Source organism: Notothenia rossii (assembly GCF_949606895.1).
Source record: "Notothenia rossii genome assembly, chromosome: 1".
Lineage (NCBI taxonomy): Eukaryota > Metazoa > Chordata > Actinopteri > Perciformes > Nototheniidae > Notothenia > Notothenia rossii.
This window is the reverse complement of record NC_136912.1, coordinates 30,061,249-30,205,427: the sequence shown is the minus strand read 5'-3', so window position 1 is coordinate 30,205,427 and position 144,179 is coordinate 30,061,249. Positions and strand designations below refer to the sequence as shown.

At 40.0% G+C, this 144,179-nt stretch overlaps 7 protein-coding genes and 1 long non-coding RNA gene across 15 annotated transcripts; 3 read left to right on the top strand and 5 right to left on the bottom strand.

Moving 5' to 3' along the window:
* Positions 1-406: 406 nt before the first annotated feature.
* Positions 407-4,579, top strand: LOC307016837 (keratin, type I cytoskeletal 50 kDa-like). Its single transcript, XM_079646163.1, has 8 exons — positions 407-1,126; positions 1,768-1,850; positions 1,949-2,105; positions 2,976-3,137; positions 3,268-3,393; positions 3,942-4,162; positions 4,301-4,311; positions 4,435-4,579. Exons 1-8 carry the CDS (start codon positions 782-784, stop codon positions 4,530-4,532), a joined length of 1,203 nt encoding a protein of 400 aa, XP_079502289.1. The 5' UTR covers positions 407-781; the 3' UTR covers positions 4,533-4,579.
* Positions 4,580-36,245: 31,666 nt separating this feature from the next.
* LOC307016820 (keratin, type I cytoskeletal 13-like) lies at positions 36,246-38,532 on the bottom strand. The gene is made up of 7 exons (XM_079646143.1): positions 37,959-38,532; positions 37,716-37,798; positions 37,429-37,585; positions 37,159-37,320; positions 36,922-37,047; positions 36,593-36,810; positions 36,246-36,476 (listed from the first exon to the last, which is right to left on the bottom strand). Exons 1-7 carry the CDS (start codon positions 38,460-38,462, stop codon positions 36,374-36,376), a joined length of 1,353 nt encoding a protein of 450 aa, XP_079502269.1. The 5' UTR covers positions 38,463-38,532; the 3' UTR covers positions 36,246-36,373.
* Positions 38,533-44,806: 6,274 nt separating this feature from the next.
* krt99 (keratin 99) lies at positions 44,807-52,763 on the bottom strand. Its single transcript, XM_079690772.1, has 9 exons — positions 52,334-52,763; positions 50,764-50,892; positions 50,475-50,557; positions 50,218-50,374; positions 49,080-49,241; positions 48,383-48,508; positions 46,133-46,371; positions 46,010-46,044; positions 44,807-45,328 (listed from the first exon to the last, which is right to left on the bottom strand). Exons 1-9 carry the CDS (start codon positions 52,670-52,672, stop codon positions 45,222-45,224), a joined length of 1,377 nt encoding a protein of 458 aa, XP_079546898.1. The 5' UTR covers positions 52,673-52,763; the 3' UTR covers positions 44,807-45,221.
* A 2,605-nt stretch (positions 52,764-55,368) lies between these two features.
* LOC307045114 (uncharacterized protein) lies at positions 55,369-57,447 on the top strand. 2 transcript variants are annotated; one of them, XM_079690634.1, is made up of 4 exons: positions 55,369-55,511; positions 56,013-56,136; positions 56,902-57,126; positions 57,263-57,447. In XM_079690634.1, exons 3-4 carry the CDS (start codon positions 56,904-56,906, stop codon positions 57,328-57,330), a joined length of 291 nt encoding a protein of 96 aa, XP_079546760.1. In that variant the 5' UTR covers positions 55,369-55,511; positions 56,013-56,136; positions 56,902-56,903; the 3' UTR covers positions 57,331-57,447. The 2 variants fall into 2 exon arrangements, with proteins under 2 accessions (XP_079546760.1, XP_079546759.1); XM_079690633.1 differs by having other exon boundaries at positions 55,373-56,136.
* A 48-nt stretch (positions 57,448-57,495) lies between these two features.
* On the bottom strand, positions 57,496-73,187 carry hap1 (huntingtin associated protein 1). Of its 4 annotated transcripts, XM_079690305.1 has the most exons (15): positions 72,771-73,186; positions 67,655-67,731; positions 67,378-67,494; positions 67,174-67,268; positions 66,794-66,902; positions 66,392-66,470; positions 66,182-66,312; positions 66,025-66,099; positions 64,839-65,050; positions 63,972-64,205; positions 63,107-63,444; positions 60,642-60,830; positions 60,341-60,437; positions 59,711-59,769; positions 59,173-59,312 (listed from the first exon to the last, which is right to left on the bottom strand). In XM_079690305.1, the coding sequence occupies exons 1-14, from the start codon at positions 72,964-72,966 to the stop codon at positions 59,730-59,732; spliced, it is 1,989 nt and encodes a 662-aa protein (XP_079546431.1). In that variant the 5' UTR covers positions 72,967-73,186; the 3' UTR covers positions 59,173-59,312; positions 59,711-59,729. The 4 variants fall into 4 exon arrangements, with proteins under 4 accessions (XP_079546430.1, XP_079546433.1, XP_079546432.1 ...); XM_079690304.1 differs by lacking the exon at positions 59,711-59,769 and having other exon boundaries at positions 57,496-59,312; XM_079690306.1 differs by lacking the exon at positions 60,341-60,437 and having other exon boundaries at positions 59,149-59,312; positions 72,771-73,187.
* Positions 73,188-79,375: 6,188 nt separating this feature from the next.
* Positions 79,376-98,966, bottom strand: LOC307045266. Of its 2 annotated transcripts, XR_013809837.1 has the most exons (4): positions 98,867-98,966; positions 92,978-93,118; positions 80,815-80,906; positions 79,376-79,629 (listed from the first exon to the last, which is right to left on the bottom strand). It is a non-coding gene; the product is annotated as an uncharacterized lncRNA (long non-coding RNA). The 2 variants fall into 2 exon arrangements; XR_013809838.1 differs by lacking the exon at positions 80,815-80,906.
* A 5,105-nt stretch (positions 98,967-104,071) lies between these two features.
* On the top strand, positions 104,072-126,803 carry jupa (junction plakoglobin a). 3 transcript variants are annotated; one of them, XM_079648667.1, is made up of 17 exons: positions 104,072-104,089; positions 104,873-105,000; positions 115,611-115,660; positions 116,737-116,901; positions 116,999-117,243; positions 118,015-118,253; positions 118,982-119,183; positions 119,410-119,554; positions 119,690-119,793; positions 121,193-121,531; positions 122,666-122,818; positions 122,933-123,052; positions 123,534-123,684; positions 124,241-124,362; positions 124,637-124,676; positions 125,124-125,247; positions 125,841-126,803. In XM_079648667.1, the coding sequence occupies exons 3-16, from the start codon at positions 115,648-115,650 to the stop codon at positions 125,243-125,245; spliced, it is 2,160 nt and encodes a 719-aa protein (XP_079504793.1). In that variant the 5' UTR covers positions 104,072-104,089; positions 104,873-105,000; positions 115,611-115,647; the 3' UTR covers positions 125,246-125,247; positions 125,841-126,803. The 3 variants fall into 3 exon arrangements, with proteins under 3 accessions (XP_079504793.1, XP_079504794.1, XP_079504792.1); XM_079648666.1 differs by lacking the exon at positions 104,072-104,089 and having other exon boundaries at positions 104,839-105,000; XM_079648668.1 differs by lacking the exons at positions 104,072-104,089; positions 125,841-126,803 and having other exon boundaries at positions 104,835-105,000; positions 125,124-125,251.
* LOC307018607 (A-type potassium channel modulatory protein KCNIP2-like) lies at positions 126,460-138,093 on the bottom strand. Its single transcript, XM_079648929.1, has 9 exons — positions 137,709-138,093; positions 131,250-131,348; positions 130,959-131,083; positions 130,759-130,828; positions 130,237-130,307; positions 129,655-129,762; positions 129,418-129,522; positions 128,529-128,591; positions 126,460-128,449 (listed from the first exon to the last, which is right to left on the bottom strand). The coding sequence occupies exons 1-9, from the start codon at positions 137,779-137,781 to the stop codon at positions 128,402-128,404; spliced, it is 762 nt and encodes a 253-aa protein (XP_079505055.1). The 5' UTR covers positions 137,782-138,093; the 3' UTR covers positions 126,460-128,401.
* Between the last annotated feature and the right edge of the window lie 6,086 nt (positions 138,094-144,179).

Here is a 144,179-nt window from a genome sequence, read left to right as displayed (position 1 = left end):
GTATGAATATCAAAATATATATAAAATACCAAAAGTGAAATACAAATTGTGCAAAATGGCCCATTTCAATATATAGTGTATATTATATTTTACATTATTAAAATTGTACTCAATTGCCACACTTAGGTACTTTTCAAGCCTGGATAAATATTTGTGATACAGGTTTAACACAAAAAGAAAAAATCCTAGCTTAATTAACACCATTTTGGACATTTGGCCTAAGTACTGCCGTTCCCTCAACCTGTGGCCCCAAGTTTCACTAAGGGGAAATTGTTGCTGGTATATGCCACTTCTGTCACTGCTGAGTGAATATTTTACAAGATAGCTAAACATAGCAGTTGGAACATATTTTATAACGTTCAAGGTGTGTATGTCTATAAACCTGCATTCAAGTAAAGAGACAACGAAGGCTGCAATTAAAAACTGCATGAAGTTTCAAGACGGAAAAAAAAGTATTAAAGGAATGCCGCTTCATTGATTTTAGAAAGAAATGTGGAATCACGGGTTTGACTTGAAAAAGGCGGAAGAACCCCGACCCACCAGTCGCCACACCCTTGTTGATGAATAGATTGCACAGAAGAGTAGGGGATAGCCTTTCAGCCACATTCTTCCCTTTCAACTCGCCTTACTGGCCCTTCCCACTTTCCTGCGTTAGGCCCCTATATAACCAAGGAGACCAAGGTGATGCTTTCAACTGCAGACGATCTCTAGTGATCCTTCCAGATCCAGACCCAGATCCAGACCCAGATCCAGACCCAGAGCCAGATCCAGACCTCCCACCATGTCTTACAGCAACAGATCCTACATCCAATCTTCAAGGACCTTGAGTGTCTACGGTGGAGCAGGAGGCCGCGGCACCCGCGTCTCCTCTGCCAGCCAGAGCTATGCCCCTACCTCCGGGGGCTTCAACCTGACTGATGGCCTGGACCTCCACGTCGGCGCCAACGAGAAGGCCACCATGCAGAACCTGAACGACCGTCTGTCCAGCTACCTGGAAAAGGTGCGCAAACTGGAGAAGGAGAACGAGCAACTGGACAAGCAGATCAGAGAGTTCTGCCAGAACAAAGTTCACATCTCCCACGACTACACCAGCTACTTCGCCATCATCGAAGACCTGAAGGACAAGGTGAGAGGAAGTAAACATGTGTGGGTGTTTTCTGTTATCTTCTCATGTTTTAGTGTGAGAGATCGGTTGGTACTACATGTGGGGTTAGGATAGTAGAGTTACGGAACCAGGAAACCCATCAATGACATTCCAAGTATGCTATTTTATCAGGAAGTTACACATTACACAATCAGAAAGCAGCACGTTGGTTATTATCATACCTAGTTCATTCCTACACATTCGTCACATCCTGCAGACAGGTTTCAGTGTTACAGTGACAATTACTAAGAGAAGCAGTGTGAAAGATGAGCAAAAAGTTGACATTATGGGCCAATATAAGTGTGTACAGGCTGCACACATACTTTCAACATAGTTGTTTATCGGATTTACTTCATGTACAAGTTAATATTTAGGTTGTTTGTCACATTTACTGTTATATTCCATCTCTTACATTTTTTAAGGAAACCTTTCCCAAAAAACTGAAGTTTAGTATCAACCAATGGATAAATTAGTCAACCAGGTATTATGGGTACCCATGTTGGAATGAGTAAATCCTTTATTGGTGAATGTATGGATCCCATGCCGCACTGTTGTAAAACTGTTTAAAACATGTGATTGATTGTACTTCTTCTGACGGGATTCCCTGTTTTTCTCCTCCTCAGATTCGTTTTGCTTCCAGGCTGAACTCCAAGACAGTCTTGGACATTGACAACGCAAAACTGGCTGCTGATGATTTCAAAATGAAGTGAGTGCCCCCTCCTTGGATAAGTGAAAGTTTAAATGCACTCATGCATCTAGACCACCTATTGAAACCTGTCTGTCCTGCCCCCCTCCCCCCCAAAGGTATGAGAACGAGCTGTCCATGAGGCTGGCTGTGGAGGCGGACATCGTTGGGCTGAGGAGGGTTCTGGATGAGATGAACCTGGCCAGAATGGACCTGGAGAGTCAGTACGAGGCCCTGAAGGACGAGCTCATCATGCTCAAGAGGAATCACGAAGAGGTGAGAGTGTATAGGAACTAGCTTTACATTTCCTCCAATCCAAGGTTTGTTAATGGCAGCTTCTCATACATTCCTGAACACAGGCCAACATCCTTTTTGTGTGTGCACAAAACCTGAAGCTGAAAATCCTCATCATTCATCTTTTCACAGCCATTCTCTATAAAACAAACTTGTCACCATTTGTTATGGCCATCTATTGTAGCCTAATTTCCTCAGTTTGCACACATGAGCTCTACCTTAGATTCCATGTTAGGTTCATGTTTTTATAAACAGGTGTGTCGCCTCCTTTTTCCCAGCGCTGCCCCTCTCCCCCTCTGAACACTTCCTTGTATTACTCCTTCCATTAGCTCACGGGTGTCAAACTCAAGGCCCGCAGGCCAAATCAGGCCTGCGACCTCATTTTATGCAGCCTGCAAGAGCTGGCAAAGAATATAATATTAAACGGTTACATGCCGCTTTACAGAAGCACGTGCCCATAAACTACATATCCCACAATGTATCTCATTTTATGCCATTCGCACTGAAGAGACTTGCAAATATTTGCCCTACACTTCTGCTTTCAGACGTAGTTAAACATGAAGTTATTACCCTATCCGATAATAATACAATGCAGAGGCAATCATGTAATATAACACATTATTTTATATATATGATATATTTATAGTCTTACAGTTACACCGGCCCTTTGAGTGCAACCAGGCTAGTGTGGCCCGCGATGAAATTTAGTTTGACACCCCTGTATTAGCTATTGTTCGGGTCACACACACACACACACACACACACACACACACACACACACACACACACACACACACACACACACACACACACACACACACACACTCAGGCTTTGTTTTTTGTCGCCTACAGGAGCTGATGCTGCTGAGGAGTCAGATGGGCGGCCAGGTCAATGTGGCCGTGGACGCCTCTCCTTCTCAAGACTTGAACCTGGTCATGTCAGAAATCAGGGAACACTACGAGACCATGATTGGCAAGAACCGCAAGGAACTTGAGACATGGTACCAGAGCAAGGTGAGAACTGTTCAGAATTTAGTCACTTTGAAGGCAGCCTTTGAAGAGTTAGCTTATTTAGCTCGAAAGTATGTCAATGATCTACTTTAATTGATGGGTAAAACAATAAATGTTTCTTTGATATGCCTAGATCGCAGTGGTGGAGCAGGACGTGATCACACACACAGAGATTCTGACGACAACCCGCACAGAGATTAAGGACCTGAAGAGCTGCCTGCAGAGGCTTCAGATTGAACTGCAGTCCCATTTGAGCATGGTATGTTAACATATATTAACATTTGAGATTGTGATCCACTGGATACAACATGATGCATGTTAACACTAAACATGTTTTCTAGAGTTATAGGATGAGACTGATAGCACTCTCATACTGTCTGTACAGCCAGTATTCAATGTTTTATAACAGCCTGACCCAAAGATGGTGCTTATTCACACCTATTAGAATGAATAGATAAAACATGCATAATAGAAAGAGTCTTAATTGACTTTCAAGGCCAAGGTGTGCTTACAATAGCTTTATAGATGTCTCTTTCACAATGATGGTTCATGGGGGAAATATGTTTTGGGAAAGGGGGGATTCTTTGTTGTAATACAGGATGTGGCCACTGGCAAAATTGGAAGCAAGGCAAAGTGACACTGTATTTAAGCCTAATTGTACATCCATGCAGCCAAAAGCAGGTTAGCTTGATAGCTAAGTAGTTAGCATAAAGACAGTAACTACCATCAGTCCACAAATGTTACACTTACATGATAAGCATGATTCCGGATTACTAACCTCAAAACGTCTTCCTCCGACCAAAACAGAAAACCTCTCTGGAAGGCACCCTAGCAGAGACCCAGGAACGCTACTCCGCACAACTTTCAGGCCTCCAGAACAGGGTCACAGGTCTGGAGGCTCAGCTGTCCCAACTCTACGCCAGCATCGCCAACAACAAGCAGGAGTACGACATGCTGCTGGACCTCAAGACCCGGCTAGAGCTGGAAATCGCAGAGTACAGGAGGCTGCTAGATGGGGAGGATGAAAGGTGAGGCCCGATAAAGAGGGAGAAACACTGACTGGACAGGGGAAATGGCGAGAAAAAATATCAAACATTTCATGACAATAGACAGTGGATATGTTCTAGACTCATTTTTTTATTTTCTCTTTTTCTCTCCATAACCAGTTCCAGACAAGGTAAGCAATTTTTCACATGCATATAATTCATATTTGTTCATTACAGTGCCATTCAAGTTGGAACTGTATTTATGAAATGTGATGTGATTTGCTCATCATTTTTGTATTTTCTTTTTTCCTCAGTGGTCACAAAGGTCATCACAGTGGTGCAGACAGTTGTGGATGGAAAGGTGATCGAAAGCACCAAGACCATTGATGTGGACGTGGATGAGATTGAGTGATAAATCAGAAGCATTGGCATAAATAAAGATCATGCAGTTTAATTAAATACTCTTTCGTGTTTTTACATTTTAAAATGAACAGAAAAATTCCCATGGCTATTATACTGAATGTTTTTGTACAGCAGGGACAGATACAGTTACTAATAGTTTGGAAATACTTCCTTCATGTGCTCTCAAACCTGCATTAATCAATGCTTTTAATTAACAATGGATAAAATATATATTGTCAGAAATGGATCGCTCATTACAAACCCACAGAGAGTTATTGCAAAATTCTGCGTCTTTAAAGGGATACAAATGTTTGCCTTATTTAGCTCGTTGTTTAGCTTAAGCTTGTTTTGGGCCACATACCTTCACCACCTTAAACAAGCTGGGGTTTTTTTTCAAAAAAGCTTTTTTTAAACCTAAAAATTTAGCCACTAGCTTATTTGAGAACAGCAAACCCAAAACACTTGTTCACGGTTGCAAGGGACCGAACCAGAGCTAAAAGGCCAATAGTAATTATCTTTCAATAATGATGTACCTTTGTGGCTTCTATAGGGTTATATTGTTAGTGTATCTTTTTCTGTTTGGTTGCTAATTTCCAAGTATTAATAAATGTATCAAAACTGCAATATTTTTCACCAAATAGCTTCAAAATCACAAACTGCCTCAGTAACATTCTTAAAGAAAAATCAATTTAGACAAATTATTTCATATTCTTATTCAGTTTTAAAGTTATGCATACATAAAAGTGTACTACACCTACAGTACCTTGGTAAGAGAAAAAAAACAATTCAATGCATTTTAATGTAAAGCACATTCTCTGCTTTACATTCAGTTTAAAACCTTCAGGCACAACTGACTGGTCTTTACATTGCTGCCCTATTTTGTGTTTTTCATTCTACTAGCAGTGCATAGTTGATGTTATCAGTTCCTTTTCAAGTTATGATTTTTGTGTACAGTAAAGATGCAAAAATACACTACCTCTTAAGCCCCACGGACCCAACAACGCTAACATGGCTTACCTTGGTCTTTGTCTGGTCAAAACTGGTCTTCAATGGCATTAAAACGATAAAACGATGGTGTAGTTAATCCATAGGTTAATCCAATGTGTCTGTGTCCCCTTTGAAATGTTCTGATAATCCATAAGCAATACAACTGCTTTTCTGTTTCAAGATATCAGAGCAGGGATATTCCTACGCTCTGCAGAAAGCTTGCATGCGCAAAGACGCCAGCTTTTTTTAACATGAGAGTCTATAGGACGATTTCCATTCGATTCTATTGGCTCTAACGGTCAGGAAGAGATGTCACATGTCAAAATCGAGCAAGGGGGGCCAGAGATATGGAAAATCCACCCAAATGGCCCCAGAAGAGGTTTTTTTTGCTAAATCTGTCTAAAAAGGTAAAAATATCACTTGTTTTGCATAAATCTTGATATAGGGTACTTATTATCTGTTGTACTTTGGATTCCTAAAGCTTTTAGTCTACCATCCCATCATCCAAGGTTAGTTTTCACTATAAGTACAAATATGTTTTGGACGGACACTATCATTTACAGTTTTTTACCATGTTCAATCTGACTTTCTGACTTTTCTACATCCACCTCACAGGTTTATCATTACTTTGAGAAAAAAGATTATTAATTGAACCCTTTTAGAAGGGAAGATATGGTCATTTGTTCTGGGAATGTCATTTTCGAGCCTGAAACCTGAAAAACAAGCTTGGGGCCTAACATGTTAAAGATGTTTTCTTCTACCTATTTTTGTCAGTGGCCGACTGTGGTAGTGCAACCAAAATAATCCCTTGACACGAATAGCATTTTCTCCAAGTACCACCATTTAAAAAAAAACCTCTGTGGAGTTATTGATGCGAACCAAAGTGCAAATAAAATACGAGTTATTATTCTTTAACGAAAAATTTAATTAATCAGCCTGTCCTCCTCCAAAAAACGACCAAATATGTCGATTGTTCAGCAGCTTATTACGACCCATAGTCACGTTTTAAAGTTTAGCACCTCTAGTGGTCGTGTAAGAAACAACATGCTCCCGTTGATTGCAAACGCTCCGGAGGGTCGTTTATTCACAAATAACCCTATCTGGAAAATCCTAAATTGTGGAATAGTTTGGCCATTAAAATCCTTTTTGATTAGATTTCTAGCGAGAAGTGTATATTGTACTTTTAGAATCTACGTCCAGTGGATGTGTAGGATCTATAGTTTTATAGATATTACGAAGATGATTTGAGGTCTCGCCAGGAGAACGTGTACTACGTCTTTACGCAGCGTCCATGAACAGTTGGCGTCAACCCTCACGGGGTGAAAAAAGTATTTCCGGTCTCAAAGTTTTCATAATAAAACCGGAAGTATTCCCCTCACTGTCAAATTATTATACAGTGATATCTGCATTACTCATCAACTAAAAAACGTAGTTATTAGCAATTAAATAATTCTGAGGGGCCTATCCTATTTTTGTAATTAAATGATACTGTGCTAATCCATTACTTTGAGTTGTCTTCACTCAGGAAAACATCCCTATCAGGTGTTTCGCCGATAACTAGGACAGCTCTCAAGGCCAAGGGTCAGAGAGAGAGGGTCACACTCTCCGGCTGCAGAGAGCACCCCCAGCCACGGGCAAGGAAGCACGAGGTCGTTCGAGATGAGGGGATTCTAATCTTCAACTTTCTGATGAGATGGGATGCTTCACTTCATATTTCTGCTGAGAGGGGGTTCTTCTCTTCACCATTCTGCTGAGAGGGGGTTCTTCTCTTCACCATTCTACTGAGAGGGGGTTCTTCTCTTCATCTTTTTGCTCTGTGGGCTCAAGCAGACAACCCTGCAGGACGAGCGAGGGCTTCAATAATACAAGGTTCCTTGTTTCTTGGAGTAGTTTGATGTCTTCCTAACCTCTCCCATCACGGGGGGACACCTGGATGCATCACTAGGAATACGCAGTTGCACTGCTCTCAAGCAGATAGCAGAAGGAATGCAGGCAGATGAGCCTCCATTTCACTGGGGGATCAACTACAGTGCTCACTGAATGAGCCACACAAAAGCAGACCAATTGGGGGCGGGGTTGAAATATGGCGCTCTGATGAAGAAGAGTTTGAGCCAATCAGCACCTCAGTGCTAATCTACAGTATCAGGATGCCTTTACACACCAGACATTCTGCAGGGCTCGACAGTAACAGTTGCCAGGTTGCCATTGGCAACCATTCAGAAAAAAATATCAACCACTTCTTGGCCTTTGGTTGCCATCAGTGGCAACCAGTTTTTAACATGAAGAAATAAGGACAGCAAACAGCTAAATGTGCACCCCAAAATAGATAAATGTTAATTATTTGTTGTATTAGGAGTGATATTTAATTATTGATGTTACCAGTCGGAACCTGATACTTGCACGTGCATTGGTGTGATTACGGAGCCAGAAATCGATGCACGTTTACTCGCTTGCGCGGTGTGTTTGATTTACAACAAATGGCGAAGCAAATTAAGTTGTTTGACTGTGGGGTAAAAAGTTCGGCCAACCCTTCAATATCTCAAACGAATGTTCAAAGTGATTCAACTGCTAAAGCGCGAGGTGAACCCGGACTAAAGCAAAGAGGAAATGTGTAAAGTTTTGGGAGGCAAAATATATATGTATATTCTGCTACGTTGTGCATTCACTTCCGGTAAAAGTTCCTTCAAAATAACAGTCCCGATCTTATTACTACCAAAATAAAAGTGCAAAACGAAACTTTACCATCGGAACATATTGGCATAAATTCATAATCACTTCTATAAAAAGGTAAAACGTTTTAAATATAGTTAGACATATTAAAGGTAATTCACAGCATTAATAATTCATATCTAATTCTTAACTGTGAATGGTTTTCATTTATTTAACATTAGAAATGTATTAGTCTGGCCAATCCAAGACTTCAATGCTGAAAGGGCCAGTGGATCTATGGTGCAGGTCAGCACAAAGGTCAAGAGAACCAACATTTGAAAGGTAGACAACGGATGACCAAGAAACTAGTGATCTGTGAAGAACATGAGCAGCTGCACTATGGTGTTTTGTATACCAGCAATTGAGGGTGGACAAGTTACCTACCACTTAAGTTTCAAATAATTGTGTTAATTACTTATTGTAAAGCATTTGAACATTCTTTTGTGTCACATGTTCATTATTAAGTTGATGTATAACTGTATAGTATTGTAACGTTCACAGATGGAGTCGGAAACAGGCTTCCAGTTATTAGGCTTTAATAACTCTTATTTTCTAGATGATCACAGGTACAGGTATAGCTTGTGGGTTCAACCTCACACACTCTCTCTCTCCACTCACACACACACTCCTATTTATAACCCAGACTACGTCACAACTTCCCGCCCTCCCCCGTCTGCTCCCCCAACCACAGGCCCGCACCTAGACCAGAATCACTGTGCAGCTCTGTGATTGGCAGAGAGACGGGGGATGCCTGAGTCACACCCTCAGCATCATATCAGGGTCGCTACAGTATCTTAATTATTTAAAATATAAGGTGACTAAAAATGGCAACCGTTTTTTTGTTTTGTTTTGGCAACCAAAAGCTGATGCCTGGTTGCCAGCCTGGCAACCACTTTTAAAAGTTAGCGTTGAGCCCTGTTCTGTGTCATAAAGAGAGGAGGAGAACGCGTCAGGAAGACTAACAGACATGTTCTTCCAGCTTTCATACAAAGATGAACTTTGAATTGAATGACCAGATATTTACAGATGTTTAATTAATGATTGTTTTTTATTTTTCCAATTAACATACATGTGTTAAATAGTGGTAATAAATATATTTTGTCAGATCAGATTACACTTTCACACTAAACAAAATAAATTAATCGATATTTTCAGATTATAAGGTATTGAATAATAAGATATTTATAATATTATAACAGATAATGTTGATATCCTTAATTGTCCAGCAATCAGACTTAACAACACTACTCTTCAATGTATTACCCATGCACAGACAGACCTAAAATGATGTTTCAATATTTAAAAATGTTTAATCCTTCCTTTCCAAGTTTTTACAAAAGTCTTTGAATATTTGCCTAACTTCTCCTTTTCAGATTGTTAAACATTTTGAGAATTGTTTATTTTTCCCTTCAGATTTTGAAATGACACAATAATTGATAGTTGAAGTAATGTAATTATGTTATCATGCCATAGTGTTTTGCTTTAATATGTAATGAAGTAAACGTAAAGTAATCCTAATATTGAAGACACTGCAATTTTGCAGATTACAGATTGATCAAATCACAACTGTGACTTTTATACCTTAGCTGGATCTCTATGATCCTGGGTTTTAAATGTTTTTGACTAGTGATTGCCTTAAAGTAAATCTTTAAACTGCAAGCTGGTTTTGATTTTATAGTTTGATAAAGGAGATTAACTAATGGTTAATTGTTAAAACATATTATTTTAAAATAAATGTTTTTGCTATTATGCATCTGTGTTTTATGTGTTCATTATTGTGCTTTTGACAAAAGATGATCCAAACATTGATACAGCCAATCATAATAGAAAAATCATCTCTCATCAATCATTGTGATTGAATGTTTCAATCTTATTATACTTTGTGATTGTTATTGATGTAATTGATGTTGTGTAAGACCACACTCAAATCTGAAGATGCCTATTGATTTAAGTATTGACCAAATTATTATTAGACTAATGTTTTAAGGTTATCATAAATGATAAAAAGAGAGGACTGTTAGGGAATAATTCTGTCTTTACTCCTAAGATATTTAACCTTTTCGCCTGTCTACATTTATAACCAACCCTGACTCGTTATCTCCTTTAAAGAATGTGCTGCTGCCTTCATTCTCAGTTTTATGAGCGGTCAACTCTTGGTCACAGAGCCTAAGAATCAGGCAAGTGATTCAGTATGTCCAGATGTTGGAGATATCTCCAGTGTTCCCAGCTGTTGATTAACTCTCTGTAAACTAGTTAAAAGGTCTATCGAGAGAGACTGGTCAGAATTTATGTGGCAACCCACCGTGCAGTCAGAACCTCTGGCTGCTGTGACTTGTGATGTGAAATTCTCCGGCCGATACTTGTAATAAACTACCAGTGATTGACATCAAAGCTCCAACTCTCCTCGTGTCTCTCTGAGTCCTGACTCTCCATTGCTACAGAAGTTTCCCTTCCAGACGGCAGCTTCCATGTAAAGTTGGCATCAACTCTCACGGGGTGAAATAGTGACATCAACGACATGTCTGGTCTGTAAAATGCCCGAAAAGGAAAAAAGAATGGGAGATAAATATCCCAAAGTCTCAACATTTTATTATATTTTTAATGTGTTTCTGGTCCTCTTTCAGTTGAGACAGTGTAGATGAAGAATGTGTCAGGATATAGAACTCTTGTGTGAACATTGGATAAAGCCAGGTTTATATTCTTGTTTCATGTTGTTGACATATTAGAGTCAAAGGTTTGCACAGAGCGAAATATCTTTGTGTTGCGCCATAAATCAGAAAATACTGCATTAAAAAAGAAATTTCCTGCATTTTTCTACTGATAAAGTGTGATATAAATAATGTACAGGCTTTCAGATTGCTGTAGTTCACTAAACAGAGACATTAACGACATGTTTGGTGTTGAAAATGTCAGAAAAAGTGAACGAATGGGAGATAAATATCCCCAAATCTCAAAATGGTATTATATTGTGTGTGTGTTTGTGGTCCTCTTTCAGTTGAGACACTGTAAGATGCTTCAGGAAAAGACCAAACACTGGATGTCTTTCAGTCGCCAACATGTGTTTTCGAGACACTGATATTAACGGGGAAATCCTGCAGGACTCAAATGCCTCGTCGGGGGTAATGCTGCCTTACCCCCGGTCTGCACGTTGTTTCTCTTTCAGAAACACGGAGGACTGTTTGTATGATGCGCTACAAACGGTGTCCGCCAAAAGTCGAGTCCAGTGTCTATGGAGTGTCATTTTTATTTGTTATAGTTTGGGAAGATTGAAAATTGGTAGGGAAAGCCAGCTAAGTCGTTAGGCGGTAGAAACATGTCAAAAGCGGTAGACTACCACCCAAATCGGTAGGGTTGGCAAGTATGAGTATTTCTACAAAAACGCCTCTGAAATTCTAAGATCCCTACGTTTTTTTAAACCATTCATTCCGTGGTCTAGTCACGTGATCTTCAAATCTCTCCCTGCAGAAAAAAAAAACATGGCCGAACTTCGTTTTATTCTCGGTGTAAAATGCCTATTTTAAAGTTAGTTTGGCCATTAAAATCTGTTTTGATGTCATTTGATGCGAGAAATATGAGTTGTTATTTCAGATTATGTGTGCAGTGGATGTACATGATCTTCAGTTTGCTAGTTATTACGAAGATTACTTCAGGAAATGTTGTCTATACAACGTTTTCATTGTTACCAAGGTGGTTGCTAGGGACGCTGCTATCGATATTATTTCTGTTATGTTGTGTAAAATGGTGTTATCTTTATTGCTACCCCCTTCCCCGTCAATGTATAGTGTTGGTCCACACATGGATGTATAATAAGAACTGGATACAGCGTGGGAGGCGGGGCCGAGAGAGCCGCAGTGACGCGTCCTTAAACCCGGAAGTAAACTTCTTCCGGTTCCTTCGTCTAAAACGCAATGCAATTTCTCCATAGGATTTTGGAAAATAGCTCGAAATAAGGTCTGTGGTTGACACATATTTAAGAGATGGATCACGTTTTGTTCAGCCGGATAATATCCACATGTCAACCCTACTTTTATAATTTTTGAATAATAAATCTAGTCGGCAGAAGCAAAATGCTAACGTTATGCTATAAACGAACTACAAGCCAGTACAGCAGAAGGGTCGCACGACTTCAACGTCACGCCAACTTAAGATCGTTTCAACTGACTTGCACTGAAACTGCACTTTGAAAACTTTAAATATATTAACATTTTAAACTGTATACCCTGGTTATCTAGGCCCGTTTTGTTTAATGTATACCACGTTTATCTAGGCCCTTTTTGTTTTATGTATGTGTCACACTGTGGGAAACGATATTTCGATATTTCTGGATGTATAACACATGTAGAATTTTTGACAATAAAGCTGAATTTGACTTTCGCGTGCTTGCATATTTTAACAAAGCTTTTCATTTTAGCCACACTGAATTTAACTAGAAGTCATGGCTGTGTCAATTACCAGTCTGATATCGTTTTACAAAGATGACAAGAAGAGTGTAGATAGAGGAGAGAACCACTACAAGTCAGGACCCGTTACAGTGCAGCCTCGATGAAGGTGTGCTTACCGGTGTTGTCAGGGCTAGCATGAGGGACAAGGTTTATAGTGTCGGTGAGTAGTGATAGCAAAAGTACCGTTAACCTTTTAAGACCGAATCTTTATTAGGCAAGGCAAGGCAAGTTTATTTATATAGCACTTTTCAACACAAGGCAATTCAAAGTGCTTTACAAAAAATGAAAGACATTAAGAAAATGGCATTTAAAATCAGTCATTAAAAAGAAAAGCTAATAAAATAAACATTAAAAGAAAAAATACATGGATAAAAGTTACAGTGCAGTCTAAGATATGAATAGTTCAATTAAGAGCAGCGACAAAAAGAAAAGTCTTCAGCCTGGATTTAAAAGTAGTAAGTTGCAGCGGACCTGCAGGTTTCTGGGAGTTTGTTCCAGATATTTTGAGCATAATAACTGTACGCTGCTTTACCATGTTTAGTTCTGACTCTGGGGACAGAAAGCTGACCAGTCCCTGAAGACCTGAGAGATCTGGATGGTTCATCATTTAGCAGGAGGTCAGAAATGCATTTTGGTCCTAAACCATTCAGTGCTTTATAAACAGCAGCAGTATTTTGAAATCTATTCTTTGACACACAGGAAGCCAGTGTAAAGACTTCAGAACAGGAGTGATGTGATCCACTTTCTTAGTGTTAGTGAGGACTCGAGCAGCGGTGTTCTGAATCAGCTGCAGCTTTCTAATAGATTTTTTAGTGAGACCTGTGAAGACACCATTGCAGTAGTCCAGTCTACTGAAGATAAAAGCATGGACACGTTTTTTCAAATCCTGCTGTGACTTTAGTCTTTTAATCCTAGATATGTTCTTTAGGTGATAGTAAGCTGATTTAGTAACTGTTTTAATGTGACTGTTGAAACCAATAACTAATTTAACCCGCTGACAAGAGAGCCTACCTCCGAAGATCGTGACTGGCTGAGGGACAGACTCGGGGGCAGGTTCTCAGGAATTTCTTGGCTTCTCTCCCCCGAGCCAGAAGAGGAACACTTCAGCTTGGAAACACTTACTGTTCCTGAAATTATCAAATCTGTTGGGCATCAGGGACCTGAGGCAATTGTGGCAAGCATGGCATTGTCTGAAGAGCAACAGAGGGCAATTCAGGTGGCTACCACTGGTCAGCGAACCAGCCCAAACTGGCATTTGTTCAGGTAAGGAAGGTTGACTGCCAGCAACTTTGGAGTTGTCCTGAGGTCAAAGCGTGTGACTGCTTCCTTTATTGCCAGGGTGCTAAGGCAACAACAGGCCCTTGATGGTGTTTTGTCTGTACAGTGGGGGACTATGAATGAATGTGAGGGCGTCAGGGCATTCACCACTGCAACTCAGATGCAGGTCCATGAGTCAGATTTGTGGCTCTACCAATCAGGAATGTTGGGGGCATCTCCAGATGGTCTGGTAGGGTCTTCCGCTGTGCTTGAGGTAAAGTGTCCCTACGGAGCAAGGGAAATGACAATTAGTGAAGCATTGCAAATCAAGGGCTTCTTTGTCAGTAAGGAAGGAGAAACATTCAGCCTGCGTGAGGAACATCCTTACTGGCACCAAGTGCAAGGTCAGCTTCACCTCACTGCAAGAAAGAAGAAGAAATAATAAAATTGTGAATTGTTTTTAATTTACATTTACTCGCCTTTGCAATGTTGTGGTTGTTAGAGTGTTAGGTTTTCTGTCAGCTCGTCTGTTGGGAAGATATAAAATATAGTTTCATGGAAGTCACACCGTCACATATACTGTAAGAGCATTAAGACATACAATACATAGGCTAAAACAAAACATCTAAAGATATAACCTTGCACTTTGATAAGTCTCGTGAACATTTTCACTATTTTGACATTTTTATAGATGAAAATTGAACTAAAGAAATAAATGGTAGATTAATCCATATTGAAAATAGGTGTCAGCTGCTACACTAATTATAATAGTTATATTTCTTAATTAATTAAGATAAGATATTACTGTATTGATCCCAATTTGGGAAATGTTTGTGTTGCAGCAGCATCACAAGAAAAACAAAATATAAGTTATTATATATACAAAAGTATGTGAGGGATGGAATATTAAATTGAATATAAATGTAAAATGTACATGTGATTTTACGTCCAAGAGAAGCTATGGAGCAGAGAGTTCTCTGCCAGCCAGAGGTGATTTGTTATTAGTTCAATGTGTCAAACTGATTTCCCTGACTACAATCTTTAGTTACACGGTGAAACGTTATGCTGCTTGTACTAATAAGACTTATCATATAAGCCACACAGGTTTTAATAGGATGTATTCATTATCTTTACTTGTGTTGCGGTCTTTTCAGCAGCGCCATCTCTAAAACGGCGATACAGTCACTACTACCCATTATTTACATTTCACCGTGACATGGACAAAAATGTAACGTCAGCTTACCTCATGGCACGAATCCAGACTCTCCTTTGGAAAACATTGGCCGGGAAACGATAGAACAAGCACGTTTCATGCGAAGACCTGTGGCTGCAACCCGGAGCAAAGCAACAAACCATTGCGTAGCTAACTAGTAGCGCTAGCTTTAGCTAACGTTAGCCAACGAAACGAACTGCCGAGTAAAATTGGAAAACACTGGTAATTAATGATTCTATAATTTGTAAAACTACGGTGTTAAAAACGACAATTTCAAAAATACAGATTCTAATGGTCAGATATAGACAGATACTAAAGATAGGCAGGTACTTGCTTTTAAGCAGAACACAGGGGAAAACAAACTTAGCGGGACTGTTTACGTGTTCGGCGTAATGACGTACAACGGCCTCGACAATTTCTGTAGTCCTATTCAGCCATTCGGTAACAACCATTGTTTTTCTGACACGTAAACTCTTCAAAAATCCCCAGTGGGGTCACTGCTGATGTATTTAATGTCGTAGAACAAAACGTCAATTACCTCTTAAATTTGTGTCAACCACAGACCTTATTTCGAGCTATTTTCCAAAACCCTATGGAAAAAATGCATTGCTTTTTGAGGAAGGAACCGGAAGTGCTAAAAATGCTAACTTACTTCCGGGTTTTACGACGCGTCGCTGCGGCTCTCTATTGCGTAGCTAACTAGTAGCGCTAGCTTTAGCTAACGTTAGCCAACGAAACGAACTGCCGAGTAAAATTGGAAAACACTGGTAATTAATTATTCTATAATTTGTAAAACTACGGTGTTAAAAACGACAATTTCAAAAATACAGATTCTAATGGTCAGATATAGATATACAGATACTAAAGATAGGCAGGTACTTGCTTTTAAGCAGAACACAGGGGAAAACAAACTTAGCGGGAGTGTTTACGTGTTCGGCGTAATGACGTACAACGGCCTCGACAATTTCTGTAGTCCTATTCAGCCATTCGGTAACAACCATCATTTTTCAGACACGTAAACTCTTCAAAAATCCCCAGTGGGGTCACTGCTGATGTATTTAATGTCGTAGAACAAAACGTCAATTACCTCTTAAATTTGTGTCAACCACAGACCTTATTTCGAGCTATTTTCCAAAACCCTATGGAAAAAATGCATTGCTTTTTGAGGAAGGAACCGGAAGTGCTAAAAATGCTAACTTACTTCCGGGTTTTACGACGCGTCACTGCGGCTCTCTATTGGCGCATGATGATAAAATGGCCCAACTTTTGAGAGAACGAAACGTCACAGATTACCCATCATGCCTGAGAAGTACCCGTATGTGCGCTCATAGCGCATGCGCAAATTTACCCAAAATGGTCGTTCACATCAAGCACGTCAATTTGCTTACACGTAACAGCACCGCACGTTCATGACAGCGTGGTAATGGCTTGTTTTTATGATGGATTTGATATTAACGAGGCAGCAGTTAGCAGCTAGCGGCTAGCTAGTAATTATGCTAATGTGCACATCAATCGTTACTTATATTACGCTGTAACAGGATCTAGTGATATCCAAGCAACAGAGCTTCATTTAGCATGAAAGAATTATTGCACTTTATATATATATGTATATTAATATATATATATCGTGCAATAAGCTTCTTAGTGCAATAAGAAGCTACAGGGACGTTAATCTATCGTCGGTAATATTAACTTTATTTAATACAACATTTACGGTACAAGATTTAATCATACAGCCCATGTAGTATAATATTTTACAAATGATGAATTACAGCAAACATGTGCAATCTATCCATTATTACAGCTCCGTGGGATGGCAGTGAGACGATATGGGTCCGTTGTTATTGTGCACGTAACATGAACGTGCTGGGCGGCGCGGTCCCGTGGGTTAGATGCGCGTTCATAATGCAGAGGGATATAACTCTCAGAATAACGTTATTAGCACATTTTTACAACTTGAGGAACGAATGTTTTTAATAAGGGCTATACAAGTGTTCATACTGGGTGGTTTCTTTTGTTTAAAAAAGAATTATCCAACGATTTACAGACCATTCTTTCCCCATGTAAGTCAATGGGAAAAAGTGTTTCCGGGCCCAGCAACCTAAAGGAAGTGTAGTACCGCCGTTTGGCCACAACGAATATTCTACTCAGAGTCCGGCGCAATTCCTGGGGGCTTGGGTCCACAGCGCAAACGTATTAGTTTAACAAAATCCGCATCTAAAATTGTGGCATAGTGTGGTGCCGGGAGATGGGAGTCGGAGGCGGGGTATCAAAGGTACAAGCTAGACTTTTATTTAGCATCTCAAAACCAGACCGGCGGAGACAGGAAGTCCGGCTCACTAAAATGTCCGTGCAGAACAATACCTTAACCCATAGATCCGTGGGTGAATAATGTCAATCACCACAATAGATACGTTATTTCCCCCTGTGCAATTCTCCATTTACTCAACAATAACACATAATTATCCTTGTTTATTTATTTGTTTGATTAATAAACACAAGTTGGAGTCCGTCAGGACGGAGGGTCGGAGCAGCTCATTTGCTCTGTGATTGGAGAGTGTGCTCCGAGGGTTACGCCGAGCGTCGAAAAGCAATTGAAATGGGATGGAACCACGGCAGACTGTCCAAAACTGGATTTGAACGGGTCCACACCGTCCCCCCCTCCCCCACTCCGTCCCCAGAACTACACATTCTGGCTATTGTGTTTCGCAACATATCTATGGCACGTCTCTACTGGGAGTTGTAGTTTTAAAAGACGTTTTCATATTTCCCATAATAAGAAGTATCCCTGGAGGTTTAGGGGATAGGAAACACTCAAATTTAAAACATATAATTAATAAATTGGTGAAAATTGCTTGTGCCCATAATGGGCAGCATTATACCCACATGACAGCTAAGGTCAGAAGAGCTTTATTTAACAGCTGGTCTTATGTTTGTGACCCCTCCTGTTGTTAATTGATAAGCCTGTAACATGCACTTGTCAAGGTTCAGAGGCACATTTTGCAAATATGGCAGTAGCCATCGATCATCTTAAGATAAGATATACTTTATTGATCCCAAGTTGGAAACATTTGCGTTACATCAGCATGTGTAACAGTTGTAAATATGCAGTGGTGTTTATTTGTAAATCATTTAGTATAATCACACAAATTCTGTGTTTTATATTTAATAATTCGGTGTTCTTTATTTATTGATTGTTCAATACCTGACAAGGCCGGAGATGAAAAACTTGGGTCGCAGGTTCCTTAACAGTGCAACAAGACATCTATCAATATTTGTGTATACCTCCACCATTAAACTATCATATTCTGCACATTTCTTATACTATCTACATACATCTTATATAAGAGTATAATACATATGTATAATATTAGTTAAAATAAGTGCTTCAACATAGTTAACACTGCTGGAGGTAGGCTATACACAAAGGTTTTCATTCATTGCATAACTACACCGTTTGTGTATGTGAATAAACCTTAGAAAATCTTGAAATCTTGAGGGGATGTGCAAAATAGTCATTATATACAGTCTTTAATCAACTATTAGTAGAGAATAACGAGTAATGAATATACTTTATAGGGATCCTATTAATATCTAATAATAAAAATAATGAAATTCAATAACATGCTTTAACCACGAGGTGTCCCTTTATATCAGGAGTGCACGTTTATGGTGTAAATACAGCCTATCTACCAATTGGATCAAATATTAAAGTCAGCCGAATTAGTCTTGATCCTGCAAAGAGACGTATTGTGTGAAAATAAATGTAAGATGTTGTTTAATTGCTGATATATTTATTATCCACGTCACGTTTTCGGTGTTGGCGGCAGTTCCTCATGTTTGCCTAGAAGTCCTCTCATCAAGGCTCTATAAATAGAGAATTACAGCAGATATGTAACATTTAATGCAGCCGAACCGTGTATTACAATGCCGTTATGTGATGACCTCCAAAGAGAAAAGCAAGCACACTCGGAATAGAGTGTTTTCGGTCTGTTTCCGGTATTTGTTTATGAAGATGTGATGTGACATGTGAGACTGGAATTGCACAGGGGAAAATAATGTATCTAAGCCACCATTTTAGATGCGGATTTTGTTAAACTAATACGTTTGCGCTGTGGACCAACACTATACATTGACGGGAAAGGGGGTAGCAATAAAGATAACACCATTAAACAGTTACACAACATAACAGAAATAATATCGATAGCAGCGTCCCTAGCAACCACCTTGGTAACAATGAAAACGTTGTATAGACACAATTTCCTGAAGTAATCTTCGTAATAACTAGCAAACTAAAGATCATGTACATCCACTGCACACATAATCTGAAATAACAACTCATATTTCTCGCATCAAATGAAATCAAAACGGATTTTAATGGCCAAACTAACTTTAAAATAGGCATTTTACAACGAGAATAAAACGAAGTTCGGCCATGTTTTTTTTTTCTGCATTGAGAAATGTGAAGATCACGTGACATAGACGCCAGCCATTGGAATGAATGGTGAAAAAAAACGTAGGGATCTTATAATTTCAGAGGCGTTTTTGTAGAAATACTACGTCCTACGTTGTGGATCAACGTAGTTATTACACGTTTTTTTGTGAGACTGGGTTGGTGTATCACAGTGCACTGAGATTTGTGACAAACTGTAAAGCATTAACCCATCACTGTACCCTGTATGCAAGGGCTGGTTTGCCTTCGCTAACTGAACGGAGGCTCAGTCACTGGTAAATATTTATATACAAAGCCATGTTAGGGAAACTTCCATCCTACATCTGCTCCCTGATCTCACGGCGAATTGTAAGTGGCTACTGCCTGAGATCGCATGCTGTAGTTTTATTAAATGTGCCAACTGCTAGGATTGTCTTAGGGAAGATGGCATTTAGATGCGCAGCTCCACTGTCTTGGAATAGTCTGCAATTGAAATGGAAACTGAGCAATCTGGTGCCACTAAATGTTTTTAAAGCTTGTTTGGATGCTACTCAATCGGAAGCTGTTGGTACCTGCTCATGTGGATAGTTATGTAAATTGTAATGCCTGTAATGATGCTGTATGATGTCCTTTTTGTTGTTCTGTTTATGTTTTTATGTTTCATGTGGAACCTACTTGAGCAGGTCTCACTTGAAAAAGAGATCAGTGATCTCAATGGGATATACCTGGATAAATAAAGGTTTGAAATGAAATGAGACCTTCGATTCGGAGAAATAAATAGTTTTTTCGGAGGTTAGACACTACAGTTTCCGAAGACACTACACTACCCATAACCCTCAGCTATCGTTTGGGACAACAACATCCGCTTTGCTTTACAAACCCATTGATTAGTCCTCAAGCTCTGTGATTGGATGTTGGAGTGGCAGTGTGACAAGGTTACGCCGAGCGTCAACAGCTCTTTGAAATGGAATGAAACCATGGCAGCCTATCCAAAACTGGACTTGAACGGGTCCAGTTTTCAGGGAAGGTGATAGTCAAGTGCCAAAATAAACTATGCAATGTATTAGATGTGAAGGACTTTGTCAGACTTAATATTTATCTGTTGATACCCCCAACCAGTGGCGGCTGGTGGAAAATATTTTTGGTGGGGCTATGGAAATGGTGACAAAACCATACTAGGGCATTTAAAATCAGGAGAATAAATACGAATATTGTGTGTGTGTGTGTGTGTGTGTGTGTGTGTGTGTGTGTGTGTGTGTGTGTGTGTGTGTGTGTGTGTGTGTGTGTGTGTGTGTGTGTGTGTGTCATACTTGCCAACCCTCCCGATTTTCGCGGGAGACTCCTGCATTTCTCCCGATTTCTGACTAAATCAGATTTACTCACGACTGTTTCCACTCTGACTTTAATACAGCTACACCATTGTTTGGTTTCCATGGTAGCGCGTCTCTTTAGCAGCTCGCGCAACTCAAAGTCTGAGAGGGTGAGGAAGATGAAAACTGAACAAGAATCGACAACTCGACCCTCTGATCACTCCTTTCCTGTAAAATAGAGGTCCAGCCCACACATATGCTCCATGGTGCCACAGGCATTGCCCTTACAAATACAATAAGCATGCAAATGTTAATCTAACGCTCTGGCGATCCACTAGCACCAGAGTCTACACCTGCAGACGCAGCCATCCCCTACTGTAGCGTCACCTTGGATACGAGTCTAAACAACTCACAGACACACAGGCCAGGGCGCTGAAAGGGCGCCCTTTGAGCATCAGATCTGACGACGCTGATTGGCTGAAATTATGTTTCGGCGGCATAGTTTACAGATGGCAACAATCAGCTTGTTGGACGCTGCGGCCAGGTAGGAAACATGTGACTTATCAGTAACTTTAGACATCGTAAAACAATTTTAAACGAGATTTTATTGTAGTTTATACATTTTACTGATACCAACTATATAATATTTACCTTGTTCTTTAAAAATAAAAATAAAAAATATATATTTTTGGGAAATATATTTTTTTATTTATTTTTTATTTTTAATGACAATCAAATATGTGAGAAGAGGTGGGGCGGCGCCCCTAGCGCCCCTATGGGCCGGCCGCCACTGCCCCCAAAAAAATTTCTTATTCAAAAGAAGACCTTAACTTAAAGTATTCTTTAATGTTTAAATAAAGCCTTATTAGTTTGTCGGTTTTGCACATCCTCCTATTAATATCTTTGGATGTCCTGCACTAAACTGTTTTATTGTAGAGATCACTACAGTATCTTCTTGATATTTTCCATTCTATATTTCTATCTTTGACCATCTACTTTCCCCCTATTTTGTATGTAGGCTACTCTTAATATTTAAATGTTTTCATCAAATATAACATTCAACAACAAAATTCAATAACATGCTTTAACCACTAGGCGGTGTGGGTTAAAAAAACAGTGGTCTAGTTAATAAAACATAATATCAGCTATTGAAATTGTGGTTCCATAGATGTGTCTCCCATCACCCAAATCCCCTGACTATTCTCTCAACTCATTATTTACATTCTTTAATTCAAAGAAAATCAGTAATATCTTTAAAAACGACAAGTCCCTATCTATCAGCTGTGCACCGTTATGGTGTAAATACAGCCTATTTACCAATTGGATCGGATAGTGGATGAATTAGTGTTGATACTGCAAGGAGACGTATTGTGTGAAAAGAAATCTAAGATGTTGTGTAATTGCTGATATATTTATGATCCACGTCACGTATTCAGTTTCGGCGGCATTTCTTCCAGTTTTTCCAGAAGTCAAGTCATCAGGGCTCTATAAATAGAGAACTACGGCAGATGTGTAATATTTAATGCAGCCGAACCGTGTATTACAATGCCGTTATGTGATGACTTCCAAAGAGAAAAGCAAGAACACTCAGAATAAAGTATTATTTTATTTTTTTAAAATGTTTTCCGATTTCATATCGCATAAACACCATATCCCGACGTGCATTGCGGCTAAAACATCCAGGATTATGGGTAGTTCAATGTTTTAGCCTCTGAAAAAATAAATGTGTCTCTCCGAATCGAAAGTGAAAAACCTATGGGAAAAACACAAAAGCAGTGTACACAATTTAAACCAATTAATGTTGTGTAATTAACAAGGATAAACTGATGTTTTTTAGTGGATGAGTACTGCAGATACTGTTAAATCATTTGATCATTGATTTTATTATGAAAACTTCAAGACAGGAAATACTGTTATCACCCTGTGAGGGTTGATGCTAACTTTACATGGAAGCTTGCTGCATACACGTTCTCCTGGCGAAACCTCAAATCATCTTCGTAATATCTATCAAACTATAGATCCCGCACATCCACTGAACGTGGATTCTAAAAGTACAATATACACTTCTCGCTAGAAATCTAAACAAAAAGCATTTTAATGGCCAAAATATTCTACAATTTAGGATTTTCCAGAGAGGGTTATTTGTGAATAAACTACCCTCTCTAACGTTTGCAATCAACGGGAGCACTAGAGGGCGAACACTTTAAAACGTGATTATAGGTCGAATTAAGCGCTTGAACAAACAACCTATTTGGTCGTAATAAGGGCTTGTACAATCGACCTATTTGGTCGTATGAGTTTGAGGACTTGTTGCATCTTTGATGAAAGATCAAATATTGTTTTGCAATAAGTTCTTAATAAAATTGGTAGGGGAGACCAGGGACAGTTGCAACAAGGGTCGGTTATAACACCTTCAATATCTCCAATCACAAACAAGCTAGAGTGACTAAACTCACTCTGCACATGCGCAGTTAGATGGTAAGATCGCTGAGAAAAAAAGGAGCCACGTTTGAATTTCTCGCGTAAGATATCAGCAAAAGTGTGTTTCTGAGGTAAAATATTAACTACAATTATATGATGTATTTTTTGGATACTGTTTTGAGTTCAAATGTCTAGGAATCCAAACTAGTATTATTAGAATCACTGTTTTGTAAGCTACAAATATAACTAGCTAAATATGGGGAGCAATCAGGCAGGTTCACAGGGGGTGAAAACAAGACTGGTGGTCCTGGGACGGTTGTAACGGGACGGTTGTAACATGGCACATTTACAATGATGGCTCATTTGCTTGAATGATCAATTGTTCATTCAAGCATACAGTTGTATTGTTGATTGGTGTGCATTGTCCCTATAAAAATAAACAGAGTAAAATACTGTACAGTAGGCCTAAAGTGTGTGTGTGTGTGTGTGTGTGTGTGTGTGTGTGTGTGTGTGTGTGTGTGTGTGTGTGTGTGTGTGTGTGCGTGCGTGCGTGTGTGTGTGTGTGCGTGCGTGTGTGTGTGTGTGTGTGTGTGTGTGCGTGCGTGTGTGTGTGTGTGTGTGTGTGTGTGTGTGTGTGTGTGTGTGAAGACAGACAGGGGAGTGCCACTTGCTTGCTGCAGAGGGCCTCAAATGAAGTTGAGAAGGGCAAATCATTCAGGGAAGTAGCAAAGTCCCTGGATATAGGCCATGTCACCCTGTACCGGTTCCATACAAAGAGGCTGAGGTTGGAGCGTCAGGGATCACAAACACCCCCAAGAGCAGATGTAGCGTCCCCAGCTGAATAATGGACTAACTCTCAAACTGATGGTATCCTTTTATTGTACAAACTTGCATGTATACATTAATTGTCAAGTACCAACGTAAGAGCTAAGAAAAGAAAGAAAACACAATAATTAGCCACCATCTCACAGATAAAACATCTCCATTCCTAAAATAGCAGTTTTGGTAATACAAAAGCGGGAAACTCTGCAAAACTACGAAATTACACCACATAATATCAATACACATATTAATTAAAGTAATAACAAACCTTGTGCCCCTATCAGCTAAAAATAATATATATAGGTGCTAAAAACCTAACGTAACTAATTATCTGAAGTTAATTTCTCCGTCATTCATCCGTCATTACACGTGTTTACAATCCTCCGTTCTCTATTCACTTCCGGCAAAAGTCCCTTCAAAATAAAAGTCTGGATCTTATAACTATCAAAATAAAAGTACAAAACTAAAATTTTACCACAGGAAAACATCGGCACACAAATATAACCACCTCTACAAAAGGTTAAACATATTAAATTAAAGGTCATTTACACTCCCACCAAATTATGAGTGAATTTGTTAACTTTATAGATAAAGCGCGAATAATTTCTGAACTCGATTTGACCTTTAACCTTAACTCTTAGTCCATTAGAATGGCCATGAATAAGTGTTCATACTGTAAAGGATATGGTTGTGCCGTGAAGAGGGTGGTCAAACAGTCTCCAAGAGCAGGATCAGCTTCTGCACTGGACGTTCGAGAATGGACGGCATTCCAGAACACTGCCCCATCTTTCCCGTCTTCTGGTCTCCAATACGAATATTGACTCTTCTCACTAGCCCATCTTTATCTGTCACTGTCTCTATAACTTTTGCCAACTTCCACTCATTCCTGGGCAGATCTGTCTTCTCCATGACGATGTCACCGACTTCGAGGTTTCTCTTTGGAGTATGCCAGCGTTGTCTGGTGGCAATGCTGAAGAGGTATTCCTTTCTCCAACGGCTCCAGAACTGCTCTGCAAGGTACTGAACATGACGCCACCTTTTGCGAGCATACATATCTTCCCTTATAAATCTACCAGGAGGTGGTAAGGCTGTGATTGGTTTCATGGTGAGCAGGTGATTGGGCGTAAGCGGCTCTTGACTATTTGGATCACTCAAATTGTCAACTCTCAGTGGCCGACTGTTCACAATAGCCATAGCCTCATAGAAGAATGTCCGCAGAGAGGCATCAACCAGCCTGCCTGATGAGAGTGAAAGAGTGGAACGAAGAACATTTCTCACTATTCTGATTTGACGTTCCCATACACCTCGTGCATGGCTTGCATGCGGAGTGTTCATGACGAAATCACACTGCTTCTCAGCTAAGAATGTGTTAAGACGGCTAACATCCAGTTGCTTAAGAGCTTGAGTTAGCTCATTTTTGGCTCCCATAAAGTTAGTTCCTTGGTCAGATCTTATCTGACGCACTGCTCCATTTATGGCAATAAAGCAACGCAGGCCATTAATGAAGCTATCTGTTGACAGGTCGTCCAACATTTCAATGTGAATGGCTCGACAGCAGAGACATGTGAAGAGTAGGCCGTATCTCTTTTGTACCTTGCACGCTTGCTTGGTGAGAAATGGACCGAAACAGTCCATGCCACAATAAGTGAATGGTGGTGATGGATCCACACGCTCGGACGGCAGATCTGCCATACGTTGTTCTTCTGTGAACCTCCTGAGTTTTCTGCATGTAACACACTGATGACAGGTAGGTTGCCACAGCTCGGTTGATTCCTTGAATCCAGTATCCATGTGATCTTATCTCATTAATAGTCATGCCTTTCCCTTGATGTTGTACCTTCTCATGATAATGAGCTATTATTGGCCTAGTAATGGGATGGTCCTTTGGGATTATCACTGGATGTTTCAGTGAGTCAAGGAGAGAGGCATTTTTCAGTCTTCCTCCCACCTTGAACAGTCCGTCTTGATCCAGAAAGGTATCCAGCTTGTACAGTTTATTCTGTCGAGGAAGCTGAGTTTTCTTACTGAGCAACTTTATCTCTTCTGGATATATTTGTCTCTGTAAATCCTTTATGATGATATGCTGTGCATCCTCTCGTTCTTGTACTGTGCTGTGATTCGTTGATTTATCTCTTCTAGCACAACGGATGAGACGAGCGACAGCTTGAATTGCCTTTGACCATGAAGAAAACTTTGACAATCTGTCTGAAAGACTCACTTGTTCCACTGTTTGTGTGTTTAGTGTCTGAATCTTTTTGATTTCAGGATCTCCAATCTGCATTTCTGTGATGACATCTACAGCTGTTGGTATGTCCTTCTCCAATAGAAACTGAGGTCCTGTGAGCCAGCTGGACGTGATAATCTCATTTGCCCTTGAACCTCTAGATGCAAGGTCAGCAGGGTTATCGTTAGTAGAGACGTATCTCCACTGCTGAGGAGTTGTACTCAGATGTATTTTATGTATCCGGTTTGAGACAGTCTTTCCATCTTTATTGGCATCCTGATAGTCAGATTCCAATACCCGTAATGCATCTGCTGGAGTCACTGGAGGGAGCTCCTTGACAGCAACTCTGTGGCACATATTTTTTAAGCTTGGTGACTCATTCTGTGATGATGTGTAACCCACAATACTCCATCCTAGATCTGTGCAGACTGCATAGGGTTCACTATCTCCTCCCAGGATTACATGCCGTGGTGCCAGTGCTCTTGAGCAATTATAGCCTATCAAAAGGCCAACTTCACAATCTAGCTGTGGTGGGATTTCATCTGCTATTATGCGGAGATGATTCCAGTGCCTTGCTGTTTCACAGGTAGGAATGTGTTTTCGATTCACTGATATGCAATCCTTAGTGTAGGTTGGAGGGAGATCGATGATGATTGTGGAGTTAAAACCTCTCACTCTGAGACCTTGGACCCTTTCACTGTGCACCAATGCATCCTTTCCAATCATCGTTGTGAGCTTCAGCCTCACAGGATGTGTCTCTGTTTGCAAGCTGTTGCTTACTTCCTTTTCAATGAAGACCGTATCACTTTGAGTGTCGAGCAACGCATACACAAGCCTTTCCATAACTGGATTGCTGACAGAAGAAACCCACACTGGCACAATCATTGAAGTATTCTCAGATGGCTCCTCAGTATTCACATTAAGAGTCAGTGTGGTTGCTGCTTCATCTGTGCTGCTCTGACTCAGGACTGATTATGTTTTTGCTGTAGTGTAGCTGTCATCATGGTGAGATGTGGGATGTTTTCCTTTGCAGTTGTCACATGAGTGTCTGTGACGACAGTCCCTTGCATTATGTCCTGGCTTTAGACAGCCATAGCACAGTTTATTTTCCTTCCCATATTTCCTTTGTTCGTCCAGAGATTTATTTTTGAACTCAGGACAATAGTGCAGACCATGGTTACTGTCTTGACATAGCATACATGGAGGCCTTAAACTTGTTTTTGCCTGTCCTTTAATTTCAGTCTCTGTGGCTGTCTGTGTGTGGAGAACACTACTTTTACTTCTCCCTTCTTTCAGATGATGTTTCTCTGAGTTCGACTCTGCTGAGTGGAGAGCACGGAATGAAGTCATAGGATTACAGGCAATCTCTGCTTCCATTAACATGAAATCAACAAACTGCTGGAAGTTTGGAAATTCTTGTTCGCTTCTCATGACTTGAGTAACCTTTTTGTTCCACTGTGATGCTGTCCAGTCAGGTAGCTTTTGAATCAGTTTCTGATTATTTTCCTCGCAGTCATTCAAAATGTCCAGACCTTTAACATAGGGCATGGCTTCCTGACATGAGTTTAGGAAATGAGCAAATGTCCGTAATCCATCAGCATCCTTTGTATGTATTTTTGGCCAGTTTGACAGTTTTTCTCTGAATGCTCTCTGTATAATAAAGGGCTGACCATACCTTTGGTTGAGACTGCTCCAATCATCCTTATAGGCTTCCTCATCACTTCTAAAAAAGATTTCATCAAGTATTCTTCGGGCTGGACCTCCTACATACTTTCTCAGATAGTGCAGTTTGTCAGCTGAAGAAATTTTCCTTTTGTCTATGAGTGATGTGAATGAAGCCTTCCACTCAATGAAATGGATCGGTTCACCAGTGAATACAAGTGGCTCTGGTATTGGGAGCCTGTTCAGAGAAATGCTATCCTGGACTGCTTGAGCCAAGTAAGTCACATCTGTCTGTGGAGTTGATGTTGTCACTGCAACATTAGTGGGCTGCTGGATGACAGCTGTATTCACATATTGCTGTGGAAATACACGTTGTTCTCTAGGGTCGATCAGAAGAATAGACACGTTCCTGCATTACTTCCTGGTCATAGGTTACAAGTCTAGCTCGTGCAGCCCTTATATTCTTTTCTACCTTCAATCTTTCCAACTCACGTCTCTGAGCTTCAAGTTCTCTCCTTTGTTGCTCCTCTAGGAGTTGAATCCTTTCCTTTAGTTTTTCCTCTTCCAACAGCAATTCATACTCTGCTTCCTTCGCTGCTAACTCTGCTGCAGCGTCTGCCCTTTTGGCTGCTACGATGGAGCACACAGAGTGATGGCAGGAGTTGGAGCGTGGACTTGAGGGTGTGGCTGTGGAACCGTAGATAGAGCGAGCATAGTCTTTGTTAAGCAGCTCACGAAGACGTTGCCTAACTGCTTCGCTGTCAAAATCTCCATCAATGCCTGTTATCCTTTCATATGCTATTTTAACAATGTCTTTAGTGACTGCTTCACAGGCATCAATACGACGTCTTGTCTCATTGGATGGAGGTAGATGATCTCTTATTTCCATACACACTTGAAGTATTATTTGAATTATTTGAAGTATTAAAGTAACGTGTTATGGCAGGAAAGTTAAATCTGGTATATTCATTTTAATGTCACTTTATATATATTCATGTGTGTTAAATTTGAAGGGACAAAGTATATTTTTCCTCCCCAATATATTGAGGTGAAGTCTTTGTGTTTAGAAAGGGATGTGAGCAGGGGACATCCTTGTTTGGGGATAGCTCCAAAACTCTGGAATGTTTCCCTCATAAAAGAAGAGGGTGCGTTACACATGCTTAGGGCAAATGTGTGTGTTTTCATTGCAGTAAATATATGTGCTGCGTGATTACTGTTCAACTATACCTCTGTTTTTATTCTTTCATGTGTGGGTACTAAATGGCTACAAACATTGTGGAGAAATTAGCTTAAACATGTTTTATTACTCTATATGAAATGGAAGCAGCTTTTATGACAGGGACGAGAGAGCTGGGGGAGGGGACATTCTTCTTAAGATTTTCAGCATGTCAATTATCAGGGAAATCTACTTGTTTTAAATAGATGTGTGTGGTTAATTACTTTGTATTAATAATAACAGCATGTGTAAAGGAAGCTGGAAATATGCAATGTGAAACCTTTTATTTGAAGTAAGGATGTGAACAATAGCTCAAATGGCTGGAGAGGCTGCAGGACAAATGAGTGTGTTCTCTATATTGGGCCTGTGTGAAGTTTGACTATTTGAAAAGCATCTCTAATACTGCTTAAGAGCATAGGTAATGTGTTCCTCGTTATTATTGATATGAAGGTAATTTACATGTATTACGTATATTTAGCCAACTATAACAACTATATCTTAAAACATATTTTTAACTTGTGTGTGGTAACCTGAGGGGGGGGGAGATGGCCACAGAGACAAAGAGCCATAAAGGGGATGTGTGTGTGCTGGCTGCAAGATGTGAAATAAGATAAGGAAACTTGTTGTTTAGAGCAGGTTCGTTCCAGACACCAAAAGGTATCTGGTTTTCGTCAAACTGTAAGAGACTTTTTGTTTCCGGGTTTCTTCTGCTGTGTCGCGCTGATTGGGTACGACAGGCCATGTGTTGGTCTCTCCCAATAAAATGACCTCTGGGGGAAGCATTCACACACCTCCTCCTGTGTTTTTAGTATGAAAGCATGTGTTTTACTTTGGTTCGCTCTTCTTTTCTTCATGCTGGCCAAGGTGGTAAGACCTTTTCCAGCGAGAGGACCAGAGCAGGGGCACCCGAAGGGGGGGCCCCCTTTTGAATTGTTTTGTGATGTATTGTATGTTCCACCATTAAAGCAGATTATTGTTTAACCCTTATCCTGGCTGCTTTGACTTTTCCTTCTTTTAAAACAAACTCATAGAGGAACGGCGCGAAGCAGAGATTCTGCCCCAATACACTCTAGTAACATTTTCGTTTTCTTGCTCTAGTGCAGACCTAGTCAACTGGCGGCCCGCGGGCCAGATGCGGCCCAGAACCAACTCCCGAGTGGCCCAGCCTCCCGTAGCAAAATTCCTACACTAGTACAGACCATGAACGCAACACTCCGCGTTGCATAGAAACCACCAAACCACAACGCAGCACGTTTTTTGAAAGTGCATCTAGTGGTGCTAGTAACGGTGGTCCTATGATAGCAACTCTAAAACATGTCTCTCTCAACTCTGAAGCGTAAACAGAGACAAAACGGTAATTGATCTTGTGGAGAAGATCCAAGTCAAGCTGGACCTTTTCGCGACCGACTTGAGCACGGGTCGGATGCTGCATTTTCCGACGCTCCCCAAACACATCACATCTCCGGCACAAATCAGGGATGTGATGACAGATTTCATTGCGAGGTTGAAAGAGAACTTTGCCGGTCGATTGAATGGACTTGCTCTGCCCACAGAGGTGATGATGGGCTTTGCCAGAGACCCTTTCACTGTTGCAATAGAGGGGGACATATCAACCAGAGCAAAGGAAGTGGTCCCCTCCCCTGCATCGACAAGGGGAAATATACACTGGAACTTATCGACATGCAGCACACTAACGGGCCAGCGAAGTTTTGGAGTGATGTCAAAAAACAGCAGTTCCCTAACGTTCAGAAAGTAGCGATCTGTGTGCTCAGTATGTTTGGATCAACATACACATGTGAATCAAGCTTTTCACACATGAATTCAATCAAAAGTAGCACTCGCTGCTCCCTGACTGACAGCACTCTTCACCAATGTCTTAGGATTGCATTGACATCCTATGAGCCAAAAATCACTGCTCTTGTTCAAAATTAAAAATGTCCCTTCTCCCATTGAGAAAGTCAGCGATGACAAATCACAAATGAGGTGATAGTAAGCACCTATTTACTATAGTAGACGTGTACTGTAGTATTCATTCATATACTTACCCGTATCCCTTGTTATGGGTTTGTGCACTGAAGGGTTTGACAGTTCTTTCTGTATTCATTTAAATGCACTTTGTAATGTGTCTGGGTCAAATGTGACCAAAACGTATGATTTTTTTGTTATTACTTGAAAAGTGAAAAAATAGTATTGCTACAGTACTACCTCTTTGTGTTGCATTGGAGCTCTTTAGCTGTTTTTTTTGTATGTGAGGACATTTATTAAGACTGCTATTATTGTATTCATTAAATGCACTTTGTGATGTGCCTGGTTAAAAAAAAAATAACCTGAATATTTGACTTCTAAAGCAAACAAATGTAATGCTACAACTGTGCACTTTTTTTTCAGATTCTGTTAAATTAATGCTAATTTGTTGTGTTTTTATGCACTTTTTGACGTACCTTTGTTAGATGAACAATGAATAAAAATTGCATGTTTTTCATCGCAGTAATATGTGTTGGTTTAAAATGTGTCACTACCCGCTTTTTACAGGCCGCTGAATGTCTGGCCCAGCTGAATTTTGTAGTTATAAAATCTGGCCCAACTGAATGTGTAGTTGAATAGCCCTGCTCTAGTGTGTCTATTATAGCTGCAATCTGGCTCTCAGTAATGTCTGACTTTAACTGATCTCTGGCACGACGTGCCTGAACCTTCCATTGTTCATAAATATGAATGAACCTTTTCTCCTTTTTGTGAACTTCCTCTCTCTGAAATGCAAGCATCTTCTCCGTGGGGGTCTTTAGACGAGTAGAGCGGCGAAGTTCGTCCTCTTCGCTGTCCTTATAAGCATCCATTGTCTGGTCCTTGTCCCCATTGTCTAAAGATGAGTTGTTTGATGCCATTTCGTGAGTGGGTGTCACAACCTTAGACCATCACATCAAGTTCCTCCGCAGTAGGGCTGGGCGATATATCGAGTTTACACGATACATCGTGGATTGCACTACATGCGATGTCGTAAATGACCACATCGTGAACATCGAGTATTATGTTGTCAAATCAATTTCCCGCCGCGGCCAAAATGAGCTTTCCTTTCTCCCTCATAGACACAGTCACACACGCAGGCACACACGCAGGCCCCCTCTAACTTGCACACAAACATTACACACATGCACAGTGACAGAGAGCAGGGCTCGACATTATAAATGGCCCGCTGGCTCGGAAGCACTATTTAGACAACCCGGGCCAGCATAACGTACTTTCCACTTGCCCGCTCGGGCAACTAAAAATATTGCTTAAAAAAAATAAAATTGTCGTGTGGTATAAGTATTTTGACAAGCAATGTTGTTAAATTGTTTCGTTTATTAACGCTACAACATAGCGTTTCGTGAGGCGGTTGTCGTTGTTGGGTGAAAAGCAAACAGCTGTTTACTGCGGAGCCAGCGCGAGCAGGCTCCCGTTTGCCCGTGAGCGCCAGGCAAAAAACTATCTTCAAATAAAAGAAAGTCACCGGAGGAGTTAAAGGAGAGTGACAGGGAGCATGAGAAGAAGAGGGAGAGAAAGTTTCAGCCAGCTTGATCGATGGAGTTGTTTTCTAGTGGGGCAGTGACGCGCCCTTTTATAATCTATTGATTAGATTTATGATTCGAAAATGATAAAAGTAGGGTAGACATGTGGATATTATCCGGCTGAACAAAACGTGCATTTATCAAACAGGTTTGTTTTCCACAGACCTTATTTCCAGCTATTTTCCAAAACCCTATGGAGAAATCCCATTGCTTTTTTGTCGAGGGAACCAGCAGCTTACTTCCTGGTTTTAGGATGCTTCACTGCACCTCTCAATATGATGGGCAATATAAACAAGGTCTTCTGTCGGCTCTGTACATCAATGCCGACCTATGCTGACAAGTAAGTGAAGAGTAGAAAATATAAAGGTATTGGCTATAGGGAAATGTCCCAGCAGTTTAGGAGAATGAAGGTTCTAATCTAATCTAATACATAGCCATTACATGTCTAACTCCTGATAATGACAGGAAGACAGAAAGCGCATTATAATAATAATAATAATACTACTCATAATAATAGCAGACATTTTTGAACAATGACCACAATATCATTATTTTAATAAACCAAATATGAACAATTGAGGAAAATGAGGAAGAACTGATGATTCAAATGTTGTAGTACAAGTAGTAATGTAGTTAGTGCATAAATGACTATTGCAACAAATGTGTTAATTTTCTTCATTATTAGTCGATTTTTGTAATGCAGACATATGTTGCAGGGACTACTAGAATCATCATACTGGCGTGATTGTAAACATCAAGGGGTTAAATAAAAAAAATGTATTTGTTTTATAGGACATTTCAGAATATCGCGATATATATCGTATATCGCGATATAGTCAGTCAATATCGCGATATCATTTAGAGACCATATCGCCCAGCCCTTCTCCGCAGTCATCCTTGGTCATGAGCGTGGTGGGAATGATGAGGTGAAGCTCTTACTGTAGCGTCCCCAGCTGAATAATGGTCTAACTCTCAAACTGATGGTATCCTTTTATTGTACACACTTGCACGTATACATTAATTGTCAAGTACCAACGTAAGAGCTAAGAAAAGGAAGAAAACACAATAATTAGCCACCATCTCACAGATAAAACATCTCCATTCCTTATATAGCAGTTTTGCTAATACAAAAGCGTGAACTCAAAACTCTGCAAAACTACGAAATAACATCACATAATATCAATACACATATTAATTAAAGTAATAACAAACCTTGTGCCCCTATCAGCCAGGTGCTAAAAACCTAACGTAACTAATGAACTGAAGTTAATTTCTCCGTCATTCATCCGTCATTACACGTGTTTACAATCCTTAGTTCTCTATTCACTTCCGGCAAAAGTCCCTTCAAAATAAAAGTCCGGATCTTAAAACTATCAAAATAAAAGTACAAAACTAAAACTTTACCACAGGAAAACATCGGCACACAAATATAACCACCTCTACAAAAGGTTAAACATATTAAAGGTCATTTACAAGCAGGCTACTGGACACCAAAGAAGGTGTTCTCAACAGAGCAGGAGATGCTTTTGAGGGACTATCTGATGGAGGCAGCTGATTTATATTATGGTCTCAGCTCAAAGGAGGTAGGTCTACATAATTAAGGTAGAAACACATCTCAGAGAACAGTTTAATCCTTCACAGAGGATGATGCTGTGTGTGTTATCTGTTATCCTGTTCATTGTTCATTGTTTTGTTGGAGGATGTGTGAAACCCCATTAAAATCTTGTTGCCTTAGAATTGGACAGCTTTCCCTCTTTTTTGTCATAGTGTGAAAAAAGGTAACCGTTATTAACATGTTACGACCGTGCCTGGCAAGTGCTACAACTGTCCCTGTACACAAGGACAGTTGTAACAGTTGAATTTTTAAAAAAAATACATTTTCCAACCTGTACTTATTTCATAAAAACATCTTAAATACATTGTTTCAGTAGCTGACATATAATATAGCAAAATGGCTATCCTATTGTAAAAGTTTTTTTACTTATTGGGGAAAAGCCCAAAAAGTGTTGCAACTGTCCCTGGTCTCCCCTACTGTTGGACTCAGTACTACTTGGACTACTACAACAAGTATAATCAAGTACTTTTACTGTCTACTTTCTGAATAATCCTTTGTCAAACTCCCCTGCTGAGTTTCACACCATTTCATTTATATGTTCAATTTGATGTATTTAATATCTATATTTCAGATTTAAATAAGAAGTGAACTTTGAATAAATATTTCAAAACAAAGCCTATGACCTGCAGGCTTAGCCAGTGTGTATTTCTTCCTGCACTACAAGATTTTGAGGTGTACAAATCTGGGCCATTTATTGTGTCATTTCTCCAAACACATACAGTACAAATCCCTTAATTGGAGCCTTAAAAAGGTGCAGTAGAAGGACTTTAGCAGCGTCATAAGAGGCCAACAAGAATGACAGGGGTGTGTCACTGTGGTGAAGGAGAGTTGTGAACAGCTATCCAGGCCAGTCTCTAAAGACTTTCCAAGGGGTAACAATGCTGCTGCTGGAGTACTGATCTAGTGGATCTAGTGTTGATGTCATCTGTCTACCATATCCTCTTAAAATACTCTGTCCAACATTATCAGTATTGTGAAGAACATTTTTCTAACGCTTATTAAATATAGCAGAAAACATGCATTATTGTACTCAGGAGGGGAGTTCAAAAAGTACACACTAAAAATACTTAATTGTATTTGTGGTAGTATTCTAACAAGTACTGAGTCCAACAGTATCAATTGTACTGTCCGAAACACGACTTATCAGTCACTTTAGACATCGCAAAAAGATTTTTATCGATATTTTATCGTAGATTATACATTTAACTGACACCAACTATATAATGTGTAACTTGTTCATTTTAATTACTTTAATTTAATTTAATTTATGAGAATATGAGAAGAGGTGGGGCGGTGCCGCCAGCGCCCCTATGGGCCGGCCGCCACTGCCATGCATGCATTGGGTAAAAGTTAAGAAAATCCCTTTTTCAAATTGCCACCCCAGTCCATTGTCCAGTCCATCCATTGATCCATATTCATGCTCACTCACAAATATGCAAGAGATCTGCATCAGAAAGCCAGATATCTTAGCATTAAGGCTCCATTTTAGGTTTAGTGGAACTAAAATCTTAACTCATGGAGAATGCATGTCTGCTTCAGAGGGGTACCTCTATAATGTTGTATTTCCCAACTGCGTGAGTAAGTTCTGAACTAATTGTATCTCGGAGGAAATGGTTGAGCAGAGCAGTATGCAATTTGATCAGATATGTAGAGCCTCAATTTTCCTAAATCTTTTCACAACCATTCCTTTATGTGGTGACAGCCTCAAGCTAAAGTATGAGGCTTTCATTAATCAGGTTTTGAAACAGGAATCCTACAAATTCTTGTCAGGTTTAAGAGCAAATATTTATTTTCACCAGACCTTTAAAAAAACACCACTCTAAAGCCATTGTTTGGAATTAAGACACAGTTAATAAAACAGGACAACATTTTAGTCAGCAAACTGGCAGCCTTTTATTGCATTCACATGTCTATGCAAAGAATGTGTTGGGATCATGTGTTGTGATGGTGGTCCTCAGGTGTGGCCCAATGTGTTGTTTTTTCTGTGCGAGACGGATCAGATGCTAGATTTGGACACCAACTTGTTTCCCACATATTCCTCTGTGAAAACCACCGTCTTGGTTTTTGTAGTGCTGCTAGACCCTGAACCACTGGCACTGCTGCAAGGGGAGGAATCACAGAGCTTGCATTAAATATGAGAACAATTCTTCAGTTTACAGACGTTGTTATTTGTGTAAAAGGAAAAGGAAATAATAGTTATTTGTAGACTACTTACGCGCCCTCTCCGTCCAACAGCCTTCTGTATTCTGCGATCTCCATCTCCAGACGTTGCTTGATGTCGAGCAACATTTGGTATTCTATGCCCTGGCGTTCCGTGTCAGCACGCATTTGCATTAGCTGTTGCTCCAGCCCCGTCACTTGGCTCTGTAGGCTTTGTAACTGCATGCAATACCGTCCCTCTGTCTCAGCTAAAGTGCCTTCAAGTGACCCTTTCTGTAGGTGGAAGTTAAAGAGAGTAGGAAGGGAGAGGAGAAAGAGTGAATTAGTAGTAAAACATTTTGGGTGCATCATATTTTTCATTGCATTTAGGTCATTATCATTTACCATGCTGAGTTGGGACTGTAGCTCGATCTCCAGGCTCTGCATTGATCGACGTAGCTCAGTAATTTCTGTCCTTGTTGTTTGGATAACTTCTGTGCTGGCAGCCACCTCCTTGTTCAGTTCCTCCGACTATAACAGACACGGGAAAACCTCAATGCCATGCAGAACTACATATGTGAAAAATATAACACTCTAAATAAGCAGTAAGAAGTCACTTTGTCAAATATTATCCAGTCTTACCTTTGTTTGGAACCAGGCTTCAAGTTCTTTCGCGTTCTTGGCGGCCACAGCCTCATACTGCTCACGGATTTCTGACATAATGAGGGACAGGTCTGGTTGTCTCCCTGCATCCACCTCCACGTTGATCTGTCCAGTCATCTGGTTTCTCATGAGTGCTAATTCCTGTAGAATAAGAAGAGTTTGGCAAAGTTGTTTGAGTACATTTCAATCTTCATTCTAGCAAATTGAATGAAAGCTCATTCAGATGAACGTCAATCATCCGCTACCTACCTCCTCGTGATTCTTCTTGAGGAAGATCAGCTCCTCCCTGAGGCCTTCAATCTGCATCTCCAGGTCGGATCTGGCCAGTGTCAGCTCATCCAACAGTCTCTTCAGACCGGCGATGTCAGCCTCCACGGATTGACGCATGGCTAGCTCATTCTCCCACCTGTGAGGCAGCAATAAATCAGACATCTGCACCTTGAAAGCAAAATATTCACCATGCACGTATTGCTTCAGTTAAATTACAAAGATTTCCCATGGTCCTAGAAAATTCTGTCTCTGAACTTGATACTTACTTGGTTCTGAAGTCGTCTGATGCCAGTTTTGCATTGTCAATAGACAGATAGATGCTTCCATTGATGCTGGTGGCATCCTGGATCTGTGTGACGAAGACAGATTTCATTAGACACAATTACAATTATTTCTCTCCAAAATCATGAATGTGCTTTGAAATAAGTTCCAATGTACATTTCCAACATATTCATCAGGAGATAATTTACATTGTGACTAACTAAGGAATCAGAAGTCATGTGACATACCTTTCTCTGCAGATCGGCGATGATGGCCTCAAAAGCTGAGTAGTCTCTGGCAGTGGGGGAGGTCTTACTCTCCAAGAACAGGCGGATCTTGAGCTCCAGCTCAGAGTTGGCCTGCTCAAGTTTTCGCACCTTCTCCAGGTAGCTGGCCAGACGGTCGTTCAGGTTCTGCATGGTAGCCTTCTCATTGGCTGAAGCGTCAAAGCCACCTCCACCTCCACCTCCACCTCCCATGCCAAAACCATATCCACCTCCCATGCCAAAACCACCTCCACCTCCAGCTCCACTGCCAAAACCACCTCCATAACAGCTGCTGCTGCCATAACTGCTGCCGCCGCCATAACCCCCACCGGAAACGGAGATTCTTGATCCTGCGCCACCTGAACCGCTCACACTGGAAGCATATCTCCTTTGCACCCCACAAAATCCTCCACCCATGCCTCCACCCATGCCTCCACCCATGCTGCTTTTGACGGAGCTTCTCCCGTACGTGGAATAACTGCTCATGGTGACGATTGCTCAGGAGATCTGCCTGCCTCAAAGAGAATGACTTGGACTGAGATGCAATGTTCTGCCTCTGTCCCCTTTTTATCCTGCATGCTGCCTCTGGTGTGGGCGGGGGTGTGTAGGAATGAAGGGAGGAGCACTACCTAAAATGGTTGCTCTGCCCCACCTATCACACACACCCTTGAGGTTCATTTTGTCGAACAATAATAAGGAGAAAGAGGGATTCAATTTAATCTTTAAATTCTTTAAGTTCACTTCTATCTGCAGACCTTATAGTAAACATAATGGATTAATTACTCCATTTGTCCTTTATTATATGTGTTAATGTGCATGAAGACATGGCATACATATGAAGCTTAATTTTGTATTCCTATAAAGTATACTGTATATTGTGAAACAGACACACCCGTTACTGTCCGGTTAGTTATTCAGTCAAATCTGGTTGTTGTCATGTCATGTGTCTTTAGTGACATTTGATTGTTGAGCAAGACTGCTATATTGTCTAAACATGTTATGTTACCAAGGCAACAAGCATTATTATGGACTGTAAAATGGTTCATTGCACTTGACTCTCAGCCAGCACATGTCTTTGCAAACAACCTCTTTCCTTGTTATCATGCGTGAAGATTTTAAGTGTTGGTTCTTCTGTTAGTGAAAGTTTCAGTTATTCTTCACATCTCAAACCTAACATTTTATGCATTCTCTTCGTGATGCTCAGCAATAGCCTGCAGGGTTGCTAGTTAGAAGTAGTTTTTAAGGATGATGTCAGTCGATACCTGGCCATAGTTAAAACCTGGGGGAAAAAATGTGCCTGAGAGCTCATCACAGATATGCCTACGTGTTCTTTATTTCTCCTGGCACTTTACTTTGGCATGTGCATCATGCCCAAACAAGAACAAGCTCTCCTTTGTGTTCTTCTTTCCATTCAACCACACTCTTTTCTTCAAGTCTTTACAGGCTTTAAAAACCTTTCCTTGCAGATTTGAAACATTATAATAAGATTAACCGATGTACTATTTAGAACATTCTGCTTCTTGTTAAATCTTAAAAGATGTTTTTAATTCTAACTAGCAAACGTCTGTGCACATCCACAGCCTGGACTGATACATAGCAGATGTTGATGTTCATTTTGAGATTGCAAACTCCTCTCATGCACATGCTAAACGGCTATAAATCACATCCAAGATAGTTGAAACCCTTGTGATAAATTAGTGAAGATATTTTTCTTTCTCTGGAGATAGCATTTTCACACTAACTCATCAAACCTTCGTGTGTACACACTGAAATGTTTAGCTCTGCAAAGCTTAGTTGCACTTCATTAAGTGTTCAATGCTATATTTGCAGATCAGAATCCATAAACGTGGTATTGCAATATGGTTTTTGATTTAAAAGGAGATTATTTTAGAAAATTTAAGATTTTAACAGGAAACAAAAAAGCCAAGCAAAATTCTGCAAAAGAAAAAAAACATGTACAAGTATAGAAAATACCAATAACTTGAAAAAGATGCTGTAAAAAGACAACAAAAATGGGTCATTAGCACTGTATTACAATTATTTTTGTTATGAATTTGCAGTTTTCTGCAAGTACTCTACAGCACCATTATTGTTGAGTACATTTACTAGAATAATGGAGGTAAAAGTTATAATAAATTTACATTTGTCAGTGTTGGAAAAAGTATTCAGATCCTTTACTCAAGTAAAAGTACAAACAATCTTAAAATACTCCTCTATAATCTCGATTTCAAAATGTTACTTAAAGTAAAGTACAAAAGTACTAGCATCAAAAAGCACTTAAAGTAAAAGTACTCACTGCACAATTTCAGAAGTATAAAAGTAAAGCATGAATAACATGCTAAATGTACTTAGTAGCAAGTAGCAAAAGTAAAAGTATTCGTTATGCAGATTTGATCTTTTCACAGTATTATATTATCATGGTTATTATATGATATCGTTGTTATACATGTCAAAGCATTTTATTGTAGTTTGTCAATGTGGACAAAATGTAGATGCCTGAAGTACTGTGGAGACTATACCACATCAGCATGTCATGTGTTTTTGTACAATAGTGAGTGTTAAAATAAATGTAGTTGAGTAAAAGGTACAAGAGTGGCCTCTGAAATGTAGAGGAGTAGAAGTATAAAGTAGCAATACATGGAAAAAGTACCATTCTTTAATAAATGTACTTAGTTATTTCCTCCACTTTATTTTTACCATTTCAATAATTTAGCTTCCAACTACCAGCAGAACCAAAAGGATGGTGTAAAGTTAGTTCAAATCATACAGTGCAAGACGACAAAAGCTGAGCCCTCTGTAATATTGTGCAATCATACATCGCTGTGATAGAATAACACGAGGGTGTGGCACTGGTGATCCTTAAACAGAGCTCTGTGTTAACAACAAACTGGTTGAGTTAGTTTATGAAAAGGTTACTGTGAATAAGAATCAGGATTGCCACATGTCCAGCACCACCACACTGAAAAACATGTTTCACCATGAAAACATGAGGACAGGAGAATGTCTGTCTCCTGACCTAAATCAGACACATTGTGAAATATGATCTAGTAACAGATGACACTGACAGTTTGATAATAGGTTGGCTGCTGTTAGTCATCCATATTCCTTCAGGCAGTACAGTCAACATTCAAAGTCATCTCAAATATCTCCCAGGCCTCTCACGCTGCTCTGCAGGTTACAGGCAGTTCAGGTAAAGGAAAGGATTCAAGTTATAGATAAGGCTTCAGAACTTCAAATGTTTTAACTGACAATTTTCCCTGATTGCACCTGTATCTGGTCAGCATGTTGTTTAGTAAAACATAAAATCAAACTTGCTGGAAAAATTATCCAACATATTTAAATTGCAGTTATTCAGTACGTTTTAAAGAGACCCTTTTATGCTCATTTTCAGGTTTCATAATTGTACCAGTCATACCTAACTTTTTTCAATAATCTACCCCCTTAAAGCAGTGTATGCTCTAGGGTGGGGCTGTCCAGTGATTGACATGTTTCTGGAGCGGTAATCCCTTCACAGCGTTCTTTCATGTCATGACGATTAATAGAAACATTTTTTAAACTAAATTATTTTGTGTCAGTTGTTCTTCCCCCTTCTTATGCTACATCTCGTTCCAGAAGAGCAAGACGGCAAAAGCCAAAACTCCCAACTCAAGGCTTCAAAACTGTATTCCACAAACCAACTGGTGACATCACCATCACTCTGTCCACCGCTTATAAATGGTACAGTCTATGGCTGTAACAAATGAGGGAATTGTTCATCGTAAATTGCGCCTGCTTTGAAAAAAAATGCATGCAAATACAAAGAACTAAACATTTTCAATGCCTGCAAAGTTTATTAAAATCCTTATAAAATAACTAAATCATTCGTAGTCTTTACATGCTGCATACTTTGATGAATGTAAAGAAGGTTTGTAACGTAATTGAACTATTGCACTTTAATAACACACATCTTCTCATTCAATTGAATGAGAATAATTCCTTAGAAAAACAACAACACTTTTTTCTTCCTGCTGCTCATTATTAACTATCTAGGTCAGACTGTAGCTGCAGTACTGAGTGTGAAGCAGGGCATTGATTTATTGATGAATTGGTGTTATCAACCTGCACTTTAGTTGTAGATGAGTGCGTTGATACAAATTAAGATTCATAATTGTGATACGCAACAAACAGAGAGCACATTCTGTTCTGACAAAAAAATAAAATACTTGTGGTTTAGGTTATGAAAGTGATTTATGTTGCCTGTGGCGACAGTGCAACGTGTGGCTGTGGTTCTTGCGGTTAGTGTGAATGAAGTGTGCATACTTTTAATTGAAAACTCCTGCAAACTGGTGTATTTTTACTCAAACTAAACGTAATCTTCAGCTTTATAAGATAGCATTTAAACATATTCTAACCCCACTGCAGAACAATTTATTAATAGCATGTGCTCTGCAATGGCATGTGTCGGAGTTGTACCAAAAAAACATTTCACTATATCTCTGCGACACATTTACTGTGTCACACACCCCTATCCACTTTTCATGTGAGCGTGAATGAGTTCTCAAAGTGGACCTATTCAAGTCTGAGTATGAAGTGCCTGGCTGACTCAAATACTGTACCTGCAGTTTGAGGTGAAATGAGAGCAGTATGCTCCAAATGCGTTGTGGCATGAAAAATTGCCCGGAGAACTTTAACCTGGGTGTGTAACTGTCAGTTATGACCAAAGATTAAACAATATCTCCCTTTCTATCTCACGAGATGATTTACCTAAAACATGAGGTGTTTTTTGGCAATGCTACTCCACCCTTGTGTTTTCAGGCTGAGACTGGTTTCTGCTGCAGCTTACGAAGCCCTGCAGCAACCACACCCTTTAAAGCTTCCTGCAAATCATACCTAACGCCGGCCTATGATTTTCAATGTACTGCCAAGTATTCAAAACTTTGAGCAGATTCACAAATGATATTTATCATTTATAAATATATAAGTAACCTAATTCTTCATTGATTTTCTAAATAACTGAAATGAATTAAGAGCCCATGTGCACAAAAGTATGTACTAGATTGCTTGTATGTTGGTATTAATAAAAAGAACTGCAGTGAGTTGAGAGAAAACCTTAATTTCCTCATGTGACACATGAGATTTCCTGTATTTTCTATTTCTGTGAAACAAATTTGCAGAGTTGATGCAAAAGCAAACAGCTTTCTTTACAATTCGGCATGAATGAGAGGATTTCTTCTATTTAAAACAAGACATTCTGCAGGAGCAAGTTGCAAAGGTAAAACGATGTTACGTAATGTTTTTTGCTGCTGATTTTGTCCTGTGTGTTCATGCAGGTTACTTTGATGCGTAGGGGCTCGACAGTAAGGGAAAGTTCATTCCACTCGCTTAAACTTGATATTTCTCTGCTGCACAGAGCTTTTGAGATTACATAAATCATAAATCAGGGTGCAATTATGTTTAATAACACCTTTGACAAATAGCATCAATGTCTCAATAGAATGTTGCACAAAGCAGTGACACGAAGGGAGTGTTTAATTCTGAGTCATTCTAACAACAGAATGACTACTAAGGTGGAGCTTTGAACGTCTCTGCTTGATTCAACTCATCCCAATGAAAATGCTTTTGTTGATTTAGCTGTCCTCACAGAATCAAATCCACACTATACAAAATACACAGTGGTTTTCCATCTCTGCATGTTCTGTGAATTCATATTGATATTAATTGTTCCTACAGTGTCCAACATGGCATCAACATTGTGTTCTGGGGAATAGTATTCATTGTCCTTTGGCTTTGAAAATCATTGTGGTTCTAAATGTGTCTTTAAGTATTACAACATTACGCAATCCAAAAAGGTTGTGGAGGACTTCAAATTGAGAGAAAAGGGAAATGGTGACATCTGGTGGCTATGAGGAAAATTACACTGTCTGATTTTGCTTTATTTTGATGTATTGTTGTTATTTTTGGTCTAATATCCACAAAGGGGAAAAATACAAAGAAACGCTACCTTAAATTGAAACAATAAAACCTTTATTTTTTATTTGAATAGTTATCTTTGCGTGACCTGAAATGTGCTCTAATCCTGACACGCGTGTTATTGATTTGTCCAAAACATTTTTCCAAGGAAGAACCAGCATCTCTTTCCAAATTACAATGTGACTTTTTTTAATTTTTATATATATACTTTATTAATCCCCGTGGGGAAATTGTTTCTCTGCATTTGACCCATCCTAGTGTTAGGAGTATAGTATCAATAGTATCAACAAGCATTTAATTTAGCCTGCATGTTTTTAAAGCTAGGCTAAATGAAATGCTTGTTGATACTATGGGCACTTGTAAATGTCTATAACTATGTAAATGTATCCTCTAAATATAATGTATAATGTCCTTTATTGTTTTATGTTTCATGTGGAACCTACATGCTGCAGGTCTCCCTTGAAAAAGAGATCTATGATCTCAATGGGACCGTTCTGATTAAATAAAGGTTTGAAATGAAATGAAATGAGGAGCAGTGTACTGCCATTTTTGAACAGCGCCCAGGGAGCAGTGTAGGGAACGGTGACTTTCTCAGGGACACCTTGGTAGCACTTGAACTGGTGACCTTCCAGTTGCCAAGCCAAGTCCCTATCGACTTCGCCACCACCGCCCCCTTACTGAATTTTAATACACATCTGAGAGTAACAATAAACCGTTTTCATCTTTGCTTTTTAGTCATATTTTGGTGTCATACTTTATGATGGATAGTAACTAATACACATGTATCAAATACAATTTTGAGGCACTTGTTCTCTAGTTAAGTACGTCTATTTCCTACTACTTTATACTTCTACTCTATCACAAACCATAGGCAAAGGAAGTACTTTTTACACAAATACTTTTATTAGATAACTTTGGTGACATTCAAGATTCTGATTTATAATACAGATATAATCAACATAATGAATCATGTATTATGTTTAGGTCAAATTAATTGACCCATTGATGCAATTCATAAGATGCCCAGGAGTACATATATAAAATACTTTTTTCTTACCAGCTGAAACAAGTTGGAGTTTCAAGTACTTACTACAACCCTGCTATATAATTGCAATAAAAACTAAACAAAAGAAATGCCATGGTGTCCCTCTTAAACAATAAAATGCTGTTTTACCTAGTATACCCCCATCTAAGTTACACGTTACGAGCTGACTCATTATTCATTAAGAAGCATACCATTATGGACATTTAGAAGCCAAATCAAAGTAAAATGTAAGTTTACTGTCAGCAGAGGTGTTACTGAACCTCCTCTGTCTCAATCTGCTCACTGGAGGACACCACCTTCCCATCGATGACCTTCTCCACAATGGTCTTTATTCTCCGCTCGACATGGGGTTTGTGCTCTGCAGAGGAGACATAATGCACCATGGGACCAGTGGAAGGAAAAGCATGCAGATCTTGTACTTGATTGAAAGTAGAAGTACCAGAGTGCACGAATACTCTGTTACTAGAACAAATCCTGCATTCGAAATGTTACTCAAATCAAGGTACCAAAGTATTGGCATCAAAATATACTTAAAGTACCAAAAGTAAAAGTATTCATTATGCAGATTGGTCCATTTTAGAATATGTTTATGTTGTGATTATAATTATTGATACATTCATGTGTTAATCAAAGCTGGTAAGTGAAACACATTTGTATGACTTTGAATACTGATGGTTTACTTAAACTATTATTTAAGTATTGATTATATTTCACATCATTAATCAAAATCTGCAAAGTAACTAAAGGTGCAAAATAAATGTGTTGGAGTGAAAGTACCGGTACACTATTTACCTCTGAATTATGGTGCGGTAGAAGTACAAATTAGAAGAACATTTAAATACTCAAGTGAAGTACTAGTCCCTATGTGCATGGAAATACAGTGCAATACTTCAATGATGTTGGTACAAGATCAGACAGTTAGTTTAGTCATAGTATTATCTTTCTAACAGATCACAATAAATCAATAAATAATACAATGCACGATAGCATCCCATAGGAAATGTAATAATGATGCCCATGTAAATAATGGGATTCTTACCTTCCACTTGCACAACCTCTTTGATAACATAGGCCCTATGGAGAAAAAGACGACACTTTAAAACATATTTTATTCATTCAATTGTATTCCTCTACTTTCCCTTTATAGAAATGAACCCCTCACTTTCTCTCCTGAATGAGCTCGCGCGTCTCTCCGTCCAGCAACCTCCTGTACTCAGCAATCTCCATCTCCAGCCTCATCTTGATGTCCAGCAGGATCCTGTACTCGGTCTGCTGCTGCTCGATGGAGCTCTGCAGCCCCTGCAGGTCCCCCTGCAGCGTGTTGATGCTGAGCTGCAGCTGGCTGAGCTGGGTGTTGAACCGCACATTGGACTCTTCCAAAGTCCGCTGTCTGCACTGAATCTTCAGGGCGGAGGGGAACGGTGTTAGGAAAGCGGAGAGTGTGTTTTTAAAAAATGCCCTTACAGTACTTAAAATAGTTAAGTCCTAGTTACATTAAAATACTAATTTAAATCTGTACCCAATCAAATGCATGCACAGATTCCTGGTAAACCACATGGGGGCAGTATTTGTAGTTTAACCTCCTGACACTTGTGCCAAAAGATACAATAGTTACTCCTGAGGGAGGGTCAGTAAAACCATGCAGTCAGGGGTGTCCAAACTACGGGCCAGGGGCCAAATGCGGCCCGCGGCCCATTTTGAATCGGCCCTCAGCAAATTCAAAAGTATAATGAAATATGGCCCACAAATTAGTCTTGTGCTTGTTGTATATTGTACTTCTTAAATATATTAAGTAAACAGATATTAGTATGCATGTGTTGATGAACCCAGTTTTCAAATAAAAAGAAAAAATGTCTAACAAATCTAAGTTGATAACAAAAAAGCCCAATAACTTATTAACATAACCAGCTTGAAATATACCCTTCATATTTCCTCTTGACAACCAATCTGAGGCTTCAGTTTTAAGAAATGAGCATAACAAAATAAATGAAACCCTATAGAGAGCTGAGATGTAGGCTGTTTTTTCTTAAAGCATATTCAAGTAACAAGCATAATTTACCTACATTTGATTGATTTTGATAACTTATAACTTAAGGCAATATCGTCATATATGTTTCTGTGTGTGGCCCTCAGTGAAAAAGGTTTGGACACCCCTGCTGTAAGTTTTACAAATCCATTGTGTAGTGGTAAGAAGTCTGATGAGTCTTTAAATGTGTATCCTATTATGTCAGATTTCAGACTTCTTTCATCAAATTTGATTGTCCATACCTTTTCAACAGCATGTCACCATTTTGTATTCCCAAGTCTTGGCACTCAAGTCCTAAACTTTCAGTTTCGAGGCCTTAACAATGAAATGTGCGCTTCTGAACAATTTCCACCTGATTTGTTTTTATACTAAAATAATTTTTCTGTTAACCACTGATTTTTGTACATACCCACCCGTTTTCTTTGGTATCGTTTTTCCAAAATGTAGTACCGTTAATTTAGTTCTCGATTTCAAAGTGTATCTGTTTAATTAAATATCAACTTGCTGCCCACTTCTTAGGGTTAGGGTTAGTGTTATGCTCAATCAAACGGTTTCTATGTTACTAGTTACTGTTCAAGTCCAAGGTCTAGTCAAGTCCATTTCGTCGAGTTGAGTCACAAATCATCATATCTGTGATTCGAGTCTGACCCGCGTCCAGGTCATTTGACTTGACTCCTCCCCTCCGGTTACTGCACAGGACTGTTTTGTGTCTAAATCCCCATTCATCCAGACTACAGAAGCCTTTGCCTTATTTCAGAAGCGTTGACATACAGTATAGCTTTGCACAGAACCCCATCACTAACATGAAAACACACTAAATATGCATCTTGTAAAGCCCATTATGAGCAGGAGGAATTATAACAGCAAGTGGAAACAGTTTAAATATACATGTGGGCATGTGAGTGTGGTTTTAAGATAGACTTGAGAAAAAAGTGAAGCTACCCTTTAATCTCTGTGATCAGCAAACCCTGCACAGTGAAAATGTCATGTCTAAGAAACTTATAGTGAAAGTTTATTCTTTATGTTAGTTTTGTCATGTCCCTTTGTCTTGTGCTTTATGTTTATTCCCTTAATTAATTCTCCCTCTCATTTCAGGCCTCCACGCTCCCCGCCCCCTTCTGTCTCCTCCGTCCTTGATTATTTTCCCCGCCCTGATTGTTTCCACCTGTGTCCCTTTTACCTGTGTATATATTGTGTTAGCTCCGTCCTGTTCATTTTCCTCGAAAGAGTGTTTTTGTTTTCCTTACTGTGCAAATCCCAGAAAAAGTCTTTATTTTGAAACACTATCCGAGTCTGAGTTTGAGTCGTGCAATTGAGTTCATGCCTCAGAGTTCACTCCTTGACAGAAAAGGAGCGTTTGCATTCAGTGGGTCGGCTACGTCTTACCTCTGTGAGGATGCCGTCCCGACTTATCTCCAAATTCTGGTAGGTCCTCCTCAGCTCTGACAGCTCTGTGTAAAATGTATTCACGTTTGTGGTAGATACCAAGATTCTCACATTGAATTCCTCCACCTATTTACACACAAACACAAACATATACAGAGATGGTAGAAGGACTCAGATCTTGTACTTGAGTCAAACTACAAAATACTCTGTTACAAGTAAAAGTCCTGCAATCAAAATGTTACTCAAGTAAAAGTAGAAAAATATTGGACTCAAAATATACTTAAAGTACCAAAAGTTTAAGTACTCATTCTGCAGATTGGTCCATTTCAGAATAATATTTATGATATGTTTTATAATGATTGATCATGAAAGTGTTCTCAAAGCTGGTAAAGGTGCAGCTAGTTTGAATGACTTTGTATACTGCAGGGTAGCTTGTGAATTTACTCCAGGTGGAACTAAAGTCTGATTTAACACTTGATTATGTTTGACATCATTCATCCAAATCTGTCAAGTAATTAAATACATTAACTTCTGAATTGTACAAAGTATAAACAATGTAAATACTAGTACAAATCATAGTCTAAAACCTACTTGAGTAAATGTATTTAGTTAGTTTACACCACTGCACATATACACAATAAATCCCATGACATTGCCACCTTTTATCATCACTATTTGTATTGCTCTCCTCTCTCACCTTAGCTTGGAACCATTTCTCCACCTCCTGCATGTTCTTCACCATCAGGCCTTCGTACTCCTCCCTGGTTTCCTTCAGCTCCTTCTCTATGTCTACAGACTCTGCACATTCCACCCTCACATCCACCGAGCCGCTCTGCTGCTTCCTTATCACCAGCAACTCCTGCAACATGCACATATTTGTATTATCTCCTGCCCTTAGACAGGATCAAACGGCTTTATTGTTATATGTGTAGGTATACAATGAACAACTTAAGTCACAGGCTCCTCCAACAATGCAGCAAGACATAAAACAAAACATTAAAAATAGTGCAAGAAGAAACAGAGTAGAAACAAAATACTGTTAATGTTGAAAGCCCTATGTGCAAGTAATGCAGGAGAAGTTAAGTATATACAAGTCAAATATAATAAGATGAGCTAAAAATAGAATGTAAAAAAACAGAAAAAGAGAGCATATTACTCCTGTTTTATCTGCACTACGTTGGCTGCCAGTGTCTTTCAGAATTGATTTAAAAATATTTTACTGGTTTTTAAAGCTCTTAAGGTTTGGCTCCCACGTATCTCACCGAGTCACTCTTGTTTTATGTCCCTGAACGAGCCCTGAGGTCCTCTTCTAAATATCCCTAAATGCCCCCAAAATAAAATGGGTGAGGTCGCTTTTATCCACTACGCTCCCATGGTACATTGTGACGTTTTTATTAATCTTATCTTTTTATCCTTATCTTTTTTGAACCTATATGTTTGTTTTATTTAATAGGGTTTCATATTGTTGCACCGATTCACTGAGTCTTGTGTCTTATCTTTCTGAGAGGAATCATTATTTATTGTATTTTTATTATCATAACTTTTACCTCCTTGTGTCTCTTAACCTGATAACATGTTATGTTTTGTTACTATGCTACATGTATCTGTAAAGGTCTTACCATCTGATCTGAGGGGAACTTCTTGTTTATTTTTAGCTTGTTATGTGTGTCATTTTGTAAAGCACTTCAAGCTGCACGTGCTGTATGAAAAGTGCTTTATAAGTAAAGCTTCAGTATTATTAAAATGAAATGCAGCCAACAGATGGCACCATTGTACTTCAAAACAGAGCATGCAGTGAAGCATCCTCTACAACAGAGGATCTGATTGGCTCTTACCTCCTGGTGGCTGCTCCTCATGTAGACCAGCTCCTCTTTCATACCCTCTATATTCAGCTCCAGGTCGCTGATGGAGAGGGTCAGGCTGTCCCGGACCCCTTTGAGACGAATCACATCAGCCTGCACCGTCGAATGCATGTTCAACTCTACCTCATACCTGCAGGAGGAAGCCATGTGTAGTTCACAAATGAAATGAGTTAAAAAAAAAAAATTATGCCATAAGGGTGCATAGAGCGACCATGGGGGGGAAAACTTACTTTACTTGAAAGTCTTCTGCAGCCAGTTGAGCATTGTCAATCTGCAGTATGACGCGTTGGTTGTCTAAATATTTATTCAAGATCTAAGTGGGAGAAAATGTTTCTGTAGCATTATTCCATTCATATTTCACCCTTCACTTTAGCACTCATCAGTACAATTATGTGTCATCGTTGTGCAGTCGAAGACACCAAAACATGACAGCATATAGTACAATCACTGAACAACTGTTTTTATTTTATTATTGAATAGTAGTTTTTTCAATAATGTTTTTTTGCGATGATGTGCTACCTGAGCTCGGACATCAGTGATGATGGCGAAGAACTTTGTAAAGTCATTGGAGTGAGAAGGACTTCTCTTCTCTAAGAACTCTCTGATCTGCAGCTCCAGTTTTCTGTTGGCCGATTCCAGGGAGTGCACCTGAACACAACCACAGGGTGATGTCAAACAGTCTCCATAGCTAACTCTCTCTGCATCAGCTGACAGATGACAGATGACAGATGCATCCATTCATAAAATACTTAAGTCCTGGCTCCAAACGTATGTCTGGCGCCGAGAAGCAATACTTTTAAAAACAATTTATTCTTGTTAATGTTAGTACAAACCAAATGCCAACATATTAATGGTAAAAAAGTAATGGTATTCTTTACTAAAAGTGAAAATAATTTCTTCAGAAGGCAGTGTAGTATTATTTGTAAAAGATATGTTATAAGAAGTGGTGTAAAGTAACTAAGCACATTTGCTCAAGTACCAACTTAAGTACAAATGTTGAGATACTTGTACTTTAGTATTGTATTTCAATATGTTGCTACTTTGTACTTCTACTCCACTACAATTCAGAGGTAAATCATGTACTTTTACTCCTCTACATGTATTTAATACCTTTAGTTACTTTACAGATTTGGAATAACTCTTAAATTAGACTTTAGTTCCACCTGGAGTAAATTCACAAGCTACCCTGCAGTATACAAAGTCATTCAAACGAGCTGCACCTTTACCAGCTTTGAGAACACTTTAATGATCAATAAATATGATCAAAACACAGCATATACATTATTCTGAAATAATCTGCATGATGAGTACTTTTACTTTTGGTACTTTAAGTATTTTTTGATGCCAATACTTTTGTACTTTTACTTGAGTAATATATTGAATGCAGGACTTTTACTTGTAACAGAGTATTCCTACACTATGGTACTTCTACTTTTACTCAAGATCTGAGTACTTCTTCCACCTCTGGTTATAAGTGTTTTAATGTTGTAGCTGGTCATCAAACTTTTTCGAGGTAAAGATTTAATTTACAATGTTTTCTAACTATTAAGAGTATTTAACATCATAATCTGCAAAGTAGCTCTAAAGCACAGTAAGTACGTAGAACCATATTAGCCTCTAAAATCTAGTTGCATGCACGTAGAAAAGTGACATCAATGTGAAAAACTCGGTCCAAAATGATGTAATTAAGTACAGTCAGCTCTTTACTGAATTCATTTGTTTCTGACCATTGTTTTAGGACCGAAATGAAACCTTGTGAACCCCTCCTTTAAAGTTTAGCAATTGTGCGTGTCTCTGAAGGTGCATACAAGTAAGAAATCATCTATGTAAGATACTGACGAACATATAATGCATTTTTTACTTTAAGGGGCAAATTAATGGGCATACGCAAATTAATAAAAAATATTCTATCACAGTGAAGGTTCTAGAACAATACAGAGGATTCTGCATACATTTTTAGTTATCATCATGATCAAAGTCGTGCATTCAATATACTGTATTACTGCAAGCGTCTTTGAGTTTCCTGAAAAGCGCTATACAAGTCTCATGTATTATTATTATCATCATCATCATGATCATCACGACTCACCTGCTGTAGGTAGGATTCCAGGCGGTCGTTGAGGTTCTGCATGGTCAGCTTCTCGTTGAAGATCACTGCGCTTTCACTGAAAGGGTTGTGTGACCCGGAGGTATAGAAGGACTGGGAGATGCGGGTCCCGTAGCCCCCGGCCCCCCCATAAACACTGGGAGAGCGGCCCTGCATCAGGGGCCCGCCGGTGGGGAGGAGGATGCCCTGGCTGCCTCCCACCGACTGCTGGAAGCCTCCAACCGACTGCTGCATGCCTCCTCTCTGGCTCAGGGAGCTGCTGGTCACGCTGCGGGCGCTGTAGCTCTGGCGGCTGCTCTGGCGGCTGAATGAGACAGACATGTTGGAGGTGAGGATGGAGGTGGAGGTGACCTGGAGGTGATGAGCAGAGCTGGAGAGTCACCAAGGAGTACCTGAGTCTGCGACAAGTGGGCTTTTTATAGAGAGGAGGAGAGAGGAACCAGATTGAAGCCATGCCAACAATGTGTGGTATGCAGACGACTTGTGTTGACTAGTCGAGCATTAGTAACGCTCTTTAGGCGACAGGTTGAACATCTAGTTAGGCGGCTTGATGGTTAATGATACCGTGCCCACAGCCTGGTATGTAGATAACAATTTGTTTTCCTTCTGTGTCAGTCATACTTTGGCTGAAGCTCAGGTATTTCATGTGTGGACAGCTAAAATAATTAAATACAAATAATACTTTTGTCACTAGCCTGTATTCAGTGCTTTGAAAGGGATTTCCTTTGCCTGTAGTTTGATATACAAGCTTTTGTGCATGTAAGTGGTCAAAAAATTCCAACGTTTTTCTACCACTTTCACTACTCACATTCAGCAAGTTATAAACTCAGGGTATTATCATTTATAGTTAATTTGCATGTTAAAATGTTTTTCTTACAATCTCAGTAAACCAATCTTCTTTTCAACTGAGTCAAGAGAAAGAAATGTAAAAATACAAAACTTTTTGTCAAATGCTGTGATTGTTCATCTTTTGGGATATGATCAGAACCGAGAACGTAGAGAGATGAGCACCTATAGCAGCACAAATGATGAAGACATGTTTGTTTAAAATCACTATTACACAACCATGTCTTTTTTATGTTGTAGTAAAAGACTCATCAAAACCAGCCAGCCTTACAAGTTTAGCAGCTTCAAATTCCATGTGTGAAAATAAACAAAAGCAGCTACTGTATGAGGATCTGCTGCAGCCTGGTCTGATAACGTGTAAGTTGTCCATAGTGTGTGTTTATCAGATCTCAGTCATACTGTAGGTGTGTGTAACCTCAGATTATCTATTCACCTGAGAATTAGAAATATTGCAGCGGTCACAAAAGGTTCACAAATATCACTCCAACATCCTGCTGGATGTCTTTGGGCCAAGGTAACTGCTCAGATTTACTCATCAGCTAACACATCCCTGATGTATTGTCTGCAGGTGAACATATGCATGCAGATTCTCAGCTTTCCATTGTGTTGCTATCACTTGCACTCATAAATCAGATCAGGTCATAAAACAGCTGATGCTTTCACTTCCTGGTAGAAGATATTGTAAAGCAGTGTCTTTTATATTTCCTGCTTTTCTCAACACAACACATGCTGTCAGTGGCAACTGGATACACAACCACTAAGCCACTTGTAGAAAATCTATACAGAATGTAAACAGGCTCCTTAGTATTTTTACTAAAAGGGTGGAGCGGCTGTCATCTGGAAAGTTTGAAGGTTTCATAAAATCCACCTGCACCATCAGCCTGAGAAATAATTTGCAGACGCCAAGATGTTATTTACCCACCAGAACTAGTTTTTAATATAATTGCTTTCTGTTTTATTTTTAACGTTATTATGAATTCCCTTTCTGAGAAGCAAAGGGAGTAGCATGTGAACTCAACAACCAAAACACACACACACACACACACACACACACACACACACACACACACACACACACACACACACACACACACACACACACACACACACACACACACACACACACACACACACACACCTTTTCATTGGAAGTTAATTCAACATTTGGTCAGAGTAAAATGTTAACACCAAACTCTAGAAAATATGTGAATCCGCTGCACCACACCCATCAGGGGAAAGTGACAGCAGGCTTTGCACGCACATATGTGTGGCCTTAATCACATACAGATTTAAGGCCATTATTACAGATATACGCTATAGTTTAAATGTGTATTTAGTATCATAACCCAAGACTTTCCAAGAGATCGTTTTTATTGTTAGCAGCTTAAAATTCCACATGTAAAAATGAACAAAAACCAACCGTGTGCATCTGCTGCAGCCTGGTCTGATAACGTGGGTAAATTGTCTACAGTGTGTGTTTATCAGATCTCACTCAGTCATGGCCCTATGTCAGATTGTCTATCCAAATCAAGATTATTAGAATAACGCTGAGGTCACAAAAGGTTCACAAATATCACTCCAACATCCTGCTGGATGTCTTTGGGCCAAGTTAACTGCTCAGATTTACTCATTAGCTAACACATCCCTGATGTATTGTCTGCAGGTGAACATATGCATGCAGATTCTCAGCTTTCCATTGTGTTGCTATCACTTGCACTCATAAATCAGTACAGGTCATAAAACAGTTGATGCTTTCACTGTCTGGTAGAAGATATTGTATTGTCTCCATTCTGTTTCCTTCTTTTCTCAACAACACATGCTGTCAGTGGCAACTGGATACACAACCACCAGGCCACTTGTAGAAAATCTATACAGCTCCGTAGTATTTTTACTAAAAGGGTGGAGCGGACGTCATATGGAAAGTCCAGGCCACAATGTTACATGGTGAAGAATCACCTCCAACCAGTCATTAAATATATCATATATCATATATTTTAATGGATTTTTGGTAAGAGGCCTAAAATAAGTTATGTTGCTAATTGAAGTCCAAGAGATTTAACATTTAGTTCTACGACATGAAATAGGTTGTTACATTTCTCCACTCATTAAGGTTTTAGGTGTTTTAAAAATGGCAGTTGCTAACAGGTAACTAAATTAGACTATTTTATGTAATCGCACACGTGTGTCATTTGCTTATAGGTGGTGGCGTTAACCTAGTGACCGTGATATAGCTAGCTTATTACTTTAGCTGATTGCATTTAATTACAACACAAGTTCTGATCATTTGTTCTGATTATCTTTCTCAACAAAACAGGTATAACAAGTTGTTGGCCACCAATCTTATTTTCTGCAATAATCCAAAACCCCATGGAAAATAGCCATTGGGCTTTAGTCAACAGAACAAAGGTTATGCTAACTTCTGGGTTGGCTAACAACATGTGCCTCACTTTGTGTTGTGTTTGGGTTCAAATCAAGTAAACTATATGCTGCATTGAAATGGAAATGATCAAATAGTGAATGTGAATAGTTTGACTCATACTAACCACTAAGAGGAAGCTAGTTTTCAGTGGCTATACAGATACATTAGCGATTAGCCCCTCTGACTGGCTCACAAAAAGCTCTAAAGTAATATTGGATTTCTTATGTTAACACATTAAGTGATTGTATTGTTACTGCAGTGTAAAACAGGCATTTCTAGGTTAGTGAGAAGCATAGTAATAGATTTGTGGATGTAGTGGTCCATCACTTCCCTTACGCATATCCTCCCGGTGCTTCCGTCTACCAATCGATGACTGTTATCTGTCTTTGATTTTAGGCCACATCACTCGCACTAACATTTTAGTATAAAAAGGGCCGATCTGCTCGGTGTGCACCAGAAGCATCGCAATTGTTGGATTCTGTTTTGCACCATTTGTTTATACACCCTTCAAAGGAAACAGGTAACTACTCTTTTCTTCCATATGTCATCTTTTTAGATTTGGGGTGATTGCTAGTCTGTAGATTTTCTTAACAAATAGTTACCGTTAGATAAAGTCATCTGCTATTTTTTAACATAACATTATATATACTGTATAATAATATTTTAAACACATGGATAATTAGTCATTCAAAATAAACGTCCTTCTGTAAGTAAACAACATGGGGAATTTCATGGTAATATTTACAAAACAGGTTTTCTTTCTAAAAATCGAGAATTTGTTCTCCTACTGTGAGTCAGACATCTCCACTTCAGTAGCACAAAATGTTGCTGTTTCATTTCTATATTTTGTAAGTTTTTAGTGAGGGTTAAGCGGGTAAATAATGTATAGACTGATTTAAAGTGCATTTTATCTAAAAAATAACAACATGGCAATCTTTTTTTAAAAAGCTTTTGATGTTATTTTCTGATAAATGGAGTGAAGATATATTGAAAATCCTCTGTCATAACCTTTGAATTGCACATGTCAACTAAATCAAACAAGCATTTTGAACTCAGTACATCCAATGTTCAGATTTCTATTTTGGAGATGATAACATAGCACATAATTATTGAATAAGATAGAGCCTCATTTGCAGTTCAGGAAACTTGATCAACCAAAAATCTTCATCCTAATTTTAGAAATCAACTAAGGAGGCTTCTCGCATATAGCTTTTTGTATACGTGTTTATCAAATTCACCTTTATGTCACCCTTCAAGTAAATAACTTTTATCTTCCTGTACACAGTCATGTCAGGGAAAGTCATCGTGGTTTTTGCACTGTTGATGGCTCTGCTGGTATCATCCGGAGAGGCCAGAGAGGCTGGTCTCCTGCAGCTGCTGGCAAAGAGAGACCCGGCCGGCAGACAGGAGCCGGCGCCGCAGGCCTCCCCTGCACGGCCGGCGAGAAGGGCACACCTATCAGAGGACGATAGGGAGATTATGACAAAACAAATAATGCAAGCAATTTCAGGTATGCTGCTGGTCGGGGCGTGAGTGTTCCTCTGATTGTTTGATTGTATAAATGAGTGGGCAGGGATCCAAAGAGATGCTCTGATGTGTGTACTGAAGCCTTGTGTGTGGTTCATGTAGGAATGGTTTGTTCACAGAGATGAACTGCATGTCGGACCGGGACTACCAGGGCTGGGTGGACTTCGGACGCCGGGACGCAGAATGAGACACGCCGACAGCGACCCGACAGCTCAGACTCACCTGCTCTTTGTTCACATTTTCTATAAAAGTCAATGTTCTGCTTTCACTGCAACTTTATAAATAAAAACATTTAGATGAATAATCAGTCTTCTTCACTGTACGTTGTAAAAGAGGGAAGTGTAAAACTGGATGGAAATGCAACGTTTTTATTCACAGGTGGTATACACACACTGACATTAACAGCTGTGATGCTAACATAGAACAGAGCAAACACTAGTGCAGTTTGGTTGATTTACGTCATAACACACATTAAAGGATAACATGTGTTTATGATTTCTTCCCTTTCAAATCCACAGTATCCTATGCCTTTTTGCTACAGTTGATTGTTCGGACAGATTTCAAAGAAACATGCCGTTTTAAATCACTCTACTCGTCTTTAAATAAGGATTCCCCTTAAAACACAGGGAATTCACTTTGAATGCCCTTTCTTTTTCATTATATCCAAGCAATTTCAAATGTCCTGATGTGAAATGCAGCAGATTTGTACAAGCAAGATTCTCAGTCAACGCAGTGCAGTAAATATATATTGCATTTAAAAATCATTTTCACTGTCTTTAATACAGTGAGGCAACCTGATTTTTTTTTTTGGTGAGTTTTGCTCACGATCAAGTTAAAAAAGTAAATTCTCTGTGCAGCCAGAACAAATAAACTTCAGAGACGGCTGGATGTCAAAATCATTAACATTGTATATTTCAGTCAGTGCATAATCACAATGCCTCTTAAACTCGTATCAATAACATGCTCTGCTCAGTGTAGCAGCTAATAAGCAAGAAGACCAGAGTGTTTTTCAGTGGTTATTTTTTTAAAGTACTTCAGTGTGAAAGCAATGGTTTGGTTTGATGTTCAAACTAACAATAATTTACTGCATATAGTTTTTTCATAACTTCCCAAAAGACAATTGTGTTACAGTATATACAAGGGATGTTCCAGTTTGGAAAAATGACCTTTTAAAAGAGACATATCATGTTAATTTTCATGTTCATACTTGTTATTGGGTTTCTACTGGATATGCTTTGATATGTCTGAAACGTTTTAGCACCTGTCTCTTTAAGGACACCTCTTAAAAAAAGTACAGTCTACTCTGATTGGCTTAAGGGAATAATATGGTGCAACTTGGTGAAGGTAAGGGGAGCATGGCTTTTTGAATCTCATGTTTCTGACCATGGCAGCCCAAAGAGTTTTATTTTACAGTTTTCGGTTGTTAGTCACTCCAGATTCACTCCAGACAAGTACATTATAAGTGTGTTTTTACATGATATGTCCCCTTTAAAACCAGCGGCAGGCAAAATATGTATAATAAAAATCACAAAACACAGTATAAAAGGTTTTTTTCTTCATGATTTTTTTGTGAAAAAATAAGCTGTTTCTGCAGGTTGCAGTCAAACAGACTGGTGATCAGGTGATGTTCCTGAGATGAATGTCACACACACACAGCTACTGTACACACATTCATACAAAATAATATAACTGTACACTACCAACAACTTTAAATATGGCTCTAGCACATTCTGTGGCGTTTGTCAGAGCTGTGGGTTCTGAACGGCACACAGCGGGGAACACATGGCTGGTTTTAAAGTTAATGAAATGGGAAGCAGTCCGGTTTAAACTCTTCAGAGGAGGTTTGACTGCTTCTCTCTCCCACTGTGGCCCGTCATCCCCAAAGCTGCCACTCTGTGCAACCCCAGACCTTGAAGTTTCTCCACCAAGTTCAAACTGAAAGCATTCCTTCTCCCCTCTTTGTCAGATTGTAATCCTCCACTGTTGTCCCTCTCTGTGAATGGTGAAGGTTCTGCACTGTGGCTGTAGTGCAGGCAGTGGTGAGGATGAGGAGAAGATGAGATGCCACGCTCTTGCAAAAGCTGCAGGAGTCCCAGCGATGAAGTGGTTACATTTGAGTTGTTCACAAGCTCACAGTTCCTACAAGATGGCAGGCCGAAAGAGCGAAGGCTGCAAACAGATACAAAATAACAATAAGTAAAAAGAAGATCACAATAGATAAGAAACATGTTTTGTTTTTGCACAAGCTCATACACAAATAATAAAACAGGCAAGACAATGTTAAAAAAAACAGTTCATTTGTTGTTAGTGTCTGTTGACCTTGCTGTGAGATGGAAAAATGTGATGTTAGTGAGTCAGCTGTGATCACACAGGATCTGATGGTTATCTGAGACGAGAACCTAGAAAGGTTAAGCAAGATTAAAATGTGGAGAACCAGTTAGTGCTGTTAGGAGGAGGAGACGGAAGCACAGTGCGTGATGTTATCTTGTTAAACTAACTTGGCACTGTGCCTTTCTCAAAGCATTTTAATCAAGCATTCAGTGTAACCATAACCCTTCGACTCTTACTTTGCCTCGAAGGCGCCTTTTAGAGTTGGAGGAAGAGCCTCGACAGGCGCTTTCTGCCGCTGTGGGGAGTAAAGAACAGTTGGTAAACAGGGAGAAAAAACAGCATGGAAGACAGGAAACCAGGAGTCATTCAGTGAAGGTCACCCTGCAAAACAAGTTAAATGAACACAAGTACTTCAAACTCACATTCAGGGCTTCAGGGGCCCCTATTATGCGTTGGGTTTGTTTCCCTTTCCTCTAATGTGTTCTATAGGTTTGTGTGCATGTAAATGGTCTGCAAAGGTTAAAATCCCAAATGTCACTATGTAACACTCGCACTTCTATTGGTTAGCGCTCCAACACATTGTATGTGATAGGCAAAGGGGCGGGACATCTCTTAGAGATAGACCAATCACAACAGAGCCATCCAGCTAACCAAACTCTAGTTCAGGTCGAGGGTGAAAAGAGGTGCTGCAGCAGGCAGTATGACATAATAAAGAGCTTTTTGAACATTAAAGCATGGAGACACAAAAAACAATTGAGAAAAATAGCAAAATAGAGCCCCTTTAAGAAACACACAAAATACATCACAGCACGCTAAAGAAAACACAAAGTCACTAATACAGCACATCACAGTATGTATATTCTTACCTAGTGGAGAAGGAGGACATGAGGAGGGAGGGTTGGAGGACTTGGCAGGTGGTTGTTAGATGTGAGGGGGGGGTCTGAGGGAGTTTGGATGGAGAGGCTGCGAGGTCATGGAGGGAGAAAAGGCACATTATACTACACGTGAAAAGGATGTTCAATGAGAAACTACGAGAGCTAATTCAGCTGAAAGTTACACTACAATTAAAAGGGGAGTAAAGTTTAAAAATGAAGGAGAAAAAGCCATGGATTTGAAGGGGATTGATGCAGTTGTTAGTAGTGTGTGTGGTGTGTTTGGGGGTCGTACCCATGCCATGTGCTCCGGAGAGCTGCGACAGGTCAGGCTCGTCCTCCTCCAGGTCGTTCAGACTGTAGACGTGCTGTATGTCCACCTCCAGCTCCCTGAAGTCCTTCGTCAGGACGCCGGGGCGGGGGTGCAGGATGCCCCCCAGGTTGGGTTTGGCCAACTGCTGCCACTGGTGCAGAGTCACCGAGCCTGAGGAGAGTCAGAGGGGACGGAGCAGGAAGCATGTTAGCACATCATTTTATTTGTACGTTGTTGCTTGATCTATGTTGCTTACCTTATATTGCTTATTTTGTTTGCTTTTTTTTTTTATCCAGGGAATATTTTTCCAGTAAACCAGACGATTTTGTGTGTGTTGTTTCAGAGAGAAGATTTTTTTATTTTAGGCCTATTTTTGTTATATTTATATTTTATTTGGCACAATCTCCTTCACCTCCCCCTCACTTAAAGAATATGTGTTGACATTCTTTTCTTGAAAATAAAAACACTTGTTTTCACTTTCACCCTGACTCCCTTAACTGTATGGGTCGTTGTGTGTTACTGTCTCTATTTCCCCCTATTATTTAATGGGGATGTACGTAACACAAATCTTTCATGTACATTTTTTTTTTAACTAGTTTAAAAAACAAAAGTATTGTTAATGTCTAGCATGGGTAAAAATATCCTTCTTTTTTTTATAAATCAGCAGTGGCTTTTGGTAATACACACTCTTAACCGGATTTGCTAGGAGGGTACAACAAATACAAATAAATGTTATTGGAAGAGATATGAATTCAGGAAAGGGCAAGAACTGAAATCCCAAACGGCAATGGTTGTGGCATAAGTAGGCAAATGTTAATATTAAAATGTAATCAAGTTATGTAATATTACCTTGGTTCAGTGGTTATAGGCAGACTGCTTATATTTTTTGGTATACTAACAATACATGTTCCTTTTCATGTTTTACATCTATTTTTGCTAGCATTTTTTCTTTGTCCCTACACTTTTGTTGTATGATTTCACATTTCTCAGAGTGTTACTGCAACCATCTAATGTTAAAGAGCAACTTCCAGGTTAAAGACACCTGTGAATAAATGTGGAGGAAAATGATGAATACAATAGATTTTCAAAAAAATATACAGAAATATACACTACAATGACATCTATAGAGATAAGTCCGGCCGTGCATCACGGCTCTTTGAAACATCTCTGTTCCCGGAAATGCATCCACGAAGGAGCCGTGGAGGACCGTGGAGGACCGTGGAGGACCCATCAGTGTATCCTCGGTTATAGCTCCTCCAGAGAGCCTCCTCGACGCTCGATCCTCGGTCCTCGAAGTGCATTTAGAGAAATGAGATGTCCTTCAACATGGCGCGCTGAAATTCATTTCCGGGTCACTACCGGAGGACCGAGGAGTCGAGGAGTCGAGGAGGGGGATTTGATGAAATGAGAAAGGGCCTATGTCTTACGGTGCCGTGTACCGGAGGGGAGAGAGAGAGAGAGCAGCGAAGGGGGGGGGGGGGAGAGATGTAATATGGTTTCCTGATAAAGCTGTGGAGAGTATGTGCTGCAGGGAGGTGGATGCACAACGCACCCAGGAACGAACGCTAGCACCGGTCCTTTTCCCGTGAGGGAAACTGTGGACTCGATGTCCTGACAGGCTGGTATTTGTGCAACCTGCACAAACACAATACTGCACCATGATTACAAATGTTGAAATACAATTTAAAACTACCGAAAAATACCAGCTCACTAAAACACAACCGCTCAACTCAACGCAACTCTACTATACCCGCGGTCAGAGAGCGGAGATGTGTCCCCTGTGTGATGTAATATGATGCGTTTGACGTATGACCTTAAAAAAAAGCCGTTTTTAAGAGCAGAGCTCAAAATTGCTCCTTTCCCTCTGAATTCCTGCCCTTATGTCTCGTAAAACATATCAAATCCTACATTCACTTTTTTTAGCATAAATGTAGAAAAAAGAAAAACCTGCAAGATGCTCTTTAACTGCCTTTTGGTGACATCATCAAATATAGATACATATCATATGATAAATAGTTTTACTTTTGTATGGAGTAATTAACTATTGTTTCTTTCCCTTTTTCTTTAAAGAAAACATTTGATTTGTAAGAGCAGGGCACATTTGTACCTGTGGTTTTAGTTTAGTATCACAGACTTCAACAATGAGCATTGATTGTCTTGATGTATTTTACCAGTAATAATAAATAATAATACATTTTATTTTTAGGCGCCTTTCATGACATCCAAGGACACTGTACAATTTGTTAAAAAAAAGAGAAAATGCTAATAGGCAACAGAACATGATAAAAATACAAACAGGAAATCATAGAGGAGACAGTCAAGTGGACACAAAGGAAACATATAATGGGGAGCACTACAGTACATTTCTGGGCTCCATTTTGACTCCACATAAGCTGGAATAAACTCCAAGAGACTGACACAACGCTGCGTCAAGCTGAAGTGTTTACCTTCCAGTGGTTTGACAATCTGCAGGCGGTCGGGCAGGTAGGACCTGGATCCTCCTGAGGAGCCACACGAGTGCCGGGAGCTGCCGTTGGAGTAGTTGGTGCCGGTGGAGGTGGCCGGGCTGGAGACCAGGCTGTCGTTGGGCGTCAGGAAGCCGCTGGAGCCCTCGGCCTCCTCGCAGTCCGCTGCCAGGGCATGGAGTTTCCGCTCGCGCTCCACGTCGAAGAACGGCCGCTCAGAGGAGTGGCTCTGCTGGCGGGCCGACAGGCTGCGCAGGGCGGCCTCCAGGTCCTGACCCCCGGGGGTGCCCGGCTGGCCCAGGCGCTTCGGCCCACTCCCACTGCAGGGAATATATTGGTTCATTTGGTTAACATAATCTATGACTTTGAATGTTTGCCAACAACCAGTTTTTAGATGACCCAGACAAGAGGCTGACGTCATTTAACTGTGAACATATCGACATATTGAAGAATAAAGACAGAGTTTAAATATAGGTTAAAAATAAAAACACGATAACTCCAAAGACGACACAAAATATTACACTTATTTTTTTCATTGCTTTGCGTTAATTTACAACGACAGGACGTCGGCAAAAGAAACAAGGGGATATTTTGTCTAGACTAGATTTAATGAAATGTTTATTATAAACAGAATTTGTTTAAACTACATTTCAACAGTTTCAATTTACTAAAACTTAAAAAAATATAAAAATTGCCGAGACTTTTAGTGAAGATTTAAAAGTAGCACAGTCATTACACATTCAAGGACAGTGAATTAATGTTATAAAATCATGAAATATGCATATAAAATGATTATATTTAGATCTTTAATTTTCCATTTGATGTAACACTATGCACTTAAACACACCTGTTGTCTTCTTTCTGAGCATTGTTGCAGTTTGGCTTGTCCTCCAGGGTGAGGCTGGCGTTGTCGGAGCCGTAGTAGCTGGTCCTGGGGGTGCTGGTGCAGCTGGCGTGAGCCGACAGCGGGCTGGAGCCGGGCAGCCCGGGGGAGGGGCAGCGAGACCGCAGCCTCATTGCAACCTTGTTCACCACCTTGTTCACCACCTTCACTGTTTCAAACACACGCCACGGGTGGGTCCTGAGAGGAGAAACAGGGCATGAGTGGGCATGGAAAGATCTAACACAATCTACATGATTTCATTCAGCTGCAAACCTGTTAGATAAAAGACACACTGTAATTTGTCATTGTATTTTTTCAAGCTCAGAATAAGAATACAGGTGTATTGCCTTATGGGTTTTGATAACAATAATTTGTTTTGGAGTATTGGTGCATAAATAAACACAGAAAAAAAGAAAATGGGAAAATACAAGCGAATACTGAAAAAGAAAAACACTGTCAAAATATGATGACATCCTCGACTGTGACATGTCCCAATGCTTTAATGTTCAAAAAGCTCTCTTTTCTCATAATCCGAACTCTGAGTCTTTATATGATTTGTTAAAGTTCAGCTTATTGAAAATGTATTTTCAAAGATGTCAAGAAAGTTGACAGTTTCCTGGCCACCTAAACAATCAACCCAAAAAACGTCTCATCGTATTTTCATTTGAATGTTCATAAGCCCTTATTGGTGCAGGGAATTACTTTGGAAGAACAGAATAACACACATTTGGAAATGTCTAATTTGAAACAACCCGAACTGTAAACTTGTGTCCATCACTAATATAAGGATGATAAAAGGACCTCATAAAAACCATAAAATGTCAGACTGACCTGTACTCTGAGGGTGCGGGGGTGTCCAGGCCTTTACGGAAGGTGCCCTCAATCTCGGCTGCCAGAGAGTCCATGGGGAGGACAGAGGCCAGCGCGGTGTAGCGCTGCACTGTGCTGTTGGGGAGGCTCTTATTCCGCAGGTTCTTGATGTCCTCTCGGGCCTCGCAGAGCATGTCCTCACACTGAGAGTACTTGTCCCGCAGGTCCTTGAGCTGCAGACAGGGGGAGACATTTCTGTCAAGCTGCAGTACAAGAAGAACATCTATTCACAGCAACAGAGCTGAAATATTTACATTCTTAATGCTTTCAGTAGGCTTCTGTAAAGATGTACATTAACAGGTCTGTGTGGGGACACGGAGAAAGGGTTTCTGTGTAAACATGTGAAGGCTTTAGGGTAGATGATGTCAAATATAACCATTATTGTGGTGTGATCTTGTGATCTTGTTAGAACAAAGTTTATAAAAAGGTATAAACAGCACCTCAGTGTACATGCAGTCCCCCTTATTATGTCTCTTTCTAACAAACTTTAACCGTGGCTCAAAGCTTCCAGAACATTTATTACAGCACTCCTCCCAGTTTCCACAGAAAGCGGGTTGGCAATTCATTAAACCTGCTTTCTGTCAACAGCCTGTCAGTCAGCACGAGTGGCTGCTGAGTGACAAATGAGTCTGTCAGAAGCCTTTGGGCTGACATCCAACAAAGAAAAACAAACCATTCATTATTTACAGCTAGTTTTTTTTCAATAAATTGCGGTTTGCCTCTTGCATATTCTGTACACACTGTAAAGCGCCCCCTAAGACAAGTGTGATATTGGGTTATATAAATACAATTTCATTGATTGATTGATTGATTGATTGATTGATTGATTGATTGATTGATTGATTGTCCACTTGTGTCTCATAGGTGCGCTCCGGTGCCTAAATAAATAGCTCTACACCCCTGGCCAAAATGTCCTTAAAATGAAGTCTGAGTTTAAAATATAATTCAATTAATTCCTTAACTGTCATTTTCACATATAAATATAACAGTCTGCAATGAACTGGTGTTCTCCTGTGCGTGCCACCTCCTCCTTTGCACACTGGTATCTTTCGTGTGAGCAAGAGAACAACTTTTCTTTGTCCCCCTCCGTAGAAAGGAGAGGGATCTTACTCTAAATATGTTGTCAAAGTGATTATAAGTGTCTTGCCTCTGATTGAAGATTTAGCTGGCTCTCACGGGAGGCACTCAGTTGTTGGTTCAGCTCCTCATTTTCATGTGTGATCTAGAGGGACAGGAGGAAGAGAGTCAGCAGAGCTTTACAGTGGTTAGACGCCATTGATCCAGAACACAGGAGCGTCTCTCACCCCTTTGCAGCGAGCCTGCAGGTCCACGGCCTGAGCGAGCAGCGAGCTGATCTCCTCCTGCTGCCGGAAGAAGTCCTCCACTTTCCGCGCCAGCTCCTCTGACAGGTCCACCACCTGCTTATTGACGGATGCTGAAACACACAAGGCCTAATAAATACACCTGTAGCTAGTGTGTTCTTTAAAACATTGAAAGAAGACTTGAACACTTACAGAGTTCTTCCACACACACCATCATCAGCTCCTGCTCTTGCTCCTCGTAGTTGGTCGTCTCTGTTGTGAGATCACTGGCCTGAAATAATGACATCATCAAATGATCATACTTTTCACGCTAACTAAATGTTAAACTGTAAAAACGTTTTGTAAGTGATTATCTGTATTTATCCGTGTTTTTACAAGTTCTACATCCTTTTAATGCAGTATGCAATGTTAAATAAGATTGCATGCTGCATTTCAAGCAGTTTCTGAAAAGAGATGTTACAGTGGAGGAATATGTGTTGGGTGTATAAACTAAATGAAGCCAGTTGTTCATAAAACGATGTATATTACATTGGCATTTAAAAGTCAATGAAAAGCACCCAGTGTGTATGTTCCTGTGATCTCAGTGTCGCACACCTCTGTTCGCAGCATGCGGTTCTCGTCCTCCAGACCCTTCAGTTTCTGATGCAGGAAGTCGTAGTGGACCAAGCTGGTGAGAGAAGTGCATGACTCGTTTCTTTTTATCCTACAAGGAAAGAAACATGTGTTTGCATTAGATATCTTGACAATCAATGTTTAATAAATATATTTGTTTCAGTCAAGTATTTCATAATTAACTTAATAATTAAGCTGCTGCAATGAGAAGAAATGGACAGAGAACAATAATGAATAGAGATAATGATTAACTGATGATGGGAAAGAGTGTTTTTTTTAACTTCCAATGAAAAGGTGTGTGTGTGTGTGCGTGTGTGTGTGTGTGTGCGTGCGTGCGTGCGTGCGTGCGTGCGTGTACCCACGGGGAACGTGATTCAGCGTTCTCGATCTCCTCGGTGCTCGCATAGAACTGAAGGAGGTCGTCTCTCATTGTCAGCTCATGGCGAAGTTGAGCAATCTTGAAATACAATATTTAATTGTTGTTAACTGTATGACACCAGATTCATAACAAAAGCGACTGTGTGTTTCAGTGGGTATCAAACTTGTTACACATGTTGTTTTTGTACCTCTTCCTTTGCTATTTCCAGCTGCTCGTCCAGCATTTCATTGCGTGCGGTTATTTCTTGGTTCTGTTTCAGCAGGGATTGACCGATCCGCGCCGCTAGCTCGAGATCCCGCTCTTTCTGCAAAGTGATGCAACATTTCATATTATTTTAGGGAACAATCTAGCTGGCAAAGCAGATCTTCATTTGTTCATAATGTGGGAGATAGAAAACCAGCGTTTTGGCAAGGAGGCATAAACTGTTATCCTCTATAATCCCGTTCATCTGCTGTGTGTCTCACCTCCTCCAGCAGGTGAGTGACCGCCTTGATGTCATGATATGTCTTGGTGACCTGGCCCACTCTGTCCGAGCACAGCACTGAGGGAGGAAAAGGGGGGAGGAGAGGGGGGAGGAGAGGCGGGAGGAGGGAGAGAGGGATTTTATGAATGGAGGAAGAGCTGTATGCACACAAAGGACACTGTAACAACAAATCCTTGCTGTCTCCATAGGCTCCAATTCAGTTTTTAGTTGTATTACGACAATAAAAAAAATGATTAGCACATTCACGGATTAAAGTTTAATTTGTTTGCCACTTAAAATATTATTTAAAAACATACAGTAGGCCTACTGCTGTTTCTAACCATTTCACCAGATCACATCCCAATATGTATCTTTCTCTTCAAATTATTCTTTTTTTCCAGTCTTCAATTGAATTTCTGAAAGCACTGCTCTAATGGAATGGCCTAGGTCGATAAAGTAGATTTTTAGATGATATAATGATATAAACAAATGAATAAACACATATCCTTTTCCAATGTGTATATTTTGTAAAGCACCATCCAAACAGAGCCTGCAAACAGCACATTCTCTGTGAATGAGAGCCTCGACTACATCTTGTTTCTTTGTTAAGTTTCCTCCGCTACGGACCACAACCTGTCCATGCGGTCAGCCAGATACTGATCCTCTTAGCTTGATCCCTTTTAGCCTAGATAAGAGGGCAATAAAGACCTCGTTCTCCTGGATACCGATATAGCTCATCAGGAGATGCTGCCGGTGGCTGAACTGATGAAGTGTTCGTGCCAGCAGGACACGTACAGCATGGAGGGGATAACAGAGGCTGGCTATTGGCCTGCCACTTTGTTTACATCCTGGAGAATGCTGTGTTTGGGTCCACTTCAAAGTCAATAATGGTGAAGCTCTGAAAACTTTTCATTTGCTCGTAATCTGTTTATTTCACAAAAGATTTCAGTAATAAACTATAAGCACTGCGTTATAATTTTGTGTTCCTTTTTTATACTTCTCACAATTGTAGGTTTTGTGTATTGTTTAAGACTGTGTGTAAAATGTGCATGGACTAGTGTGCAATTCTGAATGACACAGCATGCCTCTAATCTGAAATCAGTTGTGTAACCTTACTTTGGTGGTAGGCTTAGCTCGACTAAAGATATGGGAAGTTGCCATGCCGCAAAGTAATCAGATTGAGGTGCTTGAATTTGGCCGGAGAAACCGTGATTGGGCGGCGTCTAATCAGACTAATGGAAAGAACCTTGGGCTGCACTGCACAGTATAACGTAGCTGTATCATGAATTATATACACGGAAATCATGTCCATCAGTCGGTGGTGATTAACGGGCAGGTAGAGGTCATGTTTCCATCTGCACTTAGCAGATTAAAGAGAAAAGCAAAAGCAAAAAGGTTTCACAGGTGATGGTAAGACCATTTTAACTCATTAAACTAATCACTAGGCTTTGCCAGACAAATGTCAGGAAGGATACATGGGATACACTAATGCAGAAGTATAGTCTGGGACACCAATATCTTAAAACTGACCATGTCATTAATGTAATTTACTTCAACACTGAATGTGAAATAGAAAGACGAATCCTGGACCACCTGAACTGCCTCCCAGATGAAGGACTTTTACAGTATATTGTCATTCCCAACTTATTCAATTAAATCATAAAATAAAAGATCTTGCCAAATATGATAGTCACATTGACTCTTACACTCTAAAATCTTTCTTAATATTTGAGCCAAGAAGGATGAGAAATCCCTGATGTTCTCAGAAAAAAAGGATATTTGAACGTTTCTAATTATATAACAAATCAACTGCCAACAAGGATCTTGTCATCTACTTAAAGGCAATAAGTGTTTGTTTAGCAGTATTTTCTCAACAACTGCTATTCCGTCAACTTGGCTGGTGTTTTAGCTGAAACCCTAATAAGTGCAGTTTTGAGCGTGAGCTCTTGAGGTGGTCTGAAAATATGTATTAGCATAGTTGTACGTACACACTGACATGTATTGAGAGTGGCCCCCTATATGAACTGTTAGAGCAGCAAACAACATGAGAAGCTACAGCTGTCTCCTTCGAGATCTAGAGGACATTTTTGTTAGTCATTTTTCTTGACAGCTGTTCATCTGATGTGCTTCACATTGGGTGGGTTGATTGATCACGACCAAAAGAAAAAGGTAGTGTTGAGAGGGAAGGTGTTGCAATGAGCGGCAATCAAGAAAACTGAAGCAGCATTGGTCGAGGCCATGTAATTGGTCCGTTTTTAATGGGCGTTGGACTTAACAAGATACTCGACAACAACTACCATATCGTCTTGATGTTAACTGTTTGGTCAAGAATAATGGGGCCGGGGGATTGGCTGTCTCTGGGCCCTGGTTCTAGGGGCATCTGTTGGGGATGGTACTGGGATTGTCCCAATGAGTGTGTCTGGTGGGCTTTGGGAGGAAGGGGGGGGGTGTTCTCTGCCTCTTTTGTTTTTGACTGATTCATATTCAAAGTCTGAGTGCACTGCAACATCATGTTAGCAAATACAATACTTGTACATTATCCTGTTCATATTTTTCATTTTTAGGCTTTAATGACCATCTATTGTTGGTATTTTTGCCCTACTTTTTCACGTCCATTATAAACGTTTAACGACAGAAGTAAGAATTGATGTCTGATGCTGTTTGTATTGATTATATTGTATATTTTGTTGTGGAAAATCTCAAAAAACAGACTGTTTAAAAAATGTGTATGTAGGGATTTATAGCTTGACTCTAAATTAATTAAATCATAGATATATATAAATAAATAAAAAGGTACAATAGAAGTACAGTTCTTACATAATCCTAATCAACAACAGTGTAAACATGTCTATTTCTGATCATTACCATTGACTAAATGACTTTGAAACAGACAATTAATAAACAAGAATAACTACAGCCTAAATAACACGTAACTGGTTGTGTGATTGCCAAAATACATTATATAAATGAACAATGATTAATCAGATAATAGACTACTTCTTCAAATCCTCTTGTACTTAAAGTGGATTGAAGCAGCAGCTGGACGGTCAGCCACACACACACACACACACACACACACACACACACACACACACACACACACACACACACACACACACACACACACACACACACACACACACACACACACACACACACACACACACACACACACACACACACACACACACACACACACACACACACACACACACACACACACACACACACACACACACACACACACACACACACACACACACACACACACACACACACACACACACACACACACACACAAACTAAGATCCAGTTCACTACTAAGTCATTCAAATCTTGAGAAAATGCAGTTTAGTCATATGCCGTACAATTCGTATTTTATTATTTCAAGTTTGTCAAAATAGTTTATTGAATGGCTTATTTGCACTTATTTGAACTGTACATCCACAAAGACTCAACTTAGTAAATAACTGTATATCTATTTCCTTTTGACCCGACTGCGCTGGAGAGCATAGAGCAGATCAAGGAAATGGATGCTGCTTTGCCAGCTAGAGGTTTTAAGGTTTGAGTTAAGCTAAATCCAGGCAGCTACCCTGAACTGCAGGCCTAATAGTGTACATAGTGGATGAACTCTGCTGAGCTATGTATACTTATGACGTCTGTTATGTCGTGGGGATCAGACAGGCAAAGAGCTTTAAGAACAAGATTCACATTGATCCCATATTAATCCCTACTGTTGTGAAAGGGCAAACTTGAACAAAACTGGCAGGAGCTAACATTTAACTCACAGCCTTCTAGTTTAATCGGTAAAGATTTAAGTATAATTTAAGAGAGAACAGTCTACAGATGTCATAATGGTAACATTAATCTCACTATAAAAAATGAGGAGTTTTGTGTCCGATCTATTACAATTAGGTTTCAAATTAAAGCTGGATTTGAGCAAAAACGTCATATAAACACACAACAAAGCACTCGGAAACAATGTGTCCAACAGAAACAAGTGAAGTATATGTGCACTAAAAACACAGCTCCAGCAAACATGTAGAGTCTCTGTGTTGGAATTCAACAGACACTGGAACCATACTGTACATGTAGAGATTGAGATTCAAGAAAAATGGGGTGAGCTGTATATCCAATTTAAAGTCTCATTGCACAACAGAGGCCACACATTGGTTTGTTTGGGTGTCCTGTATGTCTGGATTGGTGCCCGTGTCGCAGTGTTTGGGGGCCAACCACGTGCCCATTTAGACAAAGAACGCCTGGTAAAGAGGAGCGATAGAGGAGGCTTTTCACAAATGTATGACATGCATCAAAAGTCTAACATTACTTAACATGAAAAGCAAACATAACTGACAATACTGGAGTGAAACAAGAGAAGCAGAATAGATAATGTACTGACACTCTTTGTTCTTCAGAATAGGGTTTGGGAACATTTAACAGTGGTGCATTCAAGAGCAATCAGGTAATTCAATCATTTTCATTTGTCCAATTTGATTCTTGTTTCTCAGAATTTCCAAAATTAAGATCTCAGGTTCAAACCTTGTCAGAGAAACTGGAAGCATTCAAATACTATTCCCTAGTTCTATGGCTTTGACCTCCATATACTAAAAACAAAGAAAAACACAAAATGTCCAATGCTGCCAATGACAACTGCTGACATGTACACAGAGATGATTGTGCTGCTGCTGCTGCAGCGTGCACACACACACACACACACACGATCAGTGACCTTCACCCCACTGAATGTATTTACAAAACTTTACCCGTCTCAGGGCACTTTCATGTTAAACTAAAAGGAGTGTTGTGAAAAGAGCTGCAGAAAACGCATTTTGTCGGATGTAATCATGACTTGTATGTTGCACCTTCAATGACATCACTGCAGAACATCCAGTGCACTATAAAGTATAGAGCACTTAGATAACACAGATCTTGACAACGCAATGTAGGACAGAAAAACACCAGACAGCAGCATTTTACCTGCAGATTAGAATAATTATGAACCATGACTCTTTACATAGTATTTTATGTAACTTCCTCTCTAAGCATGTAAGTCTCTTGTGCATGCCAGCTGCTTTTCCCTGTCGTCTGCATCATCACGCACCACCAACTAATCTCACCTTGTGTCACCTCCCGGCAAAGGATGTCCTTGTTGTTATTATTATTGTTATTGCTGTTAAGACATGTCTTGTCCATGTCCACTACTTCATTCACAAGACTAGAAATGCTCTTGTCTTCTTCCTCCACCTCGGATGCAGAGGAGCTCCAAACCTCCATGGTGACCGGAGAAAAAGTGTCCTCCGCCTCTCCGTCCATCGGTTGAATAAATCCTTCTTCTTCAGATAAATTACTGTGAATATCCTGCGCTGTCACACACCAGCTGTGTCTGCGGCATGATTCTGCTGGCCTGTGTGTTTTGGTACAAACCAGCCTACGTGAGGGAGTGTGTGTGTGTACCTGTGTGTTCCTGTGTGTTCCTGTGTGTGTGAGAGAATCAGAGCTGCTGCATGTTAATATTTAATCCCTCAGACTGTACTGGCCATCTGTCGTCATGACTGCCTTCGTTCACCTGGCCACGTTGGACTACCGGGTAAGAAAAGAGGGGAGGAAGAGGAGGGGGGTTGAAGGAGGAAGACAAATCTCAACCCCAAGCCATAAAAGCCGATATTGATCACCAGGGTCATTGAGATAAGTATAGTCAGCTGTATTTGAAAAACTAATTCAGGATATGGATGCTGATGGAGTTTGAAAGGATGCTGCATTAAGCCCACCCACCCCTGAGGATCTGAGGCAGATGGTAGGTTCCGCCCGGGCCAATGGCTGCTCTTGTTCTGAGCACATACGTAATAGCAGGCACAGAGAGGGCTCTGCTGGTGATGCTGCTGCAGACAGAGCCACACCCACTGTACAGGGGGCTGATGGGAGAAACAGAGGGTATACAGTGAGTCTGGGATTTTACGGGTTTTGTCTGGGATCATTAATTAATCATCTTGCTATTCATATATTTTTCTTTCTACACTAAAATTCAGTAAGTGTTTTAGTCAAATATGATATGGAATTTATTATATTATATATATAAAAATATAAATAAACCATATTTGTCATTCTGAGCAATGGAGACTTGCTTTCTGTGTAAGTATTCTTCCTAGATTATGAGCGGACCGCAAAGATTGTTTTTCATCTCGATTCAGTTTTATCTAAATACGTCTGCTTTAACTTTACAGTGAACTATATTCTGCTGCAATGATCCAAAGCCCTTGCCCACACCACTTTCCTATATATACGGGTTTGTCTCCGTCCGTCCGTGACCTAGACACAAGCGTTTCTCTGACAATCAAATATTAATGCCTTCATACATTTTTCACCCAAAACAGATTATTTTCAGGTCGAGTGCATTTCCCATCCCTACGCTTGCTCTCTTCGAGCATTTATCCTTTGCAGAATAAAATCTTCGAGAGCAGCATGTGTATGGTTAAAGAGGTGACTTCAAATTCCATTCCAAGAATGTTTTGACTACTTCCAAGTTAAAAATCCATTGCTCTAACAACACCACTAAAAATGCTGCAAGATAACAACTCTAGGTAATAAAGAAGTAAAGTCTCAAGTACTTTGCCCACAATAACAAGCAAAGATGTGACAATGAGGCCCCTCCCAGGAATAAAATCAGCAATCTGCTCTGATTCAACTTTTTCCAGCCCTTATATTAACTATTAACTATTGAACTAGTTACCTCGGGAAACTTGTTACAAAAAACAAGCATAGAAGTACAGTTTAAATAAAGTCTTGATAAAAGCAGCTCAGCCCACTTCTGTTACTCAGTGTGACGATAAGGATCTGAAAACTGATCGCTGATATCCCTGGTCAATGTTTGTCTGAGGAAACACCCTGGAAGGTCTTTAGCATTTATTTGATCCACAGTGAAATACAGCCCTGCACAACAATCATATAAACAGTTATCAATTATTATAGATCAGACACGCTCTACCCACAGTCTTCCAAGTAAATCTTTAATTTAACCAAACAAGTTAGATCCCTCTGCTCCACTGCATCTCTCACTCAATGTGTGGGTATTTCCCCTGCCCTCATTGTTGTGGTTAGAGGCTTACCATGATGCATGATTAATGAGATGTAGGTGTGGCCCTAAACTTTAGCAAAAATGCTTCCATGGAATACTACTTCGCTTCACATCTAATGATATTAGGCAAGGCAAGGCAAGGCAAGGCAAGGCAAGGCAAGGCAAGGCAAGTTTATTTATATAGCACCTTTCAACACAAGGAAATTCAAAATGCTTTACAAAAAAAGAAAGACATTAAGAAAATGGCATTTCAAATCAGTCATTAAAAAGCAAAGATAATAAAATAAACATTAACAGAAAAAATACATGGATAAAAGTTACAGTGCAGTTTAAGATGTGAATAGTTCAATTAAAAGCAGCGGCAAAAATAAAAGTCTTTAGTCTGGATTTAAAAGTCAGAGTTGCAGCGGACCTGCAGGTTTCTGGGAGTTTGTTCCAGATATTTGGAGCATAATAACTGAACGCTGCTTCTCCATGTTTAGTTCTGACTCTGGGGATAGAAAGCTGACCAGTCCCTGAAGACCTGAGAGAACTGGATGGTTCATCATTTAGCAGGAGGTCAGAAATGAATTTTGGGCCTAAACCATTCAAAGCTTTATAAACCAGCAGCAGTATTTTGAAATCTATTCTTTGACATACAGGAAGCCAGTGTAAAGACTTCAGAACAGGAGTTATGTGATCCACTTTCTTATGGCGCATTTCCACTACACGGCCTCGCTCGGTATGGCTAGGTCTCGTTAGGACTGGCTCACTTTATGGCGCATTTCCATTACAGTTTAGGAACTGGGGTAGTATCTATAGTAACGCAGTGTAGGCGGAGCCGTGACGTCATCTTCAATGAGAGCCCCAGAAAAACAACACAGCCGTTAGCTGTTAGCACTCAGAGCTCACGGCTCCTCATATCTGTTCAGAAACTAGACAAAAGTTAAACAAGTACAAACCACAGACTGTCTGTGTCATGGCGAATACAATCGCTGGTTTATTTATGTCTGTATAGGCTGTTGTTGTGAGTGTGGACGGTCGGAGCATTTACAACATTAGCTTAGCCAATCTCCATTTAGACAACACACAAATTAAAAGGTTTTCCGCCTGCCGTCTGTCTGCAGACTTGTCAAAGCATTAATTCATGGTTTTTACTAACCGGTATCAGTATGTTGTTACTTCGGCATCATTTTGAAACGTGTATTAGAATTAAATCAGGGTCAAATATCTTCATCTTGTTGTAGTTATAGCCCCCTTGCCAGCGATTCTCTCTCTAGTTTAACATACTCAGCCCGACTCAGCCTGGTTGTTCCTGGCCCTATAACCACGATTTTATGGGGCCAGAAAAGCTGTGAATTAGGACCCGCTAGCCGGTACTAGGCCAAGTGGAAACGCAACCAAAAGCGAGCTCCGCGCTGCAGTGGAAACGCGCCATTAGTGTTAGTGAGGACTCGAGCAGCTGCGTTCTGAATTAGCTGCAGCTTTCTAATATATGTTTTAGTGAGACCTGCAAAGACACCATTACAGTAGTCCAGTCTACTGAAGATAAAAGCATGGACACGTTTTTCCAAATCCTGCTGTGACATTAGTCTTTTAATCCTAGAAATATTCTTAAGGTGATAGTAGGCTGATTTAGTAACTGTTTTAATGTGACTGTTGAAACTCAGGTCAGAGTCCATGACTACACCTAGATTTCTGGCTTTATCTGTTGTTTTGAACATTCCAGACTGAAGCTCAGCGCTAACTTTTATACGTTCTGCCTTGGCTCCAAAAACCATTACCTCAGTTTTATCTTTGTTTAATTGGAGAAAGTTCTGACACATCCAGTCATTGATTTGTTCAATGCACTTACTCAGCGTTTGAATTGGAGCATAGTCTCCTCGTGAAATACTTATGTAAATGTGGGTGTCATTCGCATAGCTATGGTAACTTATTTTGTTGTTTTTCATTATCTGAGCCAGTGGTAGCATGGAGATGTTAAAGAGAAGAGGCCCCAAGATGGAGCCTTGAGGAACCCCACATGTCATATTTGTCAACTCAGATGTGTATATTAGGTTTTATAAATCTGCATCCTCTTTTCACCCTCTGTCTGAAACTAGAGCCCAGTCTGCTCTGATTGGTGAGCTGGCCGGCTCTGTTGTGATTGGTCAACCGCTTTCTTAGCCTGTAGAGTACGATGTGGATGTTGGAGTGTTTAGCCAATAGAAGCGCAAGTGTACCTAATAATATAATCTAAACATATCTTCAGTGATGTCATTATGCCACGTACATTAAAAAGAGTGAAATGGGCGGGGAGTTGGGAGAGAAAGTCCTTTGCAGTCTATTTACATGCTCCAAAACCTATACCACAATACAGTACTGTGAAAAACGAACAAAACCAAATGCCCCCTGACCAAATATGTCAAACACTGTGGCTTGGCACGGGTCAGTCTGTCCTGATAGGAACATGTAGCATGGCTTGGTACAGCCTATCTAGCATTATGAGGAAGTAGCAGTACAATCGCATGAAATACTATCAGTAAAAAAGGGCAAGGTCATTAAGAGTACTGATACATAAAAAAACTGCTTAAATACACCTGCCATTATGAATTGATCAAACAAAACAGTAAATGGCAATGCATACATGCTACATTTGATATAAATCACAATATGGTTATATAAACAATATAATATGGTTTATATTTGTAAGAGGAGAAAATACTTCAGCCCTACAGTAGATTATGGATTGAGATTACCATGGTTGAGCCGGAGTCTCTGTTACTGCAGAGCAAAGTTTCCTAACCTTGTCAAATATCATTGCAGAGTAAATATGTCAGAACTGTGCACATTCAGACAACGTGTTTAATATTATGCGTCGCTGACCAAACCACTGTTCAACTGGCTTTGCAATTTAAGTGTCAAACTGTTTTGAAATTAGGCTGTATGTACTCTAATCCATTCCTTATAGGGGTCTTTAAAATGTCAAGTCGAGCTGATCAACACTGAATTTAAATCTCAGAGCAGATCACAGGATCAAATAAATGGTAGAAATTAGCCCTCATGCACACATCTTCAGTATACAAGCAAGCCTTATAGAAGTCAAGGCAAGGACGCACACAATCTCCCATTCCCCCACAGGTCTAGACACCTATGCATCTAAAAACAAACTCTTTCTGAGCGGCAGCTGGGATGTGCCGTCTGCAGCGCTGCAGTGGAAACTGTTCAGGTTAATCGGCTTGGTGACATTTGACATCTGTGACTCACAGACGTGGGAGTGTGTGCGTGGAGGAGAGCTTTCACTAACTCATTGAGAACACACACACATCCTCAAGTTTATCCTTAATTGTGGGCAAAATATGAATGAAGGAAAGGAAAAGCCCTTATTGAGATGAGGAATGCAACTATTTCACTAGTTAATGAAAAGTGCACTTGTATGTCTTTTAACAAAAATATTACTGTTTCTCTAAATTTCAAAACATATGAGAATTTCACTAAAAAATAATCTGTCATCTCTGTGTATTCCTTTCCCACAATTATCCTTTATCTGTTGAAGCATTTGTACAAAACCGTTGCGGTCCTTGGCCAGACATCAACAAATTGAACGTACATTTGCAACAAACTTTATAACTTCACAGGTTTTGAACTTGCAAAACTAAGGCTTTGTGAAAAAAAAGCAGCAGGGAAACCTTGTGTTTGCAGTATAAAGGCAGTGATATGACAAACCGATGTTTGTATGAGAACACTGTAAGCAAATGCCGTAAATTCATCATCTCATCTGACTTCCTCACAACAGACAAAAGGTCAAAAGGTGTTTTGGAAACATCCCTCCATCAGGTAGTGAACATAAGACGCTACTCACAGAAGTACTTGAGCGTCTCTTCTATCTGCTCGTGTGTGAGTCCCAGAGCCACGATTGGTGTCAGCAGAGGGGTGTGCAGCCAGTCGTCATGGTCGTATCCGAACACCGTGTCCGCTCGCAGGGTGTAGCTGGGCTGACCCTCAGACAGGAGGCTCACTATCTCCAACTCGGGCAGGTCGGAACAAAGGTCTGTGTAATATGGATAACGTTTGTGAGTGTATGGGTTTATATGAGGATTGAGAAAAAAACAGAGAAAAAGGGCATTAACAACATGTAGTGACAAATAGTGACCCACAATGACACGCTGCCCTCTACTGATAGGTCTATGAACCTACCTTTCTTATAAGTTTACAATAAAATGAACTCTTGTGCTTGGTATTTCCAAAATGCTCATAAATTAAAATTCTTAATTAAGGGTTTAAGAGTTTTTGCAAAAACATAAATACAATAGGAGTGTCTTCTCATTTATGTTCACATATTTCTTTCAGGCATTCAGTCAATTGTACCAAACAATGTGAGCAATTATTTTGAACGTCGAAGAAAAATAAATCATAAAATCCTAGGACTTTTGCAAGATTAAATTAAGATGTTTAAATACCTAACAGGCCTTTTTTAAAGATAAATTACCTTAATACACCTTGGAATCTTGATTACATTTTTAAAAAAATATATATTTATATATATATAAATGAAAGATATTTTTCCTCTGTGACTCACCTGTTAAAGTTGAGACATCGTGGCAGGCTGGTTGTCCCAGGTCCCAGAGGCTCTCAGATGTTTCAATATGAAGAGGCCGGGGGTCCGTCCTGAGGGCCCCAAGCGCCTCCCCCTGCCCCTCATGGAGGGAGAATGCTGAACGGGAGTCCAGGTGGGCCTGTGGGGGCCAGGAGGGAGGAGAAAGAGGAGAAGGAAGAGGAGAGGAGGGAGGGGAGGCAGGGTGGGACAGCTTGAGACGGGGCTGGAGGGTTCAGGCTGAAGGCTGACTCAGAGCTGGGTGTCCCGCTGTGGGACTGAGGCCCCCTGCTGGCTCAGGGAGAGGACACAGGCCTCCAGGGCATCAGGCTCTGATTGGCTGAGAAGGTAACTAGAGAGGAGAATGCAAAGAGGAGAGGGGAGAAAAGAGTCATTAGGATGTTGGAAATGTTCATTGTTATGTTCATTATATTGCTGTATATAAAGAGCAAGTTGAGTGACATATTTTAGTTCTTTTTGGTAGTTATTTATGGTTTTGGTTTTTGCAGAGAGGTGGAGGCGTGTGGCGCAGTGGTTAGAGCGTTGGTGTTGGGAGCACAGGTTCAAACCCCACTGCAGTCAGCATTTCGTTGTGTCCCTGCCTGGGCAACACACTTCACCCCAAATCTATGTAAGTCGCTTTGGATAAAAGCAATAATAACAAGTGACATGTAATGTAATGGGGAAGAGTGATTCGACACTGGAAAAGTTTTTTTTTTTTACCAGGAAAAGAGATATAAAAGCCGGTGTTCTTTGTATTTTGTAGTTTATAGAAAATAATAAATAAATTCTCGCCTAGACAATGGACATTTTCCTGTGTAAGATTTGCTTCCTGGTGCTTTAGCGGCTCTTTGATTTTGGGTTTGTTTTCAGTTTTATGAACAAATAGCCACCACAAGAATGTTTAAAGGGTGTTTAAAGGATCTAGGTGACACAAAATGTATTGAATATAGCAATGCAGTTGATTATGATAAGTATGTATTGAAGATTGCAATCTTATACAGTTATGTATACAAAGCCTGCAATATGGTGTGACCACAGTTTTGTTTTCAGTCTCTACATTTCTCAAGCAACACGAGTGAACAACTTTAACTAGACGTTGCTTGACTTTTGCTTTTTAGGAATACATTGAACGTTTTTGTTTTACCATTCAATAGGCCCACAATTGGTGAAAAATGCCAGCATACAACATCTCGCAAACTAGTAACTGCAGACTCGTTTTTTTAACACAGAAACTGAAACTTGTAAACAACTCTCCATATGAGAAGTAGTTAATGGGGTTAATTGTCTTTCCAACAGTCTCACAAATAAAACAATTAAAAACTACAAAAGGGTTAAGAGTAATACTAAAATAGAAAATATGTTGAAGCCCTACTTTAAGAAAAATGTTTTTTGATGAAACTGTATCAAAAAAGATGTTATATTATTATTAATAAAACCAGCAACTCCATTAGTGCCAGTTTCTAATATCTCTTATCATGCAAGTAACTGAGACCCATTTATTTTTCAACAGATCTGAAGTCTGCCAGCATCAAACCTTTTGTCTGATCAGAAAGCCTTTCAGTAGAAGCACAACAGAGCCGGCCTCCTCACTGTGTTGTAGGGTCACGCGGATAGAGTAACCTCCGTCTGAAGCGACACACAGATCAGATCAGATTACACACACACACACACACACACACACACACACACACACACACACACACACACACACACCTGTTAACACCAGCAGCTCCAGCTGCGAAGAGTTAATGCATACAGTCTGCACTGATCTAGGTCGATATCATCTCTGACAGTATGCACCATACAGCAGTGATTTTCACCGTGAGGACTGGGTTTTCAGATTCACTCATTTAAAATACCACTCTATAAAAAGTCTTACAAATGTCACATAAAAACAAACATTTTAAATACATGATAGTTATAGATAACATTCCAATTAAAAAATATATATACCTCTTAGAATCTAAGCATATCTTCATCTATTATCATTTAATTATTTCTTGTGTTTTTATACAGTGTACCTTTGTTTCTCTCACTAAGACTGTAGAAGTGTAAAAAATAGGGAATAAAATAAGAGGGTCACATCAGAATACTCTGTCTTGTTAGGGGTCTTTATACCTGAAAACAATTGAGAACCTCTTTTATTCAATAACGTACATCTTTGGAAAAGAAGACTCTATTTTTATATTTACGTTCTTTGCGCAATCACTTGACAGTATTTAAGGTCCATCTTGAATAAACTAACACACCCAATCTATATCAGCAGGGCTAAATTAAATAACAAAGACACCTCTCTGTTTAGTGTAATACAATTCAACAACAATCATAACCTGCGTGAAGAGAGGATTTATTACAGGGCTAGGTGTGCATAGTAAACTGGCATCTAAATGTATGTAGTTACTCGTAAACTAATTTAACTCTTGTTTATAGAATATCTGCCATCCCTCCCCCATATTTTCATAGTATGAATGCAACCATAAATGTTGTTTTACAATAATACACTACAAGCATAACTAAATAATGTTGTGTGTATGGAAGTGATGAAGTCAAAACTCGCAGAATTTATTTTGTAGGTGGTCTTTTTTTATTTTTTTATTTATCCGATTTATTTCGAATGTGTAAAACAATAATACAAACATTTAACATGAGAATTATTATACAATACTAAAAATAGGCAGTGTCAAATTGATATACAAAAATATTACTACTACGGGTGGGAAGAAGTTTACACTTATTTAATCCCACCCCTTCTCCCAAAAACTAAATTATTAACGTATACATATGTATGGTATTGTTTTTATAATAATAATAATAATAATAATAATAGTAGTGTTGTTTGTATTTAATTATTTTTTGGAGAATGTTCTTGTGTGTTTTGACATTATTGTTAATATTTGTAAGAAACATTTATTTTCCTTATCAAAAACAATATACAAAGCTATGGTAATGATAAAGAGTTGCCACGTACTGAATCTTACTGATCTTTTATATATAAAAAAGGTTCTCATACAGTTTAAAAAGCTGCTTATTAATGACACAATACTGTACTTAAATTCAAGTCTGAGGGTGGCTTCATGCTTTAGCCAGGCGGGTAACAAAAGGACACTTGATACGTCGACCCAGTTATTGCAGTCAATAAAACATGCAGCCACAGGGCAAAGGGTTAGGCCAAATTAAAGGGACAGCGAGCAGCCTGTCATGTGTAGAGCAGAGACACACACACACACACACACACACAGATAAAGACTGCAGCTGTGGACCCTTTTAGATTACACTTGAATTAAAGTAACCCCCCGCCACAGCAGTATCACTATCACCAGCCGCTTTATATTCCCTTCACCCTTGTTGGTGTACTCCCCTCCTCTGCTTCCCACAGCACAGTCCATCCAATCAGCTGAGGGATTTGGTTGGTGGCCAACACCCCACCCCCCCTTCAATCCTCTCTCTCTTATCGATGTCAAGAGGAGACGCAGCACCTGCACACACTCCAGCTTTGAGATTCTCCCCCATCAGAGCAAACCATTTAGAAGTTTGTGTTATGGCTGGGTTACTTAAAGAAAATCATATCGCAACACCAATATCTGATCTAATACCTTAATGTGATATAGTCACTACATTGTAGGGTTGGCAATTTATTCTTTAATAAAATATATGCACAAAAAATAGTCTCATATAAAGATACATATCTAACATTGGTATATTGCTCCGCCATAGTTAGTGTGTCTTCACTAGAGTAATTCTAACATTGATATATTGCTCAGCGCTAGTATATCTACAGTATGTGTTATGAGGAGAGTTAAAGTTCTTATTTACACACAACAGACCTGTGTGCATGGGAATATTTTTTAAAAGTCCTAAATTCACATCCACACAAAACAAAAGCTGTGTACTCATGTGGAGAAGGAAAACATGCATGTCGTCCAGGCTCTTCACATTAACATTAACCCTCCGTCAGTTCCAATTTGGCAGTGAGTGAAACACACTGTTGGTTTGTTAGCCACGCAGCAGAGCGAGACCCTGTCAGACTCTTAGGTCTGACACCAGGGGACACGGTTATTAGCCCCCCTTTGCCAGAGGAATAAAAAAAAAAACTGTCAGCTGTAGCATCATTCATATCGAACACAGTGGAGCTGCTGAGAAGGTTAGCGCACCAACCTGTGTCCAGAAAAAGCAACCAAAACAAACTTAAAATAATACCAGGGGGTTCAGTGTGCTGTAAACAGATTCAATGTGACATTAATATAATAAAATCCAGTGAAAAAATGCAACAACGGCCATAGTTTTTGCTTCTTTTCCGAAATGTATAGTGTGTTTCTGCTTTTGACCTTGAATCCAGGGAGTTTAAAGGGCTCTACGTTGGTACTCTGCAAACAATGCCCTTCCAGGAGGGTGTGTACGTGAGCAGAGGCACACAGGAGGGAACGAGAGCCGGCAGGAGGGGGGAGGAAGGGAGGGAGGACAGCTACACAGAGGGGGCTGAACGAGGGGCTCATTTGAGACAGGGGTGCAAGGGAGAGTACACAGATCAAAGAGCCTTCTGGCTAGTGCAGCAGGTGACTGTCTTATGATCTTTTCTGTAGCTAGCAGAACTTAATGTCAGAAACTGATTAGCAAATGCTTCTTAAAGTCAATACATTTCAAATAAGCTGGCATTTGTCCTTAACTGCCATTACATTTAAAGTTATAGAGACAAACATAAGTATTTTTTATTTTATTTTTTAAAAAAGGTATTTACTTCAGCTTTGATCCAAAAAGCTGAAACCAATTATTTTTCATGGAGGCAACTTTAATGACTTCTTCATTATGAATATCTGGCAGGCAGCATGCCCTTGGTTCTTTCTCGTTCATGTGACCAAGCTTCAAATGACGAGTCCCTGAATCTAATGATGACAGGAGAACTTCTGCATGATGCAAAATAATATATATGTGGGTTGAAGGGGAACGAGAAGTAAACTCAAATCCATTTTCTTTCAAAGAGCAGACTGTAAGTGCTTGCTTTTAGAAATTACAGGGTGGTCTACATTCTTCGAGGGTAATATAACATGAGATTTAAAGACTGAAAAATACACTGACTTTATTTTTCTTCTTGAAATATAAAAAAACAAAACATAGGTAACATTAGCAATAACATTAACTAGAGCCTTGGCTCCGAGGGCTTCAACGTGCAAATAAACTCACCTGCTTTCATGCCACTACATCGGACTATAAGACACAAAGTCTGGATAATTGCAGCAATTTAATTATCAAATGATGTAATGAAAGAGTTTTAGAGTCTTTGGTTAGATTAAGAATCTTTGCTTTAGATATACTGCTCGACTGCCAAATCTTAACCAGTGAAGTTCTTCAAAAGGTCCACGTCCACTTCATGAAAATCCCCTGATTTATGTGTAAAAAAGCCGAGATACAAACTTCAGGCTGGATTCAATATTTGAATCTTATCAGCTCAGAGGATAAGATGACCCAACTGCAGCTTGTTACGGTCCAGAGATAAGCGGACGTGCAACAACTCACGGTCTGAACAGTATTAAGTCCAAACACTACTCATACCTGCAACCTGCCTGCACGCACACAGACACAAACACACACACACAAACGCTGCATCACAAGACATTTATGGAGCAATACAACTGCAATATGATGTGTGACGAGTTATAGACCTCTATCCAAGTTGCCATCTGCTGCCTAGGTTACAAGATCTATGACCTTCACACTGGACTAAACAAACACATTGATCCTTTATGCTGTTTTAAGGCAATCAAAGAGCACAATAAACCAGATAAGTAGCTCTGACTGTCATCAAATTGACTGGGCTGCAAACTTTGGATGGTAATGAAAAGTATTGTCACGTTTAAACTGATCGTCTTACTTAAACGTTCGTCCAAAAACCAGGTAGCAACAAATCATTCAGAGAAAAATAATTGTACTATATGTAACATTTCCCCTCTGCTCTTCTCCCTGTACACCAACAGCTGCACCTCCAGTCACCAGTCTGTTAAGCTCCTGAAGTTCAGACGACACCACCCTCATCGGACTCATCTCTGGTGGGGACGAGTCCGCCTACAGGTGGGAGATGGACCATCTGGCGACCTGGTGTGGGGACAACCACCTGGAGCTCAACGCCCTGAAGACAGTGGAGATGGTTGTGGACTTTAGGAAGAACGCAGCCCCACCCATCCCCATCACTCTGTGTGACCCCCAAGTAACTGCTGTGGAGTCTTTCCGCTTCCTGGGCACCATCATCCCCCAGGACCTCAAATGGGAGCAGAACATCTGCTCCCTCATCAAAAAAGCCCAGCAGAGGATATTCTTCCTGAGGCAACTGAAGAAATTCAACCTGCCAAAGACGATGATGGTGAACTTCTACACCTCCATCATGGAGTCCATCCTCACCTCCTCCATCACCATCTAGTACGCCGCAGCCACAGCCAAGGATAAGGGCAGGCTGCAGCGTGTCATCCGCTCTGCAGAGAAGTTGATCGGCTGTAATCTGCCATCCCTCCACGACCTGCACGCCTCCAGGACCCTGAGGCGGGCAGGGAAGATAGTGACAGACCCCTCCCACCCTGGACACAAACTGTTCACCCCCCTCCCCTCTGGCAGGAGTCTGCGCTCCATCAGGACCAAAACCTCTCGCCACCTGAAAAGTTTCTTCCCCTCCGCTACCGGCCTCTTAAACAAGGCCCGGCCCCCACTGACACTTTACCTCAGCCACAATGTAGTCTCTATATGCATTACATTCATGCACACAATGTTCATACTGCTTACCAGGGACGTGCACAGACATTTGCAGGGGCTATTGCTCTAAACTGGAAAAAGGTCCTCCCCCCGATAAAAAGACCTTTTGAAAATTGTAACTTGTTTTTTAATGTAAAAGAAACCAAACTATTATTACATCAACTAAATTGAACAGTAATTCACATCCCATAACAAATTAAGCTAAGGCGACTATTGCATTCGGTAACTTGATTTTAAAAATGAAAACCAGGGAAATTTTTTGTTTTGCGGTCCATATCTCATTAACATATCTAATGTTAGTAACTATTAAAGACAAATTGGGGAAAATTCTGTTCTAATGTAGTTTGACCATTGTAACTGCTGTCCAGACATACTGATACAATAGGGCCTCCTTAAATAAAATCTCTAATTAATGAAACCAGTTCAATACGCATTATTCTTATTCTTATCATTCTTTATGAGCGCAGACCGTAACGGTAAGGTATCTAATTAATTATTTATTTAGTATTCCATAACTTAGTAACAGAGATGGTCAAACTAAAGTGGAGACATGGCAGAAATCCTACAATGAAGAGGGACATTGAACTGTTCACCCGTGAGAGGGCGATCAAGAAAAGAGAGCGAGCGGGCCCGTTGAGGGAGTTTACAGATGAAAAGACACAGAAGCACAATAACAACAAGTAGGCTATATTTAGGTGTTTTTTTGTAAATAACCGACGGTATCAAGAGGAAGTAAAGTCCCCTGGTTTGTCCCTTATACCCTAACTGCCATGAGACAACTCAAAAGCAAGTTTCCAAAATCCAACACTGAGGTGGTCTTAACGCACCGGCAGATGACAGCGCTGACAAAGTGTGTTTCCCGCGGCGAGACGCTACAATTCTTATTGTGGGCTTATCATGTTGATTCGGCCACAACAGAAAAAAGAAAAACAAACTCTCGCTCTCTCCAGAGGGGCAGGTCAGCCAAAAAGGCCAAACGGGCCGTTGCCCGGGCAACATTAGCCCGTACCTGTGCACGTCCCTGCTGCTTACTGCACATATTTCTTGTTTCATATCCTATAATTCATTCATAGCATTCTATTTCCATGTAAATTACTGCTTTATTTTATTGCTTGTGACGAAGATGGCTTCGTCACTGTGGACTGACGGCTTCGGGCTTTGTATATTGCACATGTGTTTTATTTTGAAAAGTGTTCCCTTTCCCCGGCCGTTTCTCAATCGCGAGGATGCTTGCTTGGGTTGCACATGTCTTCCGAGTCTTTTGCTTCAGAAGCTAGGCAAGAATCCTTCCTGGCATTCGGAAAACGTAGAGTGGAACAGGCTAGGAAGTGTGCAGGTGTGCGTCATATGAGAGGCCCTGCCTTACATTGCGCAAAGCATTGTGGGGATTTTAAGGACCCGAAGTCTACCCATGTGCAGCCTCGAAATTACCCCCAAACCAAGGACGCGGCCTCGTGGAATTCAAAGTATGCTGGAGATTGGAACAGTCCTTCGGCGGCACTCGATGACGTAGTATCCTTGAAATATTGGCTTGGAAGCCAGTTTCCTCGAGATTGAGAAACGGCCCCCATGTCTGTTGCTGTTGATTGTGTGCACCTGGTGCCCTGTGTTGTCTCCTCCCCCCTCACCTGTGTCTTGTTGATTGATTAGTGTGTGTGTTTATTTAGGCTCTGTTTACCCTGTCAGCGGACAAGGTAGGGTGTGTGAGATCCTTGTGGCTGGTGACTGTGCTCACGTGAACAGCGAGATTGAGGCATGTGCCCGTGAGTAATAAATGCCCACACCGGGTTGTATTTTGGACGTTCTGCCTCTGCCTCCTTGCTTGGTCGGGCCGCTCAACGGTCAGCTTCACATTGCTATTTAACTATATTGTATTACGTGTCCTTAAAGATTTTTTGTTTTATATTAGATTTTTTGTTTTATATTTTATGTCTGCACCATGACATCAAGTCAAGTGTGAACCTACCTGGCAATAAACCTGTTTCTGATTCTGATATTAGACTTTAATTTAACTGTATTTCAGACAACATTTTTTCTGCATAGGAACTTTCTGCTTCTGATTGAGAGTTACCCTATTCACAAATCAAAGTTGTGTCAAGCATTATTTGTCATTTCTTGTGAATGTACACAAAATACCAGTTTTACTGCCTTTTTATCCTACATTAGCCACAATGCTACGTTAGCCAACTGCGGACTAGAGTACATCCTGAATTTGGCACACCTACTTAGTAAATTCAAGTTGAATTAAAATCAAATTGTGAGTGACCCCAAGAATTTACATTTTTTAAACGACTCGTGAGATACCAGAGGATTCTAACCAGTGTTGTAAAAGTGTAACAAATTGCTTACTATCATTTGGCCATTAAGATTTAGGTAGAACTAGAACAGCTCCAGATAAAAACTGTCCTGTTCTGAAACCAGTGGCAGGTATTATCCAATGAATTACATCATGCTCTCATTATTGGAAATGATACAGCTGGCAACGGCAGACATGGCGTTGAATTGGTTAATCATTAACAACTCATATGTTCTTGGTCAAGTTTATTTTTCATTCTGTGATATCATCCATAAAAAGGTGAATGAAGTGACGGCTGAGAAATTAAGAGTTTAAAACTAAAACGAGCATTTTAAACTCACTACAGACGGCCTGGAGGCATCACACGGGTCACCTTCACAGATATTCATGCAACATGATATCTGTGCTGATATCTGTTATACTATTAATAAGCAATTTTTTTAATATCACGCTGAGCTAGGCACAGTGTAAACACAAAGCCTTCATCATTACAAAAGACAGGATCTGATGCATGATGCAAAATAAATACTGCAGTTTGCCACAACAAAGAGAGCCGGGAATTGGGCTGATAATGAAAAAAGGCACTTTAAAGCATGAGAATTACAGGAAAGAGTAATGGGGCCACTAATGCTTAATTATAAATACTGATTTATCTGTTTTTCATACGAAAATGATTGATTAACCATTTAGTCCACAAAGTCATGTACAAATAAGGGGAGAAAAACTGTTATATTCAGTTCACAATAATGTGAAAAGCAACAAAGCCTCACATGTGAAATGCTGGAACAAGTGAGTTTTTATGTGCGATACTGTATATGTATATGTAATGTATCCACTAACTACAGTACTAGGAACTATGGTGTTGAGAAGCTGGAAAGTATCGAGAGATCAAAGTGACAAACAGGAGGAAAAGAGCATGGGAAAAAACAGGAGGCTAGTAAGAAAGACTAGAGCAAGAATGTCACCCAGCTGGAAGAACTAAATCTGGACAGCAACTGCACAAGAAAAGAAAGTGGTTACAAAAACCAAAAAACCAACTACTGAGTCTCTAAAGGCCAATCTGCTCTGTGAGCTCAACATGTGGTCCTTTAAATCTGCTCCTAAAGGCCCAGATACACCGGCCCGAAATCGGCAGCAAATGGGAGTCGGGCCGAACATGAGCGTGGGCACGCCCTATTCGGAGTGGTGTGCGCCGCACCATCGGGTCTTTTCTGCCGACCTGACGCCTTTTCTTGCCGATTCAACATGTTGAATCGGCGTCGGGAACACCACCGGAAGTCGGACAAAGGGATAACACTGATTGGCTGTTCAGCTAGCGAATCAGTGCATGAGAAGCGTTAACGGAAGTGAGGGAGGTAAACAAATCATTTAAAATTGAAGATTGAACACACACGGACGGCTATTTCACCTCATCGGTTTATAGAGCTCCTGTTCGTTCATGTTTTCAATGGACGAGAGTGAAAATGGAAAGAAAAACGCTATTTGTTGTTTGTTTATATCACGGAGTCTGTTCTTCTTCTCTGTCTTCCGGTTGTTCTGGTTGTTGCCTCTTTTGAATGATGAATACACACTACCCCCGCCTGCTGGTAAGGAGAGTTATTGCCACTCACGTATGCGCAGTTCATACGTGCTCGGCTCGGATTTGCGGTGTGTTCCAGTGCGCGAAGTCGGCAAATACGCAGGAGAGTCCGGCGACGCAACAGTCGGTGTCGGCGTCGGCGACTTCTCAGGTGACTGCAGTGGCGGTTCTACGGGGTGGCACGGGGTGGCAGCTGCCACCTCAGAAAAATGCCTTGCCACCCCAGCTGACACCCCATTTGGCAGCTTTGTTTTGAAAGAAAGGTTGTGGCTCATCGGAACATTTATGAGAGAAAATCTCTAATGTCCGAGTGCAAGTGAATGCAGCACAAGATTCGAGCCTTGTAACCCCTCCCCCCACACAGAACAATGGGGGCTATCCACCCTTATCCACAATGTAAAGTAATTCACACAGCCTTTTCCCTCTCCTATCTGTGAGGAGCAGCAGGTTCAGCTTTCAGAGCAAAGTAACAAAAAACTAAAATGGCATTCATTTTTTGAAATACGTCGTGTAGTAATATATATTTATTTATTTTTCTTCTCAAGAGAGCACCAGAATGTGTATTTGATGTTAGTATTTCAAAAAATCTCCTGGGGGAGAATCCCTGCAGACCCCCCTGCAGGGGTTGGGTTTTCCACTCTTTCACCTGTGGGGAAATTGCAGGATTGGCTCCAGGTCGCCCTTTTTATTTACTACAAGACAAATGTGCCTTTTTATTTCATACAGTTCAATTTGGATTGAGACAGAGAAATAATCTAAACTTCACGCGTGGCGTTTCACTGTCAAGGGGAGCGTGTATGTAATTACATTGCAAATACTGACTTGAGCCCCACCACTGTATGGGTTAGCCCTACCATAGATTACCCAACACAAATACTCTGGCGCCCGCAACTGTTTGCGGTCTACTATGACAGAGAAGAGCCTGTCAAGTGGCTGTACTCAGCATTGAATCAAAACGCACCAGCTTTAAATTTTAATAACTTTGTGTGGCGTTTTACTGATCAAGATGGTAATCACCACATTCAGCTGTTATAGACATGCCAACTTGATGCTCTGCTCACGGATGAGTCGATGAGAATAATAAACTGTTTAAGAAGATGACCTTACATGTGTAAATATATGTTTCTTCTTTGTGGGGGTCTGCCCCCAAAAAACAGTTTCAAGTCCTGAGAAAGTCAAATAAGACGGTGTGTAAAACTTCACTGCCCAGCCAAAAAAAAGTAACCACTTTGATTTAACTAGGCCAGTAGGTAAGGGCTTTCCACTGGATAATAACCGCAGCGATGTATGTTTTAGCTGAATACACGTTTTTTTAACTCTAACTGATGCAGTTAGTCATTTCTTTAATGTTTTTTCTTACTGATGTAAAGTCAAGGTTGTAACTGTTTGCAATGAAGTTGTGGGGCGCTGAACTGTTCCTTTGATTCTTTTGAATTATGATAGTAATTACTGGTCTTTCAAATTTGAAGGAGGGTGAGCAAGCATCTTGAGGAAAGTTCATCATTAACTCCTCCAAAAAATATAGTTTATTTAATAATAACACTGAATATGTGAATCATAACAGTGATTGACAGCTGATAGGAATAATATGATTGTTAATATTATCATATTCATACAGACACACATCGATGAGACAGTTAATGTACTTATTGCAGCAGTCTGCATATTTGGTACCCCTGCTGGTCTAAGAGTTAAACCAACTCATTCAGTTAAAATTCATTAAATTACGTGGGCCACTTTATATATTTATATTTAAGGCTTTACTGATGTGCCACAATAATGTCACCTAATTTTATTGAGTTAAAATATCAATATTGTGGCTTTCCAAGTTAACATTGATTGATATGACTGCGATTAAATCAGCATATACTTCTGCAAGGGGATGCCACCCCTGAAATTCTCCCGCCACCCTCTTGCCACCCCATGAATATTTGTCTAGATCCGCCCCTGGGTGACTGGCCGGTGTATCTGGGCCTTAAGGCACCAAAACACTCTGGTTTTAATCATCAGAGCTATATCTCAACAAACTCACCCTGTAGAGCTTTGAGATCTGCGCAGGAATAACAACTTGACTGACTAATGGTTAAAGAGTAGTGTAGGGCACAGATCCAGTCTGCTGAGTTACTGAATGCCTTGACCTTTAAAACAGAATTGTAACAGCTAATCAAGAGGCAAGGTCGAAATCATTATTGTGTTCTTCAAATCAAAAGCCCTTATGTGTCCTCAGATCTGTTTGTCTGTAATCTGTTGTGTTCTTAAAAGATCTTTAAAGATACTCCAATGTATAGTTATAGGTAAATATGTAACTAAAACTATTGAGGGAAAATAATGGAGGTCAATCCACACGTAACTAACTACCTAATGTTCACACCCATAGACTGTTGTGATGCAGGTCACTGTACACCACTAAGTGTCTTTGAGACATTCTGAAGGGACAGAAAGCTGAACACATCATAACATCGCTGCACTTAGCTTCAAAAGTACTTTTAGGGAGGGACACAAGATGATTTAATCAAACTTACTATGTGTGAAAAGGTACCTTCCTTTCACACCTATGTATTTAGGGTAATAGATCAAATCAAACAAACAGAAATGTGTCAGCTGTAATGACAGTTGCACTGAAAGGTAAAAAGGTCTAGCTACTGATGACAGTGTTTTATGTTTTGAGTCCCAATTGTCTGATTAATAGTGAGGCGTTCCTATTTGTTATGATGATAAACAGTTATCAAGCAGAAAACAAAAAGGGGAAGTCTCTCCCACTTGGTCACATTTGAAAGTTGAAAGGCGATCATAACAATTAATCATAGAGGGAAATTAATTGCTCTCGGACAGCTAATCAGCAGGGTTGGTTCAAGAATGCCCAGATTTTAAATAATTGAACTTTTGCTAAAAAAAAAGTGGCCTAATATGACGGAAAAAACATTAATTTATGCAACTCATTTTTGCTGACATGACAAATATAACGAGGGGACAAACACAAGCAGCTAAAGGCTCCAGATCAGAATACAGCAACATTAGCCAAATGCTAATAACAGGGGACATGCCAGCAAGCCAAATGATTATTAAAAACAACTGAAACAGACTTACTGTTATGCTGCAGTAGTTATCTTAGCATGTGATGAGTGATATCCAGTGTTTTTAAGGTACCGTCTCCTTTAGTGTGCGTCCGTTAAATGAAATGCTCTCTGGGCTGCTTTACCGGCCGGCTTCTGTCCTGTCCCGAGTGTCCTGTGAGAGAGAGAGAGAGAGAGAGAGAGAGAGAGAGAGAGAGAGAGAGAGAGAGAGAGAGAGAGAGAGAGAGAGAGAGATAGAGAGAGAGAAAAAAAAAGTGAGGCGGGATGGAGGTGGGGCTGAAGGGGGGATGAAGGAGGAGGAGGAGGAGGGACGTAGGGAGAAAAGGCGTGCTGGTTTATTATGTCTGAGAAACAGACTGAAACTTAAGCAGAGCCAGAGGTCTGTAAGGTGTTGGTGTTTCTGCAGAAGCTCAGGATGTCCCACGTCCTCATGACATGGACACGGTTATTTGCATTAACCAAACTCTGCAAATCTCCTGGCTCTGGTTTCTACTGTGCTATCCAAATAAAACCTATAGTTCAACCTTTGTCACTGCAACAATGCCAAGTCTGTTTCCCAGCACTACTGGTCACTGATTTACAGACTGTCATCAGAGATTAATATGTCTACTGTCGCTATCTGTTAAAAGGCCAGTGGATTCCTTACGCTCTTTATAAATGTGTGCTTCTTCTGTTTAACTGTACAATTCTACAAAATGGATACCTTTACACATTTAGAGTTGAGTTTATCTAGCTTTGTTCATTGTTATCTGAGATGTATCTTCATGACCAGTTAAAGCTACATCCTGGGGGGGTACAGACACACATTTACTTATCGATAAGTTGGTAAGTAACATCAGTTTGTGCAGTTTAGCATAAAGCTCACAGAGGCCGTCACAATAAATCTGGCTTTACATAATACTTGGGACAGAATAGGTTCAGTTATAACAAAAAACAAGTCAACTGGAAATATGTTATCATAAACCAAAGACTACTCGTGCTTTTTGAATGTATTCTCCTTAGCAACACGACTACCACACTGATGCAAGACAATTTGATTTGTTTATGTATTGCTTACAGTAGAGTCTCGTTCAAGGTTACCAAAAAAGGGCATTGTGGTTTCTTTTGGATATTCCACTTGTTCTGAAATAGTAGCAACACAGCCACATCTTCTGTTATCTAACATGTAACCTGACACAATCATGATATCATAGAGAACAGCTCAAATATTTGATTACATCACACAAGATCATATCCAAAAGAAAGGAGTTTAAATTCTTAACCCATGCAGAACTTTTTGAGCTGAGACTGTACTATAGTTAATAGAATATCTTTTTTGTCATCATACAGACTATAACGACATTTCGTTGGCATCTCTCACTGCAGTAATAAAATAAATAGAGACAAATACATCATTAAAAGCAGTAGTAAAAGCAGAGTTAGCAGCAATGATAGTTCGAAGTAACTCCGACAACAAATTCAAATAAAGGTTCTGTTTTCCTCCAAAGTTAGATCACAATACTTTTTATTGTGTTCAGGGAAAATAAACTGTGTGAGAAAACAAATTTATGCTGAGGATGACTTGGTGCCCTCTAATATTGTATAGTTTATGATATTTAATAATTGCAGAAATTCAATGCCATTGAAAACGGCTACAGATAGGGCCGCCCCTCCCTACAGGCCAATCACGCAGGCTGCAGGGGGGCCTCAGCTGCTGTGTGCAGTTCTCCACTCAGTTCTCCACTCAGTTCTCCGCGCACCCCCCGCGAGAGTGAGAGTGAGAGGTGACAAGGGGAGCATGTCTGTAACCTGACTCCGTTGCAATGAATCGAGTCGACATCTGACCAATCACGGCTTTGATACGGCCACTAGTGCAGGTGAAGAGATGTCGGTGAAAAGACAGTTTCAGTCCGGCACAGCAAGAGGGGAAAAAAACATGAAGAAACTAGAGCATGCCTCGAAGGTGGGTTATTGTACAACTTGCGAATGTTGTATAAGTCAAATTGCCAATTGCCATTAAAACATCAGCTGCAATTCACGACATGAAGAAGGCAGTCTCTCTGCATAGCATATAGCAAGGGTATTCAACTAAAATTCAACGAGGTCCATATATATATATATATATATATTGAAGTAGCCTGCAGCTTTATCAACGTCTGCATGTCATCAACAACTGACTGCCAATCAAATAAAGAAAGTACAATTCATAAACAACAATATTGTCAATTAACATTGAACTATACAGATATACAGTAAATACTGTGGATATGTGTAATGTTCCTCTCGGGCTGCATTTAAAAATAAAATAGAGAAAATAAATAAAATAGCTTTTGAAAATATGTGCATCTTAAAATTGTTTAATTTTAGATAAATAAAATAAAGTGCAGCAGCAGCTTGAGTTTCTCTTTTTCTTTGTTAACCGTTTCACATCATGACTTAACAGTTTCAGACCATTATAGAACAATATCAGTCTTTACACATCATAACAATTGAACGGTTTTAAAGTTTCTCTTTCTTTCCCTCTTATATTGCAGTCCCTCACTCACTTTTCTTTAATTCAGTGCTAGAATTGAGCTCGAGCTTGTCCTGCCAGGATTTTGTCAATCTGGGCTGAAATGGTATCAGGGCCATTCTCATACACACATGCAGGTGCTCATTGCCTGCCCTGGAACGGTATTTTTTTTTTTTACCTCAGTTCTGACTTGAAAGGGAATGTTTGGTCAAACACTTTGTGTTTTGTCTCATTGTGGCGTTTTGGCACTTTTAATGAGCGCCACGGTCTCTGAAAAAATTAGACACACTGGTTCTGTGCTCCCAGTGGGAAGGATGAACATGAATGAGTCCACTCAGGGTTACAAGCTCTGTTCTGACTGTCCACTTTCCTCTTCTTGGAGAGCGCCATGTGTAATTATTTGTCTCTCCCTGTCTGCCGCTAACACGCCTGTTCACTTTCCTCTCCGCTTCTATCTGCCGTTCTCTCGTCTCTTCTTCTGTTTTTCTCTCCCTGTATCGCTCACTCGTCTCTTTTGCCCCCTGTCGGCAGCGGTTAAAATAGAATCGCCCCGTCAAAATTGAAATCGCCCTATCAATGTATTGATTATAGGTCCGTATAGGTCGGCGTCTGGGTCCGGATCCGGACCGCGGCCCGCCTGTTGCCGAACCCTGGCATATAGGCTAATGGAGATGCAGTTATTTCCAGCATTCTTTATTTACCATTCATTCAAGTATGTGATGCCTTTTATCTGCTAATGTACAGGAGGAAGAGTGATAAACTGTCTCTCTAGTTGGCTTACATAACAGTTAAAGTTTACAGCCTAAAAAACATGGAGCATTTTTTCCCCTTTTATTCATTTTTATATCAATTTGCACATTTCATGGTGATGCTCAGCCCCTCCCCTTAACTCCTAACAGTCATCATCATGTCAACCACAACACAGAGAAATACTGATAGACATGTGTGTGTAGTTGTTGATACATTGCTGACAGAGGGAACTACATTTCAATACAGATTTAAGAAATATCAGTTCAGTGTTTCCCACAGATCTGAAATATACTTGGGGGGGTGGTCGTAGCGCTTGTAAGCAGACCCTTCACGCGATACCCTATAGTTTAAATCTACTACCCACACATAAACATAAGATATATTTTTTTTTTTGGAGTTAAATGCATCAATCTGGTGCATTTTGAAGGGGAAATAAAGAGATCTATGGAAACACCTATATTAAACAGAACTGTATACATTTCAATAATCATAAAATCATGGCCATAACCAATCACATACCATTTCCAATATGAAAAAAACACTGAAACTTGTTTATTAATTTATTTTTGGTTCATGTATAGTTGTGAGTGTGTCTGGGCTCCTGAACCAGCCTCTCCTGTCTCTCTCCTCTCCTCTTTCAGGCAGCAGCAAAGACTGGTTTTAGCTCTCAACAAGTTTTAAAAGTGTAACTTACCTTTTTTCACCTAGTTAACTTTTTATTTATTTATTCATGCATATTTTACTAATCACTACCCTCTCAAATGGAAATATGTGTTTACATAAATGGTGACCAAACTGTTTGAGACCCACTGAGAACTTAGACTAAGTTAACTATCTAAACACTCAGAGAGTCCTTTACCTCACCTGAGCTGAGGTTATCCCGAGCTTGAATGACACACAGAGACCAATCAAGGGCTTTGATTTATGATCTGTATGACAGTGGCCATGTCAGCAGGCCACATCATGTAGACAGCCAGTCACCCTGTGTGAGGCAGGCCACTTAACAGGCCAGACCATCGGGAAATCCCCCGATGGCCAGTCCGGGACTGGGTACAGGAGACGTAGAGCGAGGGATCATTGTCCACAAGTTAATCGATCGCAGATGGCGTCGTGGTCACGGACGAAGAAAAAAAACGGGAAAAAAAACTTAAATGGGTCGCGAAATATACTTGGGCGGCCGTTAATATACCTGGGCGGCCCGCCCAAGTATAGTCTATGTGTGGGAAACCCTGCAAAGCATGTTTTGTCATGACTATATTATAATGAAATAATATAGTATTTATATTATTGAATTGATTATGATTATTATTATTAGTAGAAGTAGTTTATTTGCATTCATTCTATTTTAATCTTTTTGAGGCTAGTATTTGGCAGGAAATGCAGACGTATTCACCTGTAAACGCATACTGAACGACATACATGCACATTTACCTCACTGTTTAAAAAAGTAACCCGGCCCGGCTGAAATAACTGGATGGCCTACCTGCCTGTCAGCCTTCCACCTGTGCACAAACTTATCTCGTGCCCTCATTGGTCATGTGCGCGTTCGTGTGTGTTGGAGGAGGGGCTCTGCAAGGAAGTGGCAGATTTTTTCCGGTTGTGTATTTTCAAATTCTAGCGCACTCGAGCTTGTTTCTCCAAAATGACCTACCCCACCTTTAAAATAACAAAGATAATCAATGCAATTTAAACATGGTATAATTAAGTGTTCTTTTCAAGCTTGTATATTTTTTCCTAGTTGTTCTATAAGTGTAAAGGTTATGAGAGACACAACCAAAGACATCTCACTCAATCTTTCCTCTTGGCTTTATTATATGGAGGGTAATCATGTGCTCCTTAATTCATAGTGTTAATAATACCTCCTTTTGTGTCAGCAGTGTTTTCCACTCTGCATTAGTAATGCCAATTGTGTTGAACACAGTGAGTAATGTGCTTTTTACCAACAAAGATGCCATTCATGTATGTGTGTACAGAGGCTGCACCTCTGAGTCTCTACTCTGTGTGACTGCACATTAAAACTATGTATTAAAGAGGAAAAAGGGAATATGTAGAAGCCATTGTTACTTCTGCAAGCTCCACACCTGCAGGATTACCAATGAAGGGGGACTTGTTAACCTCAACTACTGAAGGAGGGGTTAAAGATGAAAGGCAACGATTTTACTCTCACGGACTAATTGTTACTGATAAAAGCGATTGTGTTTACCATGTTGTTAAACTATATTTAAAACAAACTACGTCAAAGACTGAGAGTTGAATTCTGATTCCCAATCTCACTTCAAGCATTAACGCCTGCTAGCTATCATGATGATACCTACCATAATTAGCAAAACCACAAAGTTAGCTAGCTTGTGAAATACACCTTATAAGCAACTTATTTTCACGTCCGGCCAAAACTGTCACCAATGTTTATGGTATACAGTTAGTCAAAAGGTTAGTGTTTCGATATAATAGGTCGAAACAACGAAGATATAAACAAGACAATTTGAGCCGAAACATTCACACTTGACGCCCGGAGCAGGACTCCCACCCTGCAGCGTATGGAAATGTCCTCTTACCAAGTTTGGACAGTTTAAGAAACATACACCCAGGCGACAGGTTTACTACATAATTGTTAATGGAAATACAGCAGAACGTATCGAAAGAGGGAAAATATAAACTTACATGTTTATTTGGTCTATTCAACGTCGTTGTCGGCGCAGAAGTTTCCCCCAGCAAACTTCAAGCTCAGCTGTCACATCGGGTTGTCCGCTCTGTGTTCCATTTGGTCATCTTCAAAGCGTGGCATTATGGGATATGTAGTTCTTCGACAAAATGCATATATTTTTCATCAAACTCTGTCAAAGCTAAATATTTTTACAGAGGTGGAGAGAACTATTAAGATCTTGTAGTTTGTACTTGTACCTGAGTAAAGAAATGCTCTGTTACAAGTCAAACCAAATCGTTTTGAAATTCATTCAAAATGTTACTCAAGTAAAAGTACAAACGTTTTAGCATCAAAAATATATTCAAAGTACCAAAAGTAAAAGTACTTATTATGCAGATTGGCCCATTTCAAAATGATTGTATTACACTTTATATTATATATTATTATTATTATTATTATATTATTTTTTTTGATTATGTTTATGATGCATTACTGTGTTTATCAAAGCTGGTAAATGTGCAGATAGTTTTAATTACTTTATTTACTGCAGGGTAGCTTGTTCATTATTTACCTCTAATTGTAGTGGGTTAGAACTACAAAGTAGAAAAACGTTGAAATACTCAAGTAAAGTAGGTCTGTCAAAATTGTACTTAAGTAAAGTGCTTGAGTAAATGCACGTTGGTACTTTACACCACTGTCCTTTTATGGCACATCATTTTATATAAAATATACATATCCTTTATTTAACCAGCTAAAAGTCTCATTGAGATAAAAATCTCTTTTTCAAGAGCAACCTGGCCAAGAAGGGCAGCATGAACAAGGTTACACAAATTAACACAAAACAATAGGCAGACGAATCATCATCATCGGCGGTCACTCGTAGTCGAGTTTGACTGTCCTCCTTCTTGGTCCTTGTGGGTCTTCAGGTGGGCATAGAGGCCGATTCTGGACCCGATTATTCTTGTGGAATGTGGACAGGGGAATGTAGTGGTGGAGGGTTTGGGTTGGACCTGTTTAGTGGTTGCTCTCTCCTTCCTGAGTCTGCGCCCTTTTATGGCATATCATTTTATATAAAATATACATATCCTTTATTTAACCAGCTAAAAGTCTCATTGAGATAAAAATCTCTTTTTCAAGAACAACCTGGCCAAGAAGGGCAGCATGAACAATGTTACACAAATTAACACAAAACAATACAGGCAGACGAATCATCATCATCGGCGGTCACTCGTAGTCGAGTATGACTGTCCTCCTTCTTGGTCCTTGTGGGTCTTCAGGTGGGCATAGAGGCCGATTCTGGACCCGATTATTCTTGTGGAATGTGGACAGGGGAATGTAGTGGTGGAGGGTTTGGGTTGGACCTGTTTGGTGGTTGCTCTCTCCTTCCTGAGTCTGCGCCCTTTTATGGCATATCATTGTATATAAAATATACATATCCTTTATTTAACCAGCTAAAAGTCTCATTGAGATAAAAATCTCTTTTTCAAGAGCAACCTGGCCAAGCAGGGCAGCATGAACAAGGCAGAATACAACTGTCGCAAAACACAAATGAAATGGCACATTAACCAGTCAATATGCTAATAAAAGAAACTGTTAAAAAACATTAAAAACTGGCACAGTTTTAAAACGACTTCAATTAGGGGATATAAGAGCAATCACATCGACCAATGGTTTCTTGTTCTCTGTCCTTTAAGATGGACTTGAACTGCCCCATAGTGATAACATCTGACAGTTTCAACTCCATATTAATATTATTATTTGTTTTCGAAAAAAAATAGAGTCTGAACCTCTGAGGCTGTCTATCAAGTCCATGTGAATAATGACTGTAGTGCTCTGGTTTCAAGTCACACAAATATTTCATTACACTCTTACTTGCGTTTTTATTGTATGTTTTATATATGGGTGGTGAAATCATGTGGAAAAAAAAACTTCTCACATGCAAAGTATTTTAGGCCAGAGAAATTGCATCACGCCATGATGTTATTTGTGGTTGTCCTATCTGACAGACTATAGCCTCCACAAGTGTGTGACAGGTGATGCAAGCTGCTGGAGAAATAGCTTGACTATACATATCTTACACAGCACTGTAACTTGAATTCATGTATTTATTTATTTTTATTATCTTTGCTTTTTAATGACTGTTTTTAAATGCCATTTTGAATCTCTTTCCGCTGCACTACTTTGTTGTGCTCTTAACAAATGTCATTTTTGTGAAGCACTTTGAATTGCCTTCTGTTGAAATGTAATATAAACTTGCCTTGCCTTGCCTTAACAAAATAAGGCTTATACAACATTTAAAAGCAGATGAAGCTGCACAGCTGAACAATTCACAATCATTAGATTTAATTCAGCAGATGCAATACAAGTAATAGATAAGTGTTGATGTTCTCACATATCAACCTTCAAATGACCAGCAACAACAGCCTTCAGTTTGAATGTTAGTGTGCCATATTAATATACTGTATGTGGTTATTTTCAGCCGTCTCTCTTACGTTATCTTTCCAATGTAGTATACCTGAGGACACCCACATGTGACTGGACCAAATGCTGAGCTATTTTAACCCGAGAGCCGACCACAAGCCCGCCTGAGAATGTGCACAGACATACTATGCACCCTCAAACTTTCACACTCGCAGAAAGTCACTCACATCTGATCTGACCCAAACAAATGCCTGCAGGCTTGCGTATAGTAAAGTGTTTGTGTGAGTGTCTGTCTACCTCTAGTGGTAAAAGTCTGAATTAAAAGAGAGAGTGTAGGCTTTATCTATTTTCTTTTGATCTCTTGTTCAGGTATGTTTTATCCTTGGTTGATATCTTCATCAAATGTTATATTAAAAAAAGCCTGCGTAGAATCAAGCTGATCGATTTTTCCAATGGCGTATAAATCTATTTATCCTACAGAAATAAATGATTCTTTGCATTTGACAAATCAAAGTGCTTGTTTTTGATCGAAAGCTAAAGAACTGTAAGTGGACCTTGAGTACATAGTTTGGTCTGCTGTTTCCAAGCAAACATATAGAAGAAGACCTAACAGTGCTAAATAAAATAACATTTGAACATCTACAGGTCCAAGAGAATGTGAGCAAACTATTTGAAGACTGTGTGATAAGATCAAAAGCCCCAGAGGTACAGAGTAACTGTTGTTTCCAAGGTCAAAGAGTTGCCTTAAAACTCAGCTTGGTTGGGTTTGGCTAATCCTGCCACTTTTGAATCTGGTCATGTTTTCTTGCATTGTTTTTACAATTACAGGTAAATACTACGGCAACAAAAGACCCATTTATACAAAATACCATATTGATTTTCTGGTTCAGGCGGTCAACTGCAGCTGCAGGTTAATTGTGGCAAAACATTCCTCCGTGGATACTAGTGTCTGGTCTTCCATTTGTGAGTGATGATAAATAATTTACCACAGTCTCCATAGTGGGCTTGTGGTCTGCCACATCCTCTCTCAGGACAATAGAGCCATTTCCTGTGGGGTGAGACGCAGAGGACCAGAGAGAAAAACAGGCGAGTATTGTAAAGCAGGGACATCATATCAGCGTATCCTGTCCTTGGAGTGAAAGACAGATTCGATTGAGAAGTGAGATTTATGGTCTGTTTGCTGGGAGGTTACAGGGCAAGACTGGAGCGAGACACCAGTGCAGGCTTGCTTTGACCCCTGCCTACAGGACATTCTTAAAACCTTCTGACTTTGTAAAGGGCAATTATACAGAGACCGAAAAGTGAGAACTTCCTACACATTATCTCATGAGGTAAAGCAAACATCCTCTCACATATTCACAGTCAGAGAGACATTTTTGAATGCTGTATCAAATAAATGGACATCAAAAGCTTGAATTAGTGCTGAAAGATGAAAAAGCCAGCCAGGTGTCTTTGACATGAACTGGCAAGTCTTACATAATTCCCACTCTTTTAACTCCTGGCTACTGTTCAAAATAAAGAGGCTGCTGTTTTCAAGACAATAGCCCCATTCATGTCACTGCTGCACAAGGAATATCTCAGAAAGCCAAAACAACTCAAAGACATGTAAAATACAACAACTGATAACAGCTCTGAGAATTATAAGCTACTGTTATATCATACAATGAATAGTTTAAACATCAAGCCCCTCAAGCAATACATGAAAACCTAATATTTATCAAAGTATGTGATGTCTGTCTGTCTGTCTGTTTATCCACAATGTTGCAGTTGCTCCCATTCTCCCATTCTACATTAAAATAGGGGAACAAAAATGTGTAAACTATAAGCCCCTCAAGCAATACATGAAAACCCAATATTGTCAATTAGGCCTCAGGCTAATTTTGTCAGGTTGTTGGTATGTACATTCAGTGTGAACAATATAATAGCTATAACCAGCAGGGTCCCAGCATGCTTTGTCCCGCTCCGTCCCTGTCTCTTTCATTCTAGGAGGGCACAGATGATGACTGTCACAATGGTCACAAAGGAAAGGGCCATGACCATAAGCCCGGGGCAGGACACAGAATACAGCCTGACCCTGACTCTGTCAGCCAGTGAGATCCTGTCACATAGGCAGACACTTCGATACACATTGTACTGTTTTTTCTGCATTAACTTAGTCTTAAATGAGTAAGCAAGAAAAATAAATACTTTTGCTGCATATAGCACTTGTCAATCATTCTATTTTTAGGAAATTCCTTTTTTACGTGCGGAAAGGTGACACTACTTTATCCTCAAATGTGGGACCTGTCAAAACTACCCATGGAAATCAAATGTTAACATGTTGTGGTTTCTTAAACCTCTTATGTTATACATTTTGTTGTTGAATGTGTTTTGGTCTTTGCAGCATCACAGGTTTGTTTTAAACAAATGTGGGCAGTGTCATGTTAAAGTTTTTGGAGGTGATTTATATAAGTCGATTAATTGATTAGTCTAGAACTTGAATCACAACCAGTTTTAATACTACATTTTTAAGAAAAAGTTCTTTAACTCCAGTGTCTCAAATGGTAAAATTGGCTCCTCTACAGTTAAGGGAATAGTTGGGTTTTTTGGAGTGATGATTGGACAAAACAAGCATTTTTTTTAAAGTAAATTTGTTTTAAGTGCAATGGACATTTTTATTCTATAGACCAAACGATTTACCAATTAATCGAGAAAGTAATCAGCAGATTGGTCGATTATAAAGATGGATGTTGGTTATAAATAATCCAGCAGCCCTCTCGTAGCGGGAGGTTTCCCGGCTCAGTGACTAATCGCGTCGTCTGGTTTCGTGCGTAATCAAGGTGTGGTTTTACAGGTGCTCTGAATGGTTTCTACCACACAGCGCTGTTGTTGTACTATCTTTGATATCAGGAACAAAAACAATAGAAACACGAACATATTAATAACAGTTGTGTCTTGTGATTCGAGTAACTCAAAAGTGTTTATTATATCCGATTTTTATCGGAAATACAGCTAATTTTGTGTCAGTGTTACTTCGCTCAAATGTTTTCAGTGAACTTTGTATTTTGTTATCATGCTGAGCTTGTGTGAGTTGATGTCTGTCTGTCTGTCTGCCTGTATTTCTGTCAGTCTGTCCGTCTGTTTATCCATAAATGTGGTTATGTTGCAGTTGCTCCCATTCTCCCATTCTGCATTCAAATAGGGGAACAGAAATATGTAAAATACAATATACGCCTACAAGAACAGTCAAAACAGTACAGTCAAAACTATTATAAACATTTTTAGGCTACCACGAATTGTTTGTATGCAAATTTGACAAACATGTTCATGGATACATTAAATGTCCTAACATTTTAGACATGCTTGATAACGCTTTAAATTATATTTTGAAAATGGTAACATATCATAAATCTACAACATGGAAAATGCTTTTAATTTGATTCACTTCATCATTACAAAGGGCAACATGTCCTAAGGCAATTGTTGGTAGGTAAACTCAAATGTTCTGTTATTTTATTGACTGCAGTTCCTCCCGGCAGTCACGCCTCCTGTGGCAGGGTGGGGTCAGCGGAGGAGGCGGAGTCTGCTCTGAGGTGACGCTGCTTTTACTCATTTTTGTTCAGAGGACTGTCGGCCAGCAGCAACAGCAGCAACAGCAGCACGGACAGAAGTGAGGAGAAAAGGTGTTCCTCCTGAAGAAAACGAGTCCCTGACCTGGAATAATTTACAGTGCTTCCGTGTGTTTCGACAGGTAATATGCTCTTAATTTGGGTTCACTTTCTCCAGCTGCTCATATTGTCTTTGTCACCGACGAGGTTCTTTTCAGTGTGAATACGTGTGTTAAATAAGTCTACATCGTGCTTAAAAGGCGTGAATGCTCATATGGAATAATCTTTCGTTACATTGTTCATCTTTTGCTTAGCTTGGTGAAAATCCAATCATGTATTTGGAGTTCATTTCCGCATGCCTCAAACTAGACGATACTGCCAACTGATACCGCTTGAGTGAAGCGCGAGCTCCCCAGGCCCCAAAAGTTTGCTTTCTTTCATGAAACATGTCATTTTACAGTTTTATTATCAAATTGACAGTTCTGCATAGTCATAACGATGTTTTTGCCCCCAGTATCGATCATTCAACTTGACGTCACTTGTCAATAGAGTCCCACTAGTGGTGTCTAATTATGCGCGTGCGTGTACCCTCGTGCACGAGAGGCAGGTGAAGAGGCTTTTGCCAAACATTTAGCTTTTTCTTGACAACATTATAGTTATTATCTAATTAGAGGTTACATAGTTTGTATCAATCTCAGAGATAACATTGTATGGACACTTAACATGCTGGCAAACCGACAACAACGCTTTTATTGTTCCAGCTTTCTCAGAAAAACAAACGTAGTTGACATGATGTGATTAATCGAGTCAACAGCTTGATTTATGATCGATGAGTCCTTTGACAAATTGTTAATTAAAAGTGTCAAATGTGAAATGGTGCCAATCCCTTTAAATGTAGTTGTTTTAGTCTTCTGAAGACAAGTAAAATAACTTTTATTTTGATGTTGTACTGTTGGATTACAACAGTCAAGTACATATTAAGATGTCATGTCACCCATACAGGTCTCTCATTTAATAATTTAAGTTAATTAGGAGTTTAATGTAGTATAACAATCATTGTTCTTGAACTCAAACAACAGTAGCCTAAAAACTGCAATGAGGTCATTTTGCATGGGGGCGTAAGTTCCTGTTCCCTGGAATCTGTAATATATGACAGTGAATAATTAATCATATCCAAATGTTACTATAGTACCCATCCACTCCCACACAGAGGATCATGCCAGCAGGGATGTCTCAAGGTGTTGCCAAATCTTCCATGATGTCAGTAGTGTGCAGATGCACCTGCATGACAAGATGGATCTTTTTCAATTTTAGTGTCCTCACCCAGCACCCATTTTAAATTATTTTTATCTTATTGGCTTTTGTCTTATGTGATTAAATTATTGGCAGTGTCCACAGCCCCCAAAATATACTACATGTTAGTCAAATTAGACACCGGGCACATTAGATTGAGAAGTTAAACAGCTTTGCTCTCTCTTGCACCATTAAACACTAATCACATTATCTATTGTCCTGTTGGAATAACCAGCGAGTAACTCCATGGGAAAGTGCCAAACAAGTTTGTAGCATCCAACTTGGTTCTAGCCCAACACGTCCAGCTGAGGCTGTTGAATGTGTGTCAGGTTGAATGCCAAAACTTCCTGCCATTCAGCCCCCCCCCAGCCTGCCCTGGGTCTGTCTCATCCAGTATAGCTGCAGATAGCACCCTGGTTGGAAAGCCGTCCCTGTCTGCCCTCAGGGAGGAGGGTGGTGGGAAGAGGGGGGGGCGACTTACTGTAGATGTCGTAGCTACAGCTGCGGTGGCACTGTGTTAATCCACCCCCCCCCCTCCTGCTTAATTCCCTGATACTGTCCTACATTAGAGGAGCAAGAGGCCAGGAGATCCTTCAGTGCATATATAGGTCTACAATTTGCAAAAGGGATTACCGTATGGCATGACCTCTTTGTTTAGCATTTCTCTTTTCTGTTGGTTCACTTCCCTCGTCTCTGTTCGGCGGTGCCTGACTGAGGACTTAATTTTCAGCGGCTCAGTTACAGCCACTCAGAGCGCACGTTGTGTGTCCCGCTCTGTTTGCATAGCACCCTGCCGCTGTGTTTTACTGTTCCCATGGAGAAGGGGACGCAGAGAGATAGCGTTTCCTATCAGCTACGATAGGGGTCTTTGTGGTTGCAGTCAAAGGGGAGGGGGGTTGTGACCGCAGTAAAACCTTCTTGGGGTTAACTTTCACGGGCTTCAGAGGAAATCTTCACGTGACAATGCTGTCAAGCTAAAGAAAGTTGAGTCTCTTTGTTCAGGATGAATACAATTATTAACTAGCTAAAGCTGTGATCGAATACAAAAAGTCGGATACTTCTAGTAGAGCACAGTATAATGCTGAGTAAGTAAAGCTGGCACTGCCCAGCCGAACCATACCCTTGACATTCAACAAAATAAATTATTTACCTTCCAACAGTTCCCTTGGTTGGATAAAACGAGGACAAGAAAATGTCCCTTACTTAAAATGTCGAAGGCCTAATGGCTGTTTCTTCCCATCAGTCGCACTTAAAAGCTGTGTGAATGTCTGCCAGGTTTCAAGTCTTTTCAAAGATCTTTCCAAAACACCCATGCATCAGTCTAAGGACATGCTGGAAATAGAACCCTGCTGCTTTCCTCATGAATCTATTACCTTTTGATAATTTTTTCATAACCAAGCCGTGTCCAAGCAGGGAGGGATGGAGGGAGGGAAATGGATTCCAGCGCTGACTCAAAAGACAAAGTTTTCACAGTTGGTTGATTTGGCAGAGTCGTACTTCTTAGCATAGTGACTCTGATGAGTCCTGTGGTGTCTGCTTTTCTTCTTCTTCTTCTCCTCCTCACTGTCTTAATTACACTTCTATGAGAGATTGAGGACAGCTTGGGTGTGGTTGAAACAGAATCACCAGGGAAGCTCGATATGCAACATTTCGAACGTCAACATCTCACTGAAGAACATTTAGCATGCCGTTGTCGCTGTTGAGTAATAATCTCATAGCTTGATTGTTATTCTTGTTTTGTGGCTTTTGTAGGATTTCATGCTCTCTTGGGTTGAGAAAGTTGTGCAACCCTGGGGCCTGTGCATACTTTACAAAACATTGGATAAACTAAAATATGCATGGGTGTTTAAGACCATTTGTCCCTCGTTTGTTTTATTCCTCCTGTTTGTTTTAAAAGGTTTTCACCAAGAGAATGACATATGACATGACTGTTGTCAGACTAAATGTTTTACAATGCTAGCTCAACTCTTCAAATATTTAGATTTGATGTTTCTTTTGACCTCTGCCAAGGAGGTTTTGTTTTGGCCCGCTTTGTCCGTCTGTTTGTTATGTCTGTCAGCAGGTTTAGGAAAAAATGACGATCACAATTTTCAAGAAACTTGATGTCAGGATTAGGCATGGGCCTAGTAAAGAGTATCTTTCTAAATATGGAGCGAATCAGAAACAGTCGGCAAATTCAAGGATTGTTTTGCTTCTGTTAACATGTGCAGCATACATGTGGTGTTTGAAGTTTGGGTCCCAAATTGGAAACGTAATGTAAACACCCTCTCAATTAGGAACAGATCAGAAACAACTATCATGTTGTTTAAACACGGGATAAAACAAAACGCATCTTCTCTTTAAGTTGCTTTACCATTCAGACTAAAAGCTCATAAACACAAATAGTTGGAATAACATTCTTTCCAAATCGGCAAATGGAAGGTTTAAGCTTAATGTTGCTTTTAGATGTGGTTTTCATAAAGAAAGCAAACCGTGTCTTGAACTGCTTCCAGGTCAGCGTTGTATTCTTAAGGGTCCCTTTAGACTTTTGCCCTTCTCTCCAAAGCAGCCCCCTCCCGCTCCCTCGTGTCTCTAATCTCCCTGAAAAATTAATCATCTGTCACATCTCCTCAGTGCTCAGCCGCACACCGATGCGTAGCAGTCAGTGGCAGTCCACAAATAAAAACCCTGTCAGGCCTTTTAAACGGGGCTTTGGACGTTGTGTTGTCCAGTGAACACACAGGGCCGTCTTGATGTGCTTCAGCCTTTTTGGATGCATCCAGTGGGGACACTTGAGAACCGGTTTCCTTGTCACTGTGACAGCAGTCAATGGGACAATGCGGCTACTCTTTTCCTCTCTAGCCCAAACAAAGTAACACAGAGGCTCTCTGTGCTGTATCAGAGACTAAGTTCATCCTCTTCCTTCCTACCGTCCCAAACAACATGGAGAGAGCGGCAGCATCCTGCTTACTGTAAGACCAAATCACTTCGCTCAAAACTATCCTACTCTAGTGACTGGGCTTAACATAATGCATTTAAATTGAAAGAATGAGGAAATGAAGCCATTCGATTGCTATATCTTTATGGTGTATTTATTGTTCTTGTGATAATCTTTGGACCGACTTCAGTTCCTCCCACTTTGTCTGATATGCGATGGACAGTTTGGTGAACTTTGTTGTGGGCCTTCCAAATGAGTCTTTATTGTCACAAAGGGGTACACCCCCTTTTACTCTTTCTCTGCTTCTATGTCAGCTTTATGTAATGTGATCCCCCTCTGCACTTAGGCACCTCCTCCGAGACAGCTCACGTTTCCTTTGATTCACTGTGAGATCCCACAGGGAGTAAACAGCCTCACACACACACACACACACACACAGTACTGCATCCACTGGCTTAATTCAACTAATTAAAGTAGCTGCAATGAATCAACCGACAGATCTAGGGCCATTATCCATTCCGCTGCTTATTTTATTCATTGGCATGCTGGCTGTGGCCGACTTGTGTTGTTGGGAATGTTTCCAGACCAGGCAAGGAAGGCACATTTTAGAGAAAATCACTCTGTGTGTTGCTGAAGTGCGCAGCAGCAGCAGTATAACATTGTCTTTTCTTTGTCTGTGGGGCTCCTGGCATGCTGTGATGTTGCTATGGTCTGGATTTGATCAACTGCCTGTTCCACTCAATTGACAGCTCTGGACTTGAAGCGGTGTTGTTCCTGAACCCAGCGCAGGACACAATACACAATAGTTTTGCATCTACTAACTACTTTAGTTGGACAATATATCGTCCCAGAAATAACTGAAATACATTTGATTATTGAGCATTTTTCCACTAATGCGGTGGGAATATAACGACTAAGAATTTACATGGGAATTGGAATTTCATTCTTTTTAAATACCTTACATCAAATAATAAACACGCAAAAAATTGTTATTTTTCTTTATTATCATGTTGGCTCAAATGTATGGGAGAAACATGCAAAATAAAACAACAGGTAATATTAAGGTCTGAAAAAGATCATGTACATATAAAGTAAAAAACATAAAAATGGTTGAGGTCATCATATCCTTTAATCGTATGTTAAGATAACATCTCTATATTATCTAAATCTAACGTTAAAGTGATTAAGAGCATCATTTCTCAATATCGTACGTTAATTAATATCATATTTATTTGTTTAAGCCATGTCCATATATGGTACAATAAGTCCATAAAGTGATTGCCTTGATATCTATTTACAGTATGGAGGAACAGCTGTGAAAGTACAGCATCTCCTCATAAACGTCCCCTCTCTGACCAGAAGGCCCAGCCGTGTGTGAGTCAGATAATGTTGACCGCCACTTCCTGTCACCCACCACAATAAACCCATTAGGTATGCACCACTTCACATCCTCTCTTTATTGATTTATAACAAACAGTTAGCCCCTGCTGCCTCCAGTACACTGCCATAACGGATATTGTTGGAGGAGTGGGGGATACTGGACTTGGGGTTTGGGGGCCAGGAAGGTTTGCTGGCGTTGTAGAGCTGTATCCCATCGGGACAGCTGGACCCCACTCTGGGGATGCAGACAGAGAGCGCAATGTCAAGTGAGGAGGCTCAGCTGGCTTGCACTGGCCCTTTACTGTCAGGAGGATTGGGCTGTGTGAGTGCAGTGTTGTGTTAAAGTCATCTGGGGAGTGAGAGGAGTGTGTGTTGCCCATCAGGGGACATACATGTGAAAGGGTGTGTGCATGTGGGAGCAGTCCACAGTTGATCTGTGCAGATGGTGCAGGAAGCTTTACGATGTGTGGAAAACATAATCTGCGTTATTTGCATGTCAGTCTAAACATGACATGAGCAAGCATGTTAGAAATCACAGACCATCAGATGAGGTCATGTTTCTACAATAAAGACGTAATGTTCTGACCTGGATGAGTATTTGCAACATAGACACAAAATATGTTTTGTTTGAGAAGTGGGATAAAGGATGCAACACTTTTCTATTTGGATGAGTTGGTATTGATACCACTTTCATTGGCACAATAAATATGAAGTTACCACGGGGTGGTAGCTAGCTTAGCTTTGATTTTAATAATGAGAAGTTGTAGTTGTACAGAACTTTTTCATTGTGGTTTTAGTATTTTGTACATATATAACTAAAAAAGTATATATAATGGGTTTAAGCTAGGTGATTTTGGGTGTATTTTGTTTTCACAAGCTGCACAAACCTGTTTCTAATCGTTATGCTAACTATCTGCTAGTTGTAGCTTGAATGACAGATGTGAGAGTGGTATCAATGTTTCGTTTTTTATCTTGGCAAACTTATCAATAAGAGTATTTACCAAAACATGGACCTATAACTCAACACTTGTGTGCCGGCTTTATCTTCACAAGTAGGCATGTAAAAGCCCACCAGCGCATAGAAGAAGAGCCCGGTGGCATGTTATTTACACCTCTGCCTGCCTAAAAGGCATGAGGCTGGATAAGAAATCACTGCAAACCCTGTAATGAATGTTCGGAGCCACTCTGGGATACAACCAGAGTAGATCTCCAGCCCCCTGGGCCTCTTCCCTGACCCGAATCATTCCTGCTGTGATGCAAAGAGCAGCTTAGGCCAGCAGAGTAACAAATCTGTGAGTGTTTTGCAGTTTGAGTTTGTTACATAGTTTCTTAATCATTGAGATGATTTACTGAGGAGAATTACGTGTCAGAATCTACAGTTTACCTCCTTTAGCAATTAGGTGTATTCAGCCTCACCCTGTTCACTCACACACCCACACACTCTGCTGCCACACCCTTGTTGGGAGCCTGTCACTGCTGGGGAGGCACTCCCTGTCTGACTTGCCTGAGGGGCGGGGGGGGGGTGAATAGTTTCTCATGATTGAGAACAGAGTTGCTCATCCATTGTCAGAGCAGACCTTTGCTCATAGTATCTTATTAGTTTCGGGGATATACAAGTGAGTAATGAGGAGGTTACAAGAGTTTAGTGTCAGGGGGGTGAAACAGCGTGCACTTTCTGCAGCGCAAGATTTACGCGTCAACACGGAACATATGAATACACTACATCAGTGTGGAATGTCACACCAGCGTTTCAACATCGGGTGCTCAACAGTATCCATCTCTGCTATTCTGTCGCAACTCGCTCACTGGCAGCTTTCACTGTACACACATTCCTGCTTAACTGTGCAGTTTTTTTTTAGAAAGAAGCCCTCTAAAGTCATCCACACAGATAGTGGGAACTGATGTGTGTAAGAGGTGGTCTTTGAAGAGTAAACAGTGCAGCTTCCATGTTTTTGAGCGTTTGTGTAGCGGTAAAGACGGTTATGGAGCAATGTACAGTGAAAGTGAACGGATGCATCACTCATTAACTGGAAGAGAGCAAAGTCCAGTCAGAAGTACACAATACAAGCAACGGCTTTTAGTCATACTTAACAATGGAGGAGGGATCGGCAGATAAGCCTTGACACTCAGTTTTACATATACAAAAAGAAAATTGAATCTTTGTTGTTTTAAATCAAAGCTTTGAGTTATCTTGTTCCACTTTCGTGGCTTGGAGCTAAGTCATGAGCATTGCGGGGAAGGAAAGAAAAAACCAAATGATGAGGAAAAAACCCAGCAGGCAACAGCACTTATCAGCCAACCAGCCAGCATGGCTTCAAACATCAGATGGGTCAGCAGATAAATACCCCCACAGTACATTGCCTGAGCGGAGTTTCGGTAACCTAGGCGATATGCAGGGCGTGTCGCGGCATTGCAACAGTTGGATGAACCCGCTGCCTCGCCCAGGAAAAAAAAAGACTGCACAAACACTGCCCCTGATTTACAAAGAAAAGGAAAGCTCTGTGGAGACACGCTGTGTACAAGCTCGAAAAACACAAAGTCATGCAGGCTTTGTTTTTATATTGGTGTGCCTTCAGCAGTAGATCAATTATTACGCTGAACTTAAATCTGGGGTGTGTCAGATTTAGTGTGTTTTTGATTGAATAGATACAGTTGCTTAGTATCTTGATGAACAATCCTCCGTGCTTCGGTTGAAAAGAGGCCACACCTTTTTAGTTAGAACTAGAGATACACCGTAAGCACAGTTTCTGTCTCATGAGTCAGTGCATTGGGGGGAAGGTAGCATGTAGCTGCAAGCTCAGACAGACCTCTGGGGCCTGGTCCTGCAGGATCTTGTGCCAGACTGGCTACTGCTGAAAGTCTCTCTGCTGCACCCTGTGAAGGGAGCGTTAGATAAGTGGACATGTAGGTACCAAAAGAACATATTCAGAGCAAATGCATATTGTAATTACGCAGGCCCAAAAACCATGTGGGGACTTGTCTAGCCTAATCAAATATCAAAGAGAGGACAGACAACCTAATGAGGAACATGCAGAGCACACACTTATTGTCATGGTTTTCCACCACAGCTCGAAGGGGAGAACAAGTGGGCGGGTCTAGCCGAGGTACTGAACATTACACAACACGTCCTTACGCAAACCCAGAGGGCAAAAAAGATTAGGGAGTGGCGCCTAACATCATGAAGAGTTCCAGTGTAATGCTGAGGGACCAAGCCGTTCAGCTTTGTTCAAATTCCTGTCCTCCAAACCCATCGATCAACTCTGATTACAGCCCTTACTGCACCTTTAGGTTGTGCTACCGTGAGGGAGTTTGCATGCAAGCTCAGGTAAAGGTGGTCATTTGGGGGTTTATGGCTCTTTTTGTGCAACACAGCAGCTTGACGTTATGATTCATATCCCTGACCTTTTTATTACCTCTGTCAGTTGGCAAGTTTATGAAAACACTACTGAGTTGATTTTCATTGGTGGAAGGGTGTAGCAGGGACAAGTAACAACAACCCATTCAATATAGGAGTTGAAATAAGTGTGCTTCATTCATGTGGTGTAAACAAATTTGTTTTATGGGTAACGCACAATGATAAAACCCAACTAGTCTGAGCAACAACTCTGAAACGTCCATTCACTTTTTGTCTGAATGCTCGGAGCAATAAAAGACAACACCTCTTCTTTGTAGCCTACATGATGTTTCCATATTATAACTTAAAGCTCTTGAGCACACTGAAGTCGTAAAAACAACTCTCCTCTTTTAGAATGGTACCAGCCAAGGCCTTTTTACAGGCCTTGGCTGAGGTATCTGATAGCTGTTTTATTGAGAATTGAAGAAGGAACATAACTGTAGACGCTTATTTCATGCAATCATGTTGTAAGCTGTCATGGCCACCTTTCTAACATTTCAGTCTATGTTGAACCCTTTTGTTTGTTGACCAATCCGCAAATACCAAACTTGTACATGTACAGTACAAACACTCACACGGACACACATCCTGTCAGTTACCGAAAGACATCTGAAAACACTTGTGACCGGCACAGTGGATGCATTGTACTGCATCTGTCATATATGTTGCACCCAGAGACAGGCGGCCATTAGGAATGCAGATTTCTCTGTGATGAGAAGAGGGTTTATGTGTTGGGTGACATTCAGCCTGCAGACAGGCCGCAAAACATGGTCTGACATAAGAGGGTATTTTTGGCCCTTATAACAATGTCTAGGGATTGTCTTCATTTTAAGGCGATTAGAACATGAGGAGGATATTGTGTGAAAAAAAACATGGCGATTACATTTAGTTACAGCTAAAAGGTGGCAATGTTTGATCACATTTTTGTGACATATTTTCCTAAAGGAACAACATGGTTTGCCTTATCTTCACTGAATATTCTTTACAAGTCTGGGATTCACACTTTGCATCGGAGTTGCATGCATTTAAGTACATTCCCATTTAAGCGTGGTTAAAAAAGAGATACAGTAAGATATCCTGGTGAGGATTGAATACATGAGTTAATGTAACGAGAAGAATTGTATTAGAAGTTAGGTGGTGCAGACCAAACTTGCACCAACAAGTAGCGTGGCCGTTACGCAATCTGCAGCACTGTTGAATTAAAACTCAACGAGATGCCTATAAAAAAAGACCCAGGAGGCAGGTCAGTCTTACAGATGGTAGAATTGGACATAAGACAAACGGAAGTAAAATGTCAAGTTGCAGGAACTTAAAGAGGTTTATTGGTGTGAGAAAAGGAGCTTGCTCACTGTCTGTACACACGCACTCCCCCAGCGGTGTAGAAACCTGACGAGCAGGTTCCTCATTGCGTCAGCAGCAGGCTGCTCCCACAGCTATATGGGCAGGGGCCGGGGTGAAAGGTCACTGTGGCTGCCTAGCATTCCTGACTTACAGCTGTCTCTCTGCCCACTCCGCCTCCCTCTCCCATGAGCCTCTGCTGCCGCTCCGTGTTGTCATCTTCAGGTCAGGGTGCACGGCAGGGAGCGGGGGGGTCATCTGCTGAACTGCCATACTCGGGTTGCATTTAAAAACCCAATGACAGCATTGTGTGAGGAGGCAGACACCTTGCTGGAATATTAATGTATTAATGGGGAGAGGCAGGTGTGTAAAGTTTATCCTTGTTATAGAAAAAGATATGACTCACATATTTACCTGTTTTTGTGTTTCAGGTTCGCTCCATCGTTGTGACGAATACTGGAGGCAAGGATGGCAATGCATAGTAAGTATCTCACAATTCAGCTATTAAAACATTTGAAAGTCTTTGTGTGTTTTAGTCTTAATTTTATCTTCCCACATTTCTGCAAATAAATATATAGTGATTTAAAGATTTTTTTTAAACTAGTTGATAAGAGAAATAATTGCTCACTGATCATCGCTTATTTGACAAATAATTGATCATGCAATAAAGGTAGAAAGTGCTCATTTTCAGCCTATCAAATATGGAGATTTCCTGATTTTTATCTGATTTTATTTCACATCAAACTGAATATCTAAGTTTATGGAGAGAGAATAACGGCCCGTCCACACAGCGGCGTGCGTTGAAGCTTGCCGGCGGGCGTGTCTGAAACTCGACCAACAACCAATTACATGAATCTCCCGCCCCTGACACACAAGCAGCGGTTTGATTGGCTAGGGCTTGTACTGGCATATGATTCGATTGGCTGATGCTTCTGCCGAGGCTTCAAAAGTTGAACATTGCTCAACTTTTCCAGCGAGCCACGCCAGCAACGCTCCGCTTCGCTACCCACAATGCAGTTTGGCGAAAAGTGACGACATCCCATTCAAAGTGAATGGTGAAGCTTTCAACGCACGCCGCTGTGTGGACGGGTCGTAAAATACATTTAAAGATATTAGCTTGAGCTTTGAGTAACTTCAATGGACATGTTACAATATTTTCTGACTTTTTTTTATTGATCAAACAAATAAACTTTTAATCAGGAAATAATTGGCAGACTAATAGATGATTAATAGTATCAGTAGTTACAGCCCTACATGCATTTTCAAGTGAATTTGTTTGCCTGTATTACCTCATTTTACAAAGCAGACTTGTTTCTTTGATCATGACCTTTCCTTCTTCCAACTATTGTTTTCAGATGTTTTATATTGAGGTCACTTCCTTATCACATTCAACAACGGAAGGTTATTTTTGCAGCAGGGTTCCTTTTTAATTTGATGCAGAAATTAAACAGTGGTACACTGGCAATGTTTTTCATTAAAACCCTCTGTCCATGATGATAAAACTTGTTATTAAATTAATCTGAACCATCACTTCCCACAATGGCTCCCTTTCTGCAGTGTATGAGGCCGATGGCACGTCAAAGGTGACGCAGTGGCAAGATACGATGTATGGCCTCGACTCGGGCATCCAGTCTGGAGCTACTACAGTGAGAGACGACGGCGATTACAGCTCCTCCAAGCACGTCACCACGACCACCACCACCGTCATGTCGGAACAGCCCGGTAAGAAAACAAGCCAGGGCTAACCCATCATGATGCTTTTCCTCAATCACATGTAGCCTGTGATCTCATCGCCTATGTATCCTCTTCTTCTCTTCAGTGGATACTCACTTCACCAGAGCCCAGCGTGTGCGGGCTGCGATGTTCCCAGAGACGGTAGAGTCAGGCACCACCATCGTGTCCACTCAGATAGACCCGTCCCAGATGACCAACGTCCAGCGGCTGGCCGAGCCCTCCCAGATGCTGAAGATGGCCATCATCCACCTGATCAACTACCAGGACGACGCCGAGCTGGCAACACGAGCCGTGCCCGAGCTCACCAAGCTGCTCAATGACGAGGACCAGGTGAGCGTCACACAGTCAACCTGGAATAAGTGCATTGGTCAAATGTCATATTGTTTATTACATTATTAAAGATCTAATGAGTCCAATTGAATGTATTATCAATGCATTAACTGCAATTAGCTATTCCTCAATCCAACTAAAGCAGATTTTCAGTTTAAAGGAATCTAAACCAGCAAAATGACCATTTGTGTATCAATTACAAGGCCTGTGTTATGTACAATTATTTTAGCAAACTCACCAACGATGAACAAAGAGTCTAAAAACGGTTAACCAAAGGTCTTTATTCAATTGTATACGCATTTCTTCACCAACGCAAGCATTTTTGCTAAAATCTTGCTATTTATGATGCTTGTGTTGTAACAGCTTAACGCTTCAAAAATACTGAAATGAAAAAGCTATTATTGAGTTATTTGAGAGTATGTACACAGATGTTTTTTTGTAGCTGCACACATTTATTTAAATTCATCAAGACTACTCATTTTTTTCATTTTGAAGGGATGTGAGACAAACAACGTTTTCCTTATGAATTCAAGGTAACATCGGTTGAGTAATTTATACACAAATGGTTATTTTATTGTCATTGCTATTGAAAATCAAATATTTCATCATTTTGAAAAGTTGAAAAAATGTGATGGTCATTTGAAGGCATCGTTTAGAATGTTATCATTTTTAATTCAAATTTCTAATAGCATTAGCATTGAAATCAGACACTTCTAATTGCCTGGAATATTTTCCATCCATTATAAAAATGAACTCTTCCCCTCTGTTCAGGTGGTGGTCGGAAAGGCTGCCCAGATCGTCAACCAGCTGACACGCAAGGAGGCATCTCGGCGTGCGATGATGCAGTCCCCACAGATGGTGGCAGCGGTGGTGCGGGCGATGCAGAACACCAGCGACATGGAGACGGCAAAGGCCACAGCCTCCATCCTCCACAACCTGTCCCACCAGAGGGAGGGTCTGCTCTCCATCTTCAAGTCTGGAGGCATCCCCGCCCTGGTCCGAATGCTCAGGTACGCCCAGACAAAGAGATAATGGGTGTTATTTCAGTCACTTATTACTTTGACCCTCGTTGTTGTCTTCAATGTTAGTATATGTTGCAAAAATGTACATTTTCTTAGATTTCAGGTATGGAAAGTAAACTTTTCCTAAAACACTTTTTTGTTTGATTTAGAAAATACCTTTTTGGCTTTGGCAAATGAGATTCAAAGCAAATGTTTCCATTTTGTATGTTTGTTTTTTTCACCAAATCCTTTTTCAAATATGCAAACACCGACATTGAACTGCATTGTAAAATACCCAAAGATGACTTTAAAGATATAGAAGAGACAACACCTTTTTAGATTAACACAATTAAAGTACTGACTTTACCAGAAGAAAACCCTTATAGAATACAAATAATGCTAATTTTGACATGAGAAAAAGCCTCATGATCCTCCTGTCCAAATACCACCTTTTCTCTCGTGGAGAACCTTCTGTTTCTGCCACTGTCTAATCTCGTTCAAGCATATTCTGTGAGTGTGTTGACTGCCATTATGGACAATGTATGAGATTGCACAATGAAGTATGACAAAATGAGCTTCAATAGGAGGACAGTAAACATCAAAGCTACTTACAATTATTCATTACATTGGAAGTGATATTTGATCTAACAGTAGGACATTTATCCTTTACGTACGGCCACTGGACAAGCCTTTCTGTCTTTGATACACCGTTAACCCCTCTGTTTCCCCTCCCTCAGCTCTCCCATGGAGTCTGTGCTCTTCTACGCCATCACCACGCTGCACAACCTGCTGCTGCACCAGGAAGGAGCCAAGATGGCCGTCCGTCTGGCCGACGGCCTGCAGAAGATGGTTCCCCTGCTGAAGAAGAGCAACCCCAAGTTCTTGGCCATCACCACGGACTGTCTGCAGCTGCTGTCTTACGGCAACCAGGAGAGCAAGGTGTGTATTAGCCAGTACATATCTTACTTCATACCTGCAACGTTCTGTAACCTGAGAAGTTGCTAGGCTTGTTTGGCGATGTGTTTCTGTTTTGGGTGTGGCATGTGAACAGAACTGCTGGCACGGTGAGGTTTAGGTGTGGTTATTGCGGTGATGATTTACTGATCTGCCCGAACAACTTTTGTCAGATTTTGTTCGCTTACGCAATCCCCCCCCTCTCTCACAGCTGATCATTCTGTCAAACGGGGGTCCCGAGGGTCTCGTTCACATCATGAGAAACTACAACTATGAGAAGCTGCTGTGGACCACGAGCCGTGTGCTCAAAGTGCTCTCTGTGTGCCCCAGCAACAAACCCGCCATTGTAGAGGCTGGTATGTAACACATGTTCCCTGTGTAGACGCACACCTGTGTGTAGGCGCACAGGTGTGGGGACTTTATGTCAGCGCTTCATGAAGCCAACAATAATGAGATGTTGCTGAGGGATCTAACCTGTGTGTTCCCTGCAGGTGGGATGCAGGCTCTGGGGAATCACCTCCAAGGCTCCAGCCAGCGTCTGATGCAGAACTGTCTGTGGACGCTCAGGAACCTTTCTGATGCCGCCACAAAGCAGGTATGAGTCCACACCCACTTCTACTTTGTTGTTCTTTCTAAAATAATTCTCTGTTTTGATCAAACTGAAAATGATATGCCGCTGAGACACCAGAAAGCTAATTTTTCGCAGGACAAATGTTCAATGTCCAGGCAAGAGTATCCTTTGGTGCATTTATGTCGTTGTACTCTAATAATAAAATACATAAAGAACAAGGCAAGGGCTGCACGATATTGAAAAAAACTTTTCCCCTGCGATATATATTGCATTTTTTTTAACTATATTTAACCGGATGAAGGATTTTAGTCACGGACGTCTGGATCTTAACTGGTTGACTCATCATACCTTAAGTCATGATCTAACATGTCATGATAATGCAGGTTGCTTACCCTCAAATAAGGGGGTTCATCTGTGAATGAAGAAGAGTGGTGTCTAGAAGGGATCCAAGAGATTAAACGTATTACATTAAACTATAGGAAGCTTCATCATCACATTATGGAATTAACATACTTTACCAAATAGGTCATTTAACTTTTTATTCCACAATTAAAACCTTTTTTGTGCAAATAGCAGCAAAGTAGTGGACATCTTTTAAACATTATAAAAATAAAATTAAGAACAGCTATACACCAGCTCCTTTATGCCGTTTTGAACCTTTCTCATATGGTGTAACACCGGCAAAGGCATCTGAAATAGTTGTTTGCTGTGCATGCACTCAGAGCCTGCATGTCACTCCACTCAAGTACCCCTGACATGAGAGCCGCGCAAGTTTTCCTTTTGTAGCAAGCAGCAAAATAATTGTAACATGAGGTGTTTGAGTTAATTGACCTACTTAATATCGAACGCCCTAAAAAAAAAATCTAAAATAAAAATCGCAAGTCCCTGCGATGTGAATATCGCGGTTATCGCCATGACACGGTATATCGTTCAGCCCTATACAGCACCTTTCAACACAATGCAATTCAAAGTGCTTTACAAAATGAAAGACATTAAGAGCATTAAGAAATAGTGCAGCAGAAACATATTATAAAATGGCATTTCAAAAAAAGTCATTTAAGAGCAAAGATAATAAAACATGAATAACACATATACATGAATACAAGTTACAGTGCGATGGTTTTCCCTGTGGCTTTTCCTATGTTTTGCTGGTTTAAAAAAAACATATGCTCATGCTGGTATCCTAATCCCACCTGTCTCCAATATATACACTTATCACCAGGTGACCAAATCACCAGGTACCCAAAACTGCATTCAGAATAAAGCATAAACAATTACTTGACTAAAATAATTACACTAAATAATGATTCATTTAGTATAAAACAAAAAACAGCTAGAAAAGAAATGACCAATTACTAAATGACATGAATCCATGCTCCAGGAGTCTCATATTAACACTGAAATCCTTCTCTTCCCTTTGCAGGAGGGTATGGAAGGCCTCCTCCAGGTGCTGGTAGGTCTGCTCAGCTCAGACGACCTCAACATGCTCACCTGCTCCACAGGCATCCTGTCCAACCTCACATGCAACAACGCCCACAACAAGACTCAGGTCACCCAGGGCAACGGCGTCGAGGCGCTGATCCACGCCATTCTGCGCGCCGGAGAGAAGGAGGATGTGGTCGAGCCTGCCGTCTGCGCCCTGCGCCACCTGACATCACGCCACCAGCAGGCGGAGATGGCGCAGCACGCCGTGAGGCAGCACTACGGCATCCCCGCCATCGTCAAGCTGCTCAACCAGCCCTACTACTGGCCCGTCATCAAGGTACTGAGAGAACAGGGAGGAAGAGTTGGGAGTCTTGGTTTAGGGCGACAACTAAAAAATATGTTCATTAACATTCAAGCTGCAGTCTCTTCATCTTAATTATGGATGAATTGTTTGGTAGAAAAAAGTCCATAATGTCCATCCCAGTTTGTTTTGCCAAGGAAAGCAGCTAATTCTTGTAGAATGGAGGCTTGAAAGCAGCAATTATTCCCCTTTTATATGATTTAACAATGAATCCATTTTTTAAATAGTTTATTATTTTACTGCTGATAAACTAGTCGTTGAAGCTCTAAGATTTTAAGGTTGTAAATGATGCATCAAGTTTTTAGTTTTTATATTGTGTATCATTTTAAAAGGCTCAATCTTACCAACCCTTGTCTGAGCCCATAGGTATAGGGGAATAGAGAGAGAGAAAGTGCTCCAGAGAGGAAAGCAGAGGTAGGCAGGTGGTTAGAGGGAATATTAGTGAAGGACTGTGAAACAAACACAGAGGAGTTGGTGGGAGAGGAAGAGAGTCTGGGGGGGGAATGGCGGACAGATGGAAAGAGGGGATGCCAGAGTCTCAATCAGCCTGAAGGAGCATGAAATGACATAACAGCAGGAACAGTATGTTTTACAAGACCAGGCTTCAGGGGAGGAAACGTTGTTTTGTTTTTTTAAACTCTTTATTTTTCATTTGACAAATATATAACACGCACATCTACATAGGTAGAAAAAAAAAAAACAGGGGACCACACTACTCCATGTTTACAGTCTTTATTTGTCCTTGTTCTCTGTCCATTTTTCCCAGCATTGTTCACAGATCGCTGCTTTAGTCTTTAGGCAGTAGGTCAGTCTTTCCATAGTAAATGTCTTCAACAATGTCCAGTCATTGACCCAGTCCAGGAGGGTCACTTTTTAACCAGTTCCGTGTGATGGCCTTTTTACCCGCTAGTATCAAGATTTTAAAGAGGTAGAAGTCCTCCTTTCCAATTATACTATCCTGAATCCAGCCCAGGTACATAACCCTGGGGTGGAAACTTTGTTTTTAGTTCATATTTCTTATATAATAGCTTGAAGTTGTCAGAGTTGTGCTGATTTATAAAGAGAAGATCAATATCTGTGCTCAGTATAATGACCGTGTCTTCCCTGCAGGCTGTGGTCGGCCTGATCCGAAACCTGGCCCTGTGCCCAGAGAACCAGGCCCCTCTGAGGGACGCTGGAGCCATCCCCCGCCTGGTCAACCTGCTGCTCAAAGCCCACCAGGACGCCCAGAAACACGGCTCCTCCACCCAGCAGACATACCAGGTACGAGAGGGTTACTGAATAACTACGTGTTGGTTGTGGAAACGAGTAGTTTTGAATTATTTAGGTACTTCTCTAAACCAGAGTAACATGTCCTCTTCTCATCCCGCCCCCCAGGATGGTGTGAGGATGGAGGAGATTGTGGAGGGATCCACAGGAGCTCTGCACATCCTGGCCAGAGACCCCATCAACAGAGCGGAGATCGCCAACCTGCAGACCATTCCTCTGTTTGTTCAGGTAACACAAGAAACTCAATCTCTCACACTTCCTAGTCTTGTAAATTAACTTCCTGGGTTGAATAGCCAAAACAAGAGAAACTCCTTATGGAGTGAACATTGGGAATGTAGCTTTTGCAGACCATTTACATGCACAAAGACCTATATAACTCAAACCCAAAAGAGCATGATTGGGCCCCTTTAAAAAATGCTTATTAAGCACTGGAATGATCTTTGTTTGTCGTTGTTGCAAATAATTATTATATGGTATTATCTCATTTCCTTCTTTAAAGTATCGTCCCTTTTAAGTCCTATACTAAAGGAGATAGCAAGGGAAACATTGAAGCTCCGTTCCTTAGCATTCAGATTCTGTTATCATGGCTGCCACCTCGGTACTACTGGGTCATCTTACCCATTTAAGAACCTTCCTAAGCAAAAAACCTTTTCCACTGCAAACCTGGTGTTTTATTTTGTAACTTATATCCTTTCCTCCCTCTCTCCAGCTCCTCTACTCTCCAGTGGACAACGTGAAGCGCGTGGCAGCGGGGGTGCTGTGCGAGCTGGCCCTGGACAAACAGTCGGCAGAGCTGATCGACAGCGAGGGGGCGTCGGCTCCGCTGATGGACCTGCTGCACTCCAACAACGAGGGCATCGGTAGGATAATGCACTGCGATTAGCTCGGCGTAATGTAGCGTTCAGGCATAGGTGGAAAGGAACACAGGAAATGTTCTCAAGTTTACCCCACTGTGTGGCCACCATTTGGTGAGACGTTGTACTATAACTCCACTGCATTTCAGAATGACTGATGGTTGACAAAATGATACAATCCCATCATAAAATACTGCAAAGTGGAAGATTTTAAACAACACTTTGGGTACTTGCTCAAGGTTTTTTTTATTGGAATTTTTTATGATTTGCATGTACGAGAAAATGTGAGACTTTAAAAATGATCAAGCAAACAAGATTTAAAGTCTTAATAAGATTTTCCAGGTGTTTATTGGATGATTTGATCAATAATGCGTCAGGTAGTTCTCATGTTGTGACTCAGTTATTAGCATGAGAACTCCTCTGGTGTTTTTCAGCCAAACATTTCTGGACTTGTCTCCCTTTTTGATACACCCACACTTAAGCACATTACTGTTGTTGCAAGTATTATTATAAGGAGTGGTCGTTCTTGTACATGATTGAATATTTCCCTTCTTTTTTCCAGCTACTTACGCAGCAGCTGTGCTCTTCCGCATCTCCGAGGACAAGAACTCAGACTACAAGAAGCGAGTGTCGGTGGAGCTCACACACTCCCTGTTCAAACTCGACCCCCAAGCATGGGAGTTGGTGAGTGTCTGGCGCCCTCCACTGACAACTTGACATAAAGACAATTATTTTTATTTTTATTTAATGTATTTAGAAATCCTCCCAACTCTTTGGGTTTAAATCTTGGCAGCTTTTATAAAATGCTGACATCAGTATTTAAGAAGATTCTGCAAACAATTGGTTTTGAAAACTGTTTTTTATTAAATTATCCTAATAATCCCTTAAGGACTATAAATAAACTGTCTATATTGAAGTGTTGAGTTATTTGACCTTTGTCCTCTCGTTACCGCCGCAGGCCCACAACAGCCTCCCCATGGATGGACCCTATTCAGAAGGTGAGTAACTATGCCTGAAATCTGCACGCACATTCCCCAGCACCGGGTCACTCCACCACAGGGAGCGACCGCAGTGTGACGTGCTGTCATCTGCTAACGGGACGCCGCCCTGCTGAAGCAAAATTAAGAAAGCCCATTGACATCATTTGGAAAAGAAGATTGTATTAGTCATTACATTGGGCAAGTCTTTCAAAAATGACTTGGTATCCGAAAATGCCTACTTAGAATCTCTAAATAAGGAAAAACATCGTCAAAATGTTGACTAGGTATCTTAAATAATAACCTTAAATGTCAAAATGACTATCTTAAAATAATATCTAAGTAGCTAAAATGAATGACTTGATAACTTATAAATAATGACTAAGCATCTCGAAAGAAGAATTTAAGCATCAAAAGATCATTATTTATATCTCAAAGAAATTAAAAACATGTTTTGTTATGTTGCAGAAATGGATCCTAATTTTGCATCCTACGAAGCGTACCCAGGGGACATGCACATGGACAGAATGGAGGGAGTGATGATGCCGGACGAGTTCAATATGCCCTACGAAAGAACGGACCCTTATTAAAGGTCAGTTGAAGCTAACGTTGCCTCAGCCAATCAGGATCTGTTTTCTTAAAATCCCCCTGAGAGATTGGTTTTAATTAATCCGCTTTTCTCGAATGATCATTAATAATAATAACGACCAGATGAGAAGCAATTTAATAAACAAAACATCTCCTGGTATTCTGTATTAAGATAAGTCGTTTGAGCTACGGAAGCCCTGAGAGGCTAGTGGGAACTTTTTTTCGTGGTGATCCATTTGATGATATGCCAGGATAATCTTTGTAATTTCTTTCAAATAATTTCAATGTAATCTTTGGAAAAGGTTCTATATTTTTGTCATTGTTTGTGTTAATTTCTCTCTTTCAAAGGAACATGTATTGGTTTTTTAGCAAGTTTGTACTTATTGTGGTCTAATCTTATCCAATGTATTTATTAGTCTGAAATTCAATTCCACTAACATTTTCTTTGACTTATGATATATAGGATTGCTGTAAAAGTAATACAGATCTGGAATGTTTTTTTATTTTACGATGTAAACATAATGCAGACCTATTTTCCCCGGAGACAAAAAACTGAAATCTGTCTCGAGTAATCATTTTTCTTTGCTCTTCTTATAGTTCCAAAAGAGACGGAAAGGTCTTGCGTAGGACACGGTGACGTACTGGGACAAAGAAGAAGATCTAGTCGTCCGTAGAGATTATTCCCTCTGCGCTCAGCCTGATGTAATATATGCAATTATCACCGAGTACGGGACTCATAATCTTAACGGGGCTCAACTTTGTTTTATAGTATAATTCTGCTGATTATAACTCTGACGATGCTTTTAGGTTTCTGTTAGAGAACCTTTTAAAAGACTGTGTGCATGTGAGTGTGTCTGTGAGTACGTGTGTGTTTACGCTTTTGGGTGGGTATTCTATGCCAAAGAGATTTTATTTTGTGATGATAATTGTGTAGCTTCCTTCTTTTTTCTTTTTTTGTACGTAAAAAAAGGAAAAGAGTAATAGTTGAAAACACTGCCGGAGGTGGCTCAACGTGCACGGTGCACATGCTCACCGTTTCTTTTCTTAACGCCTTTGTAACAGACACTGCTGTCTACGCTGTAGTTTTGACATTATATGCTGTCAACTTTCTCCCGCCTGACCCAAAAAGAGTTATTTTACACACGCTCGCTCTTTTCTAGCGGCACTAATTCAGTAGGAATGAACAAATGAGAGGTCTATGAGGGAGCAGTGTGTAGGGCCCCCCCCCCGCTAGTTGTTTTTTTTTTAGGAATTTTTTCTCATCTTTTATAAGTTATTCACTGGGAAAGGTTCACATTATCCGGCATTAGCAGAATATAACAAAGATGTCTCTGAGCTGAATTAGAAGCGATTTCTATGCGGCCGTAATCATTAGATGGAGAACAACAACGATGTGGTTTTACAGACGTTTAAATACATTTTAGTCGACGTGTTGTGATGTAGACGGGGACGGCCCTACAGCCGGAGCGAACTACTGACAGGGAACATTTTGTCTTTCTACTTAATAAGAGTTTTTACTGAAATTTTGTTTAATAAAAATAAAGGATATATTAAACATAATGGTGTCCATGTTTTCAATGATTTACCGGTTTTCCAATTTATGAAAATATTTATAGTTGCATGAAATGTAAATGCACATTTGAAGTCGTTTTTGCACATGAAGTAATATTTAGCAATTTCTCTCTTTCTTTTTCCCTTTATCTACAAGAATAATTGGTGTTTTATTTTTGGAAAAGTCCAGCACAGAGAACATGTTTTTTGAAACGTATTCTGGCTTATAACAACTCATTGATGTGATCGATCAGGTCCACATTAAGTCTTTGAAGCAGCTAAAACTGAATTTTAATATCAAATGAATCAGAAAACAGAACATATTCAGTCTTTAAACCTTAAAAATAATGCTTTTGCTTACTCGGGTCAGTGTTGTTGTTTTTTAGGGATTCTGTTAGTCTAAAAGTCAAATTTTATTTTATTTTTTTTTAATTAGTGAAAATCAGGATTTAAACAATAGTATTTGTTTATTTGTCCCCGAGGGGAAAATGGGTTGCAGCACATCACAAAGGCATTTAAAGAAGAAAAGACAATACGTCACTGACAACAACATAGACACACATTAAAACCAGATATTGGCAGACATGACAAGGGGCCTATAGGCCCTCATTTGCGAAATAGGGGGGACAGGGCCAGACCAGCTGGGTAAACAGTGCGTCCTAGCCATAATTTATTCAGGAGTTTGATGGCTTGTGGGACGAAAGACAGCCTAGATCTGTTCTTTTTTAAATAAGGAGATTCAAAGGAATTGAGAGTATAGATTGTGCCTTTATCATACTCTCTTTTGGTTCATTACCTTTGCAAAAGAAAAAGCTATAACATGACCTAAACCTGTGGCTGGAAAACCTTTAACAATATGAAGGAGAACTGTGACATTATTGGATGTAATATTTCAGCTGGGCATTAAAAAAACTACTTTTGAAAACACTTTTGCAAAGCAACGGTCGTTTTATTGAACTTAATCATCGTTCTTTCTTACCTAAATAAATCAACATTTCAACAGCCAGTCGGAACATCATGCACACACAGTATACGGTTTTACAATACATGTGATTGGTGAGAACAGTCGTATCTCATAGGAACATTTAGGACAGATTTAAAAACATGTTATTCTTAGATTATTGCTTGTTTTCAAACCTCATCCCTTCATCAGAGCTGTCCTTAAAACTGAGTACAAAAAGTGATACTTTACATTTTCTACAACATTTTGAGCATTGTTCAATTTGCTCCTTGAGTCTGCACATTCATTCATGCAAGAGAGAAAGTACAAGTGAATGAGTAAAGAGGCCTCGAGAGAAGCCTGCATATATCTGCTTGTTTGACCCTTCTGTTCATCAATGTTTATGTAGCTGCTTTTCTACAGCATTAAATATGCGTGTTCAAATCATTCTGCTCAGAACATTTTCTCAAGATCTTAAACACCACATGTGTGAGGCCTTCCTGTACACTTTTGATAAAGACATTTCAGGAGAAGATGGGTTTTGGTGTAGATATCCTCAGGACATTGCACCGCTCTGTTTAGGATCCAGGAGCACCGTTCACTCCCTCTGGGGGCTGAAGAACTAGATGAGGTCCACGCAGAAGAGAGAAATCTAGTTCCTAAAGATTTAGATCACATTGTCGAACATGTGCATGGACTGCATGATGCTTTCATCCTGGATGAAGAAACAAGGGGACACAGTTAAACTCCTGAGAAAGCTGCAGAGGGATTTGAAATGGTTGGACGCAGCAGACCTTTTGGCATGTGTCCAAGAACTCCTCGATGGTGACCACTCCGTCTTCGTTCTTGTCCATTTTCTGAAAAATAACAAACAGGGAGAGATTTTTCAAAGGGTAACTAAAAGGAAAACATGAAAGCTTTTAGTGTTGCCACCCAGCGGAAACCTTAAAAAGTGAATCCGAAACAACTTAAAGCCTTAATTTGCATTCTTTCTAATGGCCGGCAGGAGGCCACTTCACTGGTTCGAAAATAAGTCTGTTTCTATAGAAGTCTATGAGAAAGTGATCCTATCTTCTAGTTAATTTATTAACTCAGTAGACTATTTCATATTAAGGTTATGGTCTTAAAGGTGGGTTATGTAATTTTGGAGAAACCAGCTCGAGTGCGCTGGAATTTGAAAATACACAACCGGATTGATTGTCTTATTTATAGTAAAATAGACAATAAAGCAGGTTATGCTTTAGGTCATGGCTATCTTTTATGGAGAAGTCCCTCTCACAGCGTGGCTCTGCATTTTGTTGCATAAAATACTTTCCAAGGAGCCGGCTGCTCATTTTTGCCCCATTCGCTACATTTGCTAGCGTTAGCTTTATCTGGTAACTTTAGCGTGCCCTGCTCCTTCCTGGCTCCACCATCTTTAAACCGCTTTAAAAAAACAAGATGGTGCAGACCAAAAATGCCAAACTAAATTCCTAAAAAACTGTAGTCCACAACATGTTGTAGCAGCAGATTATTATGGATTCATTTCAAATGTTTTAGCAGAATAATTCTAGTGAGATGTAAAACACTTTAAAAGCACAATTTTAGTTAAAACCAATTAATTGCAAGTCCAAAATTGAAAAAGCAAATCGAATCAAATACACCTGAATCATTTGGTGTGGCGTCAACATAATATGTGTTTACCTGGAAGAAGTTGTCAACATGCTCCTTCGAAGCATTGTCCTTCATGCAGGGGTAAGTATACTTCCCCATCATGTCATAGATGGAGCCCATGATGTCTGTCATCTCCTGGACAAGAGAAGGGAGGAGAAGAGATGTGAACAAATGAAGCGCCACCCAGAGCTGCCCATATAACACGAGACAAAGAGAGAGAGAGAGAGAGAGAGAGAGAGAGAGAGAGAGAGAGAGAGGTTCACGTACCTCTCTGGTGATGCAGCCATCTTTGTTGAGATCGTACAGATTAAAGGCCCAGTTGAGTTTATCGGTGATGGATCCTCTCAAGATGATGGAGAGACTGACAATAAAGTCCTACAACAAGAGAAAGAAACCAGAGCTAGGATTGGGATCAGAAAGTGATTAGGACATCAGTCGGAGTGATTCAAAATATAAATATAGAAGCAAGAGGATCAGGAAAGGGAAATAAGGAAAAGGGATATTGGTATATATTGGTCTTGGTAAAGAAATATGTTACAGCCATCATCAGAAAAAAATGAATGCTTCTAAATATTACACTTCTCTTGGTCTCTGCAAGTTTGTATTTACTGTGGGGTAAAGCCAGTGAATATTCGATTCAGTAGACATATGGTAGTATAGACTGAAGTAGACAAAGATTACAGTAACAAACCAAAGTTACTAAGTGCTTAACAATAGATGTTGTCTTATCTTAGTCTTTTAAAACGACAGAGTTGTCACTATGGAGCATAAAGGAGGGAAACTCAGAAGTGGAGAAAATGAAGGGGGACTATTGGCTGGACAGCATAGCGTGAAGGGGGGAGACGTCACCTCAAAGCTGACCGATCCATTGTTGTGGGTGTCAAAAGCTTCAAACAGGAAGTGTGCATACATACTTGAATCTAGATAGAAAGAGAAAATAAAGTGAGAAGAGTGATCCAAAGAATGCAGTATGGACTCAAACAGCGATATCATCTGGTGTCGTTTTTAAAAGTCTTTAACAATGAAGCTAGAAGATGCACAATATTTTACATTTAATACCACAAAAATGCTGGTATCTTGGTAAATAGATTGAGAATAAAGCTTAAATATATGACATAGATGAGGTTGATAACTATGGAAGGTATTTTCTGCCAATATGATGAAGGAAAAAGCTGACACTAATAGTCATTATGATGAAAATCATATACTATAACTCACTATTTTGAGAGAATTGCCCTTTATTTTTACTATAATAAGTCATTTTTTTAGATAATTTTTTTAAATACAAAGCAGTCTTTACTTTGTTTAGAAGTCTAAGTTTAATTTTTTTTTTTCGCTGGCTGAGAAGGGCCTCCATAGGATCTGACTGACCTCCATGAGGGAAGAACTGAGAGTAGATGCTTTTAAAAGTGTCTTCATTCACCACCCCACTCGGACACTCCTGCCAAATGAAAGAAACAGATCTGTAAACGGAAAGCACACCGGCTTTCTCATGCATACATCTAATTCAATATCACTCCATATGGTCAGTAAAAATAATTCAAAAGTGCACAAATCAAACATTGACTGACGTTTTTGAATCCCCGGTAGAGGACCTGCAACTCTTTCTTGGTGAAGTTGGTCTGCTGTACGAGGCGGTCGATCTTCTCCGGTCGGTAACGCACCGTCGACAGTTCGTCATCATCACTTATGTTACCTGCATGAGAGATAAATGAAATAGTTACTCCCTAACATGAAATGCCTTGTCGAGAGAAAATAGAGAAAGTGCTAAAAATACAGAAAAGCAATGAAGTCAAAGAGTGTCAAAAGTGTCAGGCAAAAATATTTAATTGAATAAAGTGATAATGGACTGTGTCACTTGCTTTGAGTAATGGAAGAGCTGGAGCCAGAGCGACAGCAGGGCAGAAGTTTGAGGAGGCGCTGCTTTATGGTCTTTTCGTTGGGTTTGGATGGTGGATTACCTGGAAACAACCAATCACAGCACAGATTAGCGGTGGATAGAGTGGCCCACATTAGGAACACCATGTTAGATGGATACAACGCTGGCCAAGCTACAACCAAATACTTTTCATTACTTTTCAACGCAACTTAAAGCTCAAAAATTAGTTTGCTGACCTGGCTTTGAACCAGTGTGACCTGTCGGATCAAAGCTGTGGGAGAGCGTCCATCATGTGAGGGCTGAGGGAATGACTGGATATAGAGAGGTCAGTCAGAGTGTGACCTACATGCTTCAGACAGGCTATAGGAAGTGTTTGTAATCCTTTTTTTTTAACCAGAAGGTGTCTTTGAATACAGACACCGTATTTAATTGATTTATTCTTTGTTTTTTGTGAGGTGACACTACTCATTTCAAACCTTTATTTAACCAGGTGAATCCCATTGAGATCATCGATCTCTTTTTCAAGGGAGACCTGCAATGCAACAAAAGTTTAAAGGTCCCATATTAAACACTTTTTTAACAATATATACTAGGTCTCTGATATATACAAAACATGTCTCTGGAGTGTTTGGCTGAAATACCAAACAGGCCCTCTGTTTCAGCCCTGTTTCAAAAGTGCTGATTCTGCTGTAGCTTAAATGCAAATGAACTGCCAAACTCCCCACGCCCCACTAAGAGATGATTGGGTTTTTTTTTTTTAAATATGGTGCTCTAGGAAGAGATTCAGGTGATAAAGTGGGCGGGTGTTACCTTGGTAGCTTATTGGCTAATGGTTACACAAGCCCAAAAAAACCTTGTGACATCCCAAAGTGGCCAAAATCTGATCAGCTCATTGTCAAGACAGGTTTTTATATAAATGTATCAGGACAAGAGGGGAATATTTTTTCCTCAAACTTTGAGTCTCTTTACACAGAGGGGACACATGTTTATGTATAAAAGTCATGAAAAAGAGGATTTTTCATAATAGGAGACCTTTAAACAAACATGTTGCCACGTCTGGACCTGTATGCATCCTTCCTGCCACCAGAGGGCAGTGTTGAGCTACAGTCAGATAGAAGTTTTCCCATTTATAAGGCCTCAAAGTCACAGGAAGGAAGAAGATATACAGACAGGAAACAACTATGTATGGAATGCCATTTCCACAAAGTTTCTCATTATAAGGTCTTAGAGGGGGTTTTTTTGTTTTTAATCACAAGGCTACTTTTTTAAGTTTAAGTTCTTTGTACGTTTTCAATGGTTGGGAAACATTGAAACCGGATTGAATCTGGAGGCATTGAAGTGCTCTAACGGATGAGCAGCTTCAGTCAAACAGGGGTTTCTGATGGCACAAAGAGCAGATTCACAGGATCCACGTGGCACCCAGACTTCACACTGAGACACTGAACCACCACGGCCTAACCAGGTGAAAGGCAAATAAACACACCCACAATACATTTAACACAGATGAATAAGGCCAAAGCACACAAAAGTTTTATTTAACAAAGCAAACTCTACATACAACCCTTTCAATAACACACCAACAGCAGTGTTAGGAACTGACTGTGGTGGCTTTCAACTGTATTAGTACCAAATGTAAACTTCAATGTATAATAAATAGATGTATATTCATAAAAAGCCGACTCAAAAAGCAACTTTGACAACAGATTAATTTGATTGGAAAATGACACAAACAGCCATTCTGCAGGACGACAGAAACAACATCAAACCTCCCTGCTGTTTTATGTCTATAGCTGATATATTTAGACGCGACAGGGTGCAGAGCAAATATAAATATACATATTTTCCAAGTTATCAAAAAGCTCTCTTAGGGAAGCTGTTTGATGTTAAGCAATCTGGAAAAAACAGAGCGAACCAGGCATTATTTAAAGAGTTACATAAGATCATAAGCCTCAGCTGGACAAAATGTAACTATGCACTGTCAGCCAATATAAAGGATTGTGTGCATGATGTAACAGTATAAGCAAATGCGACATATTTTGTGTATTAAACTCTGTGTGGCAGATTGTAGCAGTAAGTAACATTTCAGCTGTCCCACTTAACAGACTGATCATTGAACGTTACGTCTCCAGGGTCGAACTGATGGATAACTGAGTTATTTGAGCAGAAGCTGAGATCCTCCATCACTATGGAGACCCTTTTGGTGACAATCCATTGCAACCAATGCAAGCCCTCTGAGGCGGATCGATACGCCCGTCCCTGCTGTTATCGACACATTCAAGATACTTTCATCCACCGGTGCAAACTAACTTTAAGTTTGGAGGGAAAAAAGTGAAAGGCACTGAGAGAGTTCAAGGAATGAGTCCAAAGGCTTTGATGGGGAGTCAACCAGTTAACAGTTGGTTATTGAGCACTTTGGCAGGTTTTCTGTGGGAGACTGGCATAAATCATTGCATTTCAGTTCATGTTGAAGGGAGAATTAATAAGTCAGAGTATTTGCAGACTTTCCAAGGCCTCAAACTACTTCCTAAACTAAGGGCTTTAAATAAGGAAAAACTCTGTTTGAATTTGAGTTTAGGAGATTTAGTTAATCACAGTATTAGGATTAAAGATTCCCAAACTGACAGCTGGTAGGTTTTTTTTCTTATCAAATGTAAGCACATTGCTCTCAATCACCTCCAAATCCACAGTGTAACCACAGCTTGCTGACCTCCATGGCTCTCTAAAACAAAAGCTTAATTTCCTCCCTGACTATTATCTAATAATAACAAGCAACCATATTTTAGCAGATAATTAGTGAATAAAGAAATGTAATAGTAAGTGAATAAGTAATAGTGAATTATTTGTTACCATAAAATAACTAGTGAAAACATATGACCCGACTGCTGAAATTCATGTTATCATGGCCCTAAACCCCACTACATGAACCATTCTCAGTTCATTTCCAAGGACATGACACCTGGAGTCGGGTCAGGAAACAACAATCACAGTCAAATGTTTAGAAACAAAATAAAAATGACATAGTATGGTATGTCGTACTCTTTCCAACGGTAGTCAAATCCACCAGCAACTCGAAAGATCGTAAAATACCCTGTTTTTCAACCTGTACAAAGGCCTTTGAGTGAAATACAACAACACCTTGCCAAGTTACGAGGGGGGGGGGGCAAATATATAGTCCCATACTTGATTTCTTCTTACAACTTAACATTTTGTTTTACACAGTTTTTAGCAGATAAAAAAACAAGGAAAGCCAGAGCAATGTCCACCTGTCTTTAATGCTAAACTGAGCTGTCTGCAAACATAGCTCACATTTAATATGACATCTACGAGTGGGAAAGAGAGACTATAAGTGAATTTCCCATTATGTTGAGCTATCCCTTTAAATGAAAACATGACATCATGGCCCTTCATCAGCAGCAGTCACTGTAACATGTGAAGTGTAGAAAGTGATGACTTGATAAATGTAGTGTCTATAATGTATAAACACAGCCAGGAGGAAAAAATCAGCTTTACTGCGGCAGGGTCTCAGTCTGTAGGGACTTAGACCCAAGGGTCGTCGGTTCACGTCCCGACCAATGCAAAATATATGGAGTGTGGACTGGTGGAGAGGTGCCAGTTCACTTCCTGGGCACTGCCGAGTTCCCCTTAAGCAAAGCACTGAACCCCAAACTGCCGGACTGACTGGCTGCCTCTCCGCTCTGGACCTCTCCAAAAATGCCTGTTTGTATTTGTACTTTGTCTGTATAACAAAATAATGCATGTGCACCTACTTGTACTGTGTGTCTGAGTAAATAAAGGTTAATCTTCTTCTCACAGCACAGCCACTACACATAAACACACTCACTGCACAGTTTAATGTATGCAGCTGATAAATCATTCAAATGTATTTTTGACAGCCTTTCTCTACCATGAGTATTTTTTGTTGCTTCCTTCATCCATACATTTGACATGACTGTTGGATGCTTATTGTACAGATACAATAGATACAAACAGCAAATACTGCAGTTACACAGTTTTGTGTCTCAGGTTGTTGATCACCACAGCCCCCCTGTGCTTCCCTCCATAATAAAAAGGCGTGTTTGTGTGAACTAAAGCCTCACTGTTTGTGCACCTGTTCACTGTTTGGTTAACCTGCTGCTGAATGGATATCTCATTGGCTACAAACATCAGCCAATAAAGCTGTATGCCATCTGTGCATTTTAAACAGTGGTTAAGGAGGATCCTGCAAGGGGAACAGAGCTGTGCCACTCTATAGATGTTATATATGTTTATTTTTAAAGGAATACTTTTTTGGAATGTGTCACAAGACAGACAAAACCAAGTGAAAAAAGACACCAACGGTGTGATGCTTAATCCCTAAATAGACTTGTCTTTGCAAAGCACTCATGAGGAAAATAAAAGACTGAATAGTCTGACGAACAGAGAAGCCTCACTGATCCAATTATACTATAATCACACACACACACACACACACACACACACACACACACACACACACACACACACACACACAACACACACACACAACACACACACATCCACAAACACACTAACAGTCAAAAGTCTATATTAGAATACAACTTAAAACATTGTTTGGGTCTTATCTACATTTTTCTTCATGACTAAGAAACGGGTGTAAAGTAAACAGGTTTGTAAAGATTTTTTTTTTTAAAGAAGACACAGGTGAAGATTTGGATGGTGATTATTTGAGAGTTTGTTGTTGCAATAATCTTTTGGGACACAAGGGTTTGGAGTATGGCACCCCTTTACGTCTTTAACGGACTGAAAGCAATCCTGTTTTCTTCAATGTGAGCTTTGACGTTCAAAGGATACGTTTTCCCGGATGATGCTTTTTCTTTTGCAGAGTCATTTTCCCACGTGTTTGCTCTTGTAATAATCTTTCCGGCAGCAAGGGGCACAACTTCTCCATGTTCTAGTAGGACTAAAAGTGGCAACGATAATAATACGTTTCTTGCAAAAAAGATAGTTATTACCGTAATTTAATGTAGGTGACTTATACACAATATAATATATGTACAGTATTTTGTGTTTAGTGTGCACGGAGATCTTGAAACCCACCTTGAAGAAAACATGAATACTCTTAGTCGTATTTAGAATATGCTGCCTCTTGTGTCCAAATGGTGTATTACAACAACAAACCATTAAGTACAAAGATTAACCTGGCATCTCTTTTTAAGTAACTTTTAGACTCATAAGCACAGCAGTAAAAACATTTAACTTCAGACTTAGAAATGGATTACCAAAATAGTTTTTAAAAAATCCCTTGCTTTTATTTTTATTTGAGTAACGGCATTTTCCACTTCAATATTAACTGTCAAGACAGTGCACTTGCTTATTCTGTCTGGCAAGCTATTTTCAGTTTATGTCTTTTTTCATGTTAAATAAGTTATTTCCCAGAATCTTATCAAAAGTACTTATTAGTTAAACACAATATTTCAAGTGGGAATTTTGCAGGAGAAACTCAGCTTTATAGATCCGTCAATGAAAACGATTAGTGTTAAATAATAATAATAATCAAATAATGTGTTTAGTTTAGTTTAGTTTAGTTTATTTATTTATAGTGTCGTGGACAGTCCCCATCGATGAACTGTCACAAAAACAGTAAATGGTGCAGCTTTAGCCGACATGGCTAATTTCCAGCTGTTGTCCCCGGCCAGATGGTAATAGACACCCTTAAAATTATAATATATCAACAGCATTAGTTATAAGAAAATATATAGAAAGAAAATAAAAAGGAGGAAAGACAAGTAGATACCGGTGTGAGGATAAAAGAGAACAATAAATAACACACGTTACTACATACAGTGCATGTCACATATAGCACATCACAATCACATAACAGAAACGAGGGCCAACATCCATGATTACAACATGTAACACAACATGTAACACAACATGTAACACTCACGCCATACTCAACACAGACTAGTATGTGCAGGTGTAGTTCTCAGTGAACCATGTTTTTAAGTGAGCTGTGAAGGTGGTATGTGCATGTATGTCTTTGATTTGAGTTGGTAGAGAGTTCCAGTTTTGTATTGCTGTGCCCGAGAATGATTTGTTCTTTTAGTCGAGGACAACTCTACTTTTTATAGCATATTTAGAGCATTTTCTTTTCGACATGACCAACATTAATATCACGTATTTGTGATAGGCCTGTTAAATATGATCATTTTCATTAAATGGATCTGTTTAATATTTCTTACAATTTATTAATCGTTAAAGCTATTAAATATCATTAAAAAATGGAAATTCCAATCACAGCTTTCACAGAACGCAATGATATTGTCCTACAGTTAAAGCAATAATACAAAGTTTATATTACACAATAATTCAACAATGGCTGTTTTTTGTTTTTATCTTTGTTTTCCAGGGCAGCAGGAAAGCAGTTTCCAAGATAGTTTTTAAAGAGGACAAAGACTGATACCTGTGAGCGGGTCGTAAGATCTGTCCAGCTCTCTGGAGTCAGAAAAACTCTGGTCCTGACTCCTGGATTTCATGTTTGTTGTTTGTATCACTTCTTCCCGGAGCCCCGCGCTCAGCCTGCAAGACACGGCGCGCGTGTCGGAGCCGCAGCTCGTCTATAAATTCACTCCCGTCTCAGATAAATGGAGGACAGAAAAGTGTAGAAAAGATCCGTGCAAAAGGAATAATGTTCTCTATCCAAACTCTCCTCAGCAAAAGCGCGCTCTTCAATGTCACTAAAAGGCTTCTTCAGGCTAAAGTGTTACATGTAAGGTTGGTTTACAGCAGAAATAAGATTATTTAACTTTTATGAAAGTCCAAACATCCAGGAGAAATAACAAAGACTCCGTTTGTCGGCCGGAGCATCTGCATGTCAGAGCTGAGAGGAAGAGGAAGAGTGAGAGAGATAAGCAGCTAGGAAGAGAGTAATGAAGAGAGAGGGAGTGAGACAGACAGACAGACAGAGACAGAGAGAGAGACAGAGAGAGAGAGAGAGAGAGAGAGAGAGAGAGAGAGAGAGAGAGAGAGAGAGAGAGAGAGAGAGAGAGTATATCTGCTGATCTGTTCTCCCTGATGGACGCTCTCACCTTGGCTCTGCAGGAAGGAGTAATACCTGCGGATCGATACCGTGTCAGCTGCACGTCCTTGGGCAGCTTAAAGAGGGAGTCACTCACATTTCAGGTAAATCCAATTACCAAGGTCGCGATTCAAGGTAAAAAGAAACATAGAAAGTGTGGAAGCCCATTACAATGAGAGAAACAAATCCCTGTAAATCATTATAATAATTATATTGCATTATTATGACTTACTTTCTCATCTGACTAACTGATCGAAATGATGGGATATTAAGCCAAAATAATGAGGTATCAAATAAAACAATGAGGTATTAACTCAAAATAATTAGATAGTAAGTCCAAATAATGAGATAGGTCATGATAATGAGCCATCAATTCCAAATAATAAGGTACATGAGATACAAAGTCAAAATGAATAGAACATTATAATTGTCTCAAAATATGGAGAAAGCTTTTCATAATTTTGTGATGCTAAGTCATTATTTTGAGATGGTTCCTCTTTATAATATAACAGGATATACAGTATATAACTTAGTGCTGGGCAACGATTCCAATGTTTAATTGCAATTAATCGCATGATTTTTGCGATTAATCGTGATTAATCTAATTGTTATGCGCAAAATTCAAAAGTAGTGTTTTGCACTTTTAAGTACTGCTATGAACACATTTGCAGCATTTGGTTTGCAAACACTTTTTCAAAAAAGTGCTTTTTAACAGCAGTATTCCCTTTACACAGTATCAGTCAAAATGTGTAAATCTCAACTTAAACATGAATTCATGCAATCAAATCAAACATAAAACCAAAGCTATTTGCCACTGCCAAGGCATTAACGTTTTATCTAGTTTGTGTAATATTAATTTAAAAAACGGTTAATAATTGTTATAAAAAATGGTAAGCGTTAGTTCATTAATGCATCAACGCGATTATACCACGTTAACTTGCCCAGCCCTAATATATATATATATTTAAATAAAATATTTTTGGGGCGGTAACAGGCTAACATAATGATCAAACAGCATAGTGGAGACTGATGAGGCTGAGCTGATTTATGGGATAAACTTTGAGATTTCCACAAGCTGTGTTTCCCATCATATACTTCTATTTTAAAACTTTAAGCCTTTTGGGACATCATCAAGGTTTAAAACAAGGGTGTGATTCAGTAATTTTTCACCAAAGATTATTAGGACCAGGGAAGGGGAAAAACAAGACAATATGTCACGAAAAAGTAAAACGTTCATTATAGTTTAAGGCATAAAACGGAACCGGTCTTTTTTTTTTCCATTTCATGAACTAAATAAAATAAAACTCCTAGCAGTAGTTCATATACTGTAAGTTGACATTCAGATTTGATTCGGTTTACTTTTTTTGGAATGCCAAAATAAATAAATACAAAAGTAAATGTATTTGTTTTTTTACCATTATGCCTGGCCCTAATACTCTTCCGTAGATTTTTTATGTAGTTTCATGCAGTCAGATCAAGCGGGTTAGATAGACCTAAATACTGGCTTTTAAAATCCAAAACATATATTTAAAAATACTATCTGACCTCACGGAGGCTTATACAATAGCCTTCATAGACAGGAGAGGGGTAACTCTGTACCTGAGGTCTCTGTGGTTTCATGTATAATCATGGTCGCTGAAGATTGGGAATATTCTTGGAAAATGTTATTAAGGGAAGTAATCTCCTGCGATTAAAATGTTGGGGACCGATTTAAACCTGTACTCCCAAAGTATAAAGTTATTGTTGGTGGCTTTAGGGCCGCCAAAAGATGCATCACTTCTGAGTCAGGAGCATCTCACTTTCTGTATATTATTCTGTGGATTAATGATGTAAATGAATGCACTCCTGTTGGGGGAATAACCTTGAGAGGTAGCCGGTTCCATTGGACCTGGAATCCATGGATGAGTGGTATTGATTTGTTTAATGTACTTGCTACTTTATGTTATTTGCTTTTAATCTCTATATCTTATTATGTGCTGTGGGAGTTTTATATTACAGGACATGTGTATGGGAAAGAAACGTGATGCGTATGGTTGTGATAAATGCAGGATACTGGTTTTATTCCTACAAAATATTTATGTTATTCATATTTTATGTAAATGTCTTTCTTCAGAACCACTTCAGTTATAATACCCGTATAAAATGGAACACTTCTAGGAGATGAAATATCCTAGTACCCCTTTCAATACTGAAATCACTCTTAGACATCATTTTTAGACAACGACAGGAGATATGTGCATCTGTATGGCCACATTGCCTCCAGAATGTTTGTTTTTTATTTTAGGCAGATTAAAGAAAAACATTTGTGGATGTGCTGTACACATATGATGCCTTTCTTCCTCTGAAGTTGTGACGTTTGATACACTTTTCACCTATATTTTAGAGGAATTGTAATTTCCTTTAAACCTAAAATGTCCTCTACCCTACTTTTATAATTTTCGAATCATAAATCTAATCGCCAGAAGCCAAATGCTAACGTTATGCTATAAACGAACTACAGCGGGATCGCTGCTTCAAGTCACGCCAACTTAAGATCGATATTCAAAAATACAGATTCAAAATTGTACAAGTTGAAGCTTTTGTTTTAACAGTTTGCATGAGCGCAGGTACAGTACTTGCTTTCAAGCAGAACAGGGCAAACAAATTTAGCGGGAGTGTTTATGTGTTCAGTGTAATGACGTACAACGTCCTCGACAACTTCTATAGTCCTATTCAGCCACTCAGTAACAACCATCGTTTTTCAGACACAGACAGTGGGGTCACTGCTACTGATTATTATTTAATGTTGTAGGACAAAACGTGATCCGTCTCTTACATTTGTGTCAACCACAGACCTTATTTTGAGCTATTTTCCAAAATCCTATGGAGAAATCCCATTGACTCTGAGACGTGGGAACCCGTAGTGGTAAAATGCTAACTCACTTCCGGGTTTTAGGACTCGTCACTGCACCACTCTATTGACCCAAATGTACTACTGGATTATTTTCTTCTGGTGCTTCCCCTTTCACTTTTTGTGTGTGTTATCGTTTAAAGAAATGTTATCACGTCTATGTTTAAAACGGTTCTTCACAAATGTTTTAGTTCTCTGTTTTCAGTAACTGCACTATGCCTACTGCTTTACTCATCCAATCCAAGTGTTGAATCATCCATCCCTGGTTTGAATCAACTCTTTGTCCTTTTATCAACCTAAGTTGTTTGTAAAGAATTAACTATAGATCTAAATTTAATATTGTTATTGAATCCACGCCAATTACCCCTTTAATCCCACTTCAAAATAAAATACAATCCTTCTCGTTGTGCAGGTATTTTTAAGAACAAAATCCAATTGAATACATTTAGTATTTTCTTTAAAGGGGCCCTATTATGCTCATTTTCTACTGTGTTTAACTACTATGTCTCCATGCTTTAATGTTCAAAAAGCTCTTTATTTTCCTCATACTGCCTGTGCTGCAGCACCTCTCTTCACCCTCTGTCTGAAACCAGAGCCCAGTCTGCTCTGATTAGTTAGCTGGCGAACTCTGTTGTGATTGTTCAACCACTTAGAGATGTCCTGCCCATTAGTCTATTATATAAAATATGTTGGAGCGCTAGCCAATAAGAGCATGGGTGAACTGTAGTGATGTCACCATGTTACGGAAGTAAACAAAGGTGTCCAGAAACTTTGGGATTTTAGCTTTAGCAGACCATTTAAATGCACAAATACCTTAAACACTACAGGAAGCGCAACTGCAAAAAGCACAAGAGGGCCGCTTTTAAATTAAAATTGTGCAATTTTTTTAACTTGCAGTACATGACTTGTCCCATCCCTTAGCTATCACGTACAATGTGTCGGAGCGCTAGCCAATAGAAGTGTGAGTATTACACAGTCATGTCACTATGTTACAGAAGTAAACAAAGGAGTCCATTGGAGGCATTTCAGGCAGGGGTTAGGGGGGTGTGGAAGAGAAACTCCCTCTGGAGGAGACTTTGGGATGTTAGCCTTTGCAGACCATTTACATGCACCTAAACCTATAAAACACACTACAGGAAAGGGAAAACCCCCCAAAAGCACAATAGAGCCCAATTTAAAAAATGTACAGTTGGTGTAACTAGAGAATGCAATTCCTGAAGAAATTGCTAGTGGGAATGCTTTATGCTGAAAAGCTGACGCTAAACTGCTATGCTGAAATGTAATGTGTAAGAAGAAAGTGAAGAATTTAGATTGAAATGATACATGAACACTGGGGGCTTGAATGTGTGATGAGAGAAGAAAAGAAAGTAAAAAGGCTTGGAAAAGCAGCAGAATATTTGAACTGCAAACTTTTGAACTAACTTGATGGCGAATGATCTGTCGCCATGCCAACGGCATTTGATGACATCCCATAATACGCTTAGATGCGTTGATGGTTGCATCGTTACCAAACCTGTGAAGTTTTGGGCCGTTTGGAGCATTTTAACTGAAGTTATTAGAAAACCGTGTTTCATGGTGAGCATTGTGTTGCCATGGCAACGGCATTTGAAAAAATCTCAAAACTGTCCCGTAGATGTCTTCACGGCTGGACTGTTAGCACACATTTGAAGTTTGAGCACTTTTTGAAAATGTTCATAGGAGTTATAGCGACATCGTCTTTTATGGCGAGAGATGCGTTTCCATGGAAATGGCATATGACGACACCCCATAATTGACTAGAGCTGTTTATCTGAAGTCTGCTGCTCTGAGCATGTCAGTTGGAGTTATGAAATCATCATGTTCCATGACACAGGTGTTTATATTTGAGCTAACGACGTGTCCAGAGATCAAAGGTTTCCATGGTGATGATGCAGTAATCAGTGAGAGGAGAGCATTTTCATTGTTCTGAATGAGAGATAAACCTCTTACATGTAAACGTTTTGTTGAAGAACCGTAAAAGATATCGGTGAAATTTCAAAGCGTGAAGCATGTCAAGGAACTTGAGCATCTGAAGTGTAATTTTTGTGTACTTTCGGGTTAATAATGTGGCCTTTTTGGCAGATTAACAAAAGGTGTGCGGCTGCTGTTGTGGGGATCGATGAGGCTGAACTTACAATGGGGTTTAATGGAGACATGTTGAAAGTTTTTGTCACTTCATGCCCTCAAGAGGCATTTTGTTAAATTATTTTGCTTAATTTATTTTTCAATCTACGAGGTGTTTGCCTACGTTTCTCATGAACAATTATGTCTCAGGAATGTAGGGTTTGGGAATTATGGCAGGTTTAAAAGAAAATATGAAGGCAAAAATAAATCTGTCCTCCGCTGTGACATCACGCACTCTAAAATCTGAAGAAGGCCTCTTTACCAAGGTCTGAACAATGTTTAATATCTCTAAAAGTAAGAATCAGATTTAAAAGTTGTGTTACACGAATAATGTCAGAAAGATGTGTAACATTTTAAAGTTGGAATGAGGTTTCTGAGTGAAAGTATGAAGGAGCAGTTAGCAGTTGAAGAAGGAGCAGTTAGCAGTTGAAGTTGCATGAAGATTGTTGAAGTCTGAAGAGTTTCTCCATTGACTTCCATGTTAAAAATGTGATGAATTATGGGATGTATCTCTGGAATTATGAAAGTTATGAATGATAAAAGTAATATCCATCGATTCCCGACCGAGCTGAACGTGTTGACGTTCGAACTGAGTTTCTGCAATGTTCAATGTGGGAGAAGAAGAGGCGCAAAATAAGCCGGCGGAATAATAAAGAATTCCGTGCGTAGCATAACCGATAGTTGGAATGTTGTATCAGCATTCCCACTAAATAACAGATAGTTGGAATGCTGTGTCAGCATTCCTACTAAATTAAGTGTAAAACAACCCAACACTATTGGTTTGCTTGCCTTTAAAGTAAACTATCAAACCATCACGTAGAGAC

Coding starts and splice junctions, on each gene's coding strand:
- krt99 (XM_079690772.1), bottom strand. CDS start 52,672: ATGTCTGTCTCATTCAGCCGCCAGAGCAGCCGCCAGAGCTACAGCGCC. Junction 50,558..50,763: donor TCACTGATGTCCGAGCTCAG/GTAGCACATCAT, acceptor TCTCCCACTTAG/ATCTTGAATAAATATTTAGA. Junction 49,242..50,217: donor TGAGGAGCAGCCACCAGGAG/GTAAGAGCCAAT, acceptor TGCATGTTGCAG/GAGTTGCTGGTGATAAGGAA.
- LOC307016820 (XM_079646143.1), bottom strand. CDS start 38,462: ATGAGCAGTTATTCCACGTACGGGAGAAGCTCCGTCAAAAGCAGCATG. Junction 36,811..36,921: donor TACAGTCCCAACTCAGCATG/GTAAATGATAAT, acceptor TTCCACCTACAG/AAAGGGTCACTTGAAGGCAC. Junction 36,477..36,592: donor CTGTTGGACGGAGAGGGCGC/GTAAGTAGTCTA, acceptor CTCCCCTTGCAG/CAGTGCCAGTGGTTCAGGGT.
- jupa (XM_079648667.1), top strand. Junction 119,184..119,409: donor ACGGCAACCAGGAGAGCAAG/GTGTGTATTAGC, acceptor CCTCTCTCACAG/CTGATCATTCTGTCAAACGG. Junction 119,794..121,192: donor CTGATGCCGCCACAAAGCAG/GTATGAGTCCAC, acceptor TTCCCTTTGCAG/GAGGGTATGGAAGGCCTCCT.
- LOC307045114 (XM_079690634.1), top strand. CDS start 56,904: ATGTCAGGGAAAGTCATCGTGGTTTTTGCACTGTTGATGGCTCTGCTG. Junction 57,127..57,262: donor AATAATGCAAGCAATTTCAG/GTATGCTGCTGG, acceptor GTTTGTTCACAG/AGATGAACTGCATGTCGGAC.
- LOC307016837 (XM_079646163.1), top strand. CDS start 782: ATGTCTTACAGCAACAGATCCTACATCCAATCTTCAAGGACCTTGAGT. Junction 2,106..2,975: donor TCAAGAGGAATCACGAAGAG/GTGAGAGTGTAT, acceptor TGTCGCCTACAG/GAGCTGATGCTGCTGAGGAG. Junction 3,138..3,267: donor AGACATGGTACCAGAGCAAG/GTGAGAACTGTT, acceptor TGATATGCCTAG/ATCGCAGTGGTGGAGCAGGA.
- LOC307018607 (XM_079648929.1), bottom strand. CDS start 137,781: ATGAAATCCAGGAGTCAGGACCAGAGTTTTTCTGACTCCAGAGAGCTG. Junction 131,349..137,708: donor ATCTTACGACCCGCTCACAG/GTATCAGTCTTT, acceptor GGTTGTTTCCAG/GTAATCCACCATCCAAACCC. Junction 128,592..129,417: donor ATGTTGACAACTTCTTCCAG/GTAAACACATAT, acceptor GTTATTTTTCAG/AAAATGGACAAGAACGAAGA.
- hap1 (XM_079690304.1), bottom strand. CDS start 72,966: ATGGACGGAGAGGCGGAGGACACTTTTTCTCCGGTCACCATGGAGGTT. Junction 66,903..67,173: donor AACGCTGAATCACGTTCCCC/GTGGGTACACGC, acceptor CTTTCCTTGTAG/GATAAAAAGAAACGAGTCAT. Junction 66,100..66,181: donor TGCAGGCTCGCTGCAAAGGG/GTGAGAGACGCT, acceptor CTGTCCCTCTAG/ATCACACATGAAAATGAGGA.